Source organism: Echiichthys vipera (assembly GCF_963691815.1).
Source record: "Echiichthys vipera genome assembly, chromosome: 7".
NCBI classification, from domain to species: Eukaryota; Metazoa; Chordata; class Actinopteri; order Perciformes; family Trachinidae; genus Echiichthys; species Echiichthys vipera.
The window spans coordinates 25,648,549-25,792,727 of record NC_139832.1 but is presented as its reverse complement, the minus strand read 5'-3'; the positions used below and the strand labels follow the sequence as shown (position 1 = coordinate 25,792,727).

The following is a 144,179-nucleotide window of genomic DNA, read 5'->3' as shown; positions in this document are numbered from 1 at the left end:
TGTGTGGAGTCAACAACTGTTGTCAGACCGACAGCAAAAGAGAGACACACACAGCCCCTGAGAAAGGTTAGTGTCATCCTGCTGCTAACCTGTAACCTGTAAATTATGAATTCTTTTAAAATAATGCTAAACCTGGGAGCATATCCCCAATGTATTCCAATCCCATGTATTTAGAGAAAACCTTAAATACACAGCTTGTACTGTACGTTGAGTGTGTGTGTGGTGGCCCCGTGATGTGAATGCAGCACTGTGCTGTCCAACAGTGGACATCATACAGAAGGCTTAGTGCTGCATAACACACACCTACAGTTTACACACAGGTCTTTCTTCGATAGTTGAATAAAAATCGCTGTGGTCTTGGTCCATCAGTAGGAAATGACATCATGTCCCGGGCCTGACTGGTTTACATGTGACCCAGGATTTGCCGGGGATCTACTTGTGTACGACGTTAAACTCAGGTCCCGTCAAGAGAAGGTGCAACCGGTGTCAGACTCACCCGGCAGCGTCAGGGCCAGCCGGGCGGGCCTCAGCACTGCTAAAGGGTGGCAAGTACCCTGAGGAAGGAGATGATGAGGACACAGAACGATTGTCCTACACCGAAAACAAGAGCCTCCAAAGAGATCATCCGCTTTCCTGCTGCCTTGTACACACCTGCTATGGCTGCACCTTAAAAAGAAGAAGAAAACAACACATTATTCGACAGATTACCATTTAGTATGACCTACAGCAATGTCTTTTACACTGCAAATGACTTTCCATTGAACTGAGTAAAAAATGGATAATTAAAAGAATCACTCTTTGATGTACAGTACTTTTCCAGTTACAATCACAGTTCATGATAATCTAGAGTTGTCCCAAGCAAAGTGAGGGCCGATTCAGACATTTTTCCCTGGATTAGTATCAACTATAATAATCTGAATGCCAGTCCTTTCTTGTCTGTGATTGGTCCACCTCGGCCTGCTAGTGCTGAAAATGTGCCGTCCTTAATGGAAGTTGGGCTCTACAGTGCAAGCATTTCATTCAAATATGCAAGTGAAAATTAGTAAACCTCAGAGAACTTTTTTGAGGGAGGAAACTCCACTTTGCCAAAGCTGTCCAGTTGCATTTACAGATCTTTGAGCCCAATACCGGTTTCACAGGGGAAAAATTCACAGATTACTGATATGGAGAATTTTTCTGCTGGAAAGAAAATTAAAAAATGTGTTTTAAACAATACACCATTTGTGAACCTGAGTGGTCCAGGGGGGAATCTGCCCAACGCCAATCGACTGAGCGATATATTGGTGTGGCTCTACTGCCCAATCACAAAAAGACTGTTTACAACCTGATCTATACAGATAGGAAGACTTACTAGTGAGGACTCCCCCACAAACTGGTCCCACGATGCCCATGAGGAGGATGGCGATGGGCATGAACCGGGCCATCTTGTGCTGGCGTAGCGTGGCGAGGGAGAGCAGAGCTGCAGGCAGGTGGAAGACCAGAGAGGAGACCGCTGCCCACAGAAACACTCCATACCACATCTCTGGACACACACACAATCATACAGCCACACATCACCTAATGCCAATGCCAATCAAAGTACAAATAGTGTACAGCTCCACAGTGCATCAGGGTAAGTGAATTCGATCTTTCAATAATTCATTAACGTGATCCTCGCTCTCCGGCTCCATGTCCTTTATCTCCTCTGTGAGAACAGAAGTTTTGCAAAGGGAATAATAATAATAATTTAGTCTTCAGAGAGCTGAGTCTTTAAGGGACTCAATGGAAACACTGATCTACATTTTCTGACACTTTTTCGACAGTTGACAAATGAATCGATAATGAAAATAATTGTTGCAGCCCTGTAGTTACAAGGTAACATGGCTGCTCTCAACCCTCAACACATCCACGATAATGGACAATGCAGCACTGTGTCCACACACACTGTAGCTTGTCACCCAAACACCTGTAAAGAAGTTCTCTCCCACCGACTACTACGCATTTGTAAGCTATTCAAAAGAAAGGCTTAGATACAGGGCGAGGGACTTAAATGAACTCCCCAGAATACAGAAGCACTAAAAAACATTTATAACTCAATTTTTCCTACAGTTGAAATGAAAGTAACATAGCTGAGAACGCCGCAATTTAATCTTATAATAGTAATAACAGAAAACACACGTTTTAAGACGACGTTTAGGACTGTACAACACATTTGTTAACCATAGCTATTACAACAATGCAGCAGGAAGTTAGCTAGCTTCAGGAGTGTACCTTGATGCTAACGCGTCACACAACTAACATATAACACACAGATACACATTTGACCGGGAATTGCGCATTTTTCAAGTTTCCCCATATCTGTCAAAAGGAAACACACTAGAGGGGACTTCGTGTGGTATTCATACCCATGTAAAACAGTTCAGCACTAATGCAGTGTGTGTAGCTAACAAGCTAATGTTACCAAACATGAGCCCACCTGAGAAGTCGTTCAGAGATGTGTCGTTGCCTCGAAATGTGCCGTTTTTCCTCGGCACTAAATTCAAACCGAGTATTTGCTGGACAAAGCCGACCTCGCTATACCTATCCTGCATGTCTCACATTGATAACATACACTACATGAATGAAATATAGCCAGCAGATTTGTAAAAGAAGAAAAAAAACACGAGAGCCGGTGAGGGATTTGCAAAGCCTCAATCTTGACGCAAGAAGCCTAAGCTAGCATCATGCTAGCCGGGCTGGCTGTCAACACAACTTGTTCTGACGTCACAGGACGATGTCTGCCCCGAGCCAGGTCTGTCAGGCAGCAGCGCTTCCGCCTGGGGGAAATGGAGAGTAAAACAAGCTATAAACGAAGCAAAAGTGGTCATAAAACTGCAGATTAAACGTCTAAGGCTATGGAGAGCTAATTGTAAACGGTAGTGGTTACTTGGAATTTTCCCGGAGAGCAGGAGTACCACGTCGTTGAGTATGTTGCCCGCCTGAGAGGCTATACCCCGGGAACATTTAGCAAACGGACGTGAAGACAGGTGCATTTGAGATGGCGCATACTGGATCGCTGCTTTAGAGAATAAAGGTGAAGTAGACATACAACAGTTGGGGAAACAGCATGTACACCTGTTCTAGTAAAAACCCAAATAACCGGGAAATGTCGCACTTAATTTGCGGCTTGTCATAAATGTTTTAGGTATATACACATGTAAACTTCTTGAGGTCAAAGACTAAATTGACACCGAGCTACTGTCTTTGGGTTTAGACCTGGAGGTACAGTGTTGTTTGTGCAGGTGCATAGTAATAATAAGCAATTCTGTATATGCAGTTTCAATCTAGTACTTTGCTTTGGTAATAGACACTTTCCCTTTGAGAAATATATATTTCTTAGAACATGTAAAACTTTTTACTAATGTGTTCTCCAAGGTTTGTTTTGGCCCAACTTTCCACTTCTGTTACAGTTATTCAGAATGGAAGAAGAAAAAAGAAATACTGACCTCTCCCAAGCTCTCCTTGACTACAAGAAGCAGCATCAGTGCTCTTGAACTTCAGCCTTCATCAAAATCATTGACTCCTCATCAATGCTTATGCTGTTTTTCAATGCAGGAAGGACGCCACATGCTAACTGATAAATACCATGTACTGCAGTGTTTCGATGCAACTTTTAATACTTCTAGAAATATGGGTAATTGAGTAGAGATTTCCTGATTTCCACTGTCTGGAAAGTTACTTTGACAGTTCCATCATGAGAATTCTCAAGAAGCAGTCTTCGTAGAAACCTCTGCTAGGATTGTGTATCTGACCTAATAAAACCAAAGTCAGACAAGCCCATCTGACTTAAACCATCTACAAAGCACACTTTGCTTCAGAAATGAAGATGGCATTTAATCAAGGAGCTGACAACAAAACGGGGGTGGTAGCCATCTGGAAATAGCTTCTTCCCTTTCCAATTCTAGTACAGTTGTATTTTCTTTTGGAAAAAATCCCAACCAGTGATAGGTTATCTTCTTTTAGGATCCAGGTTAAATGTGGAGCGGGGTCAAGTGGTGAAACGACATGCCTTCTCTAGTTTAGGAGCAATTAAGGGTGCCCCATACACCGCACGATACTTCTTACATTTAAAAAGTTATTTCATGTGCCACATACACCACACTACTCCAGGAAATGCTCCCTAGTCACTGAAGAGTCATGTTTCTAGTTAGTTTGAAAATTCTTTAAGTTTCAAAGTCAGTCCATCACCTAATGAAGACTACAGTGACTAAGTGGTGACTCTAAAAATGAATAGTGTAACAAGGATGTGTTCAGACTGACAATAGCACCAAAAACACTTAAAATTCATCGCTGCTTTACTCAAATTGAACTTCCTTGAATAAACATCACAGCACACACTAGGGCCTGGTGGTGGTGTGGTTCGTTGATTTGGTTACTGGCAACAAGACAAAATGAGAGGAGGAAGGCAGGAAGTTGAGTGAAAACGCAAAAAAGTGGCACAGCATATTCTGAGGAAGGCCTTTACAACTTTGGAAAGTTAGCACAATGGAAATCATTCTATCCTTCAACAATTAGCAGGTAAACAAGTGAAATCCGTGTTCCCCTTACAAAGTAATCAACCACAAATGTGCACACCCACTTGACTGGCAACGCATTACAGCAAACATTCCATTTCTTTGACTGAGCCAGGGAAGTGCGCACTGATTTTGATCGGCAAACACCACGTTGTCAGATGACGCACTGCAGTGATGGGCAACCCAGATTTGCAAACACCACCTTGAAAAGAAAGGTGCTGTTGTCCGTCAGAACACACTAAGAATAAACACCTGTGGTTGAAACTCGATCAGCAGGCTTGTATCACAACGCTCCACATTTACAATTGTAGCATAGTTCTCTTCAGGTATGAATTCCTAATGTGACTAAATCACACCTAGCTCCACAAGGTTTATCATATTATTCTTCATGTCATGTTCCTGTGTGTGCTTTTTCAGCCCTACTGACTTGTCTAAAATGCTGCGGTTACCTCAAATCAGTTGTGCTCTGTATAGATTTGCTAAAAGTGAGCATGATCTTAAAGGGGACCCCCAAGTTCAGGTCCACTGGTCTAAAAAGCACTTCAGATAAAACAACATTTTGGGCCAAAGAAGAGGACTGTGGTTCTAAAGAAGTTTAGTTTGGACTAAAAACACAGCTCAGAATGCATTTACAGCTGCGGTGACGACATACTGCATCTCTCCTGTTTAGCCTTCTAGCCGCGAGGTAGGAACCCAGTTAGCTTGAATGCAGCCTGCTAGAAGGGGAGGCGTGTTGGTATGGGTCTTTAGTAACAAAACACAACCATCATCTTACTTCCATAATAAATTAAAAAAAGAAAAAAAGGTGTGTCAAATCTTAATGCAGAAGAATACAAGAGAAAACATTTACAAGGAATAGCTGCAGCAAAATGAAACTAAGTGTTTTTAAAAATGTGTTTCAATCGGTAGGAGCAGCTTTGCTCGGAGACAGACCAACGATGGGTGAGAATTTTAAATAGAACAACTGTTGTATTAAGGATGCAGGAGAACAGATCCAGCCATTAGCGACAGCTTAGTGGTTGGTCAAGACACCAATCAGCTACTCCGGTTTCTGCGGCAATTCATCTTATGTTTCTGTATACATTTTTCTTTTTATAAAATATTTTATTCATACAATCATTTCTTTAACTATAGCAACATTACTATTTAATTTTGAGTGGCAAGATATCAGTCGCACATCACCTCATAAGAACAATAGAATATAAACAAATGCAGAAAAAAAAATTATTCTGTATCCATTTGAGTATGTCTCTCAATTTGCTTTTCAGTTCATCCTGTGTCTGTACACCTGTCTGTCTCTCTGTCTGTCAGTGATGAGCCAATGGGAGTATTGCTGGTCCTGGTGGGGGCGTGTGATTGGTACAGCTCTGAGCAGTGGCCTCTGCTGGCTGGCCAGGAGGAGGGCCCTGCATGGCAGAACAGGTTGGACACTGGCTGGCATCAGGCGACCCTCATGCCGGCCCATTCACAGCTGGCTCCGAGGACACGGCATTCTGGTCTGGCCTGGGAGAAAATGCAATGATAGAGATATGGATCCATTTAAAGACAGAAGGAAAAAAAAAACCATTACTACAGACATTTTTGTCTTTTGAATTTTTCAGTCACTGTTGTTTGTTTACGTGCATCTGTCTGAGCTAAACTCACATGCTACTGGACCCATCAGCCTAATATTTCTTGTGCACATTTCTGACTGTATGCCCTGCTTCACATTTTTTATTGAGAACCCCATTTTACTGATTGTTCTACAGCGTCACTGATTGCCGATTCCTCAGCATGGATGTATTCTACTCACTCCTCTAAACTGGCCAGTAGGGACCACAAGAGATCAACAACGGCTTAATTTATATTGGTTTGGTCACAATTTGGAAGGGAGCCGAGAGGTAGACGGCTGCATTTGGATCTCGTGGGAGAATTTGGGTCAAAAAATACACTGCAGGTCCCGGGATTTAGCTTCTAATAACCAGAAGGAGGGGGCCAGCATATGAAGTTGAAAAAAAGATTAAAGCAGGCCATGAACTGCTCTGCCCCCTGCACAGCCCCGCTCTGTGCTGGTGTGTGTATCAGCAGAAGTCCATTTAGAAAAACAAAGAAATAAGTGTTTAAGTATTAATCAAATGCTATCCAGCTATTTTGATGCTATTAATTGTTTCCTTCTTTCTTAAACTTAGGGAGTGCCATCATAATTTCATTATATTGTTCTCTTGCACATCAGTATGACAACTTCGTATTGTATCGTATTGTCCTCTCTTCTCACCAACCACCTTGTCTCTCATTAACGAGAAATGAACATAAATGAAAAGGCGACAGTGACAGTTTCTCATAAAAAAACAACAGTGCTACTGTGTAAACAAACTGGCATTAATAAGGTTTCAATTTGAAAGCAATATTGAATATTGGCAATTATGATCAGGACTGATCTTAGTTTAAAAAAAAAATGTAACTGAAAGTGGAGTGGACATTTTACAGAAGGTTTTTGATGCAGATGTTTTTACCCTCACTACTCAAGAGAACCTTTAAAAAAAAAAAAGAGATGCACAAGACACTTAACAATGGCATGCTAGACTGACAGCTAATTGTGCAATAATAGTAAATAAGTCTTGAGTATATTGGAGGGGTTTCTTGGTTTAGTGGTACAACCACTAGAAAACCTTGAGATTCAGCGCTCACACAGTGCACAAGGGTAGTCAGACTTACTTGGCCTCCTCTACGGCTGACATTTCCTCTAGAGGACCATTGGGAAGCTCCACAGTGGACCGACACTTCTCACTGCTTACAGGAGACACAAGGAGAGAAAAACGTTCACCAAAGAGTTAGTCTAGAATCATATTGACTCCACTTTCATCAGTGATGGTACAATGTAAGATGTAATCCAAGACCATTTTTTCAACAACATTAAAACATACAAATGTTTATTAAGAGACACAAACAACAAGATGTGGAAGTTGCACTGTTTGATAAGATGTTCCTTATTTGACACAATGTCACATTTTACCTTCACAGAATCTATAAGACAGAAAGCGGTTTGTTTTGCTGGTACTTTGTCGGATAGATCCCTAGTCCGATTACAGATTTGGTTGAGTAATTAATGCAAATTTAGAAATACACTACATTGACTGGGATTTTCATATTGTGATATGGACATTTCTGCTGTAGGTGCGGCGTGTGCTTTTGTTTTTGTGGACAAAGCCTATGTGCTTATATGTGGAGATTGGACTTTTACAGTATTTTATCTTAATACATTCATAAATTGGCAACTACAAATTTTTTGTTTTTTGTTTGTTTTTATGTCAGAAGAAATAACAGTGATGTTATGTCAAAGACGTCCATGTATTGTGTTGAAGAGATATCTACGGAAATTAGCATGCTAACCAGCTAGCCCTATCCTGTGCCGTCTTGCAATACCGCATGTACCTTCAGAGGCGAGAGTGAGTCACTGTAGCGTGCAGTCTGCCAACATGAGAGGATGAAGTAGAGCTGCCCCGGCTCACCGAAGCAACTACACCTTTAGCAGCTTGTGACAAAACTAAAGCGACCTACACCTTAACTGAGTTTCTGTGTTTGAGAGACTTTTGCACTGAACGGATCCCCGGTGAATCTAACTCCATCCTGGCGGAGATTACTTGCTCTGCCGAGTCCGGTATGCGGCCTGCTAGCTCTATGGTTAAGTCAGGGCTCAGTTCCTGCAGTGCCTACTTTCTGCTGGCTGTTGGGAGTGTGTGCGCTCCGCTGAACGAGTAATCTCCACTGGGATGGAGCTAGACTCTCCGGGGACCCATCCATTGTGACAATCTCTCAAACGCATAATCTCAGTAACACTTTTGAGGTCTTTGCAGGTTACTATTATGGTTATTTATGTCTAACTGTATACAGTCTTGAACAGTATGATCTAAAATCATTAAATTCTTGAAAATGGTGAAACGCTGCCCCGCTTTTTTGGAGAATGTGGCACAAGAACTACACACTGCACCTTTAAATGATGCATTAAAAATATCCCAAGTAAAAAAAAAAAACGAATAAAAAAGATCAATAAACTTGTTAATCATTAGAAAAGTTTTACCATTTGGTGATTGCTTTGTTCTAAGACATGTATGCCATGTGAAACCTAAAAACACAAAGCAGCAAACGGAGCTCTGATTGGACAGATATCTGCCCAACCAACCAATAAGAAAAATTCTGTGAAAAACTCTTTATATTTTATGTAAAAAACTATACACATCATTTACAGCAAAATCGACATTTCCTAGAACAACTCCAATCACATTTTAATATGAATCAATTGAATGTAAATAAACTATAGTTATTCCAGTGGCACAATCGTAGCTTCACTCTAATAGAACATGTGTAATGAAGGGCTTTGGCACTGCTGCTAGTTGCATTAGGATGGTGATAAAATGGAAGAAATGCATTTTGATAGGTTGTTGCTCTACATTAGGTTAGAGCTATGAGGAACATAAAGTGTGACTGTAGCCAACTGCTGTAGACACTGAAAAATCCCACACATTTCAAGGGCAAAGAGATATCGTGCACCTGATAACTCAACATTTCCATACAAGTAGAACTGAATACTGCAGAGTCTGTGCACAAATGTTTTTGAAGTGCTTGAGTCTGTGCGTGTTTGTGTGTGTTGTGTCTGACCCTGTTTTGGGACAGCAGGTTGCGGCTGAGCTGTTGACGCCTGTTCTCTCCGAATCCACACACTCCGCTACTGAATATTTCTCTGAAGAAGCACTCTTCTCTTCATCACTGGAACACACAGGTACAAACATACAAATGTACATCAATACCACATGAGTTGATTCTTACCGACCACCTTCCCCACAGATACACACGCACACACACACACAGAGACACACACACAACAGAGTGAGATGTGAACAGTGATGCATGCTGAACTGACTGATAGAGCACACAGTAAAACAAAGGATGAAGGTGTTGAAACGGGTAACTGTGAACAGTATGAAGGAAAAGCATCAAAATGTACAGCAAATGGAGAAAGTCAACGGTTTTGATTTTTGTGCTACTCTGTTTATTTTGCAGTTACAGAGCCAGCAACTACCAAACTGATTTGGACACTGATTAGACCAAAATTGCCAGCCGTCAGTCTTGCTTTGTCTCAGAGAACCACCAATAATCTTGATGAGGCCTCAATCAAAGCAAAACACCCACAAACATTCAAATATAATCTAATATTTAAGGCGCTTCATGATTATTCAGCACTTGTTAATATCAGGAAACAAGCCGTCATGCTATAAGAAGAAAATGTACCCAATTAAGAAAAACTCTGGTTAGCGTTACATTTGTGGAGCATTTACATTTTTCACCAAACACACCACTCACACCCGTATCTCCATGCTTGATTAAAAGAAGTCTTTTTAAGAACTAACAAAAAAAAAAAGACCCGTACGTCTTTAATACTACTGCATGTCTAAAAAGGGACGCAACCACTTATTGAAACTTTTCTAACATTATGAAACTAGAATTGCTATAATGCAAAAAGAAAATTCAATCCAGTTCAAATGCTCAAAAGAAAAGCTTTATTCTTACTTGATAATTTATTAGAGAAATTAGTAGCAAGTGAAAAATAAAAATGCTCCCATCTTTCCATTTTCAGGATTAATGTTATATTGAGTATTGAAAATCTTTGTCATTATTCATATGAACTACTATGCAACTGTGAGGTCAAAACTCACTGTGCCATTATCATTCAGTCAGAACCTGATGACCACATTTTCGACTGGTCCCGTCAGTCACTGCTGACTAATGTGTAAATGCCTGACTTAAATCAGCTGTGCCTAACTGCGTAGGCACCCACCTATGTCCAGTATTGTGGTTGTTTGCACAGAAGTGATTAAGCACTTACATATTTAAATTTAGCAATTGAATCTTAATAACTCACAATCCTGAAACAGAGACAATGGCCCGAGCCGTTAAGGAGGCACATCATAAAAATTAAACTAATAAAAAGAATTGTGGGCTTTAGAAAAATGGCCTGCACTTTGCTTGTTGTGTTGTTTCAAATATTCATTTGGTCTTAAATAAGGTTGGCCTATTAAGATAAAAGGCATTTGCAACTTGAATAAACTAAAAAAAAAAAAACTGCACTTGGACAACACCTTTGGTAGAAACACATGCAGAATGGAGATAATGAAATAAACAAACAAGGAGTTGAAACCAAAGAAGAAGATCAAAATTGGGAAAGAAAAGTTGGTGGTTGACGTGACAACAAGACTACATCACGGCTGCAGGCTGATCTCTGATTGGCTGTACATACCGATAAGATTTCAAAACTCTGAAGAAGACCACACCCACAACGCACAGCAAGAGAGAGAGGAGGGGAAGCTCAGGTTGTAAGTGTCGCTCAGTTCATCAGACAGTTGTTATTTACTCAGACAGACAGACAATAAAATGCAGCATCAACAAGGGGACAGGAGGACAGTAGACAACCAGCTTTAAAACCTGTGGATTTAGGATAGGAAAGTATTTCACCATGGAAGCATTGTTCAAACTCATGTATGAAACAAGACTGAACGGTGGCTGTAAAAAGGTTGAAGTCCAGTAATATGTGGAGAACGGGAGCTACAGTCAGTTTTCATGGGGCAAAAAACATTAGTATGTTTATACTGTAGATACTAGGGCTGTATGGTTCGGCCTAAAATTTACATTTACGGTACAATTTCATCCTCAGCAAAACCGACTGGAGTGGTGGAAGTCCAACGGGCACCGGTACAAAAAACGAAGCGTTGTGTCAAAGCAGCATTAACTGATACCTGCCGCCTCTGTGTCAGCAGAGTGCCTGTTTGCCACAGTGGGACTGATCATAAATAGCATGCGAACACAGATTTAATTATGTTTTTGTAAGGAAACAATGTTTTAAAGGTGTGGTTGTAAAAAATAAATCCTTAAAGGGTAACTGCAGGAGCCCACGGAGAATTGTTGCTGCGCACCTACATGAAGGAAATGGAGCTCTGGTCTTCTAGCGCTGAGACAGTTGCGCTGAGACAGTTGCAGTGAGACGCGAGAGAGGACAGCAGTCAACATCGGCCACTACGGCCAGGAAATACTCTTTAACATAGGCTTCAACTCAAAGGGGACAGTAAATATTCCCTTGTCGGTCGGATCAGTTTTTGTTTTGCCTTTGCGCATTCTGTGGTTACGTCAGAGTCAAAATTCCACTGTCCCACAGTCTCTACCATTTATAACATACACCCCTAAAAGAAACTTTTAAAACCACTCCTGCAACATCACCTGCAAAGTAACTGTCCATCTTATTATTTTCAGATGTCTTCACTGGTTTGTGAGAGGCCAGTGCATGCAAATTGACAAAGAGCAAATGTACCTAGTAGGGCTTTAGCAGTTTGTGTATTTGTGTTAAACCGTCATGATACAAGGGTCACGGTACAGTGAATGCAGCCGCACACAATAAACACAGTATGTAGATTAACCGATGTAATGCAGAACCAAAGTTCACAAGAGAGAGTTCCACCCAGAAACCTTTAGCCAGACACATCATTAACTGCCCTGGTATTTGGCCACACTCGTACATTTAGACTTTTCAATTCTGCAGAGGGTGTTTTATTCCCATGATATGGTGGAATAGAATGTTTACTCTAGCAAACATACCATACTCAAGCTCTGACACAGCATCTGGCAATGTGAGACTATGTGAACTATTACCACCACATTTTATCAAACACTGAAAGAATATGCTCAAAATGTAAAACAACAGTCTAAGGGTTGTATTTTTAACCAGATCAAGCAGAGCTCTGACGGTTCGGCATTATCCTGACCGTTTATCCTCAAACTGGCTTTGCCCGTCGGTGTGGCATTTTGGTGCTTTGAGCGCACCGTGCACAGATGGGAGGCGGGGAACAAACTGGCGGGAGGTTCATTCAAATAAAGCAGAACAAAGCAAACTGTTGGTATTTTGGTGGAAATTGGACCTTTCGATGTTGTGCTGAGAATAAATGTTTTAAAACCATGTCTGTTTCTGGAGCAAAGTCACTCCACTGCCACAAAATGAGTTTGTCCACAAGAGCAAATTAAATACTTGCAGCAAATGCACAGCAACAGTGGAATTATAACTTAAAATGCGAGTTAAATATTTTAATAAAGACTCTTCAACCAGTAGATGCGTTTAATTGGCCTGGGGCCTGTCTCGGATCTTGGTGTTAAACTTAACACCTCCTCTACAGGAATTATGACCGAGTGATAGTGTGAGGGCACGCATGAGAAAACAGATGTGACATCACTAATGAGACACATTCTGCTTAGCCATTTGTGTGCAGACAAAATAATGTGAGAGAGTGTTCCAGTGTTTCCCTCTTGGGTTTTCAGCTTTTCAACTTTAGCATTGAAACGGCTAATAATGACATTCAGTCATTTAGCACAGAGAGCTACAAAGTGTTTTTGTGTGTTTGGCGAACCTCTTGAAGACGGCGGTCTCAGTCTTGGCATCAACGGTGAGGCTGACCGTTTCTTTCATGGAGCCATTGATGACCGTCTCTGTGATGCTGCGCTGTTCACAAGATGCCGTTTCCTCTTCCGCTTTAGATCTCCCACAATCCTTTGGTGAGGTGGAGGAGGGAGAAGCCACACTGGTACCCAACCAGCCATCACAATCTGGGGGGGTGTTAAGAAGGGAGACAATAGGTGTCAGACCTAAGTATGACCATGGTCAACATCATTTGAGCTGTATCAAAACAATATAGTATATTCACTCCTCCTTTATGTGATTTTGGGTCATTAAGAATTTGCTACTGGAGGACAAGCAAAGTGAAAATCATTCACATTAACAAGTGTCAAATTTCATATCAAAGTTTGTCTAAGTTTAGCCACAGTGGGACAACAGGAGAGAGTTTGGGCTTTGTGTGTGTGCGTGTGTGTGTGTGTGTAGATCACAAGGATGTACTGAAGTCACACTTTGTCAAAATGGACATGCATGTGCACAAATCTCACCTTCAGGCTGCATGGGTGCATTGACCCCCAGAGGGTCCATGGTCTCTATGCTGGTTTCCATAGCAACAGGAGAGTTGCACCTCAGAGGGTCTTTGGGCCTGAAAGAGAGCAATTTCTATTAATGAAGCACTGTTTCAGATTCAAAGACTATGACAACCAAAAGCAAGCGATGTTCTTCTGTAGCTGCAGCACTGCAGGCACATGAACAGAACCTGAACCAGAGTCAGTTGGGATGTCCTACCTGACAGGGGTGAAGTTGGAGAAATCTGCCCAGCCTGTTTCAGAGTTGGAGGTGGTAGGAGGAGTTGAGCTCCAACCTGCCTCTGGGAGGTCTTCTGTTGAAGGGGAGGACAAAGGAGAGGAGGCAGCAGCGTTGCTGGGGCTGGAGGCTGGAGCTGTGGACGTACCTGTGTCCATTGGGATGTCATCAAAGTTGGCCGTCCACACAGGCCCTGAAAAATAATAAAGAAAAATAAAGACTCCTACTTGCATGGACAGAAAACATAGCCTTTCTATAAACACACATCATCAGCACGGTCTGCAAACACCTAAAATGAAAATAAACCTAAACATAGTTCTTGAGCCCTAAACCCACACCCCAAATTGAGCTACAGTATTTGTGAATAATCTTACTGGACTAAATCCTTCTCTAACAAATCCTAAACCACTTCCTGGCAAATCTATTTTTTTCATAAATGGAATTCCTTTATAGATTACTTTAACTCCTTACAAATTTGCCACCTGACTAATCACCCTTCCCCTCCTCTTTGTTTATTTTTGTTCTGGTCAGTGTTTTTTTAAACTTTAAACAAATTGTACCAAAGGTTCTATTTTTCTTGATTTTTTTTCACTTTTTTTAAAAGAATGTATTTATAATGAATTATAAGAATTATCTGTTTATACGTTTGAAATATACATACGCACTACAATTACTAGTAGCATTGTTTTCCGTGCAGACAATATTTTGTTGTTCTTGGTGCCGGGTGGGTGGGGTCTCTCTTTGCGAGGCCCCTGGGATATTAACTTTATACCAAAAATGGGGAAAACTTTGGTATTTTGTTTTTGTATTCCCAATAAAAAATAATTAAACTATTCTTACGGTCGTTCACTTGTTATTGATATGTAGTAGTCTTGGGAACACCAACCTGTGTCGACTTCCATTCTGTCATCGGTGCTGGGGTTAGAAGCTTCAAATGGATCTCTCTTCACATCCTCCTCCTCTGAGTCTGTGCTTTCCTCACTGTCTGTGCTGCCTGAACTCCTGAGATGGACACACACACAGATCAAAGTTATTCCTCCCCCGCATCTGATTTCATCCTCTTTTTCTACTTGGGAGCGCAATAAATGTGGAGCTACAGAGATAAGTCAACACTCATACAGCTCGGCCGTACAGGCAAGAGCTAATACGTGTGCAGGGTTGCTGCTCATCCAAGTCTTGCTTTAGGTGATCTCTCCTGGCGTCACAATTTCACAAACATGATAAGCTTTAAATTAGGGATGCTCGATATTGGCTTTTCTGCCGATATCCGATATTCCGATATTGTCCAACCCTTAATTTCCGATACCGATATCACCCGATACCGATATATGCAGCCTTTTTACACCAAAATTCATCACATATCACCTATTATGGAATTAACACATTATGCCTAATTTTATGTGATGCCCCACTGGATGCATACATAAATGCAACATGGCTTTTCAAATGTAAACAGTCTGTACAAAATAAGTTATTGAAAAAAGTGCCATTCATTTATTTGTTTGTGTTTTTAGAGAGAATATTTTGCCTCAAACAAAATTACAGACAACATCACAACAAGGAAGATGCATAGCTTCAGTCCAGAGTAGTAATCAAACTTAGTTTTCTTTTTCCAGACTGAGTAACCGGCCGTAACTTGGCAAATAATACAATCAATAAATTAGCAGTCAAGCTCAACATGCTAACCTGTATTGGATCTAACGGATACAGCACCAGAAATTAGCTTCTCGACGTGACTGTAAACAATGCTGTGCTATTCGGGTCAGCACTGGTCTGAGAAATACTTGCGCCTGGGCACGAGATAACGGGGCTCGAGGAACTCCACACGTTTGGTGAATCCGGCATCTTGAACGATAGAAAAAGGTTTTTTCTCGGTGTCGGCTGTTGCTTCTTTTCATCACTTTGCTGCACAGATGTAGCGTATAACTCCGCATGATTCTTCTTGAGGTGAGTGATCAAATGTGATGTATTAAGGGAAGACGCCTTGTTTCCTCCTCTCATAACTAACGCCTTGCAGTCATTGCAAAGCGCACATTTACTGTTAGGAGGTGACACTTGGAAATACTTCCAAACCACGGACATCTCATGCACCGGGAGAGCTGAAGCTTGTTAGCCACGGTTAGCAACCTACGAGTCTAGCGTGTTGTTGTTGTTATACGTCATCAAGCACGCGCCTGTAAACGGCCCGTGTTGCATTCAGGTACACTCGGAAATGCTGAAGCCTACAGAACTAACATCGGTTGTAAAAAACCCGATACCGATAATTCCCGATGTTACATTTTTAACTCAATATCGGCCGATAATATCGGTGGGCCGATATTATCCGACATCCCTACTTTAAATCATTTTTTGGGACATTGTATAGTCCAATTTTAGAAACTGATTAATTAAAACAATGATAGAGTGATATACAATAAATAAGCAAGTTATTTCTCAATAACTTCCACTAGAATATTGTACGACATGCTACATAAAGATTCAACATCAACATCAAAACTACAGTGTGCTCATGTGTACTAACTTTACGTTTGCTTTAAACCAAAGTGACCTTGGAGTTGCTCACATTCTGTAATTAATCAGTAGTGAGCACATTTATGAATTGTGTTAGCAGGTCCACCCTACTGTTACCGTTAAGGCTTGATTTAACGGTGTTAGGAGCTATAAGGAGCAACTTACAGGGCATTAATAAAGCATCAAACAGATATTTGCTATGTAAACAAATAGAGCACAGACATCTTCAGCAGAGAACAAAGTCACTCTCCCTCTGTGTGTAAAAAAACTTCAGTATTTCATGTATTTGGAAATGGTCTGTGAGAGGCATGCAGAGGCAACCGTGCCCATTTATTTTTCAGTGGAGTACAGTTCCTTTAAGACAGGCATGCAAACTCATCAAGGCTGGTAAAAGGTGCCACCAACAGGAGGGGCGCACAGGTGGGGGTAGCACGAGCACAAAAGTATCAAGTAAGTCCACTGTAGTTTGATTCTTTGTTGGTGAGAGTTTAAAAGGCCATTTTCCATGACCAACCAATTTTTAAAAAAAACAACCACATCTGTCATCTGCATCCAGGCCCCCCTCTAACTGCCACACAGTAGACTACAAGAAATATGTCAAGTTTGAAAGTCTGCAATGAGGGCTTTTGACAAGTTTATAGGAAGACAAGCGTGTGTGAGTGTGTTTGTATTTGTGTTTAGCTGACCTTGGGCGTCTCTGTGCCTCTGGTGCAAAGGTGACATCTTTTTCATCCCAGATATCCTCCTCGTCTGAACCAGCATCTTCAAACTGCTGAATTTTCTCCTTACAGCGAGCCTCAAACAAAGCTATATTTGCCTGTGGAAACACACGCAGGCCACATACTTTATAGATATATATATATAAATATAAAGAAAACACATTTTATAGCTGCAGTACATCCACATACATCCATGAATCCTGCAGTAAAGCCACTCAGCTGAGAAGCAGACAGTATCCTAGCACAACAGCTTCACAGCAGGCCTCAGAATCAGAAGAATAGTCTAAATGGATGTATCCATGTTTGCTTACGTTTCACATTAATGGCTCAGTTCTGTTACATTTTCTTAAAACAGTGATACCGTATTTGATAAAATCCGGCTGTGGTTTGATATATGTGCTTTGCTCCAAGCTTTTGGTTCAATGCAGGCTATATCAAAGTTTCATTTTATCAAGATGAATCTTCATACTCTATACATCTAACACACATTTGTTGTTTAGGAAGAATTTGAAATTTCACCTTGTGACATCTGCTTCTAAATGAACGTTGACAGTGATATTGGGATATACAATACATGCCATATTGATAAAATAACTAATAATAGTAACTTAGAACTAATCATTTTAACGTTCTCCATTCACTGATTTACTACGTATGAATTCAAGATTAATAATCAAAGTACTTACACTTTCATTTGTATTCAGTGAAAAATTGATGTCTGATATTCTATCAAAGGGAATACTGCAATGTTAAAGAGAACAGAGTTTAGTTCAGTTAGGATCGTTAGGCATCCACACATATGGAAACACACAAGCAGACAGGCTCTACTGTAGCACACAGCTGTAACACTTCATGTTCAAGACTGCGGGCCAGGGAAAACAAACATATTCTCACTCAGTATCATGTTCATTGCAATATAAAGACAGTGCTGAATAACCTTTGTTCTTTACGTGCATGTTGTGTGTTGTAAACTGGTCAAAGAAAAGCTAAGAATCACACATAGTGGATGGCAAAGTTTCCCAAAAGATTACTCTGTAAACAACAGTCGAAATAGTTAAGCAATCATTTAAGGGGATTGTTTGCCACCATACCCAAAGTCAGATGAGAATAATATCAGCTCAAGGCTTAGCTCCAAGACTGGAAGCAGAGGGAAGCTACTACCCTAGATCTGTCAATGTGAAAAATGCACCGTCCAACAGCTCATGCCATACACACTAAAGCTGTATTAGGGACGCATGTAACGATTATTAACATTATCGGTTCATTTGTTGATGATTTTCTCAACTGTTTGATCTAGATAGATAGAAATACTAATTTTATTGGGGGAAAGGGGACATTTGTTTCCACATTACGTGTGCTGTCAGAATATAAATACATTTGTATAAAACAAATACATTTGTACAGAATACACTGTGTTATTGTGATCAGCGAGCTAAAGAATTTAGCACCGCTATGGCAGGGGGGAGGGGCAAAAGTGCTCATTTTGGTCATTGTTCGAGACAAGACTAGGTTCTGATGCGTAGCCTTACAAGATGAAGTTTAAATCAGGGAATTCCTCGACTAATGATTCCAATAGAAAAATAGAGCTACTTCCAAATCCTTCCGGATTAAAATCCTCAGGTGAGAAGCCACTGACGCCAGCCTCAAAGGGTCAGTCGAATCATTTCTCCAGACGCTGGTACACCCTCCACTATGACTCACTCTATGGCTGTCAGAGCTGCCATGCAGGGGAGATGCTCCATGGTGCATTAGGATTTTTTAACTGATGGTCATTTTTTAATCTTTCTTACAGTCTTACAGGAAAAACCTCACACTTGACATTGTACTGTAGATTAGAGAGCAGTTACCTATTTCTTGATGAACAAGGTGGGAAGATATTCTTTTTTCACATTTGACCAGTGTTGGGACTAACTTTGCCAACTTTTTACTTTTTTTGCACACTTTTTGGCAGGTAAATAAAGCAAATCTAATTGCATATATTACCAACATTTGGCTATTAAAGGGTGCTAATTTTGTGCCATGCCAACACAAGCAATACAAATCATTATCACAATAGTGCATTACTTTTTGGTTAAGGTAATCAAAGTAATTTAGTTACATCCTTAATGAGGTAACTAGAAAAAGATGTTAGCTGTTTCCCCATGCTTCTCAGCTTTTGTGCTCGGCTAAAAAAACTTCCCGGGCTTATCTCAGGGCTGGAAAGAATTGAATTAAACTAACACAGAACTTCTTATCTGACTTCGGTAAATGCTTGTTCTTTTAAACCCAAACTGTTAAGACTGTTGCTTTAAATAAGTGCTGTCAGAAGTCCAGGGAGTCATTCTAGACAGCTACAGTAGCTTCTTTTCAGTGGGAAAAAAGGGAATGAGACAGAAATTAACTAATAATCAGCACTACAATAGGTGATCAAGACCAAGTCGCATTAAAGTAAACTTTAAGTATGATCCACATATGAATCCAACAATCTCCACTCCAATCAGCTCATAGCAGCCTACACACCACAGAAACTGGAATGTCTCCATCTAACCACTCTATTACTATTCCCCACTTCTAAAAGTTTGGGAAAAGTGAAAATGGTACATATTTACAACAGGAAGTACAGTAATTATATCCTAATTTACTCATTAAATCACACTTAGAGTGTGTGCATTCATGATAACTGGCAAGTATCTGACCTGTACACTATGTTTTTAAAGCAGAGCAGGGCTGCAGATGATGTCCAACGTAAATTTGTCCAGGCCTTGGACTTGAAGTCAACTCTCCGTGCTCAGATACAAGTCAGATACATGCCAGGCATCTTGACTGCACAGATGGGAAGAGCACCAGACAAACCTTAGCCTTAACTAGAACAGGCGCATTACCAGGTACACCAATACAAAAGTTCTGTAAATATCACAACTTAACCTCACAATAGTTACCCTTCATGTCACTCTTGAAATACTTTCATGTAGAACTGACAGAGAATTCAATACAGCAAGAAATGTCGCTGTGTGTTCAATCTAACATTTCAGCCTTGTGCCGTTAACTGGTGCCAGTGACTGCGCATTACTAGTAATTACTATTGTGAGGAAGTCTTTTAAATGCATCTTAATCTATTGGAGATCTACTGTATGCGAGTGGCTTTTTTCTTTTCAAGCACTCTTTTGTTAAACTATTCGAATTTAGAAGAATTATTATCATTATCATCATATATACTGAACCCTTGTATTGGTGTATTGTTTGCTTCACCCAGCCTTACTTCTATTTTTGCAAAGTGATAATGCTAAACCATGTTTATGTCAGAGAAAAAGGCTCTACTTCTAACAAACTGTTAAAAGTGAAGCAGACATGTTTAATCATTGATCAAGTAACAGCCATGTCCCAAAGCCCACTGTTGCAGAAGATTATACGCCCAAAACCAGCTTGCCCTACGGAAAATAGAAAGGGACAGCACACGACAACACCAAAGCTGGGTATCGTGGTTTCTTATCTTTAAAACATATATTTGTATTTATATGGCAGCCATGTCAAAATGGAAATAAGGTGGAGGTAATGGCATTCATTTTAACACCTGAGCAAAATGGGTTTTTTTTTCAAAAGGATCTCTGCTTAGGTAATAGCCATCACTGATCATTTTTTTGCAGCAAACTGTAAATATAAAAAGACATCAGGTCCAATTGTTACTTTAGATACATCAAAAATGATGCTGCACAACATTTACTGGCAACAATGGGGCAGAGGATGAAGCATATTTTATTTTGTCATTTATTTAGCATATTTAAAAGTGTCTTTCTTTAGAAGAGATATGCACATAAATATGTCATCACTGACTCAATAAATGAACCCGCCCCACCAACTTTGTAGTGTCACTGTCAAGTGCCCTGTCCCTTTAGTGTTACACAGTAATATTTAGACAGCAAGTCCAGTCATGCAGGATGAGTACTCACTCCACAACATCGTCCTGATCAGCAAACTCTTCGTCATTGAAGCCGAACTGCTCAATAAAATTGGACGTCATTTGTTGCATCTGATAATCAGAAAAGGCCTGGCAAAACCCAGGACCAACGATAATGATATAGTCTTGGCTCTACACAAAGCTGGTCATTACTTGCAGTACAGAAAATAGCAAATGTATATACTAAGTTTTGAAAAACAAAAGAATGTGTAACATGTAGGATAGACAGGTTATTAGCTAAAAAAAAGCACAAACATGCATTTACAGTCAGATGCCACAATGCTTTAACATTAGTTGGTTAAAAATTCAATTCTATCCAAAGTAGCTATGACGTTTCCTAAATAACATTAGTGGTTAAGTAAATTAATTACAAACATGATCAAGAGATGTTCCTGTAGATTTTTTATTGTGCATGACCCATAGTCACAGTCTATTTTAAGATTAAAGGCCTGTTCACAGGGACATGTAGCTTTTGAACTCTATACATTTAAAAAGATGAATACAATCTGACGTGTTCTGGTGGAGAAAGGGAATGCGCTTTCTGTTGAACAGCATCAGGTTAAAAAAAGAAAGAAAAAGAATTTAACTTCAGAGAATATGTGTCAGGAAAACACATCTGTATTCCTGAGTGGTGATTTTGTAAAATTGCAAAAGAAACCGATGTTGATTGCATCATCAGCCAGAAATCTGAACCTTTGTATCAACTAAGCAACTCATGTAGAATGGAATGGATTCTTTACTCAGAGTAGAACTTCTTAGAGAAGCCATTGTGAAACAACCTATTTTAATAGGAAGATCATTTCATTCATTTTGTTGCTCTCATGGGGCCGCTATATCATGTTTCATTAGCCCTTGGTACTTTAGGGAAAGGTAGGTGTGCTCCAACAATAAACCAAAGCAACCATGTATAATCACAATGGAGTACTTTTAGGGGGGGAAGAAAACTGATGATTTATTCCCTTTCCATGCAAAGTCCCGGTCTGAGAGTTATTTATAGTTCTGGTCTCACACTGATAATTGTGTCCACTGTTTAGAGGATTTGCCTACAACAGATGTCCATGTATATCCAGAGAAAAGCTCACATGACATAACCGAGCTTCTGTTTAAGACCCTCCCAGAAAGACTAATGAATTTGTAGATCAGGTAGGTCTGTGTGGCTATGGGCCTGCTTTGTGTGCATCACTGCATTTGTGTGTGTGTGTGTGTGTGTGTTTAGGTCTTACTTGTTGTAGAGAGGAGTCCTGGTGAAAACCACTGTCTTTAAAGTCCACCTCATCATCACTGGAAGAATGGATGTGGTGTGTATTCACCTAAAAGGAATACATTTTTAGCAAAAAGGGTTAGCCTTTCAGAGAAAAAAAAAAGTACTTAAGTTACTATTCCCTACATGATTGTGCATTCTACGTCACACTACACAACAGGCCTAGCTGTCCTAATATTGTGTGATGAAATAAGTCAGACTTGATATTTGCTTGTGCTGTGCATCCTACTCTAAAGCTCTAAAAATATTCAGTGCAATTCATGAGTTATTAAGCTCAGACACGTGTTGAAATGGATCACTTTACAGTGTTTCCTTACAGACCAGGTAGCAATGTGTGTTGCAGGGCCGTAGAGACCTCTTTTTTGCCAGGCACCTGGTCTGGATTTGAGGGGCTCAGACAGACCCAGTTGCCTTTTCTTTTGCTTTATTATCGTATTTGTTTGGACAATCTTTAACCAGGCCAGGTGCCTGACGAAAAGAGGGGAAAAAATACTGCAGCTGGACCAGAAACGCTATTACTTAACACAATTTCACAAGACTAATCAGTAGGGATGTAAGGATACACTGACTGAACTGACGGTTGGATTGAATTCACGATTCTGAGTTCGCAATACAATGTTTTTAACCAAAATTGATCAAATCTACAAAATATATAGGCTATTCTCTTATCTTTTCTTTTTCAAATTAAATAAGGATTATTTCTGAGGAATAAACTGAGGTAATATGAAGTTTGAAGTCAGTGTTGATGTTCATGTGGTTACTCACCAGGTCAACAGTGTTTCTCTTGTTTGTGTCAGACAGCTGCCCAGAAATAAAGGCATCCCATTTCTCTCTTTCCTCTGCTGGGAGCTCTGTGTCACACACACACACAGTTCATAACATACTTCATCTTCATATACAGAGCTAAGGGATGCCACAGGATTTCCACCCAGTTAACACTACCAACATGAGAACTTCACGCATAACACAATATAAAGTCAATCGTCTCAAACTGAAAGACGAAGAGGAAGCTCATTTGCAAGACAGGTGGGGACAGAGGGGTATGAGCCTTCAGACAGAAGCGGCTCCTTACCAGAGATAAGCTGTTTTATCTGTGGTCCATTAGGGCCTTTGTCACAGTTATGAACTATAGAGTTGGCTATTCTGGTCAGGTGACCCATGTAGCCCCGTCGCCGACCACCTTCTGCCCTAAAACACAAACACAGCAATACAATTATAAAGGACATTCCTTGGAGTGAAGCATACTTATGGTCTCGGTTGCAGCAGAACACTGTAATACTCACTGTTCTCTCTCATTGGAGCTCCAGGCTTCTATGATTCTCTGTATAAACTGGCACTTTTGAAACAACTGGTGGAGGCAAACACAAGGAAATTAAATACATACCAATTCAGCGTGCCAACAATCTAGTGCATACCGCTGCTGTGTCCAACACACACATACTAAAACGAATATGCTACATCTTCTATTAGCCTTCACTAATTGCCTTATTTGGTCCATAGTGACTTCTGTCTTTCTTAAAGTGGAATGTCACCATAGACACCCAGTTTGTAATACTGCCATTTATTTAAATGAAAATCTTTAAGATCACAGCTTTAAGGCAAAACAAATGAAGAGTCTGTAGTGCGTACAGTACAATAATCAATCCCAGCCTTGGAAATAAACAGATTATGCCAGAGATAACCCAGATTAATTGTGGAAATGTGATGAGTGTATTTGGTTGTCCCATAAGGCTTACTGTTATTACCACTGTATTCGTCAAACTTTAAGTACAACTCAGTTCTCCGTTGGCTTTTTAAGCAGCATTAACATCATTATTTTGTTTCAATTCAATGTTAAAATGCTACATATTTTGCTTAATGTTCATTATTTTAAGTTTTTTTTTTTAGTCCTAGTAGTAAAAGCTTAAGCACACGTAAACATTTGCATCACACACACACACACATATATTTAATTCTGATGTAAATCTCTTTTTTCTCTTGTGCTCTTACATGTTTGATGAGGATGCTGTCCCTCGCATTTTCCTGCTCTGTGTCTGGCTGGTTGTCAGTGGGGGCGGGGGGCATAGCCAGAATCATGGCTGTGCAAATCTCCACTTGAATGTGGAGGAAGTTGTTCCAGATGTATTTAAAATACATATCCTGTGGGGCAAAAGATCATCGTAAAAAGAAGGACATGAGTAAATGGTTTAAAAAGTCTTAATGCTGACCTTTGCTTTAGCAGAAAAACACGAGACAGCCTGTCTTTCTAGTAACATTTTAGACAGCTGTTTTTTTCTGTGGTTGCAGTTTGAGTGGCAGCCTAATTATTGGTTAAGTTTACTTCTTAAAATCTAAATGACAGCAGTAAGTTACACACAAATAAACATGTCTCACTTTACAAGCAAACACAATCTGGAGCTACAACCTGAAAATGAGAATAACATGGTATAAAAAATGGAGAGAGAGATAAAAGGTTTGATAAGACATTTTTGAGCATTGGAAGACAACAAATCCAGCTATTTCTCTTACTGGGAACCAGAACCACTGGATATAAGTATTGCTTTATGAGGGCATGGTACTGTAGACACTGTTCTATAAGATATGTAGGCATTGTGAGAATTGCTGAGCTATTCCTTTAAGAAACCTAGTCCAAAGGCTAAACCTATTGGGTTTACTGATCAAGATGAACACCGTATCTTTTTTGACAAAGACCTTTTATGTTGTATTCAAATGTTCATTCATTGAAAGCTGAATCCGGTGAAAAAATAACTTTATTTTTAAAATTTGCTAAAACTGTCACTTTATCCCGACAGCACAATGAGAAATGATCTGTAAAATAGTAATGTTGCTCTACCTCTCTGCCCTGTCCTCTCCTAATGACATCAGCTGCATTCCACTCCGCTGAGTCTCTGACACAGTGTCAATGTCAAACTGTGAAACTAGGCAGCATTGATCAAATATGAATCAAGATTCTGTTACTGTATTGGATAGTTCTTGCATAAAGTGTTTTCAGAAACACATTTTAGTGTAATAAAATAAACTAGAGAAAAAAATGAGCATATGTAACCCTCACAACACAATCTTAGGGCAAACTCATCTAACTTGCTAGCCTTGTTACAGTTGTGAGACTTCGGACTCAGTTACATAAGAGTCATTGGATTTTACCCTAGGTAGCTCGTAATAGAGCAGTGAGAAAAGAACCAACATTACTCACTAGAATGACTCCCAGTGTGTTGAGGTTAATGAGTTCTGTGTTGATGCTGTGTGTGTTGCTCTGCAACAGACTGGCCACCAGTCTGACTACATTGAGTCTGGTGTTACCCACAGGAGGGTCCAGCACCCCCCATGTTGTCTTCATCACATTCGCCTGTTGGTGGAGAATAAAAACTGATCAATGCATATAACTGACTGGGCTATTATGTCCATACCAATTTTAAGCTGCTTTCTGTGTAGATTTTACCTTTGGGGGTTCCAGTAGCAGCTGGTGAAAGTCTTTGAGTCGGGGTCTCACAGCCTCCAGGATGCTGTGGTTGACCGAGAATGAAGGGTGGGACATCCCAGGGGGGCAATCCATATGACCCTCAAATCTACAACATAGAGATTCAAAATCGAATAAATTAGCTCACCACGCATAATGTTATAGTGCCAAGTCTGTTGGACTGTGCCTAAAGTTACAGACTGGGAAAACAACTATGATTTTGAAGCATATATCCAGTGTTTCTCTAAACAGCCATCAATGTATTGGGAATATTTATGGTAATAATGCAGGTGGGCAGACAAACATGTAGATTTTAATTGACATTTTGATGAATTCAGGATGTCATTTTAATTTGGTAATATTATTTTGTCCTTAATGTAATGTTTATGTATTTTATAATTTAGAACAATTTGGTGGGGATATGAACAGAATTGCCTAGTTTAGGTGAACACCAATGATTTGGCGTATCAGTAGTTGTAATTTCAGGTGCACTCACTTTGAGCTTTATCTGCAAATAAAGCCGTTTATATAATCTGGATAAACTGCTTTGTTTACTATTGTATTGAATTCAAAAGATCCTTTAACAGTTTACTATAAAATCTAAGATTTCAATAACTAATGTATGTACAAAAGCATTACCAACTTATTTCTCATATTCAGTCACTTACTTTATGGTTTTCCTTATTTCACTGCAACAATGCCATCATCATGCCCTTATACATATGCAATTATACGTCTGCAATTTCCCAGGTACAATACATACTGTATATCCAATGTCAATTCAAAATATCATGAGCGGCAGATGCCACAGGACGTACGCTGGTCTCCTTGTCTCAAACAATGTGAGGAGGATCTGGATAACACTGACAATTGCAGATTCATTCTTGTCCTTGTCAAAGATATTGGACAGCAGCTGCTCCACCGTCTCCTGCCTGAGGGGGAGGAAGGACATAAAGATGAAGGGAAAGCAGGCCTCAAAGTCACTTGTCAGGTTTGTAGGACAGAGTCTATTTTCAATAAAATACTAGGCAAAAATGACAAAAGCCATTGTTAGAACAAATGTATTACCACACTGTACAAAATAAACGGAACAAGAGCAAAAATGTTGCGTAAATAAAGGCTAAATAACTGATCTACATGAAAATGAGGGGAAAGGAATATTTAATAAAGTGAATAAAAATAACTCTTACAATACTGACTAAAGGAGTTATTGTTAATAAAATGCATGCATACTTTTCAAGTGTGGCCAGAAGTGGGTCGGGCTCTGAAGAGCCCTGAACCTGGAACATCTGGTCTCTGCTCAGTCTGATGATCTCACACAGTGACTGGGAGGCATTGGAGTGTCTCTGAGTCAAGAAAGATGGATACAAATTAAAAAGAAAATAACATGAATCACATGAAACTAAGCATATTCAATAATCAAATTTAAGTCCTAATACAAATGTAAAATCAATATTACTATTGATTAAATAGGTCTGTTAAAAAACAAAAATAGACTATCTGCAGGGCTCAATAGCTGTAAGATTCTTTTTAATTTGGGTGAACTGATCCTTAAATGTAGGGGTGCACATGCACATTCTCTGGAAACATTATTGTGTATCAAAGTTAATTGTTAAAGGTTAAATGAAAACCAAACAAAATGTTCCTACAGAGGACTTCCTTATCCTGGTGACCAATGGAATACAGAGTGAAGTGTGTGTGAAACTCACATCCTCATCTTGAGAAGGTTGTACCATGTCCACCAGTCTCTGAATCACCTTCTCCTCATTCAGCCACTGAAAGAGGACAGTGAGCAGACATGGTCAGGACAGCACACAATGTTAGGGGGTAAACCTCTACTTTGGCTGGGGCCCCACATAAGAAGGAATTCGGTACAAACCCACATCTTTGAGTTTTCAGTTGCTTTAAAAAAAGTCCAACATCTTAGAAAAGTTGCAGTTAATAGTCCACCACTGTCTAAATCCATGTTGCCAGTACAGGCTACTTGTTCACCTTAAAAGGCCTTTACACACTGAGCACATAATAAATTAATGTAAAAATACTCGCAGAATATTTATATTATGCTATATATTCATACTGGCAGCGATGCAAATTAGCGACACTTTTAGATTTGCGCCAGCTCATCTACCACAGCCAGTTCCGGACACATTTTAGTTTGAGGGCTTTCTGGGGATGGTGGTGAACGAGAGGGAGAGAGATTGAAGGTAGATGTGGTGTGAGCAGATGAGAGAGAGCAATTGGAGCAAAAGAACAGTTAAAGTTTTAGCAGTGGTAGTGAACAAATAAAGTTGATATCATCACTTGAAGTTAATTTACAGTAGTTAGAGCTTGTTGTGTGAGCACAAATAAATGCTGCAGCTCCCAAAGACCAACGGAGGGTTTCAACTCAACACTGAGTATCGTCGCTGACCAGAAGACGAAAGAAAAGTGTGTTCCCTGTGCTGTCTGATCAGTCGGAAGCCAAAGAAGAAAAAAAGCCAACATTAAGCTACTGTTAGCTATTTAATTGAGTTGCCTATAGCGAAATACTCTGAAGTCTGACTCCGAATTTGTACTCCCTCTTGTTAACAGTTACAGTGTAGACTTTATGTCTAGGGCTTTTATTGTGAAAGGGAAGAAGGGAAGGATAGGATCTGGTATGAGCTGCGTTTGTCAAGTTTGAAAGAAGTAATGATGTTTGGCATCTATACAGTCTATGGTCAGCAATACAAAGCATCAATATTGTTTTATAAACCATCCAAGTAACAAAACGTGATTGATGAGCCTGGTGCAAAAGCTCAGAAACATCAACCTCCAATTAAAAAAATATAATACAAATTAGTGTATAAGGCCTTCATATAACACGAGAAATGATCTATGAATTTCTCACCAAATGCATATTGTAAACTGGTTAAAGGCTTCATAGTGATGTTATCAGTGAAGAATAGCAGTATGTATTATCTTTTGTACAGAATACGGAATGACATGTCCTTAAATGTTTACTGAGGCGTGCCAGATCACAATGAGCACAATTTAATTAGGCTTCTTATTATGGGTTGCAATGGTCCAATTTAAACTGTGTGATAAATGAGCAAATGTGGGAAGTCATTTGAAGTCAGCTGAGAAAGTGTTAGTTTGCTACCCACATTGAGAACATCCTGTCGTAGCTGTTGTGGTTCGATGCAGGTGAGCATTCTGAGCAGCAGGTCCATGATGGCAGATGTCCCAATGTGTTTGATCATCAAGTCTACAAAGTCCTCTCGCTTCCGCAGAAATTCCACGATCTATGAACAAAAACCATGCATACACACACACACCTTAAAATCAGTACAAGGAACCAACTGCCGTGTTTCCAACATACCTAAAATATCCTGGTAGGACAGATAATCTCATTCAGAGCATGGGATTATTGTGTTTTAGTAGTTTCTGGAAGAATCCTATGAAAACTTGCATCCTGTTCTCAGATACCCCCTTTTCTTGATCTACTTACCTGTTCAGGCTTGCGTCCAATAAGAATGGACAGGACTTTGGAGAAGAAGCTGGCCAGGAGCGGGTTGAGAGGCGGCTCATTCTGGAGGAAGCCATACAGTTTCATCAGCAGTTTTTCATCTTCTCCCAGTCTGTCGTTGATCTGGCCCACATCCGATGTAAGCAGCTCACATGATATGTTGGGATACCTGCAAGAGAATAAAAGCTGCTCCTTAGATTTTCCCAATCCAATATGTCGCTTGCACACTGTGCGTTTACATGCACATCAGTAAACCGAAAATGCCCTCACCCCGGTTAAGGGAATAATTGGATTATTGAAGTTCCCCTTGTATACATGAGCCGGGGTTGAATGGGAAAATGACGGGAGTAACTCGACCTCCGGTATAGTAGGTGTCCGCCAACATACAGCTGGTTGGAATACGGCTTTATTTTCCGGTTCACCTTTGTCAAATCACAAGCGGGGGGGAAATGGCCGACTCTAAATAGTGATGTTACTTGCCATGGTGAAGTCCTCCCTCGGTTTAAAGGTAACACTTTATTGATGTAATTTTTTCACGTGTTTTTTCGGCGCTGTTGTTTCCTGGTCTATTCTATTTCCGGGTCAAAAGCCACCGCCGTGAAGGGGGGAGTTCTAACCCAGGCACATGCGCAGACGAGAAACCCGATATTAATCTGGGTAAAGTGTTAACATGCAAGAGAACTCAGGTTACTAAAAGAGTTATCTAGGTCTGTTAACCGGGGTATGAGAACTCCGGTTTTTGATTGGGTATGGTGTTTACATGCCCTTGACCCGATTATAATCTGGGTTTTAAACTGCATGTAAATGCACTGACTGTGACGCAATGTTTTGACTGGACAAGTTGCCTCTTTATAGATTCAGAGGCAAGAGATTTCAAATTTCTGACTGTTAGCAAACAGATGTCAAGAAATGTATGTGTGGGGTTGTGTGTGGTTGTGAGACTAGAACTGGCCCCTAATGCCTAATGTTGAAATTCAAGTAAAGAGACTTTGAAGGATTTGGTCAGGTTCGAATGCCCAGTTGTAAACCACCTTGTTGCACTTTATCCTGAAATAAATGAAGGCTTACAATTTGATTAAGGATGGGTATAAGATCTGCAGACAAAACATTTGGCATGCTACTGTTCTGTTATTATCACAGTTTCATTAGCCCTGTCTAACTACTTTTCTTATTCTGCACTTCGACCAGAGAATCAGAGTTTGCAGTGCTGAATATCACTCTCAAGCACTGGGTTCCGGTAGTATCAATATTGAGGCTAACTACCTCAAACTCTCAACACATGGTCTATATTCAAGACATCTCCTTTTCAACCTCTGCATGTGTCTTTTTTTTTGGGTCTGTTCTGACCTGGTATTAACATCCATCTTGAGTGATCCGATCACAAGTGGATAGCTCTGACTACAGGTGTCAACACTCTCAGGAGATTGAGGTCGGATGTCAAAAACGTCATTCGGAGGTAAGTAGTGAGAACGGGTTTGTGTCCTATGGCCAAATTAAGGACCGCCTACTTAACTGACGCCCCATGCCTGAGAGGAAGTACTCCTCATTCACAGGCTTTGTCCACAACATTTGAGCCTGTAGCTCTGTGTATTTTGGCTGTTTTTGTATTTTTAAACATTATTATTTTGAAAATAGTATTTCTCATGTCACAGAAACCACTGAGAGTGATTTGTGTGTTCTGGATGTTATTATTAGACTGTTGCCGTTTGTTCCCCTGCACTTGACTCTCTCTGGAATAGTCAGATAAACACATTTATTTATATGTTCATAAAATACACCCGGAATTCTGAACATATTACGCACAAACTGCTCTTTGTGTGAGAAAGGTTTGGCACACAGGCAAACTGTAGGAAATCGCCTTTTCATGAGTCATCTCTCGATTCTGTAATAATGATTTTTGTGAGGGTAACAACTGAAATTCACACACAACACATTAACAAAAAACGATTTTTCATTAGGCTATCTATATGTAAACTGTTATGCAAGTGCTGATTTGCATATAGAGCGGGGGAAGTGAAATCAGATCACAAGTGGTCACTGAAGATACGTGGAGACGCATTCTGCTGCCAGATGTGAACAGACAGACTGAGTGCCCACTTGTGATCAGATCACTCATGATGAATGTGAATACCAGGTCAGAACAGGCTCTTGGATCCATTCATTACATTATTCAAATATCGGAGTGGCATGACAGTTAATACAAAGAACATGATGACTCATGTTATTGTTGCCTTGTGGGTTAAAATTGTGCCAAAAATGTCTTTTACTGTGTTAGAAGTGTAATTTGCCCAATTTTAAGGGCTCTCTAGATGCCATTTTTGTTGTTTGTCAACACAGCTGGCATCTACATAAAATGCTTTGTGGACCAGACATGGTGGAGCTGCAAATAGGATTATGCAAAAGACGCCACAGGACCTAAACAAGGAACTAAAGGAATGTTAGTTCCTTGTTTAGTTCCTGTGGCTACTTAGTTTCTGGAACTATTATGTCAAAAAAGGCCAAGTGCAAGACCAGGTTTTGCAGTGCATGCTAAAATGACCACTATGTCCCTGCTAATAATTTTATACATTCTGTGACTGCAAAAATGTGTTTATTGTACCATGAAGTGATCAATGACAAGTCAATCAATGAAAGGTTTTTAGGCCTAATGTATAAAAACATAATAATTTGTATAATTTGATTGCAAGATACACTGTCCTCCTGTTTTCTGTGAGCTAAAACCATTAACAGCACATGCTAAAAAGATTATTGGTTGTCATACAGAAGACAAAGGCGGGAGTCTACATAGCACAATAACAGAACTCTCTTGAAAGGAAACAAACCAGGTCATTCATTTAAAGCTCCCCTATCCATTGCACCGTTTTTTCTTACTTGTATTTAACCTTCTCCTCAACATCAGTATTGGGTTCCTGCGTGATGAAGGTGACTAGGTCCTCCATGCACTGTGGTCTCAGCAGGAAGTCAACCAGTTTGTGGTTCTGGGCCTTGCACTCCTGCAGGACATCATCCTCATCCATCACCTCTGTCAGCGTCACATCCTCCTTCTCTAACAGGGTGTCAATGTGGGATGTGGTGTGGAGGTCGAATTTCCAGAACATGTTGACTGTAAAAAATGTGTGCAAACGTCATCAAATAAAAAATAAGATATTTCATCAGAGGTTATCAGAATATAACAGATGACTATAATAATTAACTGAGGGATCATTTAACAGCTTTTTCTCCAGCCTACCTGAGATGTTAGAGTCCAGATGGCGGAGCTCAGGTTAAAAAGAGGTGTGTTTTAGTCTTTGGGAGTTGTGGCCCATTCCAGGCTAGCCAGATGGACAGACAGGCAGGCAACGGTGATGGACAGACTGACAAACAGCACACATACAGCGGTTCAGCAGCACACACCTGTCAGGCGAGAAACAGAGACATGTTAAAAGAATGTTCCACTGCTTATAGCAATTTGGATTATTACTTGTAATCACAAGAGAACAAATCATTCATCTACATTCGTATCAGAATGCTTAGATACTGATATCGGTTATCTGACTCAAATAGCTGGATCTATTCGTGTCTACTGTATGTTTACCATATACATTATATACACTGAACATTTAAATGCGTTTTATGCTTTGACCAAATTGTTGCTGCATTTACAGTATAAAGTTTACAGTTAAGTGATAATTACTGCTGATTGTGTCTCCTTGAAGGACTCATCAACAAATTAATATTATGCTAAGAATCACCTCAACGATCATGTTGAACCTCTATTGGTGATGGGTAAATAAACACCCGTTTTTAAACTATTATTAATGTATGGTACAGCCTGGTGCTCTAGGGGTTTGTTTTCGGATTTTAGGCTCTGTGTCGTGGCCATGTGGCCAGCGTGTGCAGATGAATGGCGTTGGTGGCCGCAACGCACAAGTCTAGGATGATCCGCCAATATCCAAATTTGCCAAAAATTCACAGAATGATGCATTTTGTGTTATCTGTCAGATTTTGATAGACCTCTGTTGCTACACCCCGTTAGGGTTTCCACCATGGAGGGAAGACAAACACTGTTTGTCTGCACACACTGCACACTTTACCGTGATATAGAGCTGGAATCCAGAATTATCCATTTGATACAATGCAATACATAGAAGTTTGGGTGCTTTGAATGTTTGAATATAACCAAACACAGTAAAACCAATTCAAACCCCCCTCCTATTGCATTTATTTTGTACTCGAGTGCCATGGCACAAGATAGGCTTCTCTGTTTTATAGCCTGTTGCCCTTTTGTGAAATTGTTCCTAGATTTTATAACCGATACAGTTTACCAAAGTTGCCAGTAGGCAAAATGTTATCTCAGTCCCCAGCAGAAGCATTTTGTCGGTCTTTGACACTTTAAAATCTGTCTGTTCAAAATAAATGAAAGAAACAAATCCAGGGTTTTTTCTAACCCTGAAATATGGCACAGAAACGCATTTCTAATTTTTTTTGAAAACCACAACCAGTGAAGAAGAACACTACTACCACTAGTACCGCAACCACAACAACAGGGAGCAGCCGGAGTGAGGAAACTGTCCGCCTGCCTCTGCCTGCAGTTGCACCTACAGGCTCAGCCCCAGCACCCGCAACCCAGCCTAGCGTTATTGGATTAAAAGAGCCATTGTAGACAACATCCAGTTTGAGATTTCCTGCAGTTTTGTGGTAATGAAATGTTTTCACGTTCTGTGGCACCGGCTCGGTACTTGGAACTCTAGCTGCTGATCACACAAAAGACAGAGGACCTACGTGTGTCACAGTCCAAGATGTAGCATTATGTTTGACAAAGCTCCAGCCACAAATAAGAGCCGTGTTTTCAGAGACAGAAAAACTGATTATTCAGTTCATCATCCCCTCATGAGAGACTTGACTCCACGACCTTAGAGCGACATTTATTCACCTGTAACCATGGCGCCCTGCCTGTAGCTCAAAGTAGGTGCATGGTGCTGCCGAGCACTTTGGTCCTGTATCCATCCATGCAGTTAAACGTCACACTATAGTATTTTTGCAAAGTGGTGGGGATGGAGATGGAGAGTGTTATTTTGATTGTGTGTTCTTAGCGTAATGGATGTGGAGAACTGTTCAATAACGTGCTTAATTAGTCACATATTATATCCTTTAGATGTGCGTAAAAGGATTTTGTAGCTAATAAGAGTCCTGTGTGACAAACGTAGATGGTGCAGTGACTCAGGTTCATGCCAGCTGACCAAATCTATTGTATTGTTATAGCGTTTTTGTGAGGTTTAATTAATAGCGCATATTCATCTGAGAACTGATGACATCTGTGTGTTGCAGACCCCGACTGTGTGCACTGAAGTGTATATGACAAAGTAGTGAAAGTCAATCTATTTATTTTTTAAATGTATTTTAAATAGGCCTATAGGCTCTCATAGGTTTTTTTTTTATCCAGAAAAAACATACAAACAATTTTTTCACAGCACCCCCTGGTCAAAATTACTTCCAGCAGCCCAGCCGTCATGGGACGTTTGACTGAACAAAACGTGCATGTATCATTAACGTGAATCACAGATCTTATTTTCTGACGGATTATGCGAACCAGCGCGATGCTAAACCTCCAGGTTTTGACGTAAGCCCTGGCACACTTACTGCTCACAAATATTAAGGGTGGAAATAATAATCATAATGTTAACAGTGAGTGATATTCTGTAGGGAACTGTTTTGGTCCTTGGGCTGTGGCTGACAGTTGTATGAATGAGAAAGGTGGACGTGGTTTTGTGCACATAACTTTGGTTCAGTATACGGTGGCTGCATATGTTTCTTGACGAGCGTGCATTAGTCACGTGCATGCCTTAGCCCAAATTCTGGCCAGAAAAAACCTTGAGATCCAAAGGCATTTGTGTATTTTCCCCTTCTGTACCAAACTCGCTCCCGAAGCGCTCCCGTAGCGCCCCCATATGGATATATGCTTGTTAATGTTATATGGTTGCGGGAGAAAGGACATATGTATTGTAAAATTGTAAGACTGGGTTAGTAATATTTCGAAAAACAGTCTTAAAGAAGTCAAGCAGTGTGTCATCAGCCGACAAAGTGGACCGAACTGTCAGATGAATGACATCGCCAGTTGTTTATTTCTGAAAAAATCCCTAACTCCGTGTCCTAATAGCACACAACGTGAGCAATCGTCACCGGTAAAAATCACTTCGATAACATTGTCACATGTTGTAATGTCCCTATATAACTGGCAGCTAGCAACACTGCGCGCTGTTTGGAGCTGCACTTTAGTCGGACGCCCAGCGCGCGTCGAATGTGCCACGATGGTGCTTAAGTGCCCCTTTGGAGCCAAAACGTTTGCTAAAGTGCCCCCTGGATGCCAAAATATGTGCTAAAGTCTCCATCTCTGCTGGACAGAGAGCTAGAAATGCCCTACAGCACTAGAGGCTGGCGGAACTAATAGCTCTTCTTGCAAAGTGAACGAGGAGGAAACGGGCAGCGAGCAGAGTGCCAGGGGGATTTGAATGGGACTTGTATCGATACTCACGGCCAAAAATCGATACTTTCTGTGGAAACAAAATATCGATTTATATCGCAGAATCGATAAAATCCTACAGCCCAGATAGATAGATGGATAGATGTATACTTCTTTGACCAACAGAGCCCACTGTATATTAGCAGAAGTTCTATATAGCAATCCCAGAAGCTGGGCCAAGGTTAGTTACAGTGAACAACACAGTCTATCATGTAGACAAGGTCTGCTGAGGGAAGCGCTTCAATGTCCTTCAGTTGTGTTATTTAGTTTATCATTTAAGTAATTTGGTATTTACTTGTTACTTGTTCTTTCAACTACTGATGTAGCCTACTCTCATTTTGCATTGAACATACAGTAGTTCATATCAGTGGTTAAAACGACTTTCTGATGGAAAAATGCTTAACATATGTCATTAAATATTAATGACTAATCGATAATGTTAAGGATGCCGACTATCCCTTAAAGAATCTGCCTAAAACTAGAATTCCTAATATGGGTATAACAGGGTTCCTACACCTTAAGGCACGCTAAATTCAAGACTTTTTAAGACTTAAATGCCACCTGGAATGAAATTTAAGACAAATTTCACAACAAACAAAAATAAAAAAGCTTACATCTGCTCTGTGCATCCCAGCCGCAAGCATGCGACTGGCTCTGCTATCGTGATCTGCATGAAGTTGCGACAGGAGGCATTTGGTAAAATATGTTTTAAAAACTAAATGTTTTAGTTAACAATATTATGCAGACAATTATTTTGAGATTTGAGAATAATTCAGAAAAAAGAAAAGAAAATCTCACTACCCATGGGTTAACATTTCTAAGACCTTTGATTTAAGACTTTTTGATAACAAGTAAGGTCTTGTTCTTTTGGATCAACAAATTCAATGCCTTTTAAGACTTTTTAAAGATTCACGGGAACCCTGATAAGAAAAAAATATTGCAGCTATAGGATTTTCTATAATACACTATACCACACAATACATAATATCACAGGGAACCAATAAAAGCAAAGTTGTTTCATAGTACAGCTATTCGAGGTTCAAGTTTGAATGTGTAATTTTCTCTGTATATAAAACGCAGTATACAAGATAACAAAATTGCACTCCTTCAGAGATACAGTGTACAAAATAAGAACAGATGCATTTAGAAAAGTGCACTCAGTAAAGCCATGTGTTCTTTGGACCCACTCATGCAGCCCTGTGTCTTCCTCTTCCAAAAAGAAAGAATCAAATATCACTCAGATGTCTATCCTGGCTCCAGCCAAAATACACTCATTTTTTATTTTAACCCACTAAAAGCTAGGTGCTTACTCTGCCGCTGTCTTATTAAAAGGGAGAAAAATAATAAATCAGACTCTACTGCTGATATTGCACTTGACAATATGACAATATTTTCCAACCACACGCAATAACAAAAATCAGGTCATAGGTAAGCTTTGCCAGACAATACTTCACACTAAGAACAGACTCTTTAATTAGAGTTATGGATTAAGTGAATTCCTGTTAACAGCTAGAAACCTGCTTTCTTGGCCATATATATGCTTAATTGGGCTTCTTGTGGGATCTTTCAAATGATTATATAATTTTGTAGAACAACATTAATAATAGCCTTTTCCAAAATTATTGCAATCCTAACTCTGACTACAGCTGAAACTAAGATAGAAAGGTCCAAACTGCCTGTGAATGTTCTCATTTGTGCAGGTCATCGTTATCCCCAAAGCAATTTCAGTCAAAAGCAACTGGACTTGGTTATTTGTCTAGGAAGACGTTTCACCTCTCATCCAAGAGGCTTCATCAGTTCATGTAAGCATCTGACCAGGCTGGGAAAGGTCCAAATTGTTTTTACAGATTAACAGCATTTGAAAAGTCACTTCATTCACTCACAGCTACTAATCACCATCTGATCTATAAATGTGCCACGAGCCCAAACACAACAAATTAAAATGTAACCAGTCTGCAGCCTTATGATCAAATATCCCAGCTACAGTTTAAAAATGAGCTGGTGAGAAGAAGAAAAATCTGATAACTGGCCAGCTGCAGGTAAACACGTTTTATACTAACCAGGTTATTTCCATGCGTATGCATGTATGTATGTATGTATGTATGTATGTATGTATGTATATATATATATATATATATATATATATATATATATATATATAATGCTGGACAGCATGTTTCCTGTTTCAAGCAGGTAAATAAGGGTAAGCATGCACTGGTGCATGAACCACATTCCTATTTATACTGAAGAAGACTGAGAAGAGTGAAGCAAATATTTTCAAGAAACACAGCAGATGCTGAGCTGTTAGCTTAAAACCACTTACATGACTACAATGTGGCTAGTCATAATCATACAAAGTACGTTTGTATTGTCCATGATTTAGGTTGTGTTTTTCCATGTCAACAATTACCGTAGCAACAGCTGCCCACCACTGGAAAAAGTATTGCAACCATAAAACAAATCCATAAGTCTCAAGACAATAAAATATATCCCCATATCCCTCTGATGAGCTGCTGGATATAACAAAATAACTGAGAAATCTAAGCCTAAGGCCAAAATCAATCAAATACTCTGGGAATGTGTGCAAAACAATAGTATACAGTTATGTTACAGTATAACACTGTGCCTGTTGGGATGCCACAGTCCACTAGCCCCTGTCACGGGAGCCAAACAATATCGATCTAGACCTTAACTAACTAGTAGCTACTGACACTTAAGATACATTTGACCTAAGTTCCCAATCTACGTGTGCGCATGCTCAGATAAAAGGACAAGCGTTGGTCTTACAGATTCATCAACAGAGCTGCTATACAGCCTATAACTTGGACATAGTCTTATGTAATAGCTAATTGCAACCAACAGATTTTCAGTTTGCCTCAAAACGCAGCAGTGATCGCACATTATGACTGTTGGTTACAGCTATCCACCAATCGCAAGCAAAGTCGGCGTTCCTGAAAAAAAACCCCAACATGATGGCCCTGTCATATACAGTTAACTCACCGTAACAACGTCAGAAAAAGCTTTGACTCTGGCTAAACGTGGTTTAAATTTTGAAGTAAATTAGATCGGACAATTCAAGTTCAATAAACGACAGTATCACAATTTAACGTTATTTGCTGTCGAATCACTTGGTTTGCAGTAACGTCAGTGCGTTTAAGTATCAGGGCCCAAGACAGACTACCGCTAACGCAATAGAAACGCACCGGTTGGCAAACTGGCTAACGTCTCTAGCTATCGTAAGCTATTGCTAGCTAACCTGGCCACCTAAAACCAGGATCAAACTTACGTTAAAGACTAAAGCTGCGTCGAGTTGACCGGTATCACTGAGCTATTGGACTAACGCTAATTAACTGACAAGTAGGCCAACTAAATAAATAAAACGATATGGCTTCATGATACCTGATAACACTGATATGAAATGTTAACGTTACCCATGTCCTAGCTAGAGGTACACCAAGAGTGTCTGACAGCACAGTGTTAAGATGGCCAAGTATGCTTTCTGCTAGCCAGCTAACATTAGCCGGCTACCTAAAGACTGCTGGCTAATCGTCTCTTCAGCACCAACCAAGTGCCCGGGCTGGCGAGTGTACCTACCGATAGACAATGGTAAACGGCGAGTCTCCAGCATGTAGCTTATCTTGCCATTAGCCCCACGCCTTACCGAAACGAAAACAGAAAAAACACGAAATTCCGGTAAGCAAAATAAAGCGTTTAAAAGTGATTCTGACAGGCGCGAAAAGGTAGATCAGCGGAGGGCACTTTTCAAGATGGCGGTTCCGTCAACTTCAACGACCCCTTCCCCCACCACAGCTATATGCGTCTGTCACTCAAACTATCACCGCAACGCTATTGGTTGAAATCCCATCGCTCAAACCAGCCCTTGAGTTGTGATTGGCTACAGGCGTGCCACTTCTCTGCGTCATCTAACCAAAGTATATATAACCTGTGTCCCGGAAGAGCGGCGTTTATATTGTTTTATGAACTGTCTATGTTTTGTAGACGCATGTGGTCTCAGAAGAAGTAAAATAAAGTCATGTTTTTTATATAACGTGTTGTATAGTCACATTTGGGTGAAATTCGGTTAATGTAAAACATTAACCCCGCTCGCACGTTTGCTTGGTATAACAAATCGAGCATACTCCCACAGCACGAGCACGCCCTTGGCTCACCGAGAAACGCCCACTTTACTGTAGTTTACAGTTTGATGAGGTGATTTTCACCTTCGGCCCGTGCGTCTGCCAGTTGCGATTAGGGTATAATGATGATGCTGGGACAATACAACAATTCGTATTCTTTAACCCAACACGTAAACAAATAATTTTGAACATAAGTTTTTTTAATTTATGTTTTATGTATTTTTTATTTTAAGGCTGATAATCAACACAGGTGTTTTGCCAGCTGTCACACAGAAAGCATTTATGTAATGTATAAATTATGCATTGACAACAAAGTATGTTAGTAAGTTTTCCATTTATCAGTATTATTGATGATAAAGATGATGATGATTACATCTATTTAATCGTGGCAAACTAGAGGGGGCAGTAACTGAACAGTATACACAAAATCCAGACAAATAGAAAATCTGCCCATTAACCTGACTCCATGTTTAGATTAATTCCGATTAAATGCATTATTTATTATCATTGCACAGGGTTGCACGTACAATCAAATACAGTTTTGAATCCAACCAGGATATATACATACATATATTATGGTTACATCTATAACCTATTAAATACAAAATGATGTCCATGCAGACCTCACTTTCCTGTCAGGGTATCATGGAAATATACCAAATTTAGAATAACAATCCCATCTCCATAGTGAAATAAAAAGGCAGCTGATGACTTTAACTGATGGTTTATTGTGTCATGTGTTTTATGTCATTATAGATTATTAATTCATATTAATGAATATTTAGTTTATCAAGTCAATCGGCATTTTCCATAGCAGACGTTCTGACTTTTTATGGCAAGCACATTAACAATGCCTCTGCTTTCAGTTTAATATAAATATGAATAATGTTGGCATTACAAGTGTCTGTGTGGACCCTGACCCCTGATGTTCACTACTTTTCACAGAAAGGGTCCTTTGTTCCCCAGTCTGTTATTTCTTTCCACAATCAGTGCTGAATTCCACGGCAAATAGGTCTATGTAGACCCTTACGCTACCCCCTAACCGTGACCTTAACCGTCACCCCGGCCCTAACCCATCTCCGGTTGACTTCTCTGGCCAGTAGCACCCTCAATCTCCTTTTAAACCTAAATTTACATTTTTAACAATCATTTTGACTTTAATAAGGGTGGCAAAGTTGTGAGGTGGTTAGCACTGTCGCCTCGTCCGCTGGGTCCCTTCTGTGTGGAGTTTGCATGTTCTCCCTGTGTCTGCGTGGGTTTTCTCCGGGTTCTCCGGCTTCCTCCCACCATGCATCCAAAGACATGCACGTGTTAGGTTAATTGATGACTCTAAATTGCCCGTAGGTGCTAATGTGAGTTGGAATGTTTGTCTGTCTCTGTCTCTATTTGCCCTGATACACTGGCGTCCTGTCCAGGGTGTACCCCACCTCACGCCCGATGTCAGCTGGGATCGCTTCAGCCCCCCACGACCCAGAGAGGGACAAGCGGTTGAAGATGGATGGATGGATTTTAACCTTTAATAACCGACCCAGGTCCCTTTTAAGAAGCTTTTTAAAGTGTTTTTATGACACAGAAAGTCCCCTTGTGCCTGTGTTTCATGCTAAACCTAACAAAATGCTAGATTAAATCAGGGGAGGCTGGGGGAAAAGGTTCCCATCCCAGACACGGGGTCATCCCTATGTTCCCCGAGCAAGGAAACCCCTGATGTTAGCTAACGTTAGCCTGATACAATCTGTTCCCTCACAACTATGTAGCTAGCTAACATTAGTAATGATTGATCTAATTTATAAATGCCCAAAATAAAGGTTTGGTTAAGAACAAATAAGAAAGTTTTCTTTATTGGATTATGTTGTTGTTGTCTGGCTGTCAGTAGGCTACTGGTTAAAAGTGTGAGAGGGGATAGGGTTTTGATTGAGAAGAAATTAAGACATAAACATACTTTTATATAGTTATGTGCTTCAATGCACCAATAAACAATAACCTGAGACTTGACTTGCCCAAGAAAAATGACCTGGGACTTACCCGGGTACTTCAGACCAAATCAATTGTTTCACGTCTGACCTATTGGTGTGGACATGAAAAAAATAAAATAAAAAATAGCAACATAAAAACTTTGATTTCCTCCAATTTCTGTATAGACTGGCGGTGTTTTTTTTTACATTATTGAATGTAATTCCACTGAAAGCTAGGTTTAGCTACATTTCCAACCAATATGCAAATAGGCCCCGTTAATCAGGGAGTTAGTTTCTTCCATCTTTCCCCGGGACACCTGAACGCAGCACTTGGTTTTACACAAATCCTGTCCGTTAATCGCTTCTCACCGGCTCGCAGGGATTCACACATCATGCCCTCAAGTGTGTGTGGTGACAAAGTATAGCGTGAATATACAATCTATCTGAGAGACAAACACACACACGCACACACACACAGACGGTCCTGCTCCGACGGTGAATTCAGGAGGAAGCTGCAGCTAGCTCAATGGCTATGAAAATGGATTTAAATGCCATCATAGAGCAAATGGAGACCGGGGAGCAAGACACTGCTTTGTCGGCTCTACAGAGCTACAACAAGGAGGTAAACATGGAAACATGAAGGCTTTCAAACACATTTATGTTCCGTCTGCTGCCCGTTAACCAGAGATATTTTTAGGTCAGCTACAAACACCTTTTCACTTTAGATGATGGTGCTTGCGTTATCATTTTAGGGGAGACCGGGGCTGGTTGGCACACAGTAGAAGTCAGCTTATTTCTGTTTATTATTAAGGTCTCCATTGCATCACATTTGATAAAAAACATTCGTTAGCATTATTGACAAATATTGTGATACAGCCACATCATGTGTGACACAATGTGCCCATGGATTTCCACCAGATTATCTGCACAGGAATACTGAATATTTTTAAATGAAACTGAAATGTTGAAATAATGCTTTTTTTTTCAACCCTAGAGACACTAAACTAGTTTTAAATCAATTATTTGGCCACAGAAAATCATCTACGATATATCATAATATCTGTATAACTGAGGGGGAAAAGCCCTAAAAGGCATAAAGCGGGAATTAGTATTTATTCACTACATTGTTATCTCAGTTTAACAAAAGCTGAGATAAAACAATGTACATAAAGTGCATACAGTCTAAGTGCCTATTTAACACACTTTGACTGCAACTTGTCTATGTAGCCGGTCGTCCTCCATACGAGAGATCGGCAGTTCGATCCCCGACTCCTTTGGTCAGCATGTCAAAGTGTCCTTGGGCAAGACAGCCCCCATGGGGTTGTGAATGGTTTCAATCCAACAAAAACAGATACATTATTCCTTAATAACAATATTGACAGTTGCCACCAGAGTATTGATAGATGAACTAGTGCGTATAATGCATTATATAAACAGTTTTAAGCTTCCAGCAGACACAGATCAGCATTAGTCTTTGGAGTTATGTTTGTGTCCATCTGATAAAGTCCAATATTCACTTTGGATTTGTCCTCTGTCCTGAGACAAAAATCACTTTCTCTATAGTTGCTTAGTTCTCAACAAAGTTCTCCAGCCTGTCTCTGTCTGTCAGTCTGATGTTGCCTATTGAGGTACAGTGGTGTGAGTCTTTCACCACAGTCGCTGCTGGAAGCAAAGCTGATAAGAGCACTGACACTGAAAACAAACAAAAGGAGCTAAAAGAGGCTAAAAAGCTGTGTGGACCAGCTTATCAAGTGATGGTGTTAATCATTGTTAGGAAATGGCTCCGCTTCGCGTGGGGGCGAACAACGCCCCTTCACTGCGATATAATCCCAACATACCACGGCCTGTCATGAGCTATTGATGTATATATATATATATATACTATGTATATATTTATTTATGTTTGCAATTTAGGCAGTTCATTTTTGTACAGTATAATGTTGCATTGTTGTATGTTGTTGTTGTACAACTTACATTATCTTATGCTGTATACATACATGCAGTATATACATATATTTTTTGCTTCTGTAATTATATGATATTGTAAGTGGGTGCAGGACTATATAAGCACTATGCTTCTGCCAGCTCCTTCTTGAACGCATACTTTTTTGTTTTCTGTTTTTGTTTGATGGAATCAATCAGAATTGATTAAGCTGTTTGTGTTTTATCTCTGTTTTTTATCTGATCTAATTTTTCCGTCACAGTATGTTGAGTGTATGAGAGAAATACAAAATCAAATCAAATCAATTCTTCTGATTTTAAGTAACAGTTGGAAGATAAAAGGTATGTGCATCAGTTTCCTGTTTGGATAAACTATTGTCTCCCTTACGCTCTTCAATCATAATGTTTCATCCCATTTTTATAGCATCAAATAACTGATACAATCAGAAATATGAACACTTGGAAAAACATCAGTGTGAGAAGAACTACCTTAAATGACAGAGACTATCTTTGTAAAAAATGTATTTGATGTGCACTTTAACTTTTTAGTTTGTCCCATCCTCTAACACTGAGAGGGCAGAATTCATGACCTATACTGCAGCCAGCCCTGAAGGGGGCGATGCAGATGTTTTGGCTTCACTTTCAGGGAGCTTTCAATCATCGTCCATCTTTCTATGCAGTCTGTGGTACACCTACAGTATACTTAACCATAATGTTGTCATGAGCCCGCCGACCATCACATGCTAGTTTATCAGGATAATCACAGTCTCATGAAACTTAACAACCACAAACTAGACACCTAGTGCATTCAGAGGATGGGTGGCTTTCACGGGTATATTGACAATACAAGGGTTTTTGAGGTACTCACCATCCAATCACTGTGAAATGTAATTCCTGCAGAAATCTCCAAATGTCAAATGTGTTTGAAACCAATTCAAAGCATCTGGTTTTGTGTCTTAATGTGGTGTTTTGAAGGGATTTTTTTTGACAATTTGGATCATCTTCTTACTCAACTGCTAAGGGTTAATGTTTAGATTAGACAGAAGTTAATTTGATATTTACGTTTAATCAGAATGGGTGAAGAACATACTTTAAATTACCTTTTATTTGACTTCAGTGAGAAAAATGGGACAAACTACCCACTGCTAGTGTTCAATTCACATGAGTGATTTGAACCAACTCAATCTCCACAAAGCTGCAGCCCCTTCACCTCACTCCCGGTGCATGCTAGGAGAGAGACGGTAGCTCCATTTTACATGTTTTAATAATAATCATACAGAACAAGCTTGTATATTATACATTTACGTATAAGGGCACATGAGTGCGGTCACTTTTCATGTCAACACCACAGTGACACTGGAGGACACCATAACACTGCAGCCATTGTGCCATTATCAACCTTAATACTTAATAAACTTTGGACACTCAACGGTTTTGATATCAGCAATATCTGTTGGTCTTTGGCCTCTCCAGTCGAGCTTCCGCTGTGAAGCGGATGCACCACGTTCCGGGTGTAAAGTGGCCGCCGGAGTTTACAGTACACAGACTGCCTCATTAACTTTATCACGTTACATTAGCGCCTTTTCTTTCTGCTTTAATACTAAATCCTCTGCCATCATCTTGTCAGTATACGCTCCTGACTCCTGCTACTTGTTAAACACTTTTTAGTTTACAAATCATGTTAAAGATATATATATATTTTTTAAAAGTCCATCATCTTCATCTTCAACCGCTTGTTGAACGGGGTCACGGGGGGCTGGAGCCGAACCCAGCTGACAAAAGGCTTTCCCTTTGCTCTGGAGACTCTCTTTTAGGGATGCACCAATACAGATATTGATCTCCAATACTTACTGAAATAGCTGAATAGGGTCTTGGAGACATTTTAATTCTACTTTGCAATTTTATTTATGGTGCTATGGTGGTATTTAACTGCAGATGGTTATTGTATGGATCAAAGTGGCGGCAAATAAAGTTGTGTACTACTACACAGGAAACATGGTGAACATCTGATCTGCAAAGTGTCCACAATAAGGTGACCTGCTCTTGGCATAACATTTGAGCTGCTTTGTTCACACGCACACTTCCTAACAGTAAGTGTCCTCTGATGAAAACTCTCCACGGGATTCCCATCACTGTCTCATTGCATCATGACGGGGAGCGCCCTGTGTTTAGAGGGGATTAAAGTAGTGAATGTGATTTGCCATGATTGTCACAGCCTCAACATCGATAATGTAATAATACTGGTCCAGAGCAAGTGCTCCAGGATTAAGAAGTAAACCATGTGTGCCCCTTGTTTAAAACAGTGACCGTAGTGGAGCGTCTCGTGTTAGAAGTGCAGGGCTGCCCAGTGCATTAACAAGTGACACCAAAGCCTCCTTACAAAAACAGCCATAAGTGACTAGCTGGGTTGAGGACTTGTTGGCCCCCAACGCACTTGGCAAAGCGCACTTGACTGTGATCTGCGCCACCGGGCTCACGAAAATAGAACTCTCAATCTCCATTTGACTAAATGCCACCTGAGCTTCACATCATGCGGTCTGCTAACCCCAGGCTTTGTGCACTGATGCATGGTTCGCTCTCGTTAGCTGTGCGGGAGTTGATCTTGAAGGCAAATTGGATTAAATTCTCCTATGACCTGGTCAAATCCTACTCTTCTTAACTCCTTAAGAGATGAGGAGCTTACTGTTACAGGAGACTCTGTGGTCTAAGGTCTCCCTTATACAGTATACCTCAGTATGCTCACTTTTCCTCTACTGTTGGCCTGCTCTGGTGAATTCAGCCTGCTGTATATTACAGTCACATGATGACATGAATGCATCTAAATCAGGAGGCACACATAAAATACAAGATTAGTTAATGCATTTAGAGTGACTGTACTTTTTACTCTTGTTAAAGCTGCACTAATAACTATTTTTATTTATATCGTGGGCATTGAGAATTCTGGATTCTGATTGCCTAGAAGTGGATGAACTTTTTTTTAATTGGAAGTATAACTGGTTTCTTTGTGCTGTGACACAGTGCTGTGTCAGAGTAGGGTCTGGCTACACCAGCCTATCACAGGGATAGGTGGGAAAAATGCTCTGTCTTGTTTGTAGTTCTTTAAACTAATCACAGTTGTCTTGGGCGGAGCTAAGCAGATGGTGCCCTTGCAAAATAGACAGTTTGCGGAAGACTGGATGTCAGAGTTTATCCCAGCACTGTGCATTTGGTAAATCAGATAATTCCAATATTAAACTGCAGGTAAAGACAATAAGGAGATGTGGGAATGACTGAGTGACAGATGCACAGGGAGGTAATATACCATTTACTGGAAAGACAATTTTCGAAGTTCTGTCTACCAGAATGCAGCACTAAGATTGATAGCAATCAGTGAATTGCTCTTTTCCCCCAACTTTTAAAAATGGTCAGATTTTTAAAACTGTTGATTTTGTCAACCCTTCCTGTTTGAGATGCTGCCTACCATATTACGTTTTGTTGGTGAGTGGCCTTTATGAGGATCATCTCTTTTTACATTCCATGATTGTAATGGATTCTGCAGAAGCAAACCTAAACCCAATAATTACAATCATGGAACGCACACCTGTCAGGTATTAACGCTTTTTTTCAACAATGAATCAAATGACCACATACAGAGAATTATCTCTAACTCTGCACTTCCCCTCTGCTCGACAGAGACCTTAGGGTCGTGTCTAGATGGTAACCCAAGATTTGGCTTCGCGAGAGGGTTAAGCTAGACTTGGAATGGTTAAGGTTAGGATAGGTCATAGGGCATAGGGCAACGAGACAGGAAGGGTTCAAGATGCTAGTTAGCCAGTTAGCACATTAACGACACAACCTGAAGAACAAATTATATTTGCCATGCATTAGTTAACAATAGCAGAAACGACTCTGCACTGTTTTTGCTAGAGAGCGTGATGGCTAAACCTTACCTGATATAGCAAGTTTGTTTTTGATCTCAAAGCCTCTTGACTTTGTTTACTTCACTCAATTTTTAGTTTCTCAAAGTGATTTCTCTCACCGACAGGCTCCACTGCCAATTCCACATACTGAATCCGCTGAAAAACACATGGACCATTCCATTTTTTAAGTTGGATGTGTGGATGTTGTGTTTTCAACTTGTTCTGTGCCCCCAAAACACACAAACAAATGAAAAAGGAATTCCGCTTTAAAACTGGTTTGTTGTCTCTAGCATAGTTTTCTTTATTTTTTTTAAACTGTTTCAATTTATAGTATTCCCATGTCAATAGTCCAGTGGAAATCGATTGAGGAAAATTGTTACTGCTTTACTGGCTGTGTCAGAGATTTGTTGCACTGTCTAGGAAACTTCACTGTACAATGTTTTCTCTTTCTTCTCCTGCCTTTCCCTCTCTTTCCCATCCTGCCTTCTTCCTCTGGTCTCTTCTGCTCTTACCTCACACCTGTTTTTGTGTCTTCTTCTTTTCCTCCCTTCAGATGAACCACTGCTTTACATTCAGCAGCGAAGACGAGCAGTGCAGAGAGGTATTCCTGACATTCCCATCTAAACACCAACTCCTGCTGATTGGCTGTTAATCATTGAAAAAAACATCTGATTTCTATAGATACATGTCTCTTGTCACAGAAATAAAAGACTTACGAGCCTTGATATGCACTTTTTTAAGATAATATTTGTAAGGACATTCATAAATCTTCAAATGTGTTAGATCTAGATCCGTACATCTACATTAACACAGCAGTCACCAGTAAAAAAAAGTGAATGTGAATACACTGTTTCTAACACTATCTCACCTCCTCTGTATCATCTGTCTTTCCCTGTGTGTGCATGCCCGGTGCTTTAGGAAGCAAAGTTTCAAATGGTATGAATATGCAATGAGCACTGTGTTATGCTTCTTCCTTAGAAAAGAGCCCCCAGTTTATTATACCTCCAACTAACTGCAGATTTTTTGTTCAGATTTTAGCCATTTCCCCACAACCTACATATACAATAGCCCTAAGGGACATTAAGACGTCAGTGAGGAGGCAGCTCTTGAACGTTCAAAACCCTCTGCAAACTACAGCAAAGATCTCATGTAGCATCTGTGAGCGGTGCAGTGAAATGTCATTTATTAACCAGCTGACATGAATGTGAATATATTTACTAAACTGGATGAAGTTAGACGGCATTGGCAAGGGTAGAAGGTTCAAGTTCTTACTTTCACCTATTCAGGTGAGACCTCACACACCCAGTCAAACCTTTGACAGTTTTGGAGTATAAACATGAATGTTATGAATCACTTTTCACTTAGTTCAGTTCAAAAAATCATTGTCCCCGAATGCTCGTGAGGAGAGCAATAGTCTAGTTTTCTGATAAGACAGGTAGGGCTGTACTGAATTGACATGTGAAGCTTCCATTGCATTTCCAATGAAGCTTTGTATGTCTGTCATTATATTTTATGACATCATCACTGTAAAAAAAAACCCAACCCAAATCCCTAATAAGGCTGGGCGATAGGGCAATAATTCGATATGACCATGTAGTGTCTTTTAATGGTTTTATGGATATTGAGATATTGTGTTACATATTTATATAATATAAATTAATCATAACAAGCACATCGTATTTCGAATTTCTCCGAAAATATGTGAAATATTTAGCCCATGAAATGATAAAATACTGAGTACTTTTTATTTATTGAGTATTTAACACACCCAGGAACATTAGAATAAAGGCTTTACCATGTATTTATTTCATATAGACTATTTATTTACTTATTAAATTATAAGAGATCATGCTATCCGGCTGTTAAGTCGTGACATAACGCTGTTTCAAAATATGATTTCCGGATCCAAGCAGTTCAAAGCTTCGTATTTCTACAAAGGCGCAGTGCCGTGTTCCCAGCTGTTCGAACATTACATTTAACCTCTTTCTTATGAATGAAATAGATGTCTAACTGACGAAAGAGGTGATCATAATTGTTCACATGTTCGGCCATTGTTGTCTGTTTTGTTTCAACGGAGCGTTTGGACCTGGAAATAGTATTTTGAAAGGGTGTTAGGTCAGACTTAACAGCTGGATATCGTGATACAGTGTGTATCGTAATCGAGATATGAAATTACCTACCGTATATCGGGATAGAAGATAGTGGCCGTATTATACCACCCTCATCTCTAATGTAGTTATATTTAATATATATACAGTATATAATGTTGGCAGATGCTGCTTCACCGCCCCGTTAATACAGGTACTGTACACGCCTACCTTTGTGTGCGACAAGCAGGAGAGCATCTTTAAACGCCAACGAAAATAGATTGAAGCAGAAGATTTTGTTTGATAAAAATCCCGCTTTTCAATATACTTTTGCTTTTGGACTTAATGCTCTGGATTTACTGGAAAGACGGTGCGGTCGCAGTCATGTAGACTACATAGGATAAAACTGATGGTTGAGTCTAGAGGCAAAAGAGAAAGCGAAATTGGTTCACTGTTAAGTTCAGGAGCAGCTTATGTGCCATTGCGTGCTTTCATTATCCAACAGACATGAGTATACACCTGCAAACAGCCTGTGGGAAGTTATTATAGACAGCTTAGCGGACCTATTTATCAGTGCCAGTTTTAGCTGCATCTGTTCACTGCATCAGCCAGCAGACATAAAACGCTTTGACAATGTTTTAATTGTCCCTGACGGACTTGACGGTCACTAGTGCATTTACAAAAACGGGAAGATTCATTGTTGATGAAAACTCTCAAAGAGTATCTTCGCCGTGTAAAACACTTGAAATAAAGACAGGCAGAAGCTAAAATCCAGCTTTCTTTGTTGCAATGAAGCCGTCTGCCCAATGCACCAACACTCTGCTTTTGCTGTGGAGGAGGACTCTTAGCAGAGAAGAATTATGCATTATGTTTGATTTCACATAGGCTCACAACGTATTTGTCAAAATACGTCAGTCATCACAGAGTAACTGTTGGAATTAGTGATTGATTTTCATTATTTCTCTTCAGCATAGACTTAACATAATGCACTATTGTAGAGTGAACATGATCATTAGTGGGAGTTGCCAGTTTATGTAATGATGCTGTCTCATAGATTTGGTAGTACAGTAGCAGTATTGTGCTGTGGAATGTGCTCCAGAAGGTAGTCTAGTCGTGGAGAAACCTAACCTGTGACGTCATTCATTTGTCATTCATTATCTTGTAGTTGAATGCTACATATAATCAACGAGAATGAATGTGTAAAAATGATGAAGCCCTGCTAAACGCTTGATGTTTAAACGTATGTGACACTGAATGTATGGCACTGAAGTATTTTATTTTGAAAACTATGCATGTTATTTGAAACCCCCAGTCAGTTATCGTTCACAATTTCAGAAAATTCAAGTACCCAATATTCATTGCCAATATTCTTGCTCTTGGTTTGTGAAACACATACAAGATGTGAATATATAAGTGTTATATGAGTATAAGTGAAATTTTCAAAGAAGGGAATAACGACCACATACAGTAAATTCAGAAATGGTTTTCAAAGTAAAATATTTCAGAACAATGATATTTCAATTAAAATACTTAGTATTCAGTAGTGATTCAATACCCAATTTTGGTTACTTATAAGATTCAGATCTTTATTGATAAAGTCTTGACCTGATATATCTGTTGTGTGATGCAGCGTCTGGGGGAGTTGGTGCTCGGTTACCTGAATAGGGAGTTGCAGCCTTCCTGTCAGCTGGCCTGTCTAGAAACTGTTCGAATCCTGTCCAGAGACAAACATTGCCTGCGCCCCTTCATCAGCCGCTCTGCCATGTCCACTCTCGCCCGCTACGCCGGTATTGCTGTGTTCAGTACTGCCAAACCTGCCCACAGCCAGCAGGTTGAAGGTCAAGGTAATACCCAGCTCATCCAGGTCTCTCAAAGGTTTTAGATTGGAAGGCTTCTATCCCGGTGCTCCTGTTTTGGTGCTTTTCTCATGAAACCACCCTTAATACCCTCACACTTAAAGTCCCACTCCACACACGTGTTAAAGTGTTTAAAAACAACTCTGCTCTGATTTCTTTTTCGTTTAACATGGATTGCCCACATAAAAAGTAAAACAATCTCAGAGATGAAGCTGGAAGCACATCTACTGTTTCTTCCTCATTGAGAAATTGTGTATATGGCCTCGCCACACCCTCCGCTGACTAAACACATCAGAGAGGATCAGCCATAGACCTACATGTTTGAGCCGGCTTCAGACAGGAGGTGCGGTTGCAGGTGCAACTTGTGGAGCCCCACAGGCGGATGGACGTACATGGAGCCCAAGTTGCCTGTTCATGGGCTAACATTAGCGATTTGCAATTAAGATTTACTTTCGGTGTCCTGAACCTTGTGTCAGTCAGACTCAAATTGAATGGTAAGTGTAGTTAGCATCTTTTATTAGTTTCTGTTGTTTGTTAGCTTGTTAGCCTGTAACTGGCTGACAGCTGTGATGGCAGTGTGTTTTCTCTCTGTACTGAAGGTCCACTCTGAGCTGGAGGTTTCAGGTTTCTTTTTCGGTGTTGTGTTGAAGTATTTCCCCCATCAAAAAAGTGTTTTGCATATTAGACAGCGATTGGTTTATGATAAGTGGCGTACCAATGTGACAACATGTGCTACAAGTCACTATAGTCCATGTCATTTAAGAAGACAGAAACAGAAGAAAAGGGGAACTAAGGATATTTGTGTTCTCAATGTTCACAAAACCCTTGTTACTAGTGACACTTATGGCCTTGCTCGCACTCTGCAGGTGCGAGGGAGTATCGGCCAAAACAGTGAGACTGAACGTGAATTACCAGCATTATGTTGATAGAAAGCTTTAAAACGTATTATTTATTTATTTATTAATTACAGTCATATTTAGAATAACGCTAGTTTGCTGTTTGCAAATCACTCCATCAACCAGCGCCACAAAGCGGATTCATATCATGCAGCCAAGCCTCAGCAAACTGGCCAACCTTAACTTTGGTTACAATAAGCTAATGTTAGCAAGCAAGCAAGCTTAGGTTAGCCAGCTAGCTGTAACTTAGCTATTCCGTATGGATCTGACATTGCTTTTTTTCGTAACATTAGTGGATGAAGTAATTAACTAATGGCAAGCCAGCCAGACCAGCCCCCGGAGTGTGGATGAATCGGCTGATGTTATTCACTCAAGGCAGTATATGTTAGCTAACTAGCAACTCATCTGCATTAGCTAGCTAACATTAGCTAGCATTAGCCAGCTAACATCACAATACATTTTGCATGTGAGTGTTTCCTCTAGGATATTTATGAGCACCAGGGGGAAAGGGTTTTGTTGTACCACAACACACATGCTGTGTCTACACACACTCAGCCAGACGTCAGTCCACAGGCTGTTAAAAGCAACTGAGAAAATCGGGGAAGGTCTAATTTTAATAAGTCACTTTACAACCCATTCACCCATTTAAGAAGTTACACACCCAACCTTAAAGGAATAGAAATAAAAATGAATTAATTTGCCAATCATATTTGTTTTTTTCTTAGACCTGCTTGCAGAGATTATATTTGCAGTGCGTAAATTTTAAATTACAGTCCTAATTGCAATTAAATACAGTTGCAAATCGTAACTTCCGAATTTCAGTTTTACATTTATTAAAATTCCCCAGTAATTGTGTGTTGGGCTCTGAATGCACCCAAGCCTCGGGTGACCATCTCTCATACTGTCCCTGAACCCTTCCTGTGTACATCGACATTGGACTGAAGCTGCTGCATTAACATTCTGCTTTCACTATGCAGCCTCTATAGACCAGATGTAGTATCATCACAGATGGCCGTGTTTAATTATGTTCCCCAAGAGGCTATTTCACAGCCTCTTGGGAAAGAGCTTGCTAGTTGCACACTACCAGGAACCTGGATCAAGCTCACCTGAATGGAGTGCAGCCATTGTTCTTCCTGCTGCCATGAAAAATGTCTATACAAGCACTAAGAGTTATTAGAACACAAAAGAGGGCTTGGTGGCATTAAAGGATTATTTCTTCTTATTGTTGTACTTTTGTCCTTGTGTTCATCAGTAATAATACCACAGTAACTGCTGAAATCTGGGGACACAGTGACATCATTAAAAGATGGAAGGAATCCCAAATGTGAACATAAGGAGGGATTTGAAACCCACATATTCATTTTAAACAGGGCTAAAGTTTACCCATATCAAATTTTGGTTTATGTAGAAAGTCCTTTACGTGTATTACAGCGCAGAACAAATTTTGTTCTGGAATTACGAAACAAAAAATCAAAAGAATTGAAATGGAGATAGAAGCATTTGCTTAAGCAGAAATAAAGGTTGAATGTGTTAGTTGACTTTGACATTTTTTCTCTTCCTAGCGGAGGGTGAGGGAGCGGAGGGGGAAGAAGCAGCAGAAGGATCCGGCGAGGTGGTGGAGGAAGCCTCCCCTCCTTCAGAAAACGCTGACCAGGAAGTGATTGTTGAGGCTCTTAAGTCCATTTGTAACATCCTGCTACACAATGAGACAGGACAGGTCAGTCTGCGTGTCTCGTCATACTTACACATACATGGACTCCTCAGATTATAAAATACTATTTGGTTTGTGCTTATTTATAAACTGTATTTTTCGATGGATGGATGGATGGATGACAGGTGGTAGCAGCAGATCTACAGCTTATAAAGGGTGTGGCGGAGAGGCTGAAGCAATGTCATGATCCCACCTGGAACCATGAGGTATGGACGTCAGACGGACAGAAGATATACTGTGGATCTCAAATGAGTATAGTTTGAGAGTTAATCTGACAAAAGTTAGGGGAAGATTGTAGTTTGAACACATATTTAATAAGCCAACACTAAACCCAACTTTTCAACAAATGTCTGATTTGCCCAACATAACCACAAAACCGTCATATGTATCTTAGCTATTGCAAATGGCTTAAAAATGAATGTAGTTTTTAGGAGAGTGGGCTACACTTTTCAGCACAGGAGACGATACGATGACATTTTGTGATACCGTACTGCAGAAGGACATTATCATGTTTGTTTTTGTTTTTTTAAACTTTTTTTTATTTGTCAAACCTCTGAAATACATTCATCACTAATGCCGCTGAACAAGACTTTGCCTAAGAGATGCAGTCAGCGAATGCATTACTAACTGCAAGACAGGAAATACTTAGTCAAAACGTGACCATAAACACCGACTGACCAAGCATTCAGCTGCTCACCTGCTAGTTGTAGTGAATTTTGGTCTCACGGTTTTTGCAGGAAAATAAGAAAGAAAGAAGGAATAATAATGAGAACAAAATCAATAGGGCTCTAGCAATGGGCTGTGCAGCTTGGACCCCTAATAATAAAAACAAGATTGTTGTTGTATTTTGAGGACAAGTCTCAAGTGTGTCTGGCTTAAGTGCAACTCAAGTCATATTCGCAAGTCTCCCTGTCTGTGCACTGTGCAGCATGTAGCCAAATAAGCATTAAGGTCTCATATCCAGCCGTACACTGACAAAGGAAAAGCAAACAGAGAGTTAATAAGTCTCCATGCGTCTGCTCTCTGTCCAGGTGCGTTTCTTTGACTTGCGTCTCACCTTCCTGCTGACTGCCTTGAGAGTGGACGTCAGGGCACAGCTGGCTCAGGAGCTTCATGGCGTCAGTCTGCTAGGTAACTGACTTCCTGTGTAACCAGTGTGACTACTGACCTTCAGAAACAAACACCAGTTTTCTAGGTTACTCATCTCCACGGTAACCAGTGCTAAAAGGGAGCTCACTTCCCAGGTCACCGATGTCTATAACACCTAGGATGATCTGAAGTCCAAGTTTTTACAAGGGGAAAATGATTGTGAAGGTGCAAATGTACTAAGCCAAAAAGCATAAGTTAATAACTTCCTGTCCTGTTTATATTCTAGGCAACCAGTTGGATGCCACACTGGGTCTGTGTTGGCCAGATACACTGGAGACGGCCAGGGCAGGGTTTGAGGGTGTCCCACCTGAACAACTGCCCCCACTGAGCCGGCAGCAGACAGAACTAGCCATGGAAATACTGAAAATACTGTTCAATGTCACATTTGACACAACCAGGCGCAAGGTTGACGAGGTACTGAAAAAAACGACACAACTTCGTAGCAGTCTAGCCATGTTGTAATCAATATTTTATCAATAATTGTGAATTCTGTTGTCATTGAATAAAATAGTTCATCCACTATCCACGTACTATATGATAAAATACAATGATACGCTCCAGGTGTTGGTACATCCAGGCTACTGTAACTTCTGCCTGGATAACACACACCAGATGTGATTCGCAGACATCATAATTTATGAAATATGGCTGGTGTATGTTGCACCTAAAAGTCTACAGCCCTCCTACTGCTGTACTTAGGCTAGTAGTGCTTTGAGCTGAAGGCTAACCATCTGAGTTTAGCACGTTGGTATAGTAACATTTAATCACATGCAACTTGTAAACTAAACAAAAACTATAGCTGAGGCTGATTTAAATGTCGTGCGGGTATTTGGTTGCTCTTAAATCAAAGCATTGGGCACATTGAAACTTTGGCCTGATGATGGCGCTAGATGAAAAGTCAGAGGATTACAAACATAATCACAAATCATCTTTAGGGGTGTTGAAGCGAAATATGACTAACTTTAAGTAATAACTTTACTCAAAGGTAAAAACACTGAGACTCACAGGAATGTCTGAACTAAGTTTTGTACCAAAACACCAAGCTTAAGACCTTGGCAAGTCAGGAGATCCCCAAAGTCAGTAGAATTTATCCTCTGGAGATCTTGAATAGTTTTCACCAAACTTCATGGCAATGCATTCAAGAGCTCTTGAGACATTTCACTCCAAACCAAAAATGCCAACCTTGGTGGTGGGATTCATGAAAAGTCAGGGGAATTCCAAATTTCCGGCTGCTCCTTTTGCTTGAGACCATTCGGTCTGGTTCCACAGTTCTTCAGACTGACTTCTACACACAAGCCAATGTAAAATACAGAAAAGACGCAATTTTAGTGATGACACAATTTCAGTGATGACGGCTGCCTTCTGAACATGTGAACAATATGTGTGTAACGTCAGGAGGAGGCAGCAGAGTACAGACATTTGGCAGCCATACTGAGACACTGTCTAATGAGCCATGCTGACGGAGAGGAGCGGACTGAGGAGTTCCACAGGTAGGACAACACGCTTTACCCGCACATCTGTTTTTCTGTTCATTGACTCATACGGTCATTGCTCTTACACGACCCTGTCTCCCTCATCTTCTCAGCCATACTGTTAACTTGCTAGGCAACGTCCCTCTGCCCTGTTTGGAGGTTCTGTTGATGCCCAAAGTGCAACAAGGCTCTATTGAGTACATGGGGGTCAACATGGATGCTGTCAACATGCTGCTGGAATATATGGAGAAAAGACTTGACCGGGTAAAACAAGACTCTTTGTGTATGTGTGTTTATTCGGTCCACCGCTATAATACCCAGTGAAAATCTGTGGATCTTTTTTTATTTATTATTTATTTAGCACAATTAAAAAAAATACACAAATACTGACAATGAATACAAATAACATACAGTGCAGGAAGAGGCAGAAAACCCAGTGGGCTTATTTGAAGCCTCCACCTAAATAATGTAAAAATTAAAATGTTATGGAGGAACAGTTCTTTGCCAGATGGAAAAAGCCATTCCATAATTTTTTTTAGAATAGAATAGAATAGAATGACTTTAATGATCCCAGACTGGGAAATGATTTTGTAACAGCAGTAGTGGGTCAGCAAATAAACACTTTGTACATAACATAAATAGAATCCAATATATACATAGTGTATATATACAGTGCACAGTGTGCTATAAACAATAAACAATAATATTATATACAACAAAATGTGCAAAATATACTATAACAATAAATACATTTGGTACCCCTAAATCTTATTGAAAATTGACCTCTACTAGTAAGTAATTTAGGAGGATGAAGATCTGCAGATTGATGAGTTGAGTGGGAATGGACCTGTGAATTTGCTTTAAAGTGAGTCATGGAATGCTCAGGAATATTCCCTTCACTTGACTGGATCTTATAAATAAAAACACATATTTGAGAAATATTGATGTCGTAAGAATTTGTAGTTTTTGGAATAATCTTAACCTGAATGACATGAAACGATGGTTTTAAATGGTGCTACAATAATAATAATACAACACGTTGGTTCAAATATAGTCCTTGGTTATTTTCTGGGAGCTAAGTGAACACAGCCAGGCAAACGGCTGGCTCTTCTATCCTGAGCACAATCTTTGACACTAGGTGGAGCTCTATGTTAACTGACGTATAAATGGTGTCCATGTGATTCTAACAGTAGAAAAACAATGGGATGACATCTACAACCATCAGTTCAATCAGTAATAATAACTTAAGACCCCATTCACCAGTATCTTCCTATGTCAGCGTTATTTATGTTGCACATTTCATTTTAAAGAAACACAATGTGCTTTACATCAAAGGGGAAAAGGAATAAAAATCAAGTATATGCAAAGCAGTAGTAAACACACCCAATACCCCCCCACATACACACACACACACACTAGCACTGTTCATAAGCTTGAGAAAACCTATTTCAAAAATAAAGTTGTGTTAAAATTTGATCTGTCAATCGACTAAAATATTTAATTGCGATCCGCAAATTAATCGCACATCTGTTCTAAATGTACCTTCAAATTATAATTTTCAAGTTTTTAATACTCTCATCAACATGGGAGTGGACAGCTCTAGTTAGATTATATTAGCACCAAATAACACAATTGAAAATTAGATTTCTTCATATTTTAGATGGATGTGTTTGATGAAGCTGACCTGTTTGCTATTGCAGTCCTGCTGCTTGGTTGTATTTATGGTGAAATGATTGTTTTCATGTTTAACTCGTCTCCCAGGGACATAAGCTGAAGGAGACCCTTCTCCCGTCACTGAACTTGCTGACTGAGAGCGCCCGAATCCACCGAGAGACCAGGAAGTTCCTCAGGTCAAAGGTCAGTGCTGGGCTGAGGAAAAGACCCATGATGAAGAGATGGATTATGAGTACTGTTGGTGTTTTGACTGCTGCAGTATCGTGTGTGTTTAGGTGCTTCCCCCACTGCGTGATGTGAAGAACAAGCCAGAGGTGGGCAATGCTCTGAGGAACAAGCTGGTCCGTATCATGACACACATCGACACTGACGTCAAGGACTGTGCCGCCGAATTCCTCTTTGTCCTCTGCAAAGAAAGTGGTGAGGAAATACCTTTGTCGATAATTTGTCGAATTTCAATAATTCATGGACATTTTTCATAACGACTTTCACCGACTCACTTTAACATCAACCATCTCGATTTCAAAAGTAGTTACAGTGAGACTAATATGTAAGTATGATTCGAACCTTATTCCAAAGGGATTAAAATCACTAACCAGTGATCAAAATGTAAGATGTTCTTCATTACAAATAATCCGTTTTTTAGATGCTCATAGTTAAAAAACACATCTGTCTTTACTATAAAGCTTGGCCAGTACAGTTTAAACTATTATGATAGCTGATGTAAAGATCTGAATAGCCTAACAATGGCTTCTCCCAGAGGCTTGTTGAATTGGTTTTATTGACACGCGTTAATGTATACGTGTTTTTAAATGTGTTTGAATACATATACATTAAACCTGTTTGTTAAACCATGTTGTATTTCTAATGCCGTTATCCAACTACAAAGGAATCTGTCTGTGAATGAATGCATACATCACTATCCTCATATCTGAAGAAGTCGGCGGAGTGGTTCTCGAGAACACTGCAAGCAGCACTTCTGGGTTGCCTACAGTTTACAAATAGGCCACAAACCAGGTTACATATCATGAGGGATTTGTACCTTTTTAAATACTGTGAACCACTGACAAATTGACAGACAAAAAAAAACTGAATTTCAGATTTAAAAAACTAATTAAATCCAAAAATAGATGAAAAACGAACACTTGAACAGACATCAGCGTGATAAAAACCTGAAACCACAGATTATATGACCTTTTCCTTAGCCCCATAATGACTGAAGTAAATATTGGACCCATTTTTCACAAGAAACTCCTGAACATTCTAACATTAAAATGGCATTTTTCAAAAAACAGATCAGGAGAATATGGGCGCGTACCTATGTTGGTTTTATTGACACGCGTTATTGTATACATGTCTTTAAATGTGTTTGAATACATGCCATATTAATGACATGTTCTATATTCTGTTCAGTTTCAAGGTTCATTAAGTACACTGGGTACGGTAATGCTGCAGGTCTGCTGGCTGCCAGAGGACTGCTTAGGGGGGGCAGAGACTCAGGGATCTACTCTGAAGATGAAGATTCTGAGACCGAAGAGTACAGAGAAGCCAAGGCCCAGTCAGTACCAACACTGTTCACCTAAACCCACTGTCTGATGTAGTGTTGAATTCCACCCTTTCCAGAAATGATATTGTGTAGCTTTAACTACAACAATTAACGGCCACATTCTCCTTCTGTGATCATAATTAAGTCATAATTACTCTTCTTGTTCTGACACAAGTGGCAACCTCTGCCGCAGTCGACCGTTTGTCAAATGTCAATATTATTTAAAGTACCCATTAATTATGCAGATGCTTTATTTAAAAAATGTTTTTAGTTTTCTGTTCCTTTGATATTTCTCTCTCTCTTTCTTCCCCAGTATAAACCCAATAACAGGAATTGTAGAAGAGGAGCAGCCCAACCCCATGGAGGGAATGACAGAGGAGCAGAAAGAAATTGAAGCCATGAAGCTGGTTCAGATGTTTGACAGACTGTCAAGGTCAATAAAAACAGGAGACACACACACACACACACACACACACACACACACACACACACACACACACACACACACACACACACACACACACGTCAATTAATTATGACTGGAAATGATAAGGAATAAGAAGTAGGCAAGACTGAGAATAAGTGGCATTTACTACCATTTTCTTCCCAATAATGACATCACGATTTTCAATAGTCACATGCACACATTATTTAATTTGAACTATTTCTTTCCGCAGGACCAATATGATCCAGCCCATGCAGCTCGGTATGGATGGGAAGATGAGAGAGATTCCTCCAGAGGATCTGCATAAGCTGGCCCACAATCCTTTGTTCCAGCCAGAGGAGCCAGCTAATCCAGACAGTGAAGATGAGGCTTAGTAAACGCAGAATCATAAAGAATTCCTCTTACAGTCGAGGAAGACCTGTCTCATTGTTTTAGATATATTCACGTCACACAGTCCAACCTGTTCCTGTTTACTTATTCTGATGGCAGGGGAATTATGGAAAGTTGGCATTTGTTCAGTCAAAGTAAAAAAAGTGAGTAAAGAGTACATGGGAGGCAGCTTAAAGTAAAGGACCATTTCGATTTTTTAATATGTGCTATCATGTCAACTACAAGTCACCAGGGTTTTACTGCCCACTATTTTACAATGAGAACCATTCGTATTTACATATTGTTTCAGTTCATTTCAGTAAACTATTAAAAAACAGCTTGCTTAGGGGCACAATAGAGGAAATAACAACACCAAAGAGTGTAAAGGTAAACACTCAGACAGACAGACAGACAGATGTTGACACTCCTAAGGTGTCTGGTTTGCAGCCAGTTTGAGGTCACACCTTCTTTTGACAGAGAGGAACATTTCCAGTGAGCTTGGCTATTTAATCGTTCATTCATGTAGTTTGGAAGGTTGACACACCTCAGTTAACTCAAATAAGCATCGTTCTCCAAGTGGGTCCTTCTTTTGACTGACAGCTGATAAGCTTTCATACTCAGGGAGAGCACGTGTCAGAGAGTAATAGAAATTCAGCCAGTGTCTGGTCCCTAGATTTGAAATGGTTGGACTTTAAAAAGTAATCAAACTAACTTCCCCTACGTTGATTCCTCACTCCCGTTGTCACTTTTACACCCCAGTTACTCAGGATTATTATCCACAGACATCACTGTCAACAGTTTGCATTCAGAACTGTTTGCAGTAGAAACACTTCTGTGTTCACAGTTAAAAGTAGTCTCTGTACTTTGTGGAACATTTGATCAGTGTGTTGGACCTCTTCGTGATGAGATTAAGATGTGTGTAATTTCTACTTTTCATGAGAACAGAGGAAAATGTACGAGGGCTAGCCAAAGAGCTGTACTTCAGTTTGTGACAATGGAGTCAACTGTATTTTTGAAAGAAAAATAATGAATTTTAGATGTTTTATTTTTAGAAGTGAAATGTGAAACTGCAGAGACGCATAAATTATAATTTAAAGTGAAGCTGCTATCGGCCTGCCTTTATGCAGAGAAAGAGCCTAGGATATATAACACACTATATATTAAATGTATACTCTTATATATTGTTATTGTATAGCTGTCAACTCTATCATGGACTATATTATACATTAAACCTGTTTAAATGACATAGTCTCACGTTGTTTTTCTAATGCTGTTATCCAACTACAAAGGAATCTGTCTGTGTATGAATGCATACATCACAATCCTCATATCTGAAGAAGTTGGTGGAGTGGTTCTCTCCACAGTTTACAAATAGGCCACAAACCAGGTTACATATCATGAGGGATATGTGCCATTTTGATTACTGTGAACAACTGACAAATTCACAGACAAAACTGAATTTCAGAAAAAAAATCATGACGTTTCACCCGGTCTTATAGCATCAAATAGCAAATTAAATCCAAATATACACTTGAAGAAACATCAGCATGATAAAAACCTGAAACCACAGATTACGACCTTTCCCTTGACCCCATAATCACTGAACTAAATATTGGACCCATTTTTCACCAGAAACATCTCTCCTGAAAATTCTAACATTAAGATAGCATTTTTTAGACGGACAGATCAGGAGAAAATTGACTTTGTTTGAGACCTGTTTCTGTCTAAACAACAAAGTTGTGCGAGCTCCGTGAACACAGCTAAGATAACGTCAACTATTGTTGGCGAACACCTCAGATGAATACGTTTCGTAAAGCTGAATATGGCTGTTAGCTGTGTAAATATGTAGTGTTAGTAAAAGCGAATATAAATAAATGATACACCCATTTATGAGACTGGATGTGTATACCGTTTCATTCCATTGGCTATTATTATTATCTATTATAGGGGTTTAAAGCTAAGGCTCTTATTACTAGTCCTAGCCTGAGTGAGCTGAAGAAGTTCAATACGAGGAAAAATTGCATAAGGGCTGCTTTCAAATACTAGAGAGAAAGCTGAGGTAGATTCTCTTACTCCGGTGGTAGGCTGTTGGTGGATTAGTGATTAGCACATCCCGATGATAAGGCCCTGCCAGTGCTGGTCTTGGCTCTTGAGCGGAAAGCTCCATCTGGTTACTTCAGTTCAGTTTAGGTTGTTGTCGTTGGATTGATCCCCAAAATTATCAGTGCAGGTCTTCATGAGCTGGAACGTTGTGGAACTATGGTGTGGTCTGAGGAGCTTTAAAGAAGTATAACCTTTTGTTAGCCCCCCTGTACTAGATGTGATTAACATGTCTTTATCAGCAGGTTATGTCCCACAGTCTTTTCAAGTAGCTGTAATTAAACCTCTTCTTAAAAAGCCCAGTCTTGATCCTGAGGTACTAGCCAACTATAGACCTATATCTAACCTTCCTTTTCTCTCTAAGATCCTCGAGAAATTAGTTGTCTGAGTTTTTACATAATAATGAGATATTTGAGGATCAGGTCAGGATTTAGAGCGAATCATAGCACTGAGACAGCATTGGTTAAAATTACTAACAGCATTCTAATAGCTTCAGACAAAGGACTTGTCTCTGTACTTGTTTTACTAGATCTTAGTGCTGCCTTCGACACTATTGACCATCACATCCTTCAACAGAGACTGTTACTCCTAGGCTGGACTATGGCAACTCCTCATTATCAGGCTGCACCAATAAGTCTATGTGGTTCTATGGCACACGGACACCAGTACCACATCTGAATGTTCAAATATTCAAATGTAACCCTGCTGACATCACTATGACATTCCCCATAGAGACGGAAGACATGAAACAACGCACCCAAACTAATAACAAAGAGGGAACAAGTTTATGACACAACTCATCATTTTAATAATTATTAACAAGTATAGGTATGGATTTACACTCTGTTCATAACTTTCTTTTGTTTGCTTTATGTAGTTTTGTACATATTCTGTGCGTGCAAGGCAAAGATAAACATGACGGTAGAAAATAAATCCTCCCCCAGGATGAGACGGAGGCTCAGGTTGCTGACAGCACAGGGAGCTGAACTGAGATCTGCTCTTACAAAACGCGCACCATTCTCCACAGCCACCCTGAGAGTTTGACAGACTGAACACACTCCTGTTGCTATCTCACACAATATCTGGTCATAAATCAGGATCTTATCTGGTTCTCCTGTGACACGATGGACATGGTGATTGCATACATGGTTGTCTCAAGGAATGACTGAACTTAAATTGATTTGAATGTTACATACTGATGTGATTACACAGACTCATGCAGAGCTTTAGTGTCCTGTGTGTTAATCTGAAGATCCTAAAAGGCTTAATGTGAAAACATCTTAACAAGGCAAGAGATATTTGTCCCACATGGATGGCATGATGGGACTTGTTAGAAACTGTGTAAAGGATGTGGATTTGACATCATTTTGTATAAAAATTGTGAGAAAAATAACCAACAAAATTGGACTAATTTCTTTAATCGTAAATGGTTTTTTTCAAGATATTGGGTGCCACCTTACCTCTCTGTAATAACAACAGAATTTGTATGAAAAACTGGAGGTATTCTTAGAAAAATCTATAAATATCAAATTACGGTAAAACCTTAAGTTTTATGTAGCTTAATCTAAGATTCAAAAGCTTGGTGTATTTCTCCTGATTGGATGTTTCCCCTGCTGGAAGAAAACTACTGTGCCAGTCAAGGCCTCTGTTAGCATAACTTCACTTAGATAATTAATCATCATAACGTAATTATAAGTTATGATGAATAATCATCTACAGTAACTGTACTATAGGCAGATCTAAACAAATGTGGTGACAAGAGTGAATGGAACCTGAACCACAGCTATGAAGACTGCTGTAAATGGAGCGACTGAAAGGGTGGTACATTAAATGATATTCAGTGTATGGTTCTCTTTCTTAGTGGTGTTAATGGAGGATAGAGAATGACCTTAAACAATGACGAGGAATTTCGACTGCGCACTATTGAGGTCTTGCAATGAAGTTAGTGAAGATCTAATGCCGTGCGCTAGATGGAAACAATGGACCTAGGCCTGCATTCACAAACATTTGATTTTCCCACTCGGAGGACTCCTAAATAATATTATAAGCTCCTACCTAAGAGTGTTCTCTTCAAACCTGTTCACAAAGCTGCTGAGACCAACTTTTACTGAGGAACTGTCTCCATGGGAACATATCCAAATAAAGAATTTAAAATCAAATGCAGGCTCAGTGTCACTGATTGAACATGAAATAAAGAGTGATAAAAGCTTTCGACTAGTCATGAAAATGTGCAGAAAATGATCAGCCTCTTACACGACTGCTCGATAACCATTAGCAGGTATCCATGTAAGTAGACAACAATAACCATGAGGATAGTGAGAGGTGCAAACAACAACAGTCTTGACCTCATGCCCAGCTTGGGCATGAAAGGAAGGACATTATTAGAGGAGCTGTACTCAAAATACTAGGCCTCCACACAGCTCTCACCCCAATATGTGAAATACCAATGCTTTTTTCACAGCCACATGCACCTACATGCATGCACTGCTATATCTTTACATAGCAGATTATTTGTTTGCTGCTATATTGATGATCTGAATATTTAGTACTGTGCCTTTAAAGGAAAATCTGGTGTCAGAATAACTGCAAAAGGCAAAAAACGAAGCGTTAGAAACAAATGCCTTGAAATAAATGTGTCTTTCCCACTATCGTTAAATGTTTCTAAAATATTGACCTGATTAAGGCAGCAGCCATTTTAGGATTGATTTGCTCTCAGTGACTTAGTAGTCATCTTGACTACTTGTCACTTTTCACAGATTTAGGAGCTGCCTTTAGTGCTAAAACGCTTTCTGACAAAAGTCCTAATATTAGGACTGACACACACATTTTAAAGAGTTGCTCCTAAATGTTAACATGTTTTGTGAATATGGGCCCTGGTCGTAATTCAGTGGTAGTTTTTACCCTCTAACAGCCTGTCTCACCTGTACTCTAAATAGTTAGAGAAGTAGAAGAGTAGCACAAAAGGTAGTTACTGCTCCTGATCAATTGTTTATATGCCTAAAAATAGAAGAATGTATCCACAGTGGTGACAGTTGGATCCAGTGACCTGTACTGATGAAATAATGGAAAGCAATATAAAATATGTTATGGAAAAAAGAAAAAGAAGCAAAAACATGCAGCGTGCCCACTCCCAGCTCTGTCTGTTGGTTAGCTAACGTGACTACGGCAAATACCACAACCTGCTACATGCTTCATTTGACCATAGATGGCATAGTGTGAGTTACAGAATCACTGTATTGTTATACGTGTATATGGATCAGTGAAGAGAAATATGAGCACAATAAACCATAAGTACCGACTCACTGTATAAAAGCACCATGACCAACCCTTGTGAACTCTGTGGGCTCTAAACTTTAAACCAATAATGGTCCCTTTTTATGTGGTAACTTGCATTTATATTGTGCATTTCTAGTCCTCCGACCACACAAAGCACTCGACATTACACGCCACATTCACACAAACACATTCACACACTGATGGCACAGCCTTCGGGAGTTTAGTAGCCTGCCCATGGACACTTGGACATGCGGACTGGAGGAGCAGGGGATCGAATCACGATCTTCCGATTAGTGGACGACCTTGTGCCTCCTGAGCCACAGTGATAATGTTACCTCCCTGAGCATGGCACTTTTATTTGCTGTTATCCATAAATCTCACTGATGTTTACTGAAAGGAAATCAGGAAATTTAAGTATGGATTTTGGTCATTTACTGCTTCTGTTCATGCGCTTTACACAACGTGTGTCTGGCATATTGGAAATCTTATCTCATATGCTTCCTCTGCAGTCAGTGTTAATGCATCGAAAAACAGAAAACTTATTTTCTACCTGCCAGCATGGCGGCTGTTTAAGACTGTGAGAAAAACTGCAGGACCTCAGTAGTAATAGTAAGTAGTCAAATGAACATGCTCGACAGAATTACTTTGATTGACATGATACAAACTAAATGATATTAGTTGAAATTGAATGCCCTCGTCTTTTGGGGCAAATTCAAAGTTTTGTTAAATGTACTGGATGTCGAGTAAATAGTTTAAATGGTGATACCATAATGTGTTTTAGTCTGAATGTGTCATTTCGCAATGTTGTTTTATTAATAGCTGGTGTTTTTGTATTGTTTCATGATTTTAAAACACTGTATGTATGTTGGTTGTATCTATTTAATTGTTCTGCGATTATCTAATGATGTATATGTAACCAGGGCAACATCGAAAATTGGCAAAATAAAGGTTAAATAAATAAATAAAAAATTGCTAATGCTAACATAGCTTCAGTCTGAAAAATGACATTGAGTAGATGGATGAAAGTGATGTAAGGGCAACAAAAAAAAAAAAACAGCCTATGACAAAACAATTAACAGAAGGTTAAAATGGAAAAGCATGATAATTATTATTATCATTATTTTCCAAAAATTCCCCAAACCGCAAATAGATGAATCCCTTGTATCTGAGCCACAATGAATGATGTCAACCGACTTAGAGAAGCCTTTGTCTTCTGCTGAAAAATAAGTCAAAAGGCAAAGTAAGAACAACCCCTATCAAATCATAATAACATGTTTAAGCAGGTGATCTGTCAAACCAACTGATAACTCACAGTTTTGATAACTGAGCCATCCTTTTGTGGAGAGCTTTAAATAAATATATGACAAACACCCAGCTGCTGTTGTCAATGTACTTGTTAAGCTGCGGCTAGCTGTGTCCCATCTCAGACTCTTACCGGTGTTTTCAGACTGATCGCAAAGGGAATTTTAGCAGTGGAATGGCTGCATATTACTCACTGCAAGTGGCCGATTCGCCCTTGGTGGTGCAATCTGAGAGTTAAATGACTTCAACCGGTTTCCACTTGAGCTAAAAACGACTGCGTATGTGCACCGTCATGGTGCTGGTTTATCCATGTACCGAGATTAGAATATAGATTAAATGAAGTCCCTAGAAATGTTCGACTTCGGTAAGAAGAGTGAGTAGTCTACACGCTAGGAGAATATAGTTTAAATTGACTCCACATACACACGGTATGTTGTTAGCTAGCCACAGGTAACATCTGTTCACTTGCTGTTTGGGGTAAAGAAGCACCAATCCAGCGGTTGGATTGGTACCACACACAAACTGAAACTAATAGAGATAAAAAAAAAAAGATCCCATGTGTTTATTCACCCCAAACAGCCAAAAGAGCAACTGTACAGACGTTAGCTACAAACTAGCGATAAAAATATGCACCGACCATGTGCACTAAATAACATGTAGCTGTCAGACTTTCAAAGAGAACTCCCCTGACATGAGACACAGCAGCTGTTTGATACAGGAGGGTACAACATTCATGCTATTCTCAGACCTCATACACCCTCCTAGTTCCTGATCTCAGTGATGTCACGGACCCCTCTCTCCTCTCTCGCCCAGGTGTGTCTTTTCTCCTTATGCGAGTCAGTCTGTGTGTGTTATTCAGACAGAGGGGGCTGAGTTCTTTGGTCTGGCGGCTCTGCCTTCATTGTGTGCTGTTTAGAGCCTGCGTCTCCTTTCTCCTGTGTGCTATTCCTCACATCCGCAGTGGCTGGTACTGTGCTCTTCTTTTTGTGGGACAGAGGGCTCACTTGGGGGTTTTCTGGGGATTCAGATGCAGCCGGGACTGGGCTGGGGCTCTGTCCTAGGGTTGGTGGGGAAACCAACAGTTTATCTGCAGTTTGGGGCAACGGGGGGGCTGAGCTGGGGCTCTTTTTCTCAGATGTGGGGGTTACGGGAGACTTTTCCAGGCTTTGGGTTAGCGCTGGAGGCCTCGCCAGGATGGATGGAGCTTCGTTGAGTCGAGGACCGATGAGTTGGAGTGCTGATGCTTCTTGCTGAACCTGAGCTGTAGAGGAGGGACACCCTGAGACTGGGGTTTCCTCTCCTTCTGGATGGGGGAGCTTGATTTGAGCTACCGTCCCTCCATGGCCTGTCCTTCCTCTCTCTGCCTTCAGCTCCTCCCTCTGGACAGCCTCATTCTTTTCTCTAGGTGTCTGTATCTCTGTGTCACTAGCTGGATGGACGCAGAACATGCAGACAAATTGAAGGATGTGTTTAGATGGCACAGAGAAAGAAAAACAATGAATGAAAAGTAAGAAAAATAGAAATTAAAGCATGACTTATAAACACTTCTCTCACCCTCCTGAGCTCTTTGTGCTTCCTCACCAGTAGATGGATCTTCAGTGCACGGTGGCAGGTCCCCTCTGTTGCCCCGGAAACGGATAGGCGACCTCTGTAAAACTGCCTTGAGCTCTGAGAGAGATGGAGACAGACATAGAGCATGAGCAACATGAGCAGCATGTCATACCCCACCGGCACAAACTACCACTGTGCCGGTCGCTCGGGTTTTGGAGCCCAGACAGTGAAAACTTGTGAGCGAAATTTAAACCCCACACAGTTTTTCACCTCTGCACACATGGCCAATCGCTGCATGAGGCAGGGTTGAATGTTGATATAATGGCTTCAGAAAGTTACAACAATTGTCAGATGCTAACTTCATTCTGACATCAAAAAGGAGTGGAGGGAGAAAGTTTTGGACACCGTTGGACGATCCGACAAGCCCTCCAGGTGAAAATGACCAATGCTTTAGTTTCACACAGAGGCTTCATTGGTTCTTTTATCAGCTGTGTTGAGCTGCTGTTATGGATTAGTTGGCCCCTCAACCTACACAATGCTCTGTCAAGGAGCTTGAGTAATTTATGCTAAGTATATCAACAATGACCAAGAGGTCGAGCCTCATAAGAACAGGACCTTATCTCCAGACCTTCCATTGTACCCCAGAGCCTTTCCCAAATTGCCTAATCCTTTTTGCGCAAATTTCATAATCCAGCAAAAGTCGGTCATTTTCTTATCGTATTCAATGTAAATCAATTCTCAGTGGGCAAAACTGAGCTCAAAAAATGGATTCTGGCTTGGTCAAGCTAACTGGGCTTCACTTTTATAATGTGTAGCATCTTTAAATCACTTCATTAAGCTTTCACACACTTGTGGTTTATGTTAATGCAATGTTTAACACTTTTATGTTGTTTTTATATTCCTTGCCTTACTGTTATTGCTTTTGTTTTGTTTTTCCTGACTTAATGAAACCCTTTGGCTGAGCCTTACCTTGTGTCATGGCCAGGGTGTCCTCGTGGACGGACACAGCTCTGCGCTGTGGAAGGGGCTTCATGTGTTGCCGTGGCTTAGGAAGACTCTCTGAAGGTATGCAAATGAACGTGCAATAAATGTAAACACAAGCTGTACTATTATACATCTAACACATGTAATGTACAATGTAAATGCGTGTCAGTTTCACAACAGTCCATCTACTCTATATACTGTACATAGGGATGAATCATACTGTATATTTGTCAGCTCATATTATAAAGTGATTGTGATTAATTTTGTGTAAATGAACATTTAAATCTTACATATAAATTCAACCAAACCTAAATGAATGCAACCTTACTAAATAAAACATAAATATATCCCTTTAAAAAAACATCTTAAGGCTAAAGTAGCTCCCAGCTTGATGATTTAGGAGTAACTCTTTAAAACAAGTTGGCACGTCAGTCCTAATTTTAGGACTCACACATTTTTGGTTAAAGAATATTTCACAAAGCGTGTAAGTGCTAAAAGTGAGTTCTAAATCTGTCAAGAGGACTCCTAAGTCACTGAGAGCAAAGCACAAACAAATCAGAAGTATCTGCTGACGGAAATCCACCTCATAATTGCGACGACATGTTAGAAACCTTTAATGATAATGGGGAAGCTTCATTCATTTCATCCAGACATATATTTTCCCACGCTTCTTTTTGTCTTTTGCAGTTATCCTGACTATCCTTTGAGTTATTCCTTTAATAATGTCCTTCCTTTCATGCACAAGTTGGACAAGAAGTAAAAGTTGTTCTTGTGTCCAGTTTGGTTTGTGTCTGCACCTCTCCCTTTCATCATGGTTACTGTAGTCTGATAGTTCCGAGAGTTCTTACATGGCAGAAGAGGTGTAAGAGGCTGATACTTAGCTGCACATATACTGGACTAGTCTAGTTTTTTACTCTTTGTTTCATGTTCAATCAGTGACACTTTCTTGGTAAAAGTTGGTCATATGATTTGGTTTAAATGAGGTCAGTCAGACGTACCGTCGGTCACTGATTGTGCTTTCTCAGAGCGATCCTGTGCACTGGGACCCCTCCATGGAGATGGGGCTGGAGGAGTCAGCTCTATCCTGGAGGACGGAGTTGAGGCTGCACCCCAGGGACGCTCCTGGCTTCCATTCTAGAGATGAAGATCAGAGCTTGCTTAGTGTCGGTGATGACAAAAAGGTTTGAGGAAACAAGTATTCAACAACAGTGAGACAGGAAAACTCTCCGATCAGTGTATTGACTTTAAATAAGATATTCCTTCCTTAATACCACTTCTCTGTGACACCAGTAACTCTGGTTTAGACATTACTGCCTCCTTGTGGTCTGTATTAATCTCCACTAAATTTTAAATCCACTATACAAATAAAAGTGGCAATTTTGACTATTTTAATTTATCTAAATGTCTGTTAAGTCACTATGTATCACTGAAGGAGGTAACAAAATGGGGAGTGAGCCTATGGCCACCTGATGAAAGTATTGCAGTGTTTATATATTTGCAGTATCAGGAACTAGGTGTCTGTGCTGACATTAATGGCAAAAATGCTGCATTACGGTTTTTCTCCATAGAAATAGAAAGAGAACAATTCTATCTCTTCGGTACAGATTGTTTTCACCCAAATAGAAATTCTAAATCAACCAAGAATAAAATCTAAAGCTGGAAGGATTGAAGCCTTACTTCTGAATGATTCTTGACTGGGTGCTGTATTACCTGTGCTGCAGTCTCCCCTGGCCTGCCATCATGGGTGTGTGCTCTGAGCTGGACTCTCCCTGCTAAGCTGCTGGAAGGAGGAGCAGACGAGGGACGAGCTCCTCCTCCTGCAGGAGAAACCGGGGTGGGGAGGGGAGGCTTGGCTGCGACTGCAGGTTTGGGTGGCAGGGGGCAAATTGGGCGGTCGGGGATGGCAGGCTTCGGGAGAAGGGGAGGGTCTGGTCGGATAGGGTCCAGTGCTCTCATAGGATGCCTGGGGTCTGCTGGAAATGGAGGGTGCGAGAGACAGTAAATCATTAGTAGACACTCTCTCACAGTGAATAATGCAGGTCGGGCAGATGTTCAGGCAGATGCAGACTAAGACACAGAAACCAGGGCACAGCAGCAGAGACCATCCTGTGTTCTCTCATCACAGGCCCAGAGACATCAGGAAGGTTCAGCTCAGGCCAGGGGCCATGTTGATGATGTCACTGACTATGTCACACTAACAACAATGTATTTTTAGTTACAGTGACTAAAACAAAAATGAAATAGGTTAACATATTGCAAAGTAGAATAGTGTATGTGCAACATGTTAAAACACACACGTTTTGTAATATAAGCCCCGCACACAGCAATTGAGCAAACTTTGATGGCTGGCTGTGGTAAAACTGTGTGAAACATCAAAAGTCTGAGATATGCAAAGAACATTTGCGAGCTAATTCCGTTACACTGCAGTACAGTTTTATGGAAACCGCGACGACAGGTTGGATCAGGGGTGCCCAATTCCGGTCTTGTAATTAGGCACTGTCCTGCATGTTTTAGGTTTTTCCAACACACCGGATTCTAATGATGCGCTCGTTATGAAGCAGCTGAAGCTTGTCACAGGTTTGAAAATCGTTAGACTCAGGTGTGTTGGAGCAGGGAGAATCCTAAAACATGCAGGACAGTGGCCCTCCAGGACTGGAATTGGGCACCCCTGGGTTGGATCAATTATTGCCAATAGAATGTTAATGGATTTTCCTCTAAACCTCAGGGATAACTTTGGTGTTATTCTATATGATACTGTCAATATACTTCCCTGGTCTGTCCATTTGTTCTTTCAGAAGATGTAAATCTATATAAATGCCTCACAAACATTTCATATTTAATATACTGTACATATACATATCACAGATATACATTCATATTGATAAAGGGCTCCATCATTTCCTAAAACAACTGGGCACTGAAAATAAACTACACTGTGTGTTGTTTGTGTTTATGTGTGTGTGTGTAAGTGTGTGTTTGTGTATGTGTGTGTGTGTGTGTGTGTGTGTGTGTGTGTGTATGTGTGTGTGTCTGTGTGTGTGTGTGTGTGTGTGTGTGTGTGTGTGTGTGTGTGTGTGTGTGTGTGTGTGTGTGTGTGTGTGTGTGTGTGTGTGTGTGTGTTAAATGGTATAAAGGAACATGTCACCCAGAGCAACAGTGTGTCACATTAACCCATTTTTTAACAACAATGGGGCTCTCACTGCGCAACATGACACTGGAGTGACGTATTTTCTATGCAATTTTTGGACATCCAATTTGTTTTGTAAGGCCAGGCGGCATCTTTTTTCATTGTTTACCAAATTTTCCAATGTTGATGTCTGTGGGACCTCTGTGTAAGGGCCAAATGTGGTCGTTTGTAGACGTCTTTTCAAATTTAGACTAATTTTAGACTACTTCTATAATAATAACATAGCACCTCATGGCCATTCAGTGCCTACAGCCCCTCCGACCTGCATTTTCTGGCTCGGTAGTATTTGACTGTTGGATAGTTCTGTCTTATATAAGGTGGATAGGCTACCATGAAATTATTTTCCACAAATTGCATTTACAAGACAACAATACATGTATGCATAAATAAACAACTTGATTATTCAAAATAAACCAGTTAAAGAAAAACAGGAAAATGTAAAATAACAAACAAACACATCATGTTAATTTCCTACACCTGTCATAGACGTCCAAATGACGTTCAAAAATGTCATCAACGTTAATCATGAACGTTAATATGACATCCAAGCTGGACCTAGTTTGGACGTCGAATAGCTGTCCAGAATTGGTTATACCCAACATAGACATGATCTGCACATCTATCCAACGTCCATGTTTAGTGGGTCTAGTGGGTCTATGGCACAGAAAGATGATCCTATAGCACACATTACTGGTTTGGCTGTTCACGTGGGAGTATTGCTATTATTTTTATCCAGTATGGGGGTCGTTAACATCGATACCTGATGAAGTGGACATAGTTCTGGGCTTCATGAATGTGGGAGGTGGTACAGGTTTGTCCAGGATAGCACCTGAGGGACAAAGAAAGTAGATTGTAGTACAGCCTGAGCAGAGGGTCAACTTTAATCCAGACTGTGCATGTAATGAATACAACATGAAGCCATTCTAATTAAGTCACTCAGCTGTAAGTGCTGCAAGTTATCAGATCAGCAGAAGCTTCACTGAAGGTGCAGCTGCAACAATAGTGTAGTCATTAAACATTACAATGTGGTCAGAAGTAAAAAAGTTCCATCAATCACAGGGTACATTTTGTTTTTATAAAATATATCAATATTATAGATCCACCAGTTGGCACATGTGCAATCTCTTCCATTTATTTGCTGTACTTTTCACCCTCATCTCTGCATGACTGAAGCATGTAAAATCATCTTTTTGATTGACTAATCCAAAGTGTTATCTGAGTGCTGGAAGTGCAGATTTGGATTTAGATACTGTATAAAATGATCTGTTTAAAACATAAAATGATTAATGTAGACAAAACAACGCACCTTCAGAGTTGGCCTTTCTCAGCTCCTCGTCTTTGTTCTACAACAGACACAGTGGAAAATATTAAACCACCACAGCATTGGATCAACTACTTGCTGTTGCCCTTTGTAATGGCTGAATTTAACCTTCTTGTTAAAAGAATGAGCCACAAATATATAAAATCCTGAGAAATGATGACATCATAGGGACTGTTCTCTCTTCCACAAACGACATGGGGAAAATATACACTACTGTTCAAAGGTTTTAGGCAGGCGTGAAAAAATGCTGTTAACTAAGAATGCTTTCAAGAATGGAAGTGTTAATAGTTTATTTTTATCAATTATCAACATGCAGTGACTGAACAGAAGAGAAACCTAAGTCAGATCAATATTTGGTTTGACCACCCCTTTGCCTTCAAAACAGCATCAATTCTTCTGGGAACACTTGCACGCAGTTTTTGAAGGAACTCGGCTCATAGGTTGTTCCAAGCATCTTGGAGAACTAACCACAGGTCTTCTGTGGATGTAGGCTTCCTCGAATCCTTCTGTCTCTTCCTGTCATCCCAGACAGACTCAATGATGTTGAGATCAGGGCCATTCCATCACTTCATCAGGACTTCTTGTTCTTCTTTACGCTGAAGATAGTTCTTAATGATAGTCGCTGGATGTTTGGGGTCGTTGTCCTGCTGCAGAATACATCCGGGGCCAATCACATGCCCCCCTAAAGGTATTGCACGATGGATAAGTATCTGCCTGTATTTCTCAGCATTGAGGACACCATTAATCCTGACCAAATCTCCAACTCCATTTTCAGAAATGCAGCCCCGAACTTGCAGGAACTCCACCGTGCTTCACTGTTTCCTGCAGACACTCATTATTGTACCGCTCTCCAGCCCTTTGGCAAAAATTTCCTTCTGCTACAGCCAAATATTTCAAATTTGGACTCATCAGCCCAGAGACCTTGCTGCCATTTTCCTGCACCCCAGTTCCGATGTTTTTGTGCATAGTTGAGTCACTTGGCCTTGTTTCCACGTCATAGGTTTGGCTTTTTGGCCACATGAAGACCACTTCTGGCCTGACTCCTCAAGACAGTAGATGGGTGTACCTGGGTCCCACTGGTTTCTGCCAGTTCTGGGCTGATGACACTGCTGGACATCTTCCAATTTTTGAAGGGAAATAAGGTTGATGTGTCTTTTATCTGCTGCACTAAGTCCTTGGCCGATCACTGCGACAACGACCCTCAACGATACCTGTTTCTTTGTTCTTCTTCAAAAAAGTTTGAGCAGCACATCTTGAAACCCCAATCTGCTTTGAAATCTGTGTTTGGAGAGACTTTGCTGATGCAGTATCACTACCTTGTGTCTTGTTGCTTTGCTCAGTCTTGCCATAATGTATGACCTGTGACATGAAACTGTCTTTCACAGCCTCACCTTAGTAGCCTCAAACTTTTGAACAGTAGTGTATTTACACCGTCCACACTGATCTCAAAGTAATACAAACTGATTATTACAACTTTGGTCTTAGCTTGGTTGTTTTTGTCCTTCCTTCCTATCAGTTATGACACCACTGTACTCACGAGCTAACAGCTGAGATCTGAGACCCACTAAACAAAGCCTTGATGGGTCAACACACACAAGCAGTCAGATGATCACACAGGTTGGAAACAAACCATCAGAGAGAGGATTATCTACCCCACTATTTGAAAGTCAGACTGAAATTGTGCCTCAAAAGTTGCTAATTGCTAATTATCCCTCTTTGCACATGAAAACTTTGTGTACACAACTAGAGCAATTATAGGTCCAAGTAGTGGCAGGAAGAGGTTCACGTTTGTTTGTGAACCTGGATTTTTTTTCCAACCTGAGTAAGTAGTATTATATAGTATAATAGTGGTAGTTATTATTAATGACAGGGATGATGAACAAAAGTATGAAAATAAGACCGTAGTTGTAATAAAGCAGACTCTTTGTGTGACAGTGTCTTTGGAGTCCCCTCCACAACCCCCATGTTACCACTTTACTTATCCAAACCGAAATATGTTCAAAATCAATCATTCAACCAAACAACAGCACTGATCGCAACATTAAATATCCAAGAATATTCTTGGAAAATCATAGTAATCGTGGTACTATTTAGCACGATAGATTGAAGTGCTACGTTTTAGACACACATCAAGGAACCTCCACACACCTCAGGCCGTTTCATGGCCTACATCTTCTAAACCTGTTAAAATGTTGTGTTTTCACCCACACACAAACACTCACACCCATCCTACCTGGCTTGTCTTGCTGTCGGCAGGTGGAGTTTTGGCCACGCCCATTCTGTGCAGCATCACCTGCAGCCTCTGTTCAAAGCTAGATGTGCTCTCTGATGCGTGTTTCTGGAAGACGATACATGGACAATTAGAACAGTAAATGTGAATTTTCACACACGCCAAGGTGCACACATACAAACTCACACACACGTTCAGTACAGTCCTGCTCCACATCCCATAATCATAATCCAGATATTCAGCCAACTCTCGTCACCCATTCACCACCTGCGTCTTCAACCCGGGGGGGGGGGGGGGTACCCTATATTTACTACCCTAAATATACTACATCACAATGGGGTCAAACTCTTCACAATTCACTTTATTCTTCATTCATTTTCTGATTGAACACTCGAATGAAGGGCCTTCTAACGATCAGCAATGTGAATGTTGGATGGTTAAAAACTGCTGCAACACTCTTCACTGCTGCCTGAATTCTAAACGTCTCCAGCTTTTAAAGGATCCAGCAGCCGAGTTTTCAGTTGCTGCTGACAGATGCAATCACATTCATTTACAGAAATGTTCTTGCCTCTTTCATCTCTTATCTCTGGAAGTCTGAGCAACAGTCTGATTAAGAGGCTGTTCAGTCCTCAGTGGAGACTTTCAGCACAGTATCTGTGTTTTACATGGTGTAGTCCTTTTACTACTAAGTAGTACGACTTTACACTAATAGTGAAAAACCTTCAGACCATTCACATCGGTAGGGCCAGGGTAATATTGGCATTGACAATTACAATTGGTGGGCTAAAGTAAAGAAACCACAATAATTGAACATTTCAAATTTGATTGTTTTCTCTAAAACTCTCCTATGTATAACACTTCCACATGTCCAGTGTCCGCTCCTGTGCAAGCTTCTCACTGTAGAGGACGAGTAGCGAAAGAGTTAATTAGTAAGAACAGTAAAAAAAAAAGTAGGGTTTTAAAGAAAATACATGTGTTTGGGAAACACTGAGCGTAAGACTGGATAAGAAAAAGACTTGTATTATTCTGCACCAGTCATGAGAGAGTTTGTAAACAGATGCTTAATATAGTTTTGCTGTTTGTTTTTTTTAAATGCATCAAGACTCTTCTCCATTTTTTGATTTTCCACTCACCAGGGCAGTATGTGACAAAAAAAGTTTTCTTCATGAATTTAAAGCAGCACTCAGTGAGTATCTGATGTACAAATGGTCATTTAGAGGGTGAAGTATTGCTTTAAAGCCTGGTTCCCAGCAGTATTTACAGTTTGTTTTCTGTTGAGGTCACCCCTTCTCCTATTGGATGGCTGTGTGTCCAGTGTATTGTCAGACTGACCTTACTGTGCGTGTCATCCTTGTCTTCAGGCTCTAATCCCGTCAGCAGTATGAGACTCTGACTCTTGCCCTCTCTCAGTGACCTCTTGGTCACCTTCAGCCTCCTCTCTCCATACGGAGTCCCTCCCAACTTCATCTGCTCACCACTCCTCTCCTGCTCTGTAAGAGGGGAGGTGACCACAGGACTAGGCGTGCGACCCGGCAGGACAGGAACTGTGTCTTCTTCCAGGTTGGAGAACGTGGCAGTGGTGAGGTCTTGGCTTGTGGGGATGGTGGGGTAAGAGGGAGTGGTCTCACTGGAAGGCGTCATCGCGGTTAATGTCTTGGCAGGCGCCATCGCCTCTGTTGCATCGCCTGCAAGATGGTGGCTGGTGGCAAGGGTTCCTTCTGTGGTGGCGGCATCATTAGAAACGTTAGCATCCTCCACTGACCTTGCCCCTCTCCCCTTTTCTCTCTCCCTCTCTCTCTCCCTTTCTTTGGCCTCACGGAGGGGTCGAATGAGGTCTGCAATGGAGGTCCTTTTGACCTTCACCCCCTCTCCTCCTCCTCCTCCTCCCTCTCCCCCTCCTGCCTTGGTGGCTCGGCCGGCTCGAGCCCTCTTGAAGGCAAAGAAGTCGCCAAACTTTTTCTTGATGTTTTTGGTGGGAAGTGTGGTTATGGTTGTGGTGGTGGTGGTGGTGGTGGTGGTGACAGAAGAGGGGGTGGGGGGAGTGGAGGATGTAGAGAGGGGTGGAACATCAGTGGGTGTAAAGGATGTGTCAGTAGATGGGACAGAGGGAGAGGTGACAGTGGTGGTGGTAGAGGAGGTGATATTGTCAGACGAAGAGGAAAAGGGGGTTGAGGCTGAGGGTGTGGAGCTTGACTCTGAGGGAGTGGCTTGGGCAGGGATTGACTCCTCCCACTGGCCTTTTCTGCAGCAGGGAGACAGCAGAAAGAGCAACAGACAAGAAGAGACACTCAGTACTACAACTACTGCTACAGGACACATGCTCAGTTCAGGTACACGACAAGAAGGGTCATGCAACACAGCCCACAGGGCACAGACGCCTGTCAGTGAGTACTGCTTTGGATGATGATGATCAAATGATCAGCCTGTCAATCTACTCGGCCCAGAGCACGATATCTTGATGACTACTGGCCAGATTACCATGACATTTGGTCTGGAGATTCATTGTTCTGTAACTATTTATGTTACCTTTCGTCTGGTCAGGTCAAAACATCCACAATCTTTCACAAATCTTTTTTCTCCACTTACAGGAGAAAAGTAAAGCTTGTGTATGAGGCTGTAAACTCTTAATACATGGACAGCAGTCCCATTTATATGATGGGTGACGTGATGATGCTTGAATTAGTTATGTCCCTTTTCCACTGCACGGTGCAGCTCGACTCATCTCGACCTTGTCTTTTTCATCGCTTTTTTTGGTTTTTCTAAATTTTTAGCAAAGTTTGTGGATAGTACCTGCTCCCTGTAAATTTTTTAATACTACCTTTGTCGAGGTTCTAAGCAAGCTGAGCACATACTAATGTGGAGTTTAGTGTGTTACGAGATTGGACTCATGTCTCTGCAGGAGAGAGAGAACCACGCTTTAAAAGTGTTAAGTTACTGCTGGTAAATACGACGGCGTATAAGGGCCAAGTATGAAAAAAAATATATATATATGGACCCGGGGGAGGTGGGTTATATTTTGGGGGAAAAAAGTCGCAGATTTATGAGATTAAATGTCAGAAAAATAGTGTTTTGTATGACAGCTCCAGTGTTTTGTTTAATACTCCCTGTTGAACATCACTTTAGGATCAACCCAGATGCCGCTGCATGTCGTGCAGGATGTCTGCAGCAAACTCAGAAAAATACTGTTTTGAAGTTTAGAAGAATGAAGGACGCTACAAGGTCTGATGATATCATGTATAATCATGAGAGACTGCATTGTGGCGCTTTTAATGTTATAAGGATGCACGGTTCATGCTGATAGTGAAGTGAGCCGCAGAACACACCAGACATCTGGGTTATAACTTGACATGTTATGCCTGTTGAACAGGTGTATTGATAAGGTATTAAATGCTTAAATTAGCAACGGTCCCAGGTGCAGATGTTAGCGAAATAAAACCTTTGTGAGTAAAAAGCCAATACTTTATTAGGCTACAACTTTACAGGCATACACATGTAGGAAAGCGATATTTCAGTCTGCTCTGTCTACATGCAGTGTGGGCTTTGGCTCACTTCACTATCAGCATTAATCGCACATTAAAAAATAATAGTGCCGTTAAAGTTTCATTGTACATATAACGTTATAAGCGCTATAGTGCAGTTTTTCATCCCCTACCGTATTATACAAGATGTCATCGGACCTTGTAGAGTTCTTCATTCTTTCTAACCTTCAAAACACAGTATTTTTTAGTTTGCTGCAGACATACGAGCCTGCATGGCATGCAGCAGCGTCTGTGTTGGTCCTGAAATGATGTAGTTCAAAAGGGAGCGTAAAACAAAACACTGGAGGTGTAAAACCAAACACTATTTTCCAACATTTATCTCATAAATCTGCAATTTATTTCTCGTAGATTTTCTACTTTTTAATCTCATAAATCTGCAATTCTTTTCTTGTAGATTTGCTACTTTTTAATCTCATAAATCTGCAATTCTTTTCTTGTAGATTTGCTACTTTTTAATCTCATAAATCTGCAACTTTTTTCTCGTAGATTTGCTACTTTTTAATCTCATAAATCTGCAACTTTTTTCTCGTAGATTTGCTACTTTTTAATCTCATAAATCTGCAACTTTTTTCTCGTAGATTTGCTACTTTTTAATCTCATAAATCTGTGCCTTTTTTCTTGAAATATTACCCCCTCCCCCTGGTCCATAAGTGTTTATTTTCCATACGTGGACCTAATACGCAGTTCCTGATTTAGCTGCTTCGTGAATAAAAGCTTTTGAACAACACAGCAACATCACCTGCTTCTAAATAGCAAAAGACACTATCCAACATATTTGTGAATTCAGGTACCCTACATTTTATGAAACTAAAAATAATAATAGCGATGTCGGCATTAGTATTAAAGTAACAGTCGTAGATGTAACCGAAGATTTACTCTCTACATGATAAAGGAACAAACTTCACAGAGCTAGTATAGAGTGGAAAAGCACATCCCAGCCGTGCTGGGCTGGGTCGCCGAGTCGAGTCGAGTCGAGTCGAGTCGAGTCTATACGAGCCGGTTACCAGTAGAAATACGACATTAAATTCACTGATGAAGGCCATGAGATACTGTTGGAAGCCCCAGAAAAAGCTAGTGAGGGACCCTTTGAACTGAGATTTATGTGTCACACAGCCCACTAACTAATTCAAGCCACTACTGTACTGAAAATGACAATATGTGGATGGAGACACAGTGATTAGAGCAAATGAACACACTCCCAAACAGTGTCAGACTGACTATTTGAGTGACTATAAAAATGGCATATCTGTCTAGAATATGACCATCTTACGTCATTATGTGTTCAGTGAGCTGAAACAGCAAACCTAGGCAGGATGTGTGTTTGTGTGGTGTTACACTGAAGAGCACAGGGTCTTTTAAACACAACATAGACATTCAGCATGCATTCTACACATAGGGCTACAAGGCTGCAATCACAAAGATCTTTATCACACAATGTACTCTTATTTCAGCAGTTGTCATCAGAGGTTTGGCCTTTGCATTCTTGATGCAAGAAATAGAATTATAACAGTCAAACTCTCTGCTCACAAGAGAGTGAATAGTCACTATTCTAACAATGAATCACTTCCTCTGACGTTCACTAGTTTTCTGACTGCAGAGCTCCTGACAACCTCTTGAGCCAGAAAGTGTGTTGACAACAGGAAACAGGCTGCAGCATATGACTGCGTATTAATGTGGTGATTTTGATGTTTTCCTCTTTTTTGTTTCAGATTTGATATGTTTGAAAATGTTACCGTATAAAACATTTTATGTAAAAGTGGCATGTTTGTTAACGTGGTGAAATGCTATTGAATCAAGCAATAAACGAACAATGATGCATTAAATCTTGCGGCACCCTTAGACCATCCTCAAGACACACTCGGGTGCAGCAGCATCCACTTTGGGAACACTAGTGTAGTGGAATGCTTTGGTGCAACAAAATAACATCTACAAGCTGCAGTGATTTTTTTTATATTTTGAAAATCAGAAACCTGATCAGTTCTGCCCACTGATTGGCTGCCACTTTCAATCACTATTTGACGCAGGTGAGCAGAATAAGGGGGTTTGTGAGATGGACTGGTAATTTTAGCCAATCATGGCTTTCAGTCTTTAATAGAATCTCATATTGACATCAATTAGTAATACCAGATTCCCAATGTGCTACTGTCTTAAGTGGATATTTAGCAAAGAGAAAAGGCGTGTGTGAGAGTGTGTGTGTGTGTGTGTGTGTGTGTGTGTGTGTGTGTGTGTGTGTGTGTGTGTGTGTGTGTGTGTGTGTGTGTGTGTGTGTGTGTGTGTGTTTATGTGTATGCATGTATCTGTGTGTGTTGAACTCACAGTGCATAGTCAGGAATGATTTTCTTGGTGAAGAACTCCTCTACTCCTTCATCCACTCTGCCCATCACCTCGCTGACCTCATTCTCTACCTTTGAAACCGGCTCCTATAACAAAACACACAACAAAAATAACATTATATACATGTTGTTTGTCTGCCTCCTGGAGGAGGAACAAAAACAACATTAAATTCTTCACCTTTTGACAGAGAAATCATAATGTTTTACAATGAATTGAATGAAATGAAACTGACTAACTAACTAACTTAATGAGATCATCTGTATTTAAACATTTTTAAAACAACAGCAAAAATGATTAATTAATAATAATTTTTTTTACTTTAGTTTACTTTATTACATTCATTTATCAGGGACCATACAAAGAATGTTAATCTTACACAAGGAGAAGAGATGTATTGTACCAGATTTAGCTACTAGTTCATTTCCATCTGCAGTCCCTACAAACACATATCAAAGTTCAAAATACAATAACTACTAAATTCAATCATTTATTTAAACACAAGCCTACTTACACATGTCAGTCATTACACCCAACAGTGTGCTATATATATATATATATATATAAATATATATAAATAACCATTCTACTCAGCCCTTTCCAGCATTTACCAACAAGCTACCCCCCTCTCCTTCCCCATGAGCAGACTATCACCTACTTTATGTAAACAGTTGAAGACACGGAACAAAATACAGAATCTTCAAAGTGTCTCATACAAACACAAACACTGTGTCTGTCACATTAATGTTAACAAAACTGGTTTCTCAAGATTCTATGTTTTAATTTTTTTTGCTGTAAAAAACAAAGTAGGTAAATCTATATGCATTCGCCTGGGCCTTAAATGAAAAGGCAGATCTCCCCGAGCAGGTGACCTTGAACGTTTGAACATTTGGACTCATGGGCAAAGTTGTACAAAGCTTTCCCACTGACCTATTTATGATGTACGTAATAGACATTGTTCAGTTGTGTTTGTATGTTTTAAGGAAAACAACTGTAAACTATAACTTCTATTTACTTTGTTCCTGTTTGAAACATTATTTAAAACCATAGAAAGACGAAATGATTTTTCCAGTTGAACCACTGATTCACTTGAACAGTTGTTTCATATCTGAATTGTGCGGTGGGATTTGGTTGCGTTTTCTCTATTTGTGGCACGTTTTGGTTGTATTTTCTGTATTCACAGCTTTGCATGTTGTGTCAAATTGGTGAAAATGTTTTCGGAATTTGCAATGCATTGAGCTCTCACGGCCACTGTAAGAAACTTTCATCAAAAACAGTTAGTCACGCTAATTTAATGGAATTAACATAGAAAAGGCAAATAAAGTGTAGTAACACTACATTTAGATTAAATGATGCACACAGCCCTGTAGTCTCATGCCCTTTTATGGGGTTTTACCTGCTAATTAGGATCAACTAGCATGCCCATTCAACTTATGAGAAAATGGGACTGATGATGATAAGAAAAAAGGTACGGACAATTCAGCGGTTTAAGAACACATCATGAATCCAACATAGACTTTTCTTAACAGCAAATTTAAGAAAAACAAATAAGATATGACCCTGCGAACCAGTCTGGTTCGTGCACCTTCACATTTTACCTTTTGTAAAGAAACTGGATAAAACTTTAGAATAAAACAACAGTGAGTGCTCATGTAAGTTCTTCCATCGTGTCAGAACTGGATTGTAACTTTAGGCCTATTTCATTTATTAAAATGTAGTGGCAAAAAACTGTTTCTAACATAATTAATCACCCCAAACATTTCAGCTCCTGTACATTCATCATCAATAGTGCAAAAATGTAAATGAAAAGCTTTGTGTTGAGTTTAAAATGGACCTGCTGTGGACTGAGCAGTAAGTAGCTCCAGTTCAGGGCAGTTGTCATGTGTAAGCAATATTCTAACTAGGTCAAACCCTGTCTGCAGAAACTCACTTATATTAGCCTACTGGAGGTGCATTTGTGTGGCTATAAAGCCTTTTGTTAACCCTTTTAATGTAGAAAATGTATTTTTTCATTGTTCTGTGGGTTTCACTTTAGGCATTCTTCCAGTTCACAGCACTGAAAAATACTTTTTGAGTTTTTCGTTGAATGTTGTAACTGAGGTAAGGAAGGTTCACATGAGGCATAACTGAGCCCACAACTAGCTATTATGTCATGCTATGCTGTTTATGTTGGGTTGTATAATGGACAATGTCGACCTCTGAGAGAAGATACAGTATGTGAAAAGCCTGTCCACACATGTCTGTGCACAGATGGCTGCATAGTTACCATCGCTAGCAGTTTTAATGTAAATCAAAATCAATATTACGTAATACTACCACAATGAATGCAGCATGTAGAAAGGGACAATATAGCTTACACATACAATTACCAATTTTGATTATCTATGAGCAACAGATTTATGTCACCAAAACAGCAAAAAGGGAAAATCATGAGGTGAGGTAAGATTACTGTAATGAAACATTATCAAGTGCTGCGGATGTGCATGTAAGCAAAACCTAGACAGAATTAAGTGAACTGGCGAATGAATCCAGCTTTTAAATGAGCTGTGCTGCTTTGCATTTTGAGAACATAGTTGTAGTCGGTGAACGATCATTACAGTGAGCGTCTGTGTTAGAACAGCCGAGCTTCTACAGAAAACAGGCTTTAGTGAGGAAAGTGAGGTTGTTTTATTACCACAGAGCAGAGTGAAATGGACTGTGTGTTTGAACTTTCCCTGACGTTTAGTTGACTTGTAAAAGTAAGAAAACTAGGGAGGAGGATTCCAAGGGTCTGTGACTGACAGTCCGAAAAAATGTAAACATCTCTTTAAATTTCTTTAAACTTTAAATGATTCACCTATCATCAGTTTTGGAATATTTTCTGTAAAATATGCTCCACAAAGAAAAGCATATAGAGAGCCACTCTGCACTTCCCAATCCCCGTCTGTGTTCCATGAAATAGATCCACCCTGTCTCCAAAGATGGTGGGGAACGACACTTACTGACTGTCAGTGAGTGAGAGCCAACACCTGTTACAGTCAAGGGGCGCTGAAGCGCTTTGCGTCAATCTACGGATTTTGGTAGCCCCATGAGCCCATCCTGATCTTGCGAGCTCCATTGTATTTTACTCGCTGATCAGTCTGGTAACATGCGGCCGCGAAAATTTGGAGCCGTTTGCCGAGTCGTCCAATCAGCGTTGGTTTTGAAAAGGGTGTAAGTGTGACGCAGCAAGAAGCGACTGTTCAGTGTAAACAACGTGGCAGCTTCACATGGACAAGTTTTATCAGAATTAGAGACACTGGAGGACCGGGCACCTAAAATTGGGCCTTTTGTCGGTAAATTTGCGTTACACAAACGGCAAATATCCTTTACCGACATGTTGTTTACATTTTCTGAGCTTTGCCTCAATGCTCTGTTAGTACGTCATACGTTTCGTTGATCTGATTGATTTGGACGGTTTATCGCCAACATAGGTGGTGATAGACAGATTGTTTATCCAATCAGCAACCCGTATTTTCGCCCCTTCCCAAAAGATCTCCAAACGAGAGTTCCCAGATGGATATGCAGAGCAAATGTGAATCATGCAAATTAATTCATCTGGCAGAGTAAGGTTAGGATTTCGGCAGATCTCCGATGCTCCGTTCTTTGGCCTTTCTCTTTAAGGTGCTGGCCAAGAACCACAATGTCTGCAGTTCAAATCCTACTGGGGACTATTGCGTGTCATTTTCATCACTCTCTTTTTATTTCCTGTTGCTCTGCTAATAAAGACTTCAAAGATGGTAACAGCTGTAGCCTGATAATGCTTGGAACTAAAAAGAAAAAACAAGAACCAAATGGCTAAAATGGTTTACTTTTTCATCAAAAGACTAAGACTAAATCAAAATCAGGTGCCAAAATGAATGCTTGGGATATTCCATGAAAGCCAAGTCCTAACAACGGGACGTTTTCATGTTTGTGAATGCAGCATTTGTCTCCATCTTTAAGCTCTTTCCATCTCTCTCTGTCATCCAACAAAATAATGTGCCTCTCTTTCATTCTCTGCTGCCTCCTTTACAGCCACCTGTCTCTATGTGCTACATGCCAACATGGCAACATGTCACACAATCATTGGCACACACACACACACACACACACACACACACACACACACACACACACACACACACACACACACACACACACACACACACACACACACACACACACACACACACACACACACACACACACACACACACACACACACACACACACACACACACACACACACGCTCGTTGCTAAGGGGCAACTGAGCTTTCATGCATCCATGTTTTGGATGTGGATAGTCAAACATGCACTAGACTGATAAATAAAGTGACACCTACACAGGAGCCCAGCTACCGTCCATAGTAGGTCATAACCCGTTCCATTTAAACTGTGTTCATCGGTATTTGACATCCCGTCAGAAGTTTTTACAGTATCAACAAATGTTGATGCAGTTAACTTGGCGTCTCTTCATTAAGCTGCTCTCTGCTTACCCAGCGAGCATGCTGACTGAACAGCAGGGAAGCAAACACAATTCCTCCCATGGGTGCACTGAAAGACAAGCCAGGGCAGCAGCACACTGCACACACCACAAGCCCGGCTGGGAAGACCAGAGCAGGTGGAAGTAAAGCTTTACCGGGCAGCAGACGGGCTGGAGAAATTGGTGTTGCAGAAAACAATAGAAGAAGAGAACACCATGTTATGACAATTGATTGTCACCTGCCTTTTCCCACTTGCTCCAAATACTGGAGGTCCTGATGTAACTACTGAGTTGATAAATGTGTGATATGATGACCACCATGGCAACATCAGCACCACGTCCTGCCACCTCCTTATCTCAGACATCCTCCTTTGTGTGGTTTATGACTTTGCATCTGTAAATCACCTGACTGCCCCTGCAATCAGGCACCATCATCGTGGCTCATGTGCTCACAATTCTTTACGGTCATTTATACCGGTCTGTATAAATACTAAATTCTGATTGGCTGCAGGGTGTCCATTATAACGTTATACAGGACACCTATAAAGTAGTTCTGGTGAAACTGTCTGCTCACCGTTTTAAACTACAGCGTTAAATAAAAGGAGACAAATATGAACCTCTTATTTGTACAACACTGACTGTAGTGCAACACACAAGCTGCAGGAAGTACCTTTACACTGTCCCTCTGACCTTACTTTGTATCACAGGAGATCATCTCACATTATTTCACTGTTCAACTTGCTTCTTTAGGCTGCCGGTCGACAGTACACATTGATTATTTTTTCTTTGGAAAAATGTTGATATTGCTGCGGTGACAGGGACATGGCTGGATAGCTGTCTCGTTGTTCACATAATGTCAAATTATATTTACTGTCAACCGTACGCAGTGCTATTGACTTTGAATCTTGCTAGCATCAAGTTAGCATTAGCATTCTGGCTCATACCTGAACAAACAAGTCAAAACTATGTATTGGAGTAGTAACCAGCATTTCCATTGCCTAAGAACCTTTTGGGATGGAAATTTAATCTACCAGGTAGTTGGCGTCAGTAGCTCAGCCCATAGGTGACCCGGCTGGGAACTGTAGGGTGTGTGTATTTCGGGCCTGTCTGTGTGTGTAACCTGAATAATAATTATAACAGAGTGAAAAAATTGAATTTCCCCTTTCGGGATTAATTAAAGAATTCTTCTTCTTCTTCTTAGTCAAACCTAAGGTGTTACCAGGTAGTTATTGTTTGAAAAACATTTTAGCTTTTGATTGCAAAATGCATGAAAATATAAATTAATGGTCTGAAAAAAATGTTCTGCGGCAATTGATTGCGATATATCCGGGTTAATGCCCTGCAGGGATACTGTATCAGGAATGATTGGACAGTCCTCCCTTCGAGGGCATTAACCCCTGCATACAGTGGGAGGTTTCCTCAGGGGTTTTTGCTAGATCCTTCCATGTTGCCTTGTGTTCGAGCCATCTGTTACCTGCCTGCCTCTTTCCTTGTTCTGAATACTGTGAACCTGCCTTCCCATTCTTTAGATATATCTCAGATATAAATTCAATAATCATTGTTATATTAAAATGACTCATGCCCTTTGTTATGTGATTGGTGTCCAAGGTGGTCGCTGATGGATTAGCAAAAAACTTTTCTTTTTTTTGGTCTTTTTTTCATGGTGACAGAAGTAATAAAAACAGTCTTTTGATTTATACACTTTGTCTCCAGTCCACCTAACCACGAGAGGGAACCCAGTAGAACATGAGTAGAAAGGAAGAAAGAATTTTGGGGAAAGGACCAGGAATCGACCCTGGACTTTCTGGCTACAAGGCTACAAGCACTGGGCCAGTCAGTAGGTGTGATCTAGACTGTACCCATAAATGATGCTGTCAATATTTGGTGTACTTGGATTATTGTTCGGGACTGGCTGCTATTTACAACAAAACAGTAGTGACCTGATAAAGTCTGTGTTGTTAAAAAACAGTTATACCTCAATGTGGTTCTTAAAAAGTTCTTGAAATTGTATCACTAGGCAACAGTGTTGTTCATGGCAACATACATGTTTTATGTAACACCATTTGAGCATGACACTATAGAAAACCTTTGTAAAAGGGTTGCTCTTGGCAGCACAAAAGGTTCTTCTACGTTACAAGCCCAAAGAAAAGTCTCCTGCTACAAAAATCCCTTTTGCTCACAGCGTCAATTCATATGCTGAATTGTCTGTTTACATGTGTACTAAATAATTAGGGTTTAATGCATACAGTGTATCGAAACCACTACCCTAACATAGCTCTTCTTTGGGTGTAGGATCTGTGTATTTTGGTGTGTGACTGAAACAGGCTCCCTTCTCTTTGGAGAACAGGACATTTTGTCCTCTTCAAGTCCAGGATGATAATAAACTATTTTTTATTTTTGCATTCTCATTGTTTCAAAGGTGCCCACGTGTCATTTACCGCTGAGACAACCGAATAATCTGGTGGTTTGTTTCATCATTTGTGGAACGTTAGTTACTAGCTGTGAATACTGCAAACCACTTCTGCCTTGTTTTAAACACATCTGATTTCAAGTGGGTGTATCTGCAGCTCATGGTATGACAGACTCTTTAAGGGAAACAAAAGTCCTCATACCTAAACGACCCAAAACTGCCCTTATTGAAGGTTTTATGTCATTGTCTTCCAAACTTATTTGTGCATTTTATTATGTCTACTGTTAAATTTAGGCAGCTAAAAGGGTTTTGTTGAGATCAGACAGAGCTCATGGACCTGCTTAAAGAAACACTCCCAAACCCTGGTCTCTGCTGTGTTAGTGGTTTGGTGATATTATTTCAACTTTAAAATGATCTTTAGAATATGAAATTGACAATATAATGCAAATGCAGTGTTTTCTCATTTTGCTGAAATCGAATCTTAGTGTCATCTTGTGCACACACCCAGCCTGATAAATATTGCCATGGAATATGAAATTTTGACAGTTACATTTTTAGCGATATACAATTCATACAGGCTAGCTAGCTAAAGTGCTAATGCTACAATCATGTTCATGTTATTACTTTTTTAGGCACTTCAATAATATTTAGTACAAAGAAATATCAGAAGTTTAAAAAAAATCCCATTTTTTCAGATGACAAGTGGATATTGACAGGAACTGCAACCCCCACTTGATGTGAGCACAGTATAATTCAAGACTCCTCTTCTTATTCCAAAACTTAATTAAAGTTAGCACGTGAACACGGAAATGCTAGCCCCCCTTGAATCCAACTTGCATGCTAACAGGCTACTTTGCTCTCCGCTCAATTAGAATTAGTGAAGCAAAAAAGTCCTCTAGCAAGTTAACTGGAAAATATTAGCTGATACTTTCCATTTAAGTAAATGGCCAATAGCCAGACATGCTAACTGAATCAATTATTTACTCTGGTCTATTAATCTACGGTCAGTAATGGCTAATATTTCTGTCAACATTTTTTGTTGGCCGATAAATTGCAAAATACATAAATACAATCTAACCACTGAGAAGCGACACTTATCTAAGCCAGACTGCACATCGTAGTAATGTCTCATTAAATCAAAAATGATGTGTGATTTTGTTTGTTAAACAACACCTCACATGGACTGTATACAAAACAACTAATGTGTATTTCAAAAGGGCAGATCACACACAAGACACAGTTTACACACGCAAGGTCACCATGGATGAAGAGAAATCCTGCTTTTCCTTTTGCACAGTGGATGCACGCAGAGAGAGACCCCCATTAATGTGAAAACATGAATAATGGAGTTAGTGAAAGCATTCCCAGGAGGGAGAGATGGAGAGAGAGAGAGAGAGAAATCAGCACTGGGAACAACCCAGGGAACACCACCCAAAATGCATGTGTCTATTCATACCGCACACACACACACACACACACACACACACACACACACACACACACACACACACACACACACACACACACACACACACACACACACACACACACACACACACACACACACACACACACACACACTAAGCACTAAGCACGACTCCATGGAGTAAGAGAATGCAAAGATAAAGATGGCTACCATTATTGCTCCAGTATCATTGAAATAAAAGCAAGACAGCAATGAAGAGAGGATAGATAGATAGATAGATAGATAGATAGATAGATAGATAGATAGATAGATAGATAGATAGAGAGAGCGAGAGAAAGATAGAGAGATTGAAAGATAGACAGACAGCGAGAGAGATAGATGTAATGTGGGTATTTTGCTGCATTAAGGATCCTAATCATATTAACAGTCTCCCCTTTATCCCTCCATTGGTCCCCTCTCCTCCTCTCTTTATCTTTTTTTCTATCGTGTTGTTTTGACTTCCTCCATTTCCATCGTTTTCTCCTCTGGGATCCGTCTGTAGTCGTGCAATTAGCTTCCTACTTCATGTACCCTTCCATCTCTCCTTTCATCCTGCTTTCTATCTGTGGCTGTATTTTGCTGAGCACATATGTCTGTATAAAGCATGCACATGTATTATTGTGTATATGTATAAATGCAAATGCTGTCAAAATGCAAATTTCTGCTTGCTCACTCAGATTGTGTGTGTGTGTGTGTGTGTGTGGTCACTGGTTAGTGTTTATGGGTATGTGTGTGTTCTTACCTGAGGCCTGGAGGTGGGGGGCTGTGTGTGTGTGCGTCGTGGCCGTGGTCTGGAGGCTGTGTAATGCCTTAGAGTCTGTCCCTGGGTGGGTAAAGGCTCCATGGGAGAAGCGGGGGATCCAGAGCCGGGAAGGGGGCCTGGGCTGGGGCTGCAGCCGGGGAAGGGAGCCTGTCGTCTGGGTAAGCCTCCGCGGCCGGCAGCCTCCTCCACTGCAGCTCGAGCGGAGTTGGAGTCAAGGAGGGGGAGACTGGGAGGAGGAATGAACGATGCTCCTCTCGCTCCTGATATTGCTGCTGCAGCATCCACTGCCACCACCTCCCCCTCCCTCCGCCTCCTCCCCCTCAGTCCTGGGGGGGAGGGGGACGGGGAAGGGGAGGGGCTTGAAAACCTGACTGACAAGGGGGTTGCTGTCGACAACCGAGGGTGGCCACACCTTCCTCCTCCTCCTCCTCCTCCTGCTTCCTCTTCAGCACCTCCTCCCCTCTCGCTCTCTGCTCCACTGTCCCTGGTCTGCTGCTCCCAGTCTGCATCCAGGAGACCTGAGAGTGAAGCAGTTGGACTGATGAGAGGAGAGAATGGAAATATAAAGAAAGACAGAGGGATGGATGTAGGGAGGGAGGGAGGGAGGGAAAGATGGGGAATCCAGCCCAGGCAGTGAGGAGGCTTTTTACTGAAATGTACTGTATGTATGTATATCTAGGGCAGGCAGAGCTGTACAGGCAAGACATGGGGGGATGGAGAGACCAGAAAATGGGAAAAATGGAGAGGGAGGGGGTGTCAAGAGACCAGAGGGGGAGGAGACACTATGCAAGTAAAGAGGGGGGTACAAAAGGGGGCAGAGCAGAAAAGAGAGAGAGGGATAATGAGTTAAGCATAGACATGCAGAGTGGAAAGAGAGAGGAAGCAGAGCAGCAGATGGATGCTGCAGTCACATAAGACAACAATTCATTATGGTTGGGTTCAACCTACATTGTTATTAATCTTTCAGTTACAGTTTAAATATTTAAGAGGCCTTTGATATGCAAATTGATGAATACATTTTTAGGAATAAAACATTCTTTGTAAAAAATAATTAAGAAAATACTGACACAAAATGATGGTGATCAACTTATTCTTTTTTATGCATTATTTAGTTTAACTATTACTTATTTTAAAGCTATTCTCCATTCAGACAGAAGGAGGTGGGGGGTGGGGGTGGGGGGTTGTGAGCCGGAGCGCCCCAAATCCCCCCATGTTTCCTCCTCTTCCCTCATCGCCCCCTCCTCCATCTTCTCCCCGTCTCATCTCTCCCATGGTGAAAGTCACTGGTGTGAAAGTAAACAGGCCATGCTCCAATTAGCCAAACCGTGCTGTGTGTCTAACCCAGAATGGTTCGACATGGCACAGCACACACGAGGAATACAATGGGACAAGATGACACATACGATAGGAGGTTAAAGGGGACCTATTATACTCATTTTCAAGCTCATACATGTGTCGTGAACATGTTTACATGCTTAAATGTTATTTTTCTCCTACTGCTCATGGCTGCTGCACCTGTATATTTAAGACCCCCTCCAAAAAAGCTCAGTTTACTCTGATTGGTCAGCACTACCAGGTCTCCGTTCTCCGTCTCTGTACTACTGCGGAAGCGTGACTGAGTATATAGTGGTATTTTATACTGTCGAAAATCACAGATAAAGTCCAAACCAAACACTACACAACCGGACATGTTCCAGCAGCAATATGATCCAGTGGTTGAGATAAAGCCATATATCTGACTGCTGGGTGCACGGATGTATTACAAGCTCATGTGCAAATCACCATTATCATCCTATGGACTCACAAGCCAGGTCCGACCATCATAAGACAAACATTTCATTGATATAATGTTACTTCTGAGTCATCTCGACACGGCCCTTTACTGTATAGATGGAAAAGTCCCATCTTTTAGCATAACTCAAGCTGCCTCAAAATCCTGCCTCAAACTGGACTCTGTAAATGAAGCGTCAGCGTGCTTTTCCTGCAGCAGATGACCTTATTAGAAAATACGCAACGGTTTGATGTCAAACTGCCGAGAAAGTAGAAAAACTGTCTCAAAGGAGGCATTGACAGCAGTCTGAATCTGATCTGCTCATGCCAGTTACTCCTATGCATGTTTACCTCATTATTTAAGACTTTGGTCACGTTTAGCATGAACATCAGGCATTACAACAATATGTATGACAGGAAATAAGGAAAAGCATAATAGGTCCAATTTAAGATTTATACCTGAGCTCAGGTGTCAAACTGGATTGTTGAAGTAGCGGAACAGATTTAAATATGTTGTTGATAATCTAATACCATCACATTAATGATATAAAAACTAATTTTATCTATCACCAAGGATGTAGATTTCCTTTCAATATGGGAGGGGGGGGGGGGGCATATAAGGATGTCTAGTAATTCCCTGCACTTCAATCTACAATCTACTATGACTCGAAGCAACCTATTTTATTTTGACTTTATTCTCAAAATCAAAATCTTCGATTATTATAATGTTTCGCTGTATGGCCCTAATACTCAGAATTCAGCCTTTTAGTTTTTATGCTCGCTCTAATTTGTGGCTGTATTTTTTTTGCTTATGCTAAGTTTAATTTATCGCAGCAGAGCCTTAACATCTCATTGTTGCATCTATGATTTGCGTTAGCGATACTTCAAAATAAAAGTCTTGTGCTACTTTCATGTTTTTAATGGTGAGTGTCTCTCTGGCTGAAAGCATCATAGAACAGGTACAACAGGATCTAACAATGGCACAGGGCTAAAATGGTAAGTGTGTGTGTGTGTGTGTGTGTGTGTGTGTGTGTGTGTGTGTGTGTGTGTTTGCACATACTCAGACATGGGTGCAGATTCCGGGGGAGGGATCTAACACGTCTTCTGAATTACCAATTAATGCTTTTGAACCGCTTGAGGGCCGCATAGCCGCATATAGAGAGAAAAAAAATAGCTGCTTAAAACTAGAGATGAGCCCTGTGTTGCCTGTGCGGGGCTTGAATACCTTCATACTAATATTGTATTGTTAGGTTATCACATTCATTACATTTCTCCCTGTCCCCCTGACTCTCTTTTTCTAGAGTTAATGCTACATTGGATGTTATTCAGCAATAAGATTTGGCTGCATATACCACTGTGTGGCCTCAGACAGATCATAGGCAATCTAATCTAAATAGGCTGCTCTCTTTGACTTTGGATGAAGATACATGAATACTCTTAAAGCTGTTCCAATACTTATTTATGTATAACAACAGATTACATGACTATGTATAAATGTGAAAGGTGTAACCTACAGAGAATTATCACCATCTCTGCAGCTCTACAGAGATTGTTTGTTTGTTTTAGCATCTTTCAACTCATTGTTTTGCTTTTACGGCCCACAACTTTACTGTCTTGTTTAGTCTCACCGCTCTCATCAACACCGTTGATGACAGCAGGCAAACGCTCTTATTAAGCCACTGTTCTCTACCTGCTCAGTGGGAATTAAGAAATCCTGTGTACAAATGGCTTTCCATTTCCTCCATTGTACACTTTTCTTATTATGTTGATGGTATTATTATTACAGTTTGCCATCTAATGGCATTTGCAAGCAAAGCAATCACCCACAAATGCAAATGCATTGAACTGAACTGTAGTGAATTCTGACTGAAAGAGAGGGAGAGACATAGAGAGACACTAACGGATAACATAGTAACAGTGACTGCATCTTACTCTTAATTGAAGGGGCAGGCCTCAAGCTCTTGGTATGGAAACTGTTTCTCCAAAATGCTGGACTGTACTGGGGATGGAGAGAGTGAAAGTAAGAGGAAGACAATCCAACACATAGGTGAATGAGTGAATAACAGAATGAATAGATGGACAGATGTGTGTGTGTCTCTTACATCATCAGTTGGGAAGTTATTGTCGACCAGTCGCAGCTCTGGGATGTTGATGTTCGGAGCAATGCATGAATTGTCTTTTATAAGACAATCCTACACAATAAAGAAAGACAAACATCACCAGTATACCTAAGGGACGTTTAACAGTACAGATACCCTTGTGTGCCATCTTATACAGAGTGACATTAAAGGTTGAATATGGAGAATGAGCAGAACACCGACATCTTGGGTCTCCAGATCGCAGTCGCAACAACAACAAATAATTCAAGCCTTTATTGACTCTTGTTTATGCCCATCTCTGGTCACTTAGCTGCGGGATTGGTAAACTCCATTTCACCCAGTGCCAGACTACAGTAGCTGCGCTGAACAACAGACAACACTGGCAGCCCAAAATGCCGGCTGCTATTGGCTGGTACAATGTTAACAGGATGTCAAAAAAAAGTAATTGTCAAGCCCGTCAAAAAAAAAGTAAAATAAAATATTAATTCAGACTAAATATATATTTTTATGGAAAAGCAATTCTTTCATTCTGTACCCCTAAAAATACCCTGTGTCTGTATTTTTTTCAACTATAGCTTTTAATAAAGATTCTACATATTCAACCTTTAATTTGGATTTACTGTAAGCTTCTACTATGTCTACTTCACTTTTTATGGAGCTGGTTTAGCTTGGCTAAACAACCTGGACTCAGTGTACTGGCTGCACAGAGATGAAACTGATATTAGAGCTGCTTATGCAGCTTATGATTAGATTAGTGATAAGAGCTATTTTGATGATCGATTTATCATTTTGAGTCTCTTTCTCTGATTAAAGCTTGTTAAATGTAAATACTTCCTGGTCTCTTTCTTCCTTTATGACAGTTAATATATTTAAGTTGTGGAAAAAATAAGTAATTTGAGGACTTCATCTTGAGCTTTGACATTTTTCTGACACTTTATGGACCAAACAGCTTATCAATAAATTGAGAAAATGATCGACAGATTAGTCCATAATGAAAATAAGTGTTAGTTGCAGCCCTAACTGATATTAATTTTTCCACCTGATTGTGCAAAAGACAGCAAACAAGCATGCTTCTCAAAAAGTGTTCAATAATGGTTATAGACGGTCGACATGTATATTTTATCATAATAAATATAAAATGTATGGAATATAATAATCACCAAAACTCTTCACCACACACGCACGCACACACGCACGCACGCACGCACGCACGCACGCACGCACGCACGCACGCACGCACGCACGCACGCACGCACGCACGCACGCACGCACGCACGCACGCACGCACACACACACACACACACACACACACACACACACACACACACACACACACACACACACACACACACACACACACACACACACACACACACACACACACACACACACACACACACACACACACACACACACACACACACTTACCATTTTGCCCTGTGCTGTTGTTAGATCCTGTTGTACCTGTTCTATGATGCTTTCAGCCAGAGAGACACTCAGTGTTTGTCTCAGTTCACTGGATGGATGAAAAGAGGACAAATACACACAGTTGACATCAGTGAAGACTTAAGTCTAATCAATCGGTTATTTCCAGTAATATTGGATAAATTATATACATATGGTTGTGTTTCAGTTTGGCATGTATTTCTTATCTGGATTAGAGTACATTTACTGCAGCCCAAACATCATTAGAGCCATCCACTATGTCTGTCACATCCATGACGTGTTTGATGTCGGTCATGAAATGATACCTGAGGGTGTTACAGTTGTTTTATAGGATGACATTAAATTGTCAGTCTTTATGATATTTCTTGCTCCTTCTATGGAATTGAGGTACACTAAATATTACAGTTGTAGCAATAAAGACAGACAAACACATTCAGTCTGACGCTTTTCCAGCTTTAAGTTAAGGTTTTGGTTTACTACCATCACAAATAATCCATGCAGGTCCTCTGACAGACAGGATCTCTAATCCTGATTAAATAAGCAGCACATCATTATTAAACTGAATTTATTGTTCGTAGTTTAACCATGGAAACTTTTGCACCCATGAAGAGTTTCTACTGAAGACATTCTGCAAGCTGTCCTCCAGGTCGTCCAGTGTCCATGGTGATTACACACTGACATGACCCTGTCTTATATAAATGTTATTACCGCAGTCTGTTGCTGATGAGCTGCCCTGTGTTCTCCACCAGAGTGCTTCTCAGGAAAGTGTGTGTTTGTATGCTCCTTTTGGACAGACACTCTGAGAGACACTCGCACACACTGGAACGCTGGACCACCCGTGGACACGCGGTCTCTGCACACCTCATCAGGCTTTGAGCCAAGTCCTGGAACACACAGACATCGTGAAGTCAAGACTGACACGGCAAAAAAGCTTCCTCTCATTAGAGCAAGCTTGAACTGGGATCTAATAGCGCTCAGGACTATGCACTGGATATTAGGTGAAACTGCAGCAGGAAATGATCATCGCTATAGTGAAACAGTGGCAAACCTCAATCGGCACTTTGTAAATGAATGTGTTTTTACTTGAAACAGAATTCTGTGCATAAAGCATATATTTGCAGACAGAGAATCAGATGTAATGACAGGGAAAGTGATTAAGAGGCACACTAACGTCTTTCAACCACATCAGAGAATATATTGTTAACTGAAGTCATGTATGACCCTCTACCCGATGGTGCTGCAGGAAAACTTAGACAAGGGGTAATCCAATGTTGTACCAACCAATCCAATGTCTTCTTCTAGAAAATGTTAATGTTCAATTTCAATAGTTCTGCATCTTACTGATCCCTGTCACTAACAGTATTTTAACAAATCATGCAAACTTAAGTAGCTCTTTTACTTTCACTTACAATCAATGCTGATTAATTCCCCTATTAATGGGTTGATGGGTCTATAAACTGTCAGGACATGGTGGAAAATGTCTGTTTTACCAAAGCCCTAGATGCCGTCCTCAAGGGTTTTGTTTTGTCTACAACTCAAAGGTATTCACTTTACTGTCGTAGAGGAGGAAATAAACCAGAACATATTCACATTAAAGAAGCTGTAATCAAAGAATGTTTCCTTTAAAACACATTCATTGATTATTAAACCATCCATTATTTTCATTGGGCATAATGTAATAGTTGAGTCACTAACAAGACCACACCATTGTACGATATTGGAGAAGTTTAAGGGGGGGGGGGGGTTGCGAGAAGGTGGGGTGAGGGTGCATTTAGGTGGGCTGAAGAGAGGGGTTAAGGAAATGATGAGAGAGGGTCGATGTCAGGGATGGAGAACGGAGTCGATCATCGGGGATGAAGGACGTGGGTCAATTGTCGGGATGAAGGACGTGGGTCGAATGTCGGGGATGGAGAGCGTTGGTCGAACGTTGTGGATGGAGAATGTGGGTCGATCGCCAGGGATGGAGAACGGAGTCGATCGTGGGGTTGAAGGACGTGGGTCAAATGTCGGGGATGAAGGACGTGTGTCGATCGTTGGGGATGAAGGACGTGGGTCAAACATCGAGGATGAAGGACGTGGGTCAAACGTCCGGATGAAGGACGTGGGTCGAACGTTGGGATGAAGGACGTGGGTCAAACGTCGGGGATGAAGGACGTGTGTCGATCGTTGGGGATGAAGGACGTGGGTCAAACGTCCGGATGAAGGACGTGGGTCGAACGTTGGGATGAAGGACGTGGGTCGAACGTCGGGATGAAGGACATGGGTCGAACGTCGGGCATAAAGGACATGGGTCGAACGTCGGGGATGAAGGATGTGGGTCAAACGTCGGGGATGAAGGACGTGGGTCGAACGTCGGGAATGAAGGACATGGGTCGAACGTCAGGCATAAAGGACGTGGGTCGAACGTCGGGGATGAAGGATGTGGGTCAAACGTCCGGATGAAGGACGTGTGTCGATCGTCGGTAATGAAGGACGTGGGTCAAACGTCGAGGATGAAGGACGTGGGTCGATCGTCGGGATGAAGGACGTGGGTCAAACGTTGGGATGAAGACGTGGGTCGAACGTTGGGATGAAGTACGTGGGTCGAACGTCGGGAATGAAGGACGTGGGTCGAACGTCGGGCATAAAGGACATGGGTCGAACGTCGGGGATGAAGGATGTGGGTCGAACGTCGGGGATGAAGGATGTGGGTCGAACGTCGGGGATGAAGGATGTGGGTCGAACGTCGGGGATGAAGGATGTGGGTCGAACGTCGGGGATGAAGGACGTTGGCCGATCATCGGGGATGAAGGACGTTGGCCGATCATCGGGGATGAAGGATGTGGGTCGATTGTCGTGTTAAATGACGTGGGTCAAACGTTGAACGATTCATAAACCCCCCGGGTTCATGTCCAGAAGCCACTCATTGTAGTGTGGACTACTGAGCTTTCTCAATGTAAAAAAAATTGCTCTATGTGCACAACTGTCTGTATATCTAAGCTACAACAGAAGAATGTGTTATGTACTTTGAAAAATAACAGCGTGCTGCACATGCTCACTTCATTTTTTTGAGGGGAGAGGATAACTGTTATAAATACTGTGGTGAGTGATTTTTACTATTATTATTCAAATAGACCATGGCTACGTAATCCTCCGTCACCCCTCAGTCATTTTTGTCTGTGAGACTTTAGCTTTATTGATATTTTACTCAAATCTGTCATTTATTTTATTAAAAACACATACAGATTATATTTTACAGCAAAGACAGTATTCATGTTCAATGTTACTAAAGTATTAGAATCTGACCACACTTGTGCACGGATCACAGCAAAAAAAGACAGTGAATGATCTTTTTTGTCACAGTCATATTGACATCATAACAGCACTTTTACCACAGTTTCAATTATGGATTGGATTTATATAGCACCTTTCTCAGTACTCAAGGCGCTTCACAGACCCCAGGTTCCATTCATTCACACAGACATACATGGTGGTGGTAAACTACGATAGTAGTCACAGCTCCCCTGGGGCAGACGGATGAAAGCGTGGCTAACCGACCACCTCTTCAAACATACAGCGGTCATACACATTCACACGGTTCACAGTTTCAATGCTAGAATATGTCGCAGACATGAACAAAATGTAGATATTTATACTTTGAATTTAACTCAACACTTTCTGCTTCCATTTTGTTTCAGTGGACAGATTCTTAACTGTTTCCGTCTAAAAGAAATACCAATGACATTTATAATGAAATTAGATAAAAACATTGTATTACTTATGACAATTATCACAGGCAAACTCAATGTATAAAGGCTACGTGGCTTGGGCGTAAAATGACCGAGCCAAAATGATGATGTTTAATCAAAGATGGTTCCCTGGAAAAGACAAACCAATTTAAGTAACCGCTATGTGCGCTTGGAGGTGTCGAAACAATGGCAGAGATATAAGAGTTAGTGTGTTCCCGTTGTCTGTGAGATGAACGGCGGCCTTAGCTCTCTTCTGTAATCCAACATAGTAATTTTTGTAAAATAGTCAAACTAGCCTGGGTATTTAAATGTGTACCTGTATGCTTCTGTTGAACTCATTCGTCAGTGCAGTAGCAGCGTCAGAGAGGATGCAGTTGACCAAGCTTTCGTCAGACGCACACTTCCTGCCGGCCTCATACAGAGCGGGAAGCAGCTGCACAGAGGGATCCAAGAAAAACATTAGTGGCATCAAACATTATTTACACTCCACTTTATTAGGTGCACCTATTAAATGAAATGCAATCCAGTAAAACAGCTCTGCCACATTGTAGTCTTTGTTAAAACTATGAATGTGTTAATTCATCTTTCTTACTGGTTACTATAGTGGTGTTGTGGTACTGGGCTGCATTATATTAAAATGTGCTTCTAATAATCTCCCTCCTCATGTCTGTAAATGGGGAAAACATTAGAAACACCTTTCAATATCATTCAGTCCAGTTCAACACCACTGCAAACTACAGCGTCAATAATAAACATGTATGCCTCTATGAGAGTGTCGATCAGAATGGAAGTTGATTGCATTAGATTTGACAGGTGTGCCTGTATGTACCTCATTTACAAATGTACTTCTTTTTAACATAGTTAACATGAAATTCAGTCCCTCAAGAATCTGGCAGAGCCTGGTTGTGATTATTTTGGCCCAAAATAACATAAATCATGGTGGTTTTCCAAACCCATCTGAAAGTACCTTGAAGGATTCCCTGGCGTTGTGCAGCACCTCGTGTGCTGTCGGGATGTCAGATGGGACCTCCTGAAAGTGGCAGTGGTTTAAGCGTTGAAGGCTGTCCTCCAGCTGCTGACACATACCCTGGACCTGCTGAGAGGGAGGACAGACAGAGCTGAAGATACAAACCTAGTTATAATACAATAATATCGTCCATCAGATGTGCTTCAGAGAGACAGCTTGACTGGTTCAGTTTGATTGATTGTAAAATGAATCAATGTTACACCGTGCCTTGGTAAAGCCTTATTTGAACACTTTTATTTTCTGTTATACTATATTAGAGTTAATCAGAGGTATGTTTTACTGTTGTTATATATCTTTCATACTCCTTACCTTCTCAGATTGTTGAGCTCTAAACACTTGCTGAAGTTCCACTCTTTCAGACCATCTCTGGTTGTTTCTGTCTAAATACTGCTGAATCTGCACACACACACACATGGCAACATGTCACACAATTGTTGGCACACACACACACACACACACACACACACACACACGCACACAAACACACACAAACACAGTTACACAGGTAACATTTTAACCCACGCCCCTCACCGTACACACCTTGTATATATATACAGTACATTATTCAACGTTTTAAATGATTTTGCTGATTATATCATGAGAAAGTGATATCAACACTTTGAACAATAAACTAATTTGTCTGGGTCATATTTCCCCCACACACTCTAAACACTGTGCATTGCTAAACAGACCAATACACACGCTGACCTTGTGCAGGGCCTCCTTTGTTCTGTCAGGGTTGCTGCGGTAACTCTGTGTGATATCAGCCAGGCCAGACACCTGCTGCAGAGTGAAGTTCCTGCACAACACAGAACTCTACCGTCAAAAAGCACATCTGATGTATCCGGCTGGGTTCATCCACCGTGCATACTGTGCAGGGCGCTACACTTCCATCCATCAGTTTGGTCCAGACTGAGATTTCTCAACAACTGCTGAAATGTCTCAAAACTGTTAGATATATTCACATTCATGTCCCTGTAATCATGAATTGCAATAACTGGTCATTCATTGACTTTTCATCCAGCGCCAAAATCAGGTCAATATTTGAATGTATCCACTACTTTCTTTTCTGACCAAATATCTGCACAACTATTGACATTCCCATCAGCCTTAGTTACTCTTAGTGCTATTTAGCAAATGTTAGCATGCTAACACACTGAGCTAAGATGGTTAACATGGTAATACTACATTATACTGCTAAACATTGGCTTGTGTGTTAGCATTAAGTTCAAAGCACTGCTGCACCTTGTTACAGCCTCACAGAGCCACTAGCATAGCTGCAGAGTCTTGGTATTGTTCAACTTAACATTGTAATCAACATTAATATATTCATACTAAAGAGCCCCAAAATCCCAAAAGAGCACTTTTCATCTTTATAAAAAAAAAAAATCTTTCATAACGTTGAGGACTTGGATAATTTACTGATAGCTTAAGTGGTGACATTTGTTAGCATAAAAGTTAATGTCAAATTTTTGTAGGTGGCTCTCACTTAACACTTAACAGTATTAACTGAAGCCAGCAAACATCACCTACATAAAAGTAATCTGAACAACATGCTGCAACTGGTGCTATCACCTTGGCTAATGTGCGTGTGTGTGTGTGTCTGACCTCTCCAAGGCATCGGCCAAATCCTGGAATCCCCTGGCAGTCACATTGTTTCGGTCCCATGCAAGAGTCCTTGAAAGAGAGAGAGAGAGAGAGAGAGAGAGAGAGAGAGAGAGAGAGAGAGAGAGAGAGAGAGAGAGAGAGAGAGAGAGAGAGAGAGAGAGAGAGAGAGAGAGAGAGAGAGAGAGAGAGAGAGAGAGAGAGAGAGAGAGAGAGAGAGAGAGAGAGAGAGAGAGAGAGAGAGAGAGAGAGAGAGAGAGAGAGAGAGAGAGAGCTAACATCCACTGATAAAGTGAGCACACCAGATACTAAACACTCTTGGAGTCAGAGTTTCAAATAATGAAATGATGACATCTAGTGGCTTCCAGTAGACTCACAGCTTATAGTGAACATTTAGCACTGATTAATAATGTTACAAAAAATGTTCCACTGTAATGCTGTGTTGACATTAAGTGGAACATTTGGCGTGAGGATGTGTCCCAGATACAGAAGAAACCAACCATAATACTTTGTCTGCTTATGGGATGAGGCTTGTAATGTGTGTGCGTGTGTGTGTGTGTGTGTGTGTGTGTGTGTGTGTGTGTGTGTGTGTGTGTGTACCTCAGTCTGGTGTTACTTATCAGGGATTTGGCCAACACTTTGGCTCCGTTGTCTCCAATATTGTTTCCGCTGATGTCCACTTTTGCCAGAGCAGCGTGGCCGGCCAGAGCGCTCAGCAAGATGTGCATCCCTGTCTTCAGCTTGGAGTCACACACTGACAGAGATTGCAAGGGCTGCATGCACACACACACACACACACACACACACACACACACGCACACATGCACACACGCACACACGCACACACGCACACACACACACACACACACATTTATTAGAAACACCGACATTCTTATCTGAGCATTTGAAAGATATATTGAGCACATTAACTGAAATATGGCATGTGATTGCTGTTTTAATAATCATTAAGCTGTATATAAGTAGATAAATGATGCACAGTCCTGTCTTGCACCGACCTCATACAGCATGTGCATGCAGTGAGATGGGCGTGTCGTGGTGGTGGGGACTGAGAGTGAAATAATGTAAGTGTCACTCACACACTCTTCATCCTGAATGAGCTGAGCTATACGATGAAGAACGTCAGTGAGAGCTCTGGTTGAAGAAAGGGCACATATAAAAACAAAAACAAAAAGAAATACCACAATACACCACTCATCATGCTTGAAAAATTACTTTTAAAAGTGTGTGCGTTGTGTTATCAGACCACATCTTAAATAACAAATATTAAAACAACAACTCTGCGTCTTCTGTGCGTCTTAGTAGTTGTGATGCAATGGACATTTTTATGCTTTAATGCATCTGATGCTAGTCCTTTATGAGCTTCTCACATCTGGATTCTGGCCGCTGGACAGTAAGACAATGAGATCATGTTTTGACTGATCCAAATGAATAAATTAAACTATGAAAGAGGTGGGGGAAAAGCTCAGTTTAGTTTGCAGTCCGACCACATTTGAAGTTGTTTTTTCCTCTTTCAATTTACAGAAGCTTAGGCTCTTGACTCTAGGCTGTTGCTTTACAGCCACTAAGACTTCTGCTGTCTCCAGCTGTCTGTGTACAGAGGTTTATACAGTATATATCCATGTAATGAGCTGATGTCAGGAGGAGACATGGCAGCAGAGTAAAAAGGTTTATATTATGTTCCTCAGACCTGGACTTCATGGCAAAGTTTCTTCCCAGTGCGAGGTGTCGAAGAGAGTGACATCGACCGACAGACAGAACCAGAGTTACCATGTCATTCTCAAAACCTAGAGGAGGACAGGGGGACACATTATGACGCCAATCACACACAAAAAAAATCACATGGCAAATGTTCTGACTCTCCCACTGGTCATTGAACGCTCCAACATCAGGACTCATGTTATTTCCCTTCCTGGTGTAAACAACATCAAGTATTTCAGTTAATCCGCTGATTTGTCGTCAGTGAGGATGTGTTAAATTCAGTTAGGTTCAATGGAAACCAAGACAAGTGTGTGTGTGCGTGTGTGTGTAGTTTTGTATACCATTGTCAGAGATATCCAGACTTCTGATAGCTGTAGCTTCAGAAATGTGCTCCTGTATCACCTGGGCCCCTGCTGAACGTAGCTACACGTACACGCACACGCACACGCACACGCACACGCACACGCACACGCACACAGGCGATTTGTTAAGTGTTATCATCATAAATGAAAAAGGTGTTTTTTGCATTTTTGTCCATGTGTGTGAGTGTGTACTGTACCTCACAGCTACTGAGGTCCAACTCCAGCCCAAAGAGACGAGTGTTAGTTGCCAGACCCTGTAGTAATAACCTAGTAACAAAACAAAATGTATCTATGAAATACATGTTATAGCAAAGCCCTTCACTCCTTCAACCAACTGATAAACAGACCCACAGTTACTCTGGTTCTGTTGAAATGTTTACACTTTGTGTTGTGTGCTGATAGACAATAGTACTCTGAATGAAAATATTACAATCTTCATTCATTGGCTTATAGTGGACGGGAATGGAAAAATCCAGGAGAGTGGCAAACAGTCGGACATGGCTAACAGTGATTAGCACGGGGCAGTACAGTGAAGGCATTAAAATGGCTTTTTTAACCACTAATACTGCTCAAAATAACACCAAACCTCTGCAGCAGCATGAGAAGAGTCCTTACACATAAAACAAAGCATCAACAACGTAGTTAGTGAACACAAAGTGTATTAAAAGAGTGTTTTAAAAGACTTACCAACTGGCCCCGTTACCAGCTCCTCTCATAGTAAAGTCCATTCAAGTCGATTACCAAAGTCAATCCAAAAGGAAGGAGCCCGATCAGTGTTAGCCACGTCCGGGATTTCTCCGTTAATAGTTGATAATCAAAAAAAACTGTCTCGATGGCTTATTTCATGTACATAAGTGCAGAAAAAGGCCACGGGATGATTTTGCGCCGGAATTAGACTATCTGTATTTGTATTTGTATTTGTAAGAATCCTCGAGGCCACTTCAGAGCTGATTCCAGAAAGAGAAGAACAGTTCCATGGTGGACAGATATGTGTAGAAGGTCTGTACGAGACAGGAACAGGGCCTTTAGATTTCAACTAAAGTATCACATCATTATGATGCTTTGGTTACAAGAGAGTCCAGGTAGTAGTGAGAAGAACAATAAGACAAGGAAAGAGAGCAAGTTTTTGTACTGAAATAGGAAAAATTATTCTTATTAAGAGGACGGAAGGCGACAGAAGGGAATGAGAGCAGTTTTACAAACTAGAAGGTGAACTAGCAAGTACAGGCAGAGATAAATGTGAAATGGTGGTGAAAGCATTTGTTCATAGTTCAGGAGGTTTGAGTCTATTCATTTGCGAGTAGCAGACGAAAAAAACAGGCCATTTATTTTTTGACTTTAACTCACTGGCCCATTCCCAGGCTTCATACACATCTCAGCTTATAAGTGGACTTTGAGTTCAGATTATTTTATCAAACTACAATTTTCATTGTCAAGAACAAATTATCCCATAACAAAAAAGAGTAGAGTTATATCAATGCATTTGTTGGGAGTAAAAACACACCTGAGAGCTTGTGGAGGTAGTTTGGTGGCAGACAGGCCCACAAATTTCAGCTCACAGCTCTGACTGAAGAACTCTCGAATGCTCCTGGTCACCTCCCGCATCTTCCTACACACACACACACACACACACACACACACACACACACACACACACACACACACACACACACACACACACACACACACACACACACACACACACACACACACACACACACACACACACACACACACACACACACACACAGGCTGTGTTATCTTCATTCATTTTCATCTGCCTTACATTAAGACGACTACATTATATACAGTACAACTCTTAGATGGTCTAAGTCCGGGGTGTCAAACTCAGGCCCGTGGGCCAAATCTGGCCCGCGGTGTAATTATATTTGGCCCGCAAGATCATATCAAGGCTTTATGAGAGCTGGCCTGTGAGTATAAAGCACAAACACCGCTAATTTTTTGTTGACAAATATGAGCATCCATGCTACCAGTCTCTGCAGACAAACTTCATCCACCCCTCCCCAAAAACGTCCAAAAGAAAGATGGAAAACAGGAGCTTTCAGCAGCGGTGGGAGGCAGATGATCTGTTTCTGAAGGTAAAGAGCCGTTTGTCTCGTCTGCAGAGCCACCGTGGCTGTAACCAAAGAATCAAACAGTAGAAACACCACGACAAGAACAAGGACCTGCACTGAAAAGGTTCAACGTTACACATCTGGAGAGAAGGGAAAACATGCACATTTGCAGTCTTTTTTTTTTTTGTAGATATTGAGTTTGGCCCGCAACTTTGTCCCGGTTTTTAAACACTGTGAATTGGAGTTTGACACCCCTGGTCTAAGTATTTAATTAATCCATGGTAGTTGTCCAAACATATGTGCAGATGCAATGAGTGTACTGGTGTTTTACTGACTTCCACATGTTTAAAGATGCAGAAAGGAAGTCAAGTTCACAGGTCTTACATCTCAAAACCAAAGTGAGGACTACTGAACCTCGACCAGTTGAGCTGACCTGTGGCTGAAAGGATTCCTGGCCAGGTTCAGGTGCATCAGTTTGTAACAACATCCAGCAGACAGGGACACAAATAACTGCAAGAGAAAGATAGAATGATGAACAATAATTCATAAATAGTTTAACAACAATGGCGTATCACTCAGTGGGCCCCCTTCCCCTTTTAATACATCCATTGTCATGTTTTTACGAATGACTAATCTGACTAACTATGTAAAGTGTTTTACACTGTAGAACAATATTTTCATCACAGTTTTTAGGTCTTCATTCATCATACCCTGGGCATAAGACAGGTCGAAAGGTCGAAAGCCACACTCAGAGTGGATTAGAGTATTGCTTTATTTTATAACAAGGGGAAATCGACTTCACTGGAAGGATGTTATGTTTCCTGCATTTTTAATTTTTATAACTTAAAGGCGCAATTGAAATACATATAAAAAGGTAGCACCAGTGTTAAAACTGAAAACGATCACTCTCAAACTGACTGACTGCTCTTAATACAGGTATAATACTGAGACAGAAAAACAATAATGTAAATGCATGAAATGACTTTACATATAGCCACATCATGAGATTGCCTTGTCTTAAAGGTGAGGGACCTAAGGATATTTTTGATACTACATATTTTTATTCAATTTCAATGCACGGCAAGCACATTAGAATGAAGTTCATAATTTCAGGACGCCTAATCGGCATCCCTTGTCAGTTAAACACATAATGCTCCACTACAGAAGTGGCTTTAAACACAGGAAACTCATGATGAAAGATACTTGGTTAGGTGTAGGCAGAAAAAAACATGTGGCTTGGGTTAAAATAAGTGTGTTTGTGGGTGATTGATTGACCTGTCGACCACCCTGACATGCCTTCTCTCAATTTTGCTCTCTTATTCCTGGAGCACTGGGTGTCTGATGTCACCACGGACGGGTTTACAGTTATAGGTCCAGTGCAAACACAGACAAATTGCAGCGTGTGACGCCCTGGCCAGAAACTATGACTTTAATTCTAACATGTGTCTTTTTTGGTATTAGTCTTAAAAGAAGGAGACAAATGCCAATTGATAATACATGAATGCAGAAATGTTTGTTTTTTTATTTCCAGGTACAGGGCTCCAATATTGTTTTAGATACTGTAGAATAATCAGTCTGTTAAACAATTTATCCAACAATAATAGTTTATTAATGATGGGAATTTTCAAAAATGCAGATAAAAGCAAACTTGAGTCTTGCAGGCATTTCCAGACTTTTTAAAGGGGCCTTACCATGTTTGGGCCCTGGGTACTCAGTGGATTATTCCCCTCAATACTCTGCCTCTGAGTCTTAAGTAATGAACACGTTACTTAAGTTACTGCAACAGAAACCCCAATGTTTGATCTGCACATGTAAATAATCTTTCTAATTATATGATGAAGTATTTTTTTTAACTGTTGCTAGAGTTAGGCTAACCACTTCCTGGCTGGATCTATCCCAGTGGTGGATGAACAAAGATGAAAATCATATCGAGCCTCAGGGGAGAGGAGTGGATAGACTCTCACTGACCGTGTCCAGAGGGCAGTTGGTATCACTGAGGTCCAGATGAGACAGAGAGTTAGTGCTGGACAAGAACTTGAAGAGGAACTGCAAAACAATGTGGAGACCTTTAAATTACAACTGCGATTGTATAAAATTGTAACCGCATGTTTGAGTTTCCACTTGGGTTATTAAATACATGATATGTTATTTGTTGTTTTATGTTGATGGTGCCATTTCTATGTGTTTAAACTGTGCAGGCGGTTGTCGAGGGTTTTGCCACAGTATGTTCTGAAATATGGCCACTTGAGGGCAGCATTTACCCTGGGGATTTGTTACTGCGCCAAGTGCATTATGGTCTTGTCTGTTTTGTTTGCATGTGGACCACGGAGAGATTGCAGTCAGGAAGACGGTGATATGATGCCATTGTGTGAAGAAGAAGGTAAAAAACTGACATATTCTGTTAAATAACGCTGTATAAAACCCTTATATAACGCTACCTGTTGATATTTGTAACCAATGATTTTGTCTCATCTCATCTCATCTCATCTTCAGCCTCTTATCCGGGGTCGGGTCGCGAGGGCAGCAGCTATAGCAGGGGACCCCAAACTCCCCTTTCCCGGGCCACATTAACCAGCTCTAACTGGGGGGTCCTGAGGCGTTCCCAGGCCAGTGTGGAGATATAATCTCTCCACCTAGTCCTGGGTCTTCCCCGAGGCCTCCTCCCAGCTGGACATGCCTGGAACACCTCCCTAGGGAGGCGCCCAGGAGGCATCCTTACCAGATGCCAAAAAACACCTCAACTGGCTCCTTTCAACGCAAAGGAGCAGCGGCTCTACTCCGAGTTCCTCACAGATGCTAAACTTCTCCCCCTCTCTCTAAGGGAGACTCCAGCCACCCTCCTGAGAAAACCCATTTCGGCCGCTTGTACCCGCGACCTTGTTCTTTTGGTCCGTGGTGTTGTTTTGATTTTGAATGTGAGAAATGTTGTTCTGTCTAGAGATAAAGACTGGTGAAATGTGTCGGGAAGGTCCACATGGCGCTAAGTGAAGTGTGATGAAAATGTTTTTTTGGTTAACTAACTACCTGTGGGGTCTAGGAATATATGTGTAACAGATTGTGTTTTCTGTTGCCACTGTCGTATTTTATGGTGTTTTATTTTAATAACTTTTTTGTAAACACACCCTCTGTCATAAAGGTAGACATTTGTGTTCATCAAAAAAAACTAAGGCTACCAGAACCTGAGAAGTAATTGTGTCCTGGGTGGCATCTAATTCCACGGGCCACATAATGATATCAGCTTTTTTGTCAAAGTACAAGGATATCTCCCAAACCTCCCAGTAACAGCTCTATGTCCAGATGTGTATGCAAAGTATTTGTATTATATTGGTATCATGTGTGCATTCTGTGTATTTAAACATATCTGGCCTCAATCATTTCAAACACACACAGAGCAAAGTGTACCGTGGCCTCCTCAGTGACCCAACTGCCGGGGTTACCGGACAGGTCGAGATGGGTCAGGGATGCTGAGAACAGCTGAGTGGAGGACAACACCTGACTGAGACAGCCAAGACCTGAAAACAGATAGATTACACCATGCAGAAATGGTGATTATGTTATCGGAGGAGGATCACTGGACAGACAATTATGTAAAATAACTGCAGTTTGTTTGGTTGCAGACTATGCATTTTTTGTTCATTCTCAGAAGGAAGAGCAGGATGGAGAACTGCAGGTCTGAGAAGCCTGAAGAAGATGTATGATGTTGACATCCACCTCCTCTTTATAAATCCTCCACCTCATCTCCATACTGTTCATCCTCCTGCTTTATACAACTACAATGATAAGCATACCAAAGTGAGTGTGTGTGTGTGTGTGTGTGTGTGTGTGTGTGTGTGTGTGTGTGTGTGTGTGTGTGTGTGTGTGTGTGTGTGTGTGTGTGTGTGTGTGTGTGTGCGTGTGTGTGTGTGTGTGTGTGTGTGTGTGTGTGTACCTCTAGCTGTCATTGATACCCGGGACAGAGAAAGATGCTTGAGTCCTTCAGCTAAATTCCCCAACTCCTGACTGAGAGCTATGACACCTAGGAATGAAAACACACACACACACACACACACACACACACACACACACACACACACACACACACACACACACACACACACACACACACACGCACACTGTTTTCACGGTTGTGTAGTTTGGGTGAACTCCCCCAGACCCACATGCTTCAATACAAAACTTCACAGAGGTAGATACACAGTAAAATTGACCCCCTGGCTGAAGATGGAACATGGCTACGACTAACTCCTCTGTTCTAAAACTGTACTTTTATCACTCACATGTGTTATGTATAAAAAAGCCCACCTTTGTCTTCAATTGGGTTGCCTGAGAGGTTGATGGATTGCAGGGTAGAGGAGGGGTGCTCCTGCAGGGCAGCTGCCATTTTGATCGCAAAGTCCCTGCAGCAGAAAAACAAGGTTCCTTCTCAATCAACCCCTGTAAACTAGACTTTAAACTAGACTAAGAAAGAGCCTGCTTAGATTTATAGGTGGAAAATCCAGTTAAATCTTTCTTGAGGTCTACTTCCCTTATATAACGAACCCTGTGGTTCAGTGTCTCTTAGCAAATCACCAGCTGACTGATGACAGCAGCCCAGAAACTGTAAGTCACATCTTCCCTAAGGCTACATTCACAGTGCTACGTTTTTTTAAACAAACACTTTCCATCCACACAAGCATTTTAGCTCTGTGTCAGAAATAATATTAACACGCCTGAAAATGCAAATCACATGATTGTTAAACTGGAAGCAGATCGTCTTACGTTACTCTACCGTTGAAAATCATGGATGTATAAGTTGAGAACACAGAAATTCTTTGGAGGAAGAACAGCAATGGAGAAATGTAAGACCAGAGATTTATTTACTTGGACTGATGATGAGGTGGAACTGTTACTGAAAGTAACACATGAGTATAAGGCGGTAACTGTGGCGGAAAACATAGATTTTGAAATGTTGCAAAGCAAATACGGCGACATTTTAGAGCAGTACCAAGAGTGTTATCCATCACCGGAGAAAGCCATGGCAACGGGAACGGAGCATCCATTTCACCACATGGGTGTCTGTGTCATTGCTTCCTAAGGTCTCCTTTTTATGAGTAGTTTAGGAGTTGTGTGGGTGCAAACATAGCAAAAGAGATCTACTTTAAAACAAAAACTTAGCGGTGTGGATGCAGCCTTAGTAAAAGTATGTAGGGAGTGTGGATTATTGTGTTGTGGCAGCTGAGTAATGTTGCGCCAGAAACAGGTGCGGTTCTCAGGTGTTTACTCTCAGCTCAATAACGCCATTTTCCACCAAAATAACAGCAGCTGTGTTTTGGCTGCCTCGTTTGAATGAACCTCTCCCTTGTGTGTTCCTCTCCTGACACCTGACACCCAGCACTGTGCACTCTGCGCTGGGCACCACAACACAGACAGGTAAAGAGAATATAATGATCAAGGAAGCAGCGAACCCTCACAGCAATGCTCATGGTTGGCATTGCACTGCTGAGAAAATTGGGCCGTTAGTATGTTAGTCTTCAACCTCCATCACAAGTGGACATTGTCTTACATCAAGGACGTTACAGACGGCAGACTGATGGCATGGACCTGCATTACGGTACTGAGGACTCTCCATCACAGTTACAGTTAATAGTTAAAGCGTCTGGACCTGCCTGCCTGTCTACCAGGATCTGATGTCATCGATTTAATCAATTGAAGCCATGCTGCTGCTTCCTCAGTCTGTTTGTTGGGCCCTACCTCTGTTACCCTGCATTACCAATCAGCTTTACAAGTCTTGTTGAGGGAAGTGGTTACTTTTTCCTACCTGGCTTGTCTACGTTACTCTACACACTCACACAAACTCACAGTTTGAGTCCACTGGCCTCCAGTGAGAGCTCCTCCAAGCTGGGAGATCTGGACAGCAGGTAAGTCAACTGCTGCTGGGTGTCTACTGACTGAAAGGACAAAGACAGAGAGACAGGCAGTTCAAAACACATCTCAAGTCTGGTATTACCAAAACACATTTCACGTCTCTATGCATCCCCCATAGATTCACAGTATCCATGAATCCAGGGGCTAGGGGAGACTTTTGCAGGTTTCTGATGGGATAATGCTTTGGAAGCAGTGAACTGGCTGGGTCTCATTCAATTTAAGATACTTCAAAGCCCAGCAGAGCAAAGCTTAAAGGGATAGTTACTCCTGTCTGCTTCTCCAAACTAGTGGCGTGCTAACCGTCATCTGCTGTAGTTAACACACTATCAATACCATATACAACCCCACTTCAAAAAAGACAAACTATCCCTTTAAAGGCATTCATTTGCCCTGATCTTGCGCTCCTGAGAGCTTTTTTTTTTCACTTTTTATGTATCTCAATAGTCTCTACCTCCTTGTGTCACCATTCGCCAGCTCAGCCAGAAACTGGTCTGGTACTAAAAACTTTAACTTTGGAATATACCTGATTTATTTTTCTGTTTAGGGAAGCTTCATATTTGCTTCAGATTAACTTTTTCCCCCACAGAACAAAGGCCGTGGATTCTGTCCTTCATCCCTTAAAGTATATTTGGTCTATGAAGTATTACTTAATATTAAGCTCACTAGAATGGAGAGGAGGAAAACTGTCTCGATCAAGCCCTTGAAAATGTTTGTAAGATGGGCAGTAGCTATATGACCACAGATCCACCGAGAGTCGGCCGTGTATTTGCCACCACCTACTCTCCTTTCAGCAAGTTTTCCCGTTGTGTCATCTTTTGCATGCGGTACAAACTGATTCTCATGCTTCTACTACTTCTTTGTCAGTGTGCTGGTATTGTTTTGCGGACTGTGTCTACATGCAACTGACACTATCTTTTGAAAAGCCCGGATTCAACCCTTTTACAGTTCTTTAACAACAGAAAAACACAAAAAATAAGAGAGTTTACCAGTTTGAGTTCTTTGCAGTAAATCTTGGTAAACCACTGGTTATAAGACAGAGCTGCTACTGCTAATGCCAAGTCCCTGAGAGGAGAGGAGAGGAGAGGAGAGGAATTTAAACATGATGTAACAGAGGTAAGATTGGATGAAACAACACTGTGCTTTATCTCACCTGCTGTCTAAGTGGCTGAAGTCCTGCAGGTTGAACTCTCTCCAGTTGTTGATGTAGTAGAGATTGTCAATGTCCTGCCATAACAGTTAGCCATGCTTAATTTGGGTTAATACACCAAGGCCCACATTGTGGTTATAAAGTGTCACTTAAACACACTGTATGTCATTTATGTGACTAGGGGTCTCTAGATCAAAATTATAACAAAAGATGAACTTTGATGACATCGTGAAGAAGTGTAAGAACATGGGAGTTGTTGTCTTCTTTGTTAAATAACCACCATTAGCCATCAAAATATATCTAGCGTGACTCAGGAAGAAAAAAATGTTAATGCACAAGTTAAAGGGTAATTTCGGTGCAACAACGGAGTAACAACTATTAACAGAGAAATCCTGGAGTCATTGACAGCCAGACGTGGCTAACACTGATCAGCACGGGGCAGTACGGTGAAGGCATTAAAACGGCTTTGTTAACCACTAACACTGCTCAAAATAACACTAAACCTCTGCAGTAGCATGAGAAGACTCCCTACTCATAAAACAAAACACCAACAATGTAGTTAGTGAACCCAGAGTTTATTAAAAGAGTGTTTTAGAGACTTACCAACTGGCCCCTGTACCAGCTCCTCTCATAGTAAAGTCCATTTAAGTTGATTACCAAAGTCAATCCAAAAGAAAGGAGCCCATTGGTGCTTTGTTTTATGTGTAGGGACTCTTATCATGCTACTGCAGAGGTTTGGTGTTATTTTGAGCAGTATTAGTGGTTAAAAAGACGTTTTAATGCCTTCACCATACTGCCCGAGCTAATCAGTGTTAGCCACATCAGGCTGTTAGCGACTCTCCAGGTTTTCTCCGTTGATAGTTTATACAGGAAGAAAACTGTCTCGATGGCTTATTTGTTGTATATTACTGCCGAAAAAGACCATACATACAGCTACTGTGTAGCTAATGTTATGTGGCGAATTCAATCGTGCGGTAGCCCAGCACCATTATCTATTGTTGTCAAAACAATTAAAGGCCTACTAAAAATAACTTGAATGTGTTGAATGTTGTTTTAATGTTATAATGCTACAAAAAGCATCAGCTTGGTAGCTTATCATTGTAGCACATCGTAGTAAGCTGGGTCAATAATATAAACGAATGAAAAACCTATGCTGTGTGGTTACTGTGTAAAATTCACATTGTGATTTACAATTACTGGTATCATATCTGCCGTTTTCCGTTTTTTTCCGGAGGGATATGACGGCTTGACAGGCTACTAAATTAAAAACACACCATTACCTTTAATAAAATGACAGATTTCTCTTTCTTTTTTCACAACTCAACAGAAAACATTATATAGGGACATTTTAATGGGGAATGGTACTCATTGTACCTTTAAATAGGTCTTTGTACAGTTCAGTACACATTGTGGTCTATGAAATCATTTTAGGGTGCAGAACAGTTGTGACTCACCCAAGGAATCTCCTCTCTAAATGGAATCTCCTTGTAATCACACAAAGCAGCATAGGTGTCAGAGAATCCTCCTGAGACAACAAACGTATCAATGACCATCTGAGTAATAATCTGCTGTTTACAGAAGTCATACTTCAACTAGATACATAACTAATCTGATTAGTTAATAACAGGTGATGGTAGCTGAACAGAGGAGACACCAGTCTGTTGATACTGTTTCATTCTCAAAAACACTATTCATTTTTAATCAACCCCAGAGACCACAGGAGCGTGGGCGATCTCTGATATGTCTTTAAGAGGCTGTAGGCGGTTCAGTTTAAAGCTAGAATGAAGATATTGGTATCATATGAATTTAACCTAAGCAATCCATTGCTCCAGCTTGTCGAGAAGGCAGCTTAATGATCCAAAATTGGTCAGATTTTGGACATGATGGACATGACCATGGTTAATTTAGTGTTGTTTAAACCGTGATTGCTAGATAGCAGTGTTTTAATGTATATTCAGCCGTTTGACTCTTCCACACCAATGTAACAACTTATGCAAATTGTGGTGTGTTCTTTATAATGACAGTTTTCTAAAATTAGATTTAAAAAAATCGAACTGTTCCATCAACTTTTGAAACAAAGTAGCACCCAAATAATGTGCCCCGCAATACCCGTTTCTTCATCGCAATATATTGAAACGTAACCCCTGTGTCACTCACTCATCTTCAACCGCTTATCCAGGGTCGGGTCGCGGGGGCAGCAGCTTTAGCAGGGGACCCAAAACTTCCCTTTCCTGGGCCACATTAACCAGCTCTAACTGGGGGATCCCGAGGCGTTCCCAGGCCAGTGTGGAGATATAATCTCTCCACCTAGTCCCGAGGCCTCTAACCCCTGTGTGATATGTATCATATCTCCAGATTCTTGCCAATACACAGCCCTAGCTCATATACTGTAAAATGATACATACCACAGGGGCCAGGCTGACTGCTAATCTGCTCTTCTACCCGGTCAGTCAGTGTGAGGAGTCTCTGCTGGAGATCTGGAGGAATCGTTCTTAACAGCTTTCTAAAGTTTGAAGGACAAGAAATATACTGGCATAAAGCAAGACAAAGACTTGCATAACATCATGTTGTGCCAAAATGTAACATCTGCCCTGAGGCCGGTGCTAAAAAAAGTTCATGGGGTCATCATGCCGACCCACTCGTTTGAGGTGACAACTCAAAGACAAACCGGATAAATAAGTGTAGAAACGTTCAGGTCACAGGGCTCACTGAGTGGTTTGATGAGGATGAACGGAATCATGTTATGACCTTCACAGTCATCAGATCTCAGATCCCAGTTGAACACCTACAGTGTGTTAGCGAGGTGTTAGTCAGCGCTCTCCACCACCATCATAAACAATAAAGGAGGGAATATGTTTTGGAGGAATGCTGTTCATCTCTCCAGCAGAGTTTGTTGCAGCGCTGCAGCTGTTCTGGAGGCTCGAGCTGGAACCAAACCTTACTAACACACTACGTTTTGGTCTTACTTTGTTTCTCACCCATGTTTACTACTGTAAAATGTTAACATTTTGTTCCGATAGTCATTTAAGTATATTTCAGCATCTGCATATAGACCCAAAAGAGGAATACAGTATGTGAAGACTGAAATTCAAATTATGCATGTAGAATATGAAGTGAATATGGTGTTCATTGAGACATGCAGCCGGCTGTGGAGTGAGACCTACCCTGGAGATGAATCAGGGAAGATCTTTTTCAGTGAGGCGGTCAAGTGACTGACCATGGCCTCAAGATCCTTAACGTGCAATACACTGAAAGACAGCTCCTGCGTGTCTGTCTCCAACACAATCTGCAACACACCCATGACATCATGCATGTATGAAAACACTGAAGAACAGTAAAAACAAAGAGCCATGGCCTATTGTTTATATATATACAGTAAGTACTATATATTGCTGGATTATTTTATTCTGTTTTAAAAGACAGGATGAATCAATGGAACGGAAAAAGAAAAAAACTTGATTAAATATTACAACACAATATGAATGTTTTTTTATGACTGTGTACCTGTGTGAGACTGTGAATGCTGATGGAGCAAATGTCAAAGTAGCTGAAAGTGCTCTCCACCTGTACACACACACACACACACACACACACACACACACACACACACACACACACACACACACACACACACACACACACACACACACACACACACACACACACACACACACACACACACACACACACACACACACACACACACACACACACACACACACGAGTATGTGAAAAAATCATCCAGACACAATGATCGTGTGAACAGGAAATATTTTGTTGGCCTTTATTTTATGCTGAGCACCAGAAACTAAACTAGATTCATCCCGATTGTGCTGACAGAAGGATTCAAGGGAAAATATCTCAAACCCTCTGCACATAACACCAAAACAATCTGCAGGGCTGTATAACTATTAAAATAAATCCTTTAAAAAAGCAGCGTGTCCATAACTTGAGAGCATTTTACCTCTTAATGTCTCAGTTTGTCATGTGAATGTTTGAGGCTGAAAGATGTAAATTTCACATTAAAACAAAAATTAGAGCAAAGTGCCTAAAAAACTCGTTTTCAACACCTCTGCATCCCGATTGTGGAATTCTTCATCTTTTGACAAAGGAGAGTTCAGAATGAGATGAAACGCATGTTGGTGGAGTTGGTTTTGTTTGAATAGAGTTGTGATTTACCCTGACAGGTTGCTTGTTTATAAGCAGGTAACCTCTCCATAGACTCAGTACCTAAGACAGAGACATGATGAGGAGACAACACGTTAGATATGGGGCGGACAGGGACAAGGAACAATATGGAGGCTGCATGTTGACTTTGTAGTACAGGGTTCGTATTCACAAAACATTTAATCTGCCCACTAGGAGGACTCTTAAATAGCGAGTATGATTAGGTGTCACCTGAAGTCATTTGGGTACGCACTTTAGATCTGCTGTTCCTGGCCAAAATCAAACTCAATATCACAAAACATGTCACGTGTGTTGAGAGAGAAATGCTGCATTCCTGTACCATGGGAAGTCCGAAGTTTCGGATATATGAGAGTTGAATATTGGTGAGTTTTAACACCTGGGGGATTTCTTTTACATTTTAGTGTGACATGCGCTTATTAGGAGAATTTTATGAAAGTTAATGCTTACAAAAGAAAAGTGTCAAAATGCCAGAAGGGTAAGAATTTCTTGAACTTGTACACAGCATTCCTTCACCAATGTACATCTTAGTACCGCATTTCGGCTCATTTAACCCAAAGGTATCAGCTTATATGCACTCTGGCTCAATATAAGCATAATACACTCAATATTAGATAGAAAGTCCTTATTGTCGGACGAGGAGCATTTGTCCATTACTTACCACAATCCTGTTGGCCGATCTCCCACACGGCTGACCGGAGAGGTTGAGAACGACGGGCGTCACCACGTGGACTCTGTGAGGCTTCAGCAGCTCTGAGATCTGATCTGTTGACAGGGTCACAGAGACACACAGGACCCCCATCAGCTGGAGGGGTTCACTAAACTCAAGTATCTGTCACAGTGACTACCGCTGAACCTTTATCATCTTCTATCCTCCAACATGACCAGACAATGACGTGGAAGAGTTGATTTTAAGGTTATTGTTGTTTTATGTCCATGAGATTTAGGCCAGCTGGGTCAGAGTGGGGGAGAGGGGACATGACACGAGAAAGCTGCTGGATAACACCTCCCACTCATGTATAGCACACATGAAGGTTGAGCTTCAACAGCTTTTCCATTTGGCGGACTTGGTGACACAGACTAGATGGAAGATTGGACAACTCTTTGAGTAGTAAAGTGTTTGTGTCACATTTGACCACTTTATTTTTATTGTTGTATAATTTGTCTGAAACTCTTTTATAATGGAGTTTTTTTTATTTATATGATATGTTATTTGTGTATGTAAGAGGACCTCTGAAGGGACCAGTTATGGAGGGAACAGAAGGCATGCCGGCTGCCGACTGACGGGTGTGAGTCGCTTTCTTTTTGAATCTCAGTCAAATCACCATGTATGACAATCCTTTTGGAGGGAAAAGTCCGTTTCTTTGAATGGGATTGCCTGAATTATTGGAGACCAATGGGGGCAGAGTAAATACTGTGTGTGCATCATAGAAGTTGCACTGTTGATCAATGAGATGCTGATTAATTAACCTCTTTAACATTTTGAGGGCTCACCGGCGGCCTGCCAGCTTTTTTTCTTTCAGGGACTGTAAAGAAAATGAGTAAAGCCAGAGTGGAGGTATTAAGATCCTATGAAACGAGATGGGTGCAGGTGTGTCAAACTGATCCAGTAAAGGGCCGCTGTGGCTGCAGGTGTTCATTCCAACCAAGCAAGAACACACCTGGGTTTTTGCATATATACGTATATATGTATATATATATATATATATATACATATGACACATACACACACATATATATATATACATATGACACACACATATGTGTCATTGTGAGGAATTGAAAATCCCTTTTCTTCAGCGACATTACAATTTTTAGTCCAGTATTTCAATCCTGGACTTATTTTCTGTAGTTCTGGCCGTCCAAGCCAAACTAACCCTGTTCACTGTATGTGTAAACTGAAAGTAAACACACCCAAGATTCAGCTGCTGTGCAAGGTAAAAATCCCCCCTCCACCAAAACAAAGTGGTTTCGAAAACACATTTAAACGGTTACACAGCCTGTGTGAGAGGAAAGGCCCTTTGATGTCATGAAGGAAACCACAGAGAACAAACTGACAACTGAACAATATCATCAATATTTCCAATCTTATTTCTCAGGCACAGAATTTCAATTCATTCAATTGGGTTTTGTCTTTAATGCTTCACATTCATGCAACACTGGTGGATCCCCTATTTACACAAATGAAATGTTGGGCTGGGAATGGTTAAATCCCACACTCCCACATGTTCTACAGCAGGATATGAAGTGATTTCTGTGCTCAGAGAGAGCAGGGCTCATGGAGACACGCTCATATGTGTGCAGAGGACACCTGAAGGCCAAACACTTTGCTCCTGCTGCTCTTTATGAACTCATTTTAGCAGAAGATGTGGGTCCTCATGAAAGCAATAAAGAATCCCCTCTCTCCGCTGTGTTTGTAACATTGTGAACGAACCACAGAGTGAGTCACGTTTCCTTCTTTTCATCAGTTGGTGTCACTGACTGTGACAATGGAATCACAGATGTCGGCTGAGGGCAACCTTTAGCTGTAAAAACGGACTCACATTTGACCTTTGCAACAGCAGAAGCTTGACTTAACTCTGTCGAGTCCAGCTGATGTCTGTGAAGTCAGACTTTAACCCACAGACGATGCAACATGAATAACTGACATATTTATTCTTCAGTTTGTTCGCACTTATCCACTCAAACTGTTCGGCTTCAAAAACTTTTCCACGCTTCAATGAAAAAGTTCTATTTTAACTTTAAAGACAATTAGGATTTTTTTTTTAAACAAACTTTATTTAACAAATTCACATATACAGCCAATCAGACATGGCAACATCAAATTTGCAATGGAAAATGCATTGAAAAAAGAAAATAAATAAATCTGGGTATAAATACACTTCTGTATAACCAACCATATATGCAGTATATACAGTATGTATGTATCGATATAAATGTTAATTTTATATGAAGGAATTAAAGAGTTTTAATACTTTAGTCCATACATTTGAGAGACTTTAGATCATTCTAGAGTTCGATGTGGAGAGAGTAGGGGATCATTTTTGTTACCTTACATCTGTGCACATAACATTTGTTAACAATAAATTCAATATTATACGTCTCAAGTTCAAAATACAGAATAACATTTCTACATCCAATTCTGATGTCACAGTTCATTTTTCCAAATACATACTGTGATATTCGAGTCCAAAATGTCCAAAAAAGAAAAATCAGAATGCAAACAATTATGGAATACTTGCGTCAACAATCTGGTTCATTGTTGAAAAAATTACATTTATTTTCAAGACCTAGGAATTTAAAAAAATATAGATTTGTAGGATATATGTTGTGTAAAATTGTGACATGTACTTCCTTAATCTTATAGGTGATACAGAATTGATATGGTAACAGCCATGCCCTCTGCCAATCAGTCCCTATACAAATGTTCCAATGTTCCAAAGAGCTTTTCCTCTGGAATCATTTTCCTTCTTTCAAAGAATGCATCACAAACACATTCAGGATAAACTCACAATTTATGCGGGTCTTATATCAGAAACTACTAAACAAATATGGTTTAATATTAAGGCTCCCTTAATGAAGCAGTAATATTAAGTCTAACACAATACAATTCACCTTCATTCAGGTAGAATATATTACAGGGCTGTCGGATTATACAGCATCAGTTTAGCACCACTTAAACACACTGGGACCTGGTGTGAATACAGTATATCTTCAAACTGTCACTGAGATTACAGAGCACTGATGTTGCTGTGTATCTTACCTCGCAGGTCCTGAGAGATGGCGTCCATACTGTTGACTTCAATAAAACAATGGTTTTGATGAAAAAAATGCACCTAATAGTCAATCTGGGATCATCGACAGTCCTACCTTCAACAGAAGCAAACTATCCTGACTGAAAACTGAGTGTTTTACACATCATCATCAATACAAGAAGAAAAAGACAATGGTGGGAGACCTAGATAACTTCTATCTGAATAAGAAAATCCTATGACTCTGTAATCATGCAGTGCTGGCTGAAGACTAGATACCAGAGGAGGGGTGTTACGTGGCAGTAGAAATCAGAAAATGCAGTGATGTAAAATAGAAATGTAAGATACCAAAGGTGTGAACACACACACACACACACATACATGCGCACACACACACGCACACACACATCAGATTTCTTCCTCACAGATGCACTGCTACATATAACCCACTTTCTCATTTCCAGCCATGCATGCGTGCACACATCACCCTTTCTGCTCATGAACTCAGAGCCACACATCCTGTTCCACGTTGTGAGTCACTATTGTAGTGAACGTATAGAAGACAGAGCTGTCAGGGACCTCGTCTAACCTCCCACACTAAGAGACACACCACAGACATACGGAGGCAGAATTGCCTCAAAAAGATTAAAACATATCCAAATGATATATTAATATGCATGCATTTATAAATGAACAAATACACATATACAAATATAAAAATGTGACATACAAGTAAATATACAAATTTGTATAAATAAACGTGTATTTGTAGGAAATATTTTTGAGGTTTAAAAATAAATATGCTTCAGTTTGTGTTAGGATTTTGCATTTGTGCGTAGCTTTTTTGCTTTTCTCACGATGGCGTAATTTTGAGACGTTTTTACCACAGATCGGGATCCACAAAAAAATGCCCGTGCTTTATTGACACAGCGTGTCAATGGTGGTCCGGTGAATCAAAAACGATCGGCTAGATCCCCGAGACAGGCCGCAGAAAGATACATCAGAAATAACAGAAATTCATCGACGAGCAGTTTTTTAGCTTGTGTGGGCTGATACCTGAGCATTGGCAGAGGAGATTCTGACAAAGTTTGCATTTGCAGCTGGCTCCACTTGTTTCCAAAAGGCCAGGAAAGATTTGTACAATGCGAACCTGAAATAAAAACCAAACCTTAACAAATTTGGGTTATAATAAACACCCACACACAAAAACAAACATTGCATTGTAAGCATTGTATGAAAGCGAATATCGTCGTCGGCTCCAGCGATGTGTTGTACAGTAAATGTAGACCGCAGAAACTCCGAATGATGAAGTGGTCCACAGCAGTGCAGAGAAGTCTTCTTTACGCAGCACAGAAGTTTTAAACGCTTATGGCTTTAATAACAGCGGGACTCATGTTTTGGTTTTTACACTACGTCGCGTTGGTCGCATAGACTGTATAATGGCTTTTCAGACCTTAAATACATCCTGTAACACAACTGTGTCTCTAACAGAGAGAAAAGCATGCAGCAGTCATGGGCCCATTAGGATGATTTTATTTTTCATCAGCTGTACAGTGTCTCATCTTCAGAAATGTCATGACAAAGGTTTCTTCTTTTCTAAGTCTTAAAACAGAAATGTGTTTAAAAGCGTCTTAACTTCCTCTCAATTCTTCTGCCAAAACAAACAAGCAATGTGCAAAAAAACGATGCTATTTCAATGAGAACAGTCACACATCCATCTTCCAGCCGTCCGCCTGCACAACAAGAACATGATTGGTTGATAACGACATTTTGTTCTTTTTTCGTGTTACAAAATGAAATCTCAGCCCACAGCAGGACAGTCACAGATTTGATGTTTCAGAAAGATTCTTAGTGTCACTTTGATATACGAGCACTGATTTCATCATCAATATGGCGCCACCATCTTTCTGTGCCTGAAGTTCTTACAATACTGGGCGTCTAACCAATGTTTTGTTACAGAGGACATGGTTCCAACGAAAACATGTCTAGCGATAATAAAAGGAAGGCCACATAACAACCATCACAACCTGTGGTTAAGTCTCACAATCAACACCTTTAGTAGATTCAGATCTTTATTTTATCATTTTTGGTCTAACCTTGATGAACACTTGAACTGATCTTAACTGTGTTTTTCTAAATAAAAATTGCATATCAGGGATGACACGACCGTAGTCCAGGCCTGACAATAGTGTCAAACAGCCCTCCTGATCACCTAATTGAGTAACAAAATGCATGCAAGGGTCCAGACATTTGAATCCGCACCAGTTTCCCTTTAAACCCGCGGCAAAACCAGTGTGTCGACACGGCTACGCATCGGTGTTGACTGAAAATGATGTTAGTTCCAGGTCGATGGGCTGGTCTCTAGTGACTGGTTAGAGGAAATCTAACGCCCCTCCCCAACAGAAACCCGTGGTGGACTGGAGGCAAAGTCAGACTGAAGATGGAAACGGACTGTAACGAGGCAAACGCAGTACAGCAAACAGTAGAAAACCGATCAGAAAGGAACAAGAAGGCGGTTTTGTTATTACATACAATTCTCTAGCTGAAGTTTTTAGATGAGTGCCAAACGTGTTTTGTCCTTCAGCGGATAATCAAACGTCTCTTGTGCATTTACAGGTACAACTAACAAGCTTGACAAAGGTTAAAAGGAGAAAACAGTGAGTCAAAGCTTCTGTCGTACTACTGAAAAAGATAGACAGACATAAAAGTGATAGTGGTTCAGAATAGTTCCGTTGTGTTTGGTTGGCTAAGGGGCTCGTCTGTGGAGGCAAAGTATGAAGAGGTCATTTCACATGTTCAGGAGATGAAGTACCAGGTAAGGCACCAACATGTTTACCAAACAAATGAAAACTTCAAAGTCCCTTTTAACCAACACATCTCCAAATCACCCATTAAACACATTAAAAAGGGTCACCATGGATCAAAAAGCAAAGGGTTTAAAATGTGTATTTACATGCAAACCACCTGCCACAGTTGATCGTTGATTGATGTGGGGGCGGGGGTGTTTCAGTGACACACTGATTCACAATTAGGTGTCTGACTGTTTCAAGCTCAATATTAACTGGGAAAGAAAAAATAAAAATGAAAAGCAGCTGCAATTATCTCGCAAAACAATGTTTGAGTTTGTTACTGCCCATTACTCCAAGTGAGATGATTCAAAAAGAAAGAGAGAATTCCCCGTTAACTGAAGTATTTGGAATGTTCAAACACACAACTACAGTTGAAAAATAACTTCATCTCTTGGAACGCCTTGGTAGCGGAGTGGTTACAGCACGTGCCATAAAGCCACAATGTTCCGGGTTGTCCCCATTTCTACACGGTCCTCTGTTAAATAGATGCAAAATCTTAAAATTTTTTAAAAGTCACCTTAAAACTATGTCGGTTCTGGGAAAATACATTAGCGGTTATCACACGCGTTATTTTGAGTGGGGGACTGACGGCAAGTTTCCATTAGAACAAGGCTTCTGGCAGTGTGAATGTCAAACGGATGAAACAATTATCACTGACTTCAGTTCATCTGAATGAATCTACCTCAGCCTCACGAATAAAGAACTTAATTTCCTTCTATAAAAGCACAACATAGACCATGCGTTTACACAGGTCAAGGAGGAAAATCATACTTTGTGTGTGTGTGTGTGTGTGTGTATGGGGGGGGGGGGGGGGGTTACAGATCATATGACTAAGAGCAAGTAGTATGTCAGAGACAAACTCAAGTACCATATACTACGTTCATTAGGGAAAAAAACTACATTTATATCTATATATACACACGTAAAAAGGCTTGGAATTAGCAAAATCAACAGTGTTGCAAGAAGAGCAAGCAGGACAGCAGAAAAAACCCTCAAAGTGAAAGGTAAAGGTAGATCGAATAATGTCTCCTTTTGGCAGAGCAACATAGAGAGGAGCTGAACATTAACTGCAGAGTGTGTGGGTAGAGACTGACACAGGATGTGGCTTTGGGTAGAAACAAGTAGCAAAATACACAGTGATTCATTCAGAAGAAAATAAGCTGAAATAAGCATTTAAGAGCAGAGAGCAGTCTGTCATTAGCTTGGACGATATCTGTATATGATGTGGGAGATGACAGGTGTTCGCAGTGGGATCTGGTATTTTACATATATATATGTGTGTATGTATGTGTGTGTGTGTGTGTGTGACAAACACCAGTATGCAGTTGTACATAGATGTGAGGTTACTGTAAGTATTTACATGCGGCTTCCCTTCTTTGTGCACAGATGTTTTTGCTGCCACTTCATAGGAGGCAAAATGGCTGCCGTTACAAGCTCACACAGATGGTACATGGGGTGAAGGCCAAGGATGTGGAATCTACTCATAGTCCGGCTACGTGTGGCTGTGTTGAGTTCACCGGTCCATCATGCTGAGGATCATCTCTGGTGTCAGATCTCCGTTGGCGGCGGCCGCTGCTGCGTCCTCGCTCACAGCCAGCTCAACAGTCTCCACCCCTTCTCCGTCTAGCCCCACCCCCTCCACGGTCAGGGCCACTCCCTGCTCCAGAGGTGTCGCTGCAGAGGCGTCGGCATCCTCCTTCTTCACGATGATGTTCTCCACTGCTCCGGTGCTCTCATCCTCCACCTGAATGATGGCAGCAGCTACAACACACAACAACAAAAGACACACTTAGTGCTGCATTCAGGGGTTATGGGAAAAAAAAAATATTGCCTGCTAACACCTGCACTGTAAATGATACCCTTTCTAGGTCATGTTTTGCTTGTTTAAAATTCATCTGTGATTTGTTTTGAGACAGACAAAGCAAATTAAAGCTTAAAGAAAGGTTAATGCTCGACCACTGCCACATTTCTGTACCATTTCTAATGTTTATCTTGCCAGAATTGCAACGAAAGAGAATGTTTTTGCTGCTGTTTACAGAGTTGCAAAGAGAAACTGACATTTAATCAAAACGCTGTATATTATAGCGTAGATGGAATGTTGCTCTACTGTATGTTCACAAAGGGTTGAAAGCACATTCATTGAGTCCATTATTTTTTTTTTTTACTTTTAACCAAGAGCTCCATCTAGGGGGCTCACTAAGTTTTACAGTTCACTGGCATACTTAATAACAACTCTTGCACACACCGACCTTTCTGAAAGCTGTTGCCTAATGAGTCACTATTTTAGATAACCTTTGTTTGTGTAGATAGTGAAATAAAATAACATTCAGTCAGGCATTATCATTAGCTGCAATACTTTGATAGTTCCGTCAGCAGTTTGACCATGACTGACAGGGACCACATTAACTTAGGATCATACATGTGACCTGACCACCCCACCCCAGGACTAAATACATCCAGTTTTCCATTCCAAGTGCTCAACATCAACGGTTCTAATTTCTTGTCTAGTAAATCGTGTCAGTGTTCTCACCAGAAGCAGTTGCCTTGGCAGCCATTCTGACAGATTTATTGGGTGTTGGAGGCTTGGGGGCGTTCTTCGGGGGTCGGCCTCGTTTCCTCTTGACCGGTGGCTCATCGGGAGCTGGTATTGGGATGGCGGCAGGGGCCTGATCCAGGTCCATGCTTTCTTCGTCCTCTTCTTCCTGTAGCAGTAATGCTTCTTCCTCACCCTCACCCAATTCCTCACCACCATCCTCATCCCCATCATCCAGTTCAACGTGATCCTCCTCTGAACGACAGAGATTCAACAAAGACAGACATCACATAAATTATTCACAACCCAGCATCACACCCATACACGCTTGCATACAGTGTCAAATGCTCACCGCTGTCATCCTCATCTCTCCTGCTCCTCATCTTTTTCTTTCTGCCTCTTTTTCCTTTCTTTGGGGCTGGAGCTCCATTCTCGGTATCCTCCACCTCACCATTGCAGTTCTCAGAGTGGCGAGCCATGGTATTCTACAGGAACAAAGTTAGATCGTTGGTTGACTTTTATAACTTATTACTCATTAGCCCACATTGAAGAGTTCACTTCAGGTGTGAAGAAAGAGTGTCGTTACCCTGCGAGTGAAGGTCTTGCTACACTTGGGGCATACAAATGCGGTGGGGACAAAGTTGGGGTCGTGGTAGCGCTTGAAGTGCATATCCAGCAGCTGCTTCTGTCTGAAGGTCTTCTCACACTGGCTGCAGGCGTATGGTTTCTCTCCAGTGTGTGTTCGACGATGCATAACCATGTGGCGCTCCTGGACCAAGCAGCATATGACAAACAGTTAAAAAATAATTCATGGACAGTACCATACAGTCACGTCCAAAACTATTGGCAGGGCCAATCTGGCTGATCAGCATGAGTCGGGGGTAGTCACCACTGCGCCAGAGTGCGCAGTTGGCTGTTAATGACCGATTTTAAAAGTTAAATATTTTTACTTTTAAAATAGTACTGGCTTGGGTGACCCACACTTAATATTCAGGCCTACACTCATTACAATTCCTCGAGGGCCATTCAAGTACTCGTTTTTACAAATCTAATTTTAGAATGCAACGCATCAGGAAGTCCAACAGGCACCGTCAAGACGCTTGTTGACTGTCTCGGTCACTTTATTTTCGAACTAGTCGTCTGGGCCTTGCACAGTAACCCTGTCATGTAGCACAACTTCTCTCTGATGGCGAGGCGAAGAGCCGGTTCCAAAAATCAAAGGTGTTTGTTTGTCCGGTCAAGCGCAGAAGCAAGAGGTGCTGCGTACACCAAGAAACTTGAGTCTTTGTTTACCATTCAACTTAATTTGAAGGAGGACTACTCAAGGAATCGATCCCTCACTCCCATCCCTTATTCGTGGAACTAAAAATATATTTGTTTGGACACACCTGGCGGCAGCAGTAGTCACACATGTCACATTTGAACCTCTTCTCGTTCTTATGGGACTTCTGATGCTGGATCAAAGCATATCGCTCGTGGAAAACGGCGTCACAGTAACGACACTTCTTTCCGGTCTCGATGAATGAGTGCTGCTTACGAAGATGGACACCTGGAGATGCACACAGATAACAAAAGAGAGCACATTAGGGGAATCAAACACCATGGCGAAGTAAACTTTCTTTTCTGTCTGGGAAGTTTACACTCCGTGTGTGTGTGTTTACGTTACCCAAGTCACTCTTTCGTGCGATGACAGTGTCGCAGTGTGGACAGTGGAATTTGGCCACATTCTCTGTGTGTTTCTGCAGAATGTGCATCTTCATGGTTCCACTCTGGGTGAAGCGGGCATGGCAGATGTAGCACTCATAAGGTTTCTCTCCTGAGAAAAAGATTGAAAACGTACACAAGTCAAGGTTGGATGATTACAGAAATATCAGTTACCAGCGATGGCTGAGTACATCACTGGTTGTTGTTTTTGAGGAATGATTGTAATTTTATGATTTGCCTTGGAAGAACGAGCAGCCACTTCGCACCCACAGAGAGCATCTCAGCAGACACCATTTAGAGCAGGCATATTTTCACATCGTACTCAGTGAATTAAGGACCGATTTCAACCAAACCGGAGTTGGTGATTACTGAAACCAGTGGTGTAGTCCAAGGGATACACGGGTATTTTATTTTTCAGTCAGCGTTGCGTATACCCACTTCTGAATCCCCCTAGAAGCGCAACATGCAGTAGTATCTGCGAGCCAAAGTGCCCATTTTTTTCCTAGGATGGTGAAGCCATGACCCTCACTACTGTGGCTCTAATTGGCTAGTATGTGCTGCTTTTACTGATGAGACGAATGTGGAAATTGGAGGCAGAGAAGGGCGGGTCATGCCGAAGTAAATATTGCTAAAGACAAATTTACTTTTAAAAGTTTACTTGAAATGATTTGCCTTTTTGTGATGAACGGGTAAGATGAAGCGAGCTATCCATACATTTCATTCAATAATGGTAAGCGCCCTCGCGAATTAACATCAGCCAGCAGCTCAGCTAATGTTAGCGATGCTTCACCGGTACCAACGTGGACACCCACAGCCTATGATCCTGGGACAATGTGGATGAAGACGTGGGCCCATTTTTTGTATTGCTGGACCTTGCAAATTATGTTAATAACATGTCAGGGCTCGACAGTCACGGACAAGCTACAGCTACATCTTGTGTAATTTACGGAGCCCTGAAGGTGACAGTGCTCCATAGTTATTGACTTGATAAATCAAATTAAACTGACTATGACAATGTTACACTTTTGAATGACTTGAATGAGCAGAAATGATGTGACAATGAGCAAATACGACTGGTGTTTTTTTTTTGTAAACTAAATAGAGTAGTCTTACATGTCTGTTTCCAAAACAGGTTTTTTTTCTGGGCTGCGTTAAAAAAGAGCAAACATTTAGAGTATACCTACTTCTCCAGGGACCACTACACCCCTGGCTGGAACAATGGAAAGACTTTCATTTTGTTTCTGTCTAATTTGAATGAAGTTCAAAGGGAGAAATGTAAATTCAGAAGGTGCTTGGATGTATTTTTCTGTTTATAACAAAGGTTTATTATTATTATTCAGTGTTTTCATTAATTTTTATGATCCCACATAATTTATACAAAAGAATCCTAAGAGGTATGAAACACAATGTATGGTTTACAAAAGTATTGATTCAAACAATCCTGCATCCTTCAGTATTTTCTCTTATTACATGTGAAAATGATAGTTCTGTAGTTGGTTATAGTTGACAACTAATAGGAAAGGGATTTAGCAGAAAGTCAAATGACCTATCATTTTGATTGGAATAAATCATTTTGTAATGAAGCTAAAAAATAATAATAGAAAAACAGTTGCGGTGTCACTTTTACCTGAGTGTGTCCTCATGTGTCTCTTCAGCTTGTACGTGTCTCTGCTGGCGTAGCTGCAAAGACTGCACTGGAATGGACGCTCCCCAGTATGGGAACGAATGTGACGCTTTAGTTTGCTCACCTACACAACATCCACACCCAAATACAGAATCACATATCAGAACAATAATCCTGCCATTATATAGGCCAGACAGTTAGTAACCATTTGACATGCAGAGTATTTTTTAGATATACTTTCTGAAACAGTGTGGATTAACTTGTTGGACAAACACATTTTAACGTCATCCCTCCAATGCTACTGACTACAGAACTGTGAATGTATCATTTACCCTTCTTCACTCTTGGATGGGACATTGGTGCAACAAATGTTATACACACAACTATGTAAAACTTCAAAAACACTAAGAAGTCAGGAGCTTGTATTACCTCCACACTGGCATAGTCGCACATGGAGCATTTAAAGGGTTTCTCATGTGTGTGTTTGTAGCGTCGATGACGGACCAACTCTCCACTAGTCACAAAAGCCATATCACAGTCTGTGCACTTGTGTGGACGAGTTCCTGCAGAAAAAAAAAAAAAAAAAAAATCAACGCATGATACTGAAAAATTCTGTCTCCTCTGAAACGACTACTTGTTGTGGTCTCATTTAATGTTTTTAAGATAAGTGGTGGTTTATACCAGTGTGTGTATTGAGATGGTTTCTTAGCAGGGTGACCGTTCTGAAGGCTCTTCCACACAGGTGACATTTATGAGGTCTCTCGTCTGTGTGGCTCTTCATGTGTCTGTCCAGGTTGGAGCGTCGAGGGCACGTGTAGCTACACAGCTCGCACTGAAATGTTTTCTTCACTCCTGACAAACAACAATGACACACACAGACCTCACATTCAATTACAGTGCTTTAACTGAGACAGTGGCTATGGGGTTATGATACAAACAATAGCATGCTAAACATCACATCTGGAACACAACAAAAGGCTGAACTCTTAACACATGGAAAACAAAATAACTTCAATAACTGGTTATATTAGTTTTCAATTACAATTTGAGCAGAGTTCATTTGTGAATCAATAAATATGTGTTTTCATTATGACACAATTTCACTTAAAAGTTGATATGCAATAAAACTGAATTATCATATTAGCCTTTTTGAATTAAACGGCCAACAGCTAAATAATTAAATAATGAAAAACACCAATAATTCCAGACCTCTTCTGTGCATCTTCTAGTGTTGCAACTAATGTTGTATGTAATGTTATTCTGTACATATATTGCAAGTACATCATATGATGGATGTTACATTTTGCTTTGTTACTGGCATTATTGGCATGTTATACCTGATGCATTTTCTTTCTACAGATGAGATTTGCCTTTAATAATGGCAATTAACAATATGTTTTATTTCTTTATAAATGTAATTTGTATTATTATAAAACAGGGTAAAGGCGCATTTTCCACAACACAGCACTGCAAATATTTCCCAATAAAACCCGTGCGTTAACAAATGAAGGGATTCCGTCAACTACTAGAGGGCTTTTAATTTGAAAAGGAAACAGGAAGTGCTAAGAAGTATATTTTTTTTGTCTGTGACATATTCTGCAGACTATAGACTGTAAAAAAATAATAGAAAAAAAAGGTCTGAAAAGTGATGCCAATGTTGAAGTGCCTCACACCTGCATTCTCTCTCATGTCCAGCAGGAGGCGACTACATGGCCCCAAAAATAAGTCTGTTTGTTTAGAAGTCAATGGAAAAATGAGCCTTCTTGACATATTACTACTTATGGTCTCAATCGCTAGTTTCAAGTGTTTCTCAATACAGCATGATGATCATTTTGTAAATGATTGTCCCATTTAGAGAAAAATAGACGATAAAGCCAATCCAAATCAAACGTCACAAACAGTGACTCATGGTGTCATTTCCCACCCCATAATGCCCTGAAACAAGCAAAGAGAAGTGTCTCACCTTTCTTCTTGATCTTAGTGGGTTTTGGTGGTTTCATATTGCCCACCACTTTCTCAGCATTGACCTCAGACAGAAGGCCCTCCTGCTGTTCTTCTTCAAAGTCATAGACACTGACATCCATATCCTTATCTCCTTCAGCATAACGCAGACGGCTCTTTTTACCCTGAAAAAAAAAGCAAGTCATTAGACCTCATCATAAGCTGATGACAGTTAAAGATGTCAACATAACACACAAGGCTTGCTACCGCACAACTATCTTACCTTCTTGGACTTCTTGATAGCTCCAGATGGGGGCTGATAGTCTGGGTCTTTAGCCCAGTGTGAGTCGTCATTCTGGGGCTGAATGGGTTCATCCTCCCCCTGTTCCAGCAGCTGGTTCGCCACCTCCTCATCTTCCTCCACATGATGGACTACTCCTCCCTCCTCCTGCTCCACTGTCTCCACCTCCCCATTAGCTCCAACTTTAACTACCTACACATCAAATGGATTAATTGTTTAGTCAATTAAACACTTAAGACAACTTATTGTCTCCGGTTTTCTACTGGGGGTTCTGACGTGCAAAAGAGAGATTATGGAATTATGAACATTGGTATTGAAGCTGAAACGCCAGTAATTTCTTTACTGTACCCTACTGAGTTTGTCGACCTCAGACTGCATGTGTTGCAGCTCTGTTCTCCATTACAAAAGCCCATTTCATACTTACATGTCAGTGAAATTTAGAGTGCACTGTTGTGAAATATACAACAATATTTTTTTTAATTAGCAAAAAGCAGTGAAAAAAGCATTCAGCGAGCAGCTTCTCACTTTCAGCCGTCCATGCCCTCAGCTATTTAAAAATCGGTGTTTCTTTCATTTATTACACTAGTTTTATTTTCTTTATGCACAAGAGATGATAATTGAGTGATAAATATATCACTGTGCTTTAAGGAGGCAGAAAAAGCATCTATTGTTCTACCTTGTGTGGCCTTAATGTGATGCCATTCAATTCAGACTTGAGTCATGTTGGAAGTCTTACAAATGTATTTCTGGAAAGATTCCAACCATGACCCTTACATAAAAGGGACTCAAAATATTGACTGTGAAGTGAACAGATTTATGTAATAAAGTGTATTTCTGACAGGGCCCTAAAAAGTGATGTAGCTGCAAATGTTCATTAATGTTATATGCTTGAGTTAAAACTCTGCCCATGAGTGTTAATGACGGTTAGTATACCTGAAAGCCCTCAGGCAGCGGCAGCGTGTGGCAGATGACCGGGTCTCCGTCCTTTGGCATAGCAGTGGTGTCTACAAAAGTGCCTTGCTGCAGGGCCTCCACGGTGGTGGCAGAAACAGGCACCTGGACCAGCTGGAGCTCCCCTAGCCCCAGAGCTGCCTGCTCCTCCATGTTTACCACCTGAGAACAAAGAGACCTGAAGTAAACACACGGGTCCAGGGAATCTACATATATCTATCAAGGCTAATTCAGGACCTGATGGTTGAAACAACCCATCTGAGAATTTAAAAGCTTACAGACAGCTTAGGAATTCAGCTCCCCTGCAACATGGATAACAAAGAAATGGATGCTAGATGCATGGGCCACCAAGCCCCTACGTTTGATGACCAGAGTATTTTTTTGTGGCCCAAATGTAAACGTGTATAAAAACAAAACAGAAAAGGCAATTTAATGCAACTTTACACATTTCTTAACTTTGACACTAAAATAAATGAAAAGCAGAAATAAACAGAATAAAAACATATAATTATCTTTGAAATTTGAAAACTCAAGTTCTTTGTAAACATATCAGGTAACTTATGCGGCTCCATCAATTCACAAGTAGCATCAAGAGTGTAAACGCAGACACAACAGAGGAGGGCTGATAAAACGCAGAGTCGCCTACTGGGGATATTTGGTGGTCACGGAGTAACTTTCTGTCACCCCAGGGCTTTGGGTCAAGCTTAATGTTGAACCCTGTAAAAGACGAAATAACTGCATGGATGATGTGAAATGGCGCCAAAAGAGCACCTACCTGCAGTGTGATGATTTGAGTCTGGTCCACTGTTGTTACAGTTGCTTGGTGAGCGGCACCTGCTACCCCTCCTGATCCTCCGACTGCAGCATCTATCACCTGGGAATCAACTTAATTTTAATGGGCTGCTACATTAAATTTTAGGCAAAAGAAAAAACTCCAGCAGGCATGTTAGGGCTCCTCAGTCATAGCTGATTTTTATAATTTAAAACCAGAACGTAATCAGCACAAATAAAACATTCTTGTGAGATCATGGCTGCTTCCTGCCCAGACTGGGCAACTATCAGATCACATCAAACACAGAGCTCTTAACAGTGATCTTACCTCAGTCTTCATCTGCAACAGGGTGGGATCCAGTGAGTCCATAACCATCATTTCAACCCCTGCGCCACCGTCCACACCAACCCCCACCCCAGCTTCCATCAGCTGCTGGGCCTGGGTGGCTGCTACCATTCCGTCCCCGTGACCTGAAACATAACATTGCTGGGAATAAAACATTTAACCACGTTCTCCACAAAAACATGCAATAATTGCTTCTAGTTGCAATAGAAATCTACATCTCAGTGCTCTTTTTACATATAAGAACCTTGTTCCAGGATGACTCCTGCTTGTCCCTCTACCACGCCCCCGGCCTCTGCAGCTTGCTGGAGGAGGTCGGCCACCATGGCATCCTGGCTGTGAACGGCCTGGATGGAGGGGAAGTCTTTGGCGGGGACCTCCACCACACCTACACCCTCTGTTGGCCCAACGTCCATGCTGGGTAGGAACTGAAATATGGCATCACAGTAACAAACATTATCTAGCCGTGCATTGCATGACATTCCTCCCCATCATCTGGCCTGCTGAGTATTTCTTCTTTATAAAAGTAGTGTTCAGTCTTGATGATAATAAAAATAATAGATCAATCTTATATAGCGCTTTTCTCAGTACTCAAAGATGCTTAGACAGAAAGATTATGTAGATTTCTTTTCTGCAACCCATCATGTAACAGCTAACTGAATAGGGTCTTCAAAAAAAGCATGGGAGAATGAACTAACCAGTGTTATGACCTGTAATATAAACCTGCAGACCCTTTCGTCACATTACACCAACTTGTTACATTCCCATCATGGAGCTTAACCCTTACCCTGACGTCGTGCCTGATTACGAGGTCATTCTTGTTTCACGTTGTGCTTAGCAGGGTTAAACACAGGCGTTTGCATTTCATGCTAATTCTATACTAAATATGGTTTCATATACAGTAATTTGGTCTGACCAAAGATCCAAATGATCTAACTAACTAACTAAAAGTTAGTTATGTTGAGAGTTAGACGCCAAATACAAGCTACGTACATGATGACGAACTATTACTATCCACCTGCAGTGAGCTGGCTAACAGAGCTTAGCGTCCATGTTCAACTTTGAATCTCATGCTGCGTTTCATTAGTTGTTCAACATGCCCTCCTTCACTTCACTCCCTCAGCCCTTGGTATTACGTAACAGCATATGTCACACAGAGGCCACTTTGAGAGCTGAGGGAAATTGGACGGGGAGAGGAGCAGGGGATGAAAGGGAACGCACCTGCCCTCGTTCACTTCAGCCCAAACTATCATGGATCCCCCAGGTGCAGGGTTAGCGCTGTGCTGCTTCTTACAGATAATCAGAAATACATGTAGACTCATTTTTAATGAAATGAAGGCGTTTTCTACAGATGATTGCAATACGTCGGCGCCGTCTGCCCTTTGTAAACAGCTGCATCCGTCTTTGAATAAGAAACTTCTGTTTGTGATTTATATAATGATTATCATCATTATTATTATTACTATGATATATTGCAAAATAACATTTATTCCATGCGTTTACAGATAGTGTTGATTAGAAACCACACAAGTGAAGATTTATAAACTAAGTAGACTAAATACTTACTGCACCTAGACATTTTCAGTAAAAGAGTTCTTAAGAAACTTTCTGCTAAATAGGCGAACTTCCCACACATGTAAGAGGACAGACTTGAATACAGAAACCATGTCAGATAGTGAATTTCTTTTAATGATAAAAAAGTTGCTTTATTTATGAATATTGTTCTTCTTTAGTGGTCAGCAATCACAGAGTTTTACGTACATTACTGCCATCTACCCATGGATGTATTCTCTTGCCTCAAATGCATAACTGCAATGCATTGTGGGTGATATCCATCTCTGACCATCGTTCACGCGATCACTCAGCCCTCCAAGGGTCGATCTCACCGAGTTCACTTCAACTATTCAGATTATTGGAACGACACTTGAGGGCAAGTTTCAAGGGGAAGTGAACGAGGGCGTGATGAACCACTATTGAAACGCAGCATCAGTCTCTTTGATCGCCATCTTATGTTGTCTACAGGGGTCTATGGGTTCGCTGCACGGAGTAACCATTCAATACTGACTTCTGACCTGTGAGTTTGGATAAAAGGGGCTGTTTGATGGAATGTCTGTGGCAAGTATGACATATTACAAACAACCCATTGTTTTAAACTTGTTGGCACTTAACACTACTAGTGTTACCTGAAACAGCAACGAAAAATTGACTCTGATTGACATGATTTCTGTAGACTGGGCCTGCAGGGTTGTGGTAGGGGATCCCTCTCTTGCTTTGCAGCTGAAGGCCCTGAGCTTTGCTGAATCAAATGTCTGCTACCTGACTGTCCCTGTCAACCTGAAGGAGGGAGGGAGGGAGGGAGGGAAATGTTATACAGCTGCACTTACACATACAGACATAGTGACTTTAACAGCCCAAACATCTCTGACAACTGTTGTGTTCAAGATTATTGCGCTCACCTTAGGCTTCAGGCTTCTACCTGACTGTAAACATGTAAGAGGGAACAATGGTTCTGCTATTGAGTAGGGCTGGGCAATATATTGATATTGTGACATGAGACTTCACATCATCTTTAGATTTAGGATATTGTAATATTGTCTTTTCCTTGTTTTAACCGGTTACAGTAAACTTACTAGACTGTTCTAGCGGTTCTTTTATTTGTGTTTATCCACTTAGTCATCATCATAGACTGTATATAAAGATGGACGGCATGACAGTTCCCCAAAAGTGAATCCAAAACATTTATATCACCCTCTGGCCGCAGTATAGGATATACACCCTGCCCCCCATGGACCTAACTGAAAAAAATCAAACTACACATCAAATACATTTTCCCAATGAAGATCTAAAAACATGATTATTGTTATTCTACAGTGCAGCAGGTACTGGGGATGCAATTCTCCCGGACTGACGGGGGCAGCGTATACGCCAACATCTGTTCTACTGACTGTTTTAACCGCGGCGAGCCTCTATCTTCAACGTACATCTATGGCAAACGGCGTTCAGAGCTCACCCTGAGCTCTCTGCTGTTGTTTTTCACAGAGCCGAATGTTAGCAATAACACAGCGGACCCCGGGATTATTTCAGTAAACTTAACTATAACCAGCCCAGCTTTATGTGAAAAAAAAAACAACAGCAGAGGAACAACAGACTTGCTGCTTCAGTCGAGTTTCCATCAGCTAACACCGCAAATAGAATCTAACACTAAACATATCCAACGTGTTATCCTCGTTATCTGTATCCTGAAATATCAGTGTGTTTTTAAATACAGGGATATATTGTTTTGTTGGTGGGATTGAAGTGGGTATAGAGAATCGTGGATTGTATTGGTATTCACTACTAAATTTTCCTCGGCCATAATATCCAAACTTGTGATGACTATCTGTCAAAAAGCTTGTGTAAATATTTTGTGAAACCTCCAATGGTTGCAATATCAATATATTTGTGATTTCCTCCATATCGCCCAGCCCTACTTTAAAGTGCTTCCACGACAGCTTATCTCCTCTCTTTTATTCCTGCAGCTCAGCAGCTGAGAACAGATCAGTCCTCTTGAACATACCGGCATGACAAAGTGACATTACGTGAAGTGGTGAACAAGGTCATGCAACATATGCTCACATAATACATTCTTTCCAGTCTTTCTAACACAGCACACTGCATTCAGTCCTCACTTATTAGGTAGAGCTGCTTTATACTATATTTTGCATATAGTGTATATAAAGCACGAATGTTCAAGACATCAACAATAGGGCTGCAACTAACAATTATTTTTATTATCAATTAATCTGTGGATAATTTTCTCAGTTAATCGATTAGTTAGGTGATCTATAAAATGTCAGAAACATTTTGTTCACTGTGTCCTCAGAGCCATGGTCATGGAGAAGTAAAGAAATGAGAAAACACTCACATTTGAGAAGCTGAAATCGGAGATTTGGGATTTAAAATTACTCAAATCGATTATCAAGATAGTTGGGGATTCATTTAATAGTCGACAACTAATAGATTAACTGATTTATCGTTCCAGCTCTATAAAACAAATAATAATCATTAATATTAATATAATATTCAAAAGTGTAGGCTCAAATAAAGATCTATGTGATTTTGATCTTGTATGATTATGTTCAAGAATAATTAGTACATCTGTGGTTAAAAACAACTGCATGAGGATTTCATGAACAGGTAGAAAACATTGTACAACTTATATCCACACAAAAATTCAAAAAAAGAAGTGCTTTGGTAACCTTTTCACAATTTAACCCTTTGACCTTGTCTGCATCATTTACAGGTATGTGCCTGTAAAAGCAACATGGCTCATATTATGGATGAAGCCGCTCATTAACAACCAAAGTACCTGGTAAGATGGACTCTGGGTGTGTGTAAAGTATTTGAAATGGTGTAAAATAGTTGCTCATCACAGCTGCACTCTGGTCTTAACTGACTGAATACAAACAAATTAAGGAGGTGCTTAATGTAAACTGTATAACATACTGACAAGGAGTGTAGCAGCTGCACTGTCGTGTTTGGGACAAAACATAACATCTGTTAGTTTGCAGGGCTCCGTGTCCACCTGATTTAATGTTGCTAAATGGTGGGAGCTTGGGAGGCTCTAATAAAGGCCTTCATAGACCATTTGTCTCATGGTAACATTACTACAAATGAACCACAACAGAGCAATGATACAGAGCGCCCAGCCGGGGCAGCTGTCAGCAGCCTGCACTGCATTTTATATGGCGGTATTTTTGTAGCTCTCCAAGCCGAATCGTAGAGGGAGCTCTCCGCTATAATATATCTCTGTGGCTATGATGCTCTAGGTGGGCTTAGAATAAGAGACAAGCGGGCGAAGGGTGCAACAACAACTGCCAACTCCGACCACAGCGCGTTGACGGGGAAAAAACGAAGATAAATGCAATACAGGACACCGGGAGATGGGTGAATTTGGGAGAACGTAAATCGCGTGTTTGCTGTGAGTGAATCGGTGGCTGCTGTGATCTCCGTTTTGCTGTCAATGCCTCGTCATTCTTGTTTCCGCGGCGGCCTTAACGTTACAGTCTCCGTGTATTGTGTATTTATGTATTTACCACGAGCAAAGCTGACGGAACTTACTTTAATATAAATATCAGTCAACAGTGAAATGCAATACAATAACAAATGCTTGTTGTTTTTACTTTTGGGAACTCTGTTTCATAACATTTAAGGACGTTGGGTGGGGAAAGGCCTAGTCTCTGACTGTTGGCTAGCGTGAGCTGCTACATGGATTTATTCACATAAAGCTCGAGTTTAGCCTTATAACACGCTAAATAGTAACATTGGATAAAATGCGACATGGTTGTTTGTATGCGATAGCTTTATTAGCTAGGTACAAGGGTGTTTGTTTGTGTGACACTTGGCCTGCTAACACAAACATGCTACATTAGCTGTGGTGAGAAGTTAAACCCGCCAGTTTCATGTCGTCGAGGCTGTAAAGAAACAAAGAGAGAAAATGGACGCCTCGGCCTAAACTCTCCAACCAAACCGTCCAAGTATTATTAAGTTATCCTCGACGGTATGTTCACAGATACGTGTAAAATACAGCGGGGTGAGCATACATTTATCACAACTTGGGTTATTTAAACGTATTTTGACGGGTTTTTCAATAACGATAGAGGGAGACAAACACTCTCCGACGAGCTGGCCGGACCCAGAGCCCCATCGTGACACCTAGAGGCCGATTAAAGATCCTGCAAACTCCCCCCCTTATCAGAAAAGTAGTGATACTTTACCTGTTCTTTGTGTGTTTCTCTTCCCGTTTAACTCGACCGAAAGCAGAGAGTCTGTGCTACAAAGTTGAATAGGCTGGTGAGGAAATGCAGGCTTCTTCGCAGTTTGTTTTAATCCCTCTCCCGCTTTAGCAGAGTAGCCTCTGCCACAAAATGGCAGTTGGCAGCTCAGTGCGCCTGTGCGGCCGCTGGGGGGTGGTGTCGAAGCTGCTGCAGACACCCTGATTGGCCAGGAGGGGCGCCCCGTTGGAATACATTGAAGGCCATTTATCACAACACTAGGGAGAGAGCTTCTTTCGGGATCCTCGGATATATGAGCTTTATTCAAAGAAAATCACTTCGAAATGTCAAAGTCTATGGTGGCAGCAAGTCAAATCATGTTCCATTTAAATAAAATGAATCATTTGAAATGACGTGAGAGCATCTGTTTACATATCATTGTGGTTTATACTGTAGCATTTTACTTGCTGTGTAGCATGAAGTCACACCTGTCAGTCATATGAGTGCAAAAATGACCAGGAAATACAAAGTTCACATAAATCTTTATTGAAACCTTAAATTGTGTTGATTGTACAATCAATGGGTTATCTTATGCCATAAGACTCATGACTTATATAGGATAGGCAAACTAAGTCTTGGGCTAAAGTATATTCCTTTTTTGTTTGATTGTGTGAATTATATTTTGTGAAATTGACTGGTGTTCATTTTTTGTCAGTTGCACATTCACACAAATTGTTATGCTTATTGTGATGTATAACCCCAAAAATAAATTCATTCATTCAATCACATACGTCCATCAGTTATTAACCATATCTTCTTAATCTTCATCCTGTTATTATCTCACAAACTAAACAAAATCCCCCCTGCTCTGGTGAAGCTTAGGGCAGATCACAGCCAGAATACGTATGTTGTGTGTGTGTGTGTGAGCAGCTCGCTGTATAATTAAACAATGGCACAGGAGACAATCTTTAAACACATTTTAATAGTTGTATATATTTGACACCAGAATTTCTGGAAATATATTTTAGAAAAAAAAGAAGAATAAAATGCTTTGTTTCCAATGCTGCACAATTAAACAAGATTGTGGGAAAAAAATATATGGTATGCGGCGGTGGTTTTCCACTGCTCCACATGCTTCATTCTTAAATAAAGTATCTCATCTCTGTCTATGTCTTATACATCTGTTACTATCAAACCTTGAGGCACTTAAACCATGTGAGATGTGTTATGGATGCAGAGGTATTGTTTCAGATTGCTGCTGTCCTTTAGAAACTAATAGTGGTAAATACATTTAACACAGTGGAAGCCATCATAAATACATATACAAACAGTGAGTCCCCCATGTGACATCAGTCCTATATTATGATTCCAGTGACACTGCAGCCTGTCGCTTATTGTAAGATCTACATATCCAAAATGAGCGTAATGTACAACTAGGTAGTTGTCTGACCATGCACTCCTCTCTTCTAACAGCTGAAAATCTCAATGTCAGTACTTTTCAGGGGCACAACAGCAAGTCCTTATTGCCATCAATAAATATGTATCGAAGAGGATTAGGGAGAGTCAAAACAAATGTATCCTAAAACTCAGAGATTAGAGTTCTTGGACCATTCTCTTATCTCAGATTTCCAAACGCATTCTTCTGCCCAAATTCATATATTTTGAATCATACATATAATAAAATTGGAAGGATTGTAAGGATTCTGACTTTAATCTTACAAGTTGCTTTTTCCTCATAACTCAAATATATATATGTATTTTTAAGCCATGACCAAAAACATCTGTAAAGATGGTTACATCCGTACAAGCACAGAACAGCTAAACCTGATTGGTTTCTTAGTATACAGTGTTGCCAACAACATCCACGTCAGCCTAAGGGAAGCAAACAGGGTAGGCACATTGTATATTAGGAACATGAACCCTCCTGCTCCAAGACAAAAGCTGTGTCCCATTTGCATACTATACACTAATTCTATAATCATGTGGAAGGTTCACATGCTGTAAAAAAATGAAGTGAGGTACAGTTAAAAGTCAGCGGTCGGACTAAAATTGCTACATGTTTGTCTGTTGTGGATGAACACTTGTCACACGCAAAGCAATTGTGGACAGTGATATGAAAATAAAACTTTAGTCTACAGCCGTCACTTTAAGTTAATTATAACATCAGCATGTTACCATGTTCTCAATGACAATGTTAACATGCTGATCTTTAGCAGGTATAATGTTTACCATATTCACCATCTTGTTAATCATCAAGTTAACATTTGCCAAACAGCATTAAACACAAAGTACAGCTGAGGCCGATGGGAGGCCATTAGTTTTGCAGGTATTTGGTCATAAACAAAAGTAGGAAATATTAGAGGGGAAACATAAATGTGTGAACCAAATTTCATGGATCCATCAATTATTTGTGGAGATATTTCAGTCTGGACCAAAGTGATGGACTAACTGACCAACATTGCCATGATTAGAGCCCCACTGCTTGTGTGGCTATGGATTACATATCATTGTTAGTACAAGGGTCTTTTTTCTCTCTAAAAACAGTGCGCTGTCAACATGAACACGTTTACATCATAGCATAAGTATACAGTATGAGACTGGGACACAGCTTTATGCTATCGATTAATAGCATCAGTCATCAGGCTGAGGTGATGCTCCAGTAACGGTGTTCAGGAAATGAAAAAGGCAACCAATCTGTCTCTACTCAGTAATCTGTCTTTGCCTTCTCAAAAGACAGACCTTCGCAGCAGTCTGTGACAGTGATGCAGATATTCAGTGACTCCACACAGAATGGCATCCCATTTACAGCAGGTGTGTCAGTGTTACAGTGAAAGGTCACAAAAAGAGATCATTGAAGACTGTCATAACAATAAAAACACATCTTATAAAACAAAGTACACATT

The 144,179-nt window shown here is 40.7% G+C and overlaps 5 protein-coding genes across 8 annotated transcripts in view; 1 reads left to right on the top strand and 4 right to left on the bottom strand.

The window, feature by feature from the left end:
- The window catches only part of tmem170a (transmembrane protein 170A), a 6,844-nt gene extending 4,189 nt beyond the window's left edge, over nucleotides 1-2,655 (bottom strand). The window contains exons 1-3 of the mRNA XM_083915989.1: nucleotides 2,456-2,655; nucleotides 1,352-1,522; nucleotides 1-666 (exon numbers count right to left, since the gene is read on the bottom strand). The exon at nucleotides 1-666 is cut by the window's left edge and continues 4,189 nt beyond it. Of these exons, the coding sequence (XP_083772115.1) occupies nucleotides 536-666; nucleotides 1,352-1,522; nucleotides 2,456-2,570 (417 nt within the window). The 5' untranslated portion in view covers nucleotides 2,571-2,655 and the 3' untranslated portion in view covers nucleotides 1-535. The remainder of the gene's footprint in view (nucleotides 667-1,351; nucleotides 1,523-2,455) is intronic.
- Nucleotides 2,656-5,120: 2,465 nt separating this feature from the next.
- Nucleotides 5,121-39,387, bottom strand: ppp6r3 (protein phosphatase 6, regulatory subunit 3). Of its 4 annotated transcripts, none has more exons than XM_083916262.1 (25): nucleotides 39,209-39,387; nucleotides 32,345-32,508; nucleotides 31,987-32,218; nucleotides 29,098-29,284; nucleotides 28,754-28,891; nucleotides 27,338-27,403; nucleotides 26,862-26,974; nucleotides 26,447-26,560; nucleotides 25,611-25,737; nucleotides 25,365-25,517; nucleotides 24,161-24,310; nucleotides 23,455-23,519; nucleotides 23,244-23,359; nucleotides 22,937-23,022; nucleotides 22,134-22,220; nucleotides 20,903-21,000; nucleotides 17,663-17,717; nucleotides 16,944-17,074; nucleotides 14,633-14,748; nucleotides 13,729-13,939; nucleotides 13,488-13,585; nucleotides 12,956-13,151; nucleotides 9,168-9,275; nucleotides 7,227-7,301; nucleotides 5,121-6,035 (listed from the first exon to the last, which is right to left on the bottom strand). In XM_083916262.1, exons 3-25 carry the CDS (start codon nucleotides 32,211-32,213, stop codon nucleotides 5,984-5,986), a joined length of 2,769 nt encoding a protein of 922 aa, XP_083772388.1. In that variant the 5' UTR covers nucleotides 32,214-32,218; nucleotides 32,345-32,508; nucleotides 39,209-39,387; the 3' UTR covers nucleotides 5,121-5,983. The 4 variants fall into 4 exon arrangements, with proteins under 4 accessions (XP_083772388.1, XP_083772389.1, XP_083772390.1 ...); XM_083916263.1 differs by having other exon boundaries at nucleotides 7,227-7,298; XM_083916264.1 differs by having other exon boundaries at nucleotides 20,903-20,982.
- Nucleotides 39,388-42,228: 2,841 nt separating this feature from the next.
- On the top strand, nucleotides 42,229-60,752 carry ric8a (RIC8 guanine nucleotide exchange factor A; the record flags this gene model as incomplete). The annotated part of the gene is made up of 14 exons (XM_083916983.1): nucleotides 42,229-42,324; nucleotides 48,096-48,143; nucleotides 51,260-51,473; nucleotides 53,944-54,098; nucleotides 54,218-54,298; nucleotides 55,124-55,223; nucleotides 55,468-55,655; nucleotides 56,637-56,731; nucleotides 56,827-56,977; nucleotides 58,475-58,570; nucleotides 58,663-58,807; nucleotides 59,801-59,945; nucleotides 60,247-60,366; nucleotides 60,611-60,752. 14 exons carry the CDS (start codon nucleotides 42,229-42,231, stop codon nucleotides 60,750-60,752), a joined length of 1,776 nt encoding a protein of 591 aa, XP_083773109.1.
- A 7,407-nt stretch (nucleotides 60,753-68,159) lies between these two features.
- carmil2 (capping protein regulator and myosin 1 linker 2) lies at nucleotides 68,160-122,545 on the bottom strand (the record flags this gene model as incomplete). The annotated part of the gene is made up of 41 exons (XM_083916941.1): nucleotides 68,160-68,854; nucleotides 68,980-69,093; nucleotides 69,946-70,035; nucleotides 70,959-71,094; nucleotides 71,671-71,933; nucleotides 73,908-73,976; nucleotides 74,454-74,490; nucleotides 76,711-76,806; nucleotides 78,031-78,940; nucleotides 82,554-82,657; nucleotides 91,670-92,208; nucleotides 95,393-95,459; nucleotides 95,563-95,652; nucleotides 96,988-97,075; nucleotides 97,714-97,889; nucleotides 101,050-101,166; nucleotides 101,701-101,829; nucleotides 102,070-102,156; nucleotides 102,469-102,559; nucleotides 103,369-103,437; nucleotides 103,966-104,138; nucleotides 104,463-104,517; nucleotides 105,074-105,170; nucleotides 105,426-105,507; nucleotides 105,644-105,713; nucleotides 106,951-107,055; nucleotides 107,955-108,031; nucleotides 109,490-109,567; nucleotides 110,924-111,033; nucleotides 111,450-111,536; nucleotides 111,821-111,915; nucleotides 113,357-113,445; nucleotides 114,409-114,484; nucleotides 114,573-114,646; nucleotides 116,024-116,094; nucleotides 116,975-117,072; nucleotides 117,734-117,855; nucleotides 118,074-118,133; nucleotides 118,749-118,799; nucleotides 119,416-119,519; nucleotides 122,518-122,545. The coding sequence occupies 41 exons, from the start codon at nucleotides 122,543-122,545 to the stop codon at nucleotides 68,277-68,279; spliced, it is 5,652 nt and encodes a 1,883-aa protein (XP_083773067.1). The 3' UTR covers nucleotides 68,160-68,276.
- A 3,625-nt stretch (nucleotides 122,546-126,170) lies between these two features.
- ctcf (CCCTC-binding factor (zinc finger protein)) lies at nucleotides 126,171-141,404 on the bottom strand. The gene is made up of 16 exons (XM_083917248.1): nucleotides 141,280-141,404; nucleotides 135,771-135,951; nucleotides 135,509-135,651; nucleotides 135,185-135,283; nucleotides 134,392-134,571; nucleotides 133,441-133,650; nucleotides 133,180-133,342; nucleotides 131,898-132,068; nucleotides 131,646-131,779; nucleotides 131,220-131,340; nucleotides 129,555-129,704; nucleotides 129,277-129,437; nucleotides 128,475-128,657; nucleotides 128,241-128,373; nucleotides 127,886-128,143; nucleotides 126,171-127,116 (listed from the first exon to the last, which is right to left on the bottom strand). Exons 2-16 carry the CDS (start codon nucleotides 135,937-135,939, stop codon nucleotides 126,869-126,871), a joined length of 2,523 nt encoding a protein of 840 aa, XP_083773374.1. The 5' UTR covers nucleotides 135,940-135,951; nucleotides 141,280-141,404; the 3' UTR covers nucleotides 126,171-126,868.
- Nucleotides 141,405-144,179: the final 2,775 nt, after the last annotated feature.

Excerpts from the sequence above, each read along its gene's own strand:
- ppp6r3 (XM_083916262.1), bottom strand. The coding sequence starts at position 32,213 with ATGTTCTGGAAATTCGACCTCCACACCACATCCCACATTGACACCCTG. Across the intron at positions 22,221-22,936 it reads AGAGAAACACTGTTGACCTG|GTGAATACACACCACATCCA; the intron begins GTGAGTAACCAC and ends TATTCCTTTTAG. Across the intron at positions 9,276-12,955 it reads GAGACCGCCGTCTTCAAGAG|TGATGAAGAGAAGAGTGCTT; the intron begins GTTCGCCAAACA and ends TGTGTGTTCCAG.
- ctcf (XM_083917248.1), bottom strand. The coding sequence starts at position 135,939 with ATGGACGTTGGGCCAACAGAGGGTGTAGGTGTGGTGGAGGTCCCCGCC. Across the intron at positions 131,341-131,645 it reads GCGACTATGCCAGTGTGGAG|GTGAGCAAACTAAAGCGTCA; the intron begins GTAATACAAGCT and ends GATGTTGTGTAG. Across the intron at positions 128,658-129,276 it reads GTGACTACTGCTGCCGCCAG|GAGCGCCACATGGTTATGCA; the intron begins GTGTGTCCAAAC and ends TGCTTGGTCCAG.